Source organism: Haliotis asinina, chromosome 14 (assembly GCF_037392515.1).
Source record: "Haliotis asinina isolate JCU_RB_2024 chromosome 14, JCU_Hal_asi_v2, whole genome shotgun sequence".
Classification (NCBI taxonomy): Eukaryota; Metazoa; Mollusca; class Gastropoda; order Lepetellida; family Haliotidae; genus Haliotis; species Haliotis asinina.
This window is the reverse complement of record NC_090293.1, coordinates 9977501-10112500: the sequence shown is the minus strand read 5'-3', so window position 1 is coordinate 10112500 and position 135000 is coordinate 9977501. Positions and strand designations below refer to the sequence as shown.

Sequence of the window (135000 nt, the reverse complement as noted above, 5' to 3'; positions counted from 1 at the left end):
TCTACTTGTCTTAGTCAGATAGATTTGAAACCTTTATGTGTCATATTATTGAATTGTATGTGTTTTTCTGATGCCATTGCACTGTAGTTTGCTTTGACGTTTTTGGTTTTAAAGATTAGAGTAGTATTTGAAGTTGACTTTACACTTTTGCTCTGAGTTTTCGTTTCACGTCAGTTAACGTTTTCCACTGCATCCCTCCACCGCCCCACCATCGTTTCGGTCTGTTAATTCAACTTAGTGCTTGTCACTGGACCCATGAGAGTCAATACGCTTCATCAAAGGGTGAGTTCGGAGAAACACCGATGGGTGTTTTGGCATTGTATCTAAGTGCTACGGATGTGTGTGTGTGTGTGTGTGTGTGTGTGTGCGTGCGCGTGGCCATTACGTATCTACACGTACACGTAGACTATTCCAAGATCAGTCATGACCTAGCGAACTAAATACATCTTCTCACATCACACGGACTAACCTATGCATGAACTATTGATAAATTCTTAAATAAAGATGGCGTTTAGCCGTTCTACTTATCACACGCCTTTTGTTCCGGCTTATTTGGTTCACTGGGTTGGACATAAATAAAACACGTATTTTGTATCAGTGGTTGTCTTTGAATGTTTTTCAGCATTCCCAACGAGAGGGGTGGCCGATCGATGTTCTTATCAATGGAATCGTACCTGTAATAACCCCATGACTAGACACAAGTGAGTGGGATATCATATGTGGAGCGTGGCGAATAGGACATATCATTTGAATCTTGGATATGGTTCTACCTGGTATGTTCTACACACATTCAGAAGAACTGTGGTAATTGCATTGGTTGTTATCTGTAGTGAAACAAAGTCTCAGGGATAAGTCTATCAATAATTAATTCTGGGAGTAAAGTGGAATTAAACTCATTAAAGAAGCCCGTTAGCGCTTTGTTTGGACAACAAAATTAAACTTGAATATTGAAAATTATATAGAGGGTCTTGTGTGGAGCTGAAAGTGAAAAAGTAGATCCAGAAAGTTTTGCTTTTGATAACCACTTATATTTTCCGTTTTACATCAGGAATTGAACAAGGGGTTATCAATTCAAGGAGACTTGCGTCCGAATTTCCCTTTCAGAACTTCCTCGCTAGCAAGAATGTCTTCCGTTATACTTAGTCTCCATCAAGAATGTCGTCCGTTATACTTAGTCTCCATCAAGAATGTCGTCCGTTATACTTAGTCTCCATCAAGAATGTCGTCCGTTATACTTAGTCTCCATCAAGAATGTCATCCGTTTTACTTCCTTCCTTAAGTTGTACTTTCACTAGTCACCACATGCGGTGATATCTTTGTTGGTGTCAGTACATTTGTATTAGGCTTTAAATGCATGGCGCAAAATAATGTTTATGCTTGTCAACTGAACAACAATCAACGTCCTCGGAGTACGATGATTCCCAAACACCTATATCATTCACCAGGGCTATATGAACCCCGTTAATTGCCTCTTACGACCAATGACGAGTTCTGGGCCAAAACAAAGCAGTATTGCAATTAGAGTATCGCTTAGTCTCTCTCTATATGCAGTTTCGATAGTAATAAATAAACCCATTTTAATTGGAAAGGAGACCCAGTCAGAATGGAAATTCAGTACCTGGGGGAATCTAATTTTTAGTTTAGGGTTCAGCATTGCATAGATGGCACGGCAGTGGGGACTGTGAAGAAGACCATTTTGCAATCTAAGTATGATGTCTACCATTTGTCAGAGTGCACAAAGAAAACGTGAGAGTCACCACAGGGACGATGCCTTTTTCAGTGTGATTATTGACTATCAATGATCTTTTACCTTTATTTGGATAGCTTTAACAATGTCAATACAAACGTGCAAATGTTTGGCGCGATGTCATAATCTCACGTCATTTTCAAAACAAGACAAAATTTATGTGTGCAACCCTTATATAAACAATCAAAAAGTGGTCGACAGCATGGTGGACGGTTATCGGCGTAGGGACGACGACGACTACGGTGACAAGCGAAGATCCGGGTTAGAATTGCTCGCCATCTACCCATTCCTCATAGGAGACGTCTGACGGGAAAGAGTGGACTTGCTGACTTGGTTGATGCATGTCATCGTGCCTTAGTTGAGTAGACATATGCTCATGATATCAGTCATTAGATGGTCTAGTCTTGATCTTGGTCACACAGTTTGAACGCCTAATCGTCATTAGTGCCATGAGTGTCATTAGTGTAAGGTGAGATCCTCTCTGGGGCAATCAATAATTTTCACCTTGGTGATAGCGTGTGCTCCTCCAATCATAAAAGACTTCTTGTTTTGGCACCTAACACGTCGTAAATAAATACAAAGTGTTAAGAACATCTGTGACGTCCCTCGATTGTTATTTATTCGATCCATTGTTGCCAATTAACGGATGGTAAGTTGTGAGTTATTCATGCCTCCATTTAGTATTTAAATACTATGACCAATATCACGACGGCATGGAGGTCGGGAGTCTCACTGTCCAATCTGTATTTCTGCAACATGTTAATATTTTGTTTTTTCTTCAGTCCTCTGTAAACACTGTATTATGCATTCAATATTCTCTCATCATCAGGGGGTTCATGGTTTCCTGCTGAAAATAGCAATTTGATTTCACAAAATGATTTATTGATTTTATTAGTACTTTTTTCAAACAATCTTCGAATTTAATTAAAACCAAAATGGTCATCTTGAGTTAAAGGCGTAATCTACAGCAAATAACTAGAAACCCTTTGCTGGTGTGATAATCAAACAAATGATCAACACAGCTGTAGTGCCTTTGACGTAAATTTAACAGTGAAGGCTTCAAGATTTAACAGTGAAGGCTTCAAGATTTAACAGTGAAGGCTTCAAGATTTAACAGTGAAGGCTTCAAGATACCTTCGATTTTCTGTGAAATGAATCACATAGTAGGCCAAAGCATTTTATTTGCACTTTATCATGATCATATTTCCGGAGTGTATATTTTAAGAAACATCACGTTCCTTACATTTTTGAACAATAGGAGCCTGGAGTATGTCAAACATTAATTATGCATATATGTATTGACGTGTTGGTAATGTATGACAAAACAAAAATAATCAATGATGGGTGGTTACAGATGAGTTTTGTCACAGTTCAAGAGTCGGTATTCAGTTGTCTTATGTGAAAACGATTGGTTGATACGATGCTAGTGTGAATCACACTTTCACTGCCCAAGTCAGACCTTCACTCTACAGTTAGTTTCAGTATTCCAGTTGCGACACGCGGTAAAGTGATGGACTTCTACCAAGTCTTCAGTGTATTTGTGTTAGGTAATATTATTCATTCTAATTTTCATTTCTTTATTTCGTTATTTTTTATCCTTTTTTATATTTGTTCAGTTATAAAAATGTCACAAGCAAAATGATATGTAAATACTATACTGAAAACATACTATGGATTAATTTTCATAGCGAAATCGGTATTTTTCATTCGCTCCTTTCAGTTGGCGAAAAGAATTTACAAAATCAGTAGGAAGTCCTATTAGATTTAAATACTGTATCCAATGAACTTTGCAGAACAGTTGTCATTTCCACTGATCGTTTGTTCTCAAAACGTTTCAGCCGCGACTACGCATATAATCGCTATTTGTCTTATGAATTTGGTACAGTCGTATAACTGAATTGTCATAATACATTGTTCTTATTAATCTGTACACTTAAATATTCTTTTTCATTCTTGCTTTACTTATTCAAGGACTTGTCTTGCATTGAGTGTCACAAATCCGTTTGGTTTCGCCTCACGTTTTACATCGCACAAACACATCTGCATTATCTGCTGTATTTGTGGAGGCGGTGCGGTTACCTGTGGTTACCTGTGGTTACCTGGGGTTACCTGACACACTCTGAATTTGTGTTTTATTTTGAGCAGCTACAAAATGCACATTCTTGGGCATGGGTATCTCTAACGCTTAGAGCATGGTGATTTCAGAATTACCAGCCATATAATATCGGTTACGTCGTGGAATCTATTATAAACGAACAAAGCTTACAGTTCTGTATAACAAGGACGAGGTGTAAAGCCCGTAGCAATCACTGCACCTTTCTTTCTGACATGTTTCAAAGGAAATCTAGAGGAAAGGGCTCAATGGAATTTGACTACATGTGACCCAGCTAAACGTCCTTTGTTTTGCAGTTGCAACAACTGTTGCTTGCCATGCTGCCGCGACGTGTGACAGCTGCACGGCTCAGTTTAACATCGACTACACGACACCCGGAGTGACAGACATCAACAGATGCTCGTAAGTGGCGAGTAGATCACTATGAGAAGAGCACTTACGTCGGTAATAAGTAGAGCACTTGGATATGACGGGGACACATAGGTTAATCATAAGTAGAGCACTTGGATATGACGGGGGCACATAGGTTAATCATAAGTAGAGCACTTGGATATGACGGGGGCACATAGGTTAAGCATAAGTAGAGGACTTAGATGTTAGAAGGGCACACAAGATAGTCCTGAGTAGGGCGCTAAAGTTAATAGTAGGCCAAATGTGTCATGGGTGTGGCACCTAATGTATCAGTTGTGCGCGTTGGGTATGTATAGGTCATGAAGGTTACTTTGCTGGACACGCACATTGTGAGTAAAATACGTAATATATGAGTGAGGCGCAGTAGGAAGAGGCATGCATATCATGAGAAAGACGGTCATTTTGTGTGTATCAGTAACATGAAAACACCACAACGTATGTTTGCGTTTTACCAAAGCTTGAGGCTGTGTACATTCCCATAACTGATACGAGGGGAAGTCAATATGTTCATAGAACTCGATATAAAACAGAACACAATGGTTGTGATATTGGTTTTATTTTTCAATATAGTCTCCCTGAACCTCGATGCATTTTGCCCATTTGTCTTTGAGACTGTCTATGCCCTTGAAATAGAAGTCTTCAGATTGGTCCCTCAGCCACGCCTCTGTTGTTGCCTTGAGGTCATCATCATTGGCAAATCTTGTTCCACGCAAGTGAGATTTCAAATTGCGAAACAGATAGTAGTCGCTGGGGGCCAGATCTGGACTGTATGGGGGATGGTTTAGTTGTTCGAAGCCACATTGTTGAAGAGAAGCTTGTGCAACACGGCTCTTTTGGACTGGTGCATTGTCGTGGAGAAGCATGACTCCAGCTGTCAACTTCCCACGCCTCTTCTCTTTGATGGCCGCTCTCAATCTTTTCAACAAGTCAGCATAGTAAGCCCCTGTTTTTCGTAGTTTTAGGTGGTTTATAGTCTATGAGAATCACACCCTTTGAATCCCAGAAAACGGTTGCCATGATCTTGCCAGCAGAAGGTTGTGTTTTGAACTTCTTGGGTGCAGGAGAATGCTTGTGCTTCCACTGCATGGATTCTTGTTTGGTTTCGGGATCCCAGTGATGAATCCAGGTTTCATCCCCAGTAACCAGACGAGCATGAAAGTTATCAGGATCAGCGTTGTAGATGTCCAACAGCTCACGACTGGATTCAACTCTCTGGTGACGATCATGTGCATTTAGGTTACGAGGGACCCATCTTGCGGATACCTTGGACATGTGCAGGTGTTCATGGATCACTGTGCAAACACTTCCATGTGAAATGCCACACTCTCAAGCTATCTCGTCCACCTTTATTCTCCGATCGGACATAATTAAGCGTTGGATCCGGGCAATTGTATCTTCTGTAATGGCTTCAGAAGGTCTTCCTGACCGTGGGTCATCTTCCAAGGAGCTGCGACCTCGCTTAAACTCAGCTGACCATTTTGCCACAGTGGAATATTGAGGGGCTTCCTCGCCATACACATTGATCATGCGTTTGTGGATTTCGGTTGCATTCACACCTTCTTTAGTGAGAAACTTGATAACTGCACGAAACTCAGTTTTGGAGGTTTCCATGATTTGTGCAGGGTAATCGTCTTTTAAAGGCTCTAACTCTCAAGTAAATGCTCGAGGAAGGTTGGGTATCAGTATACAGAGTCACAGATGAATCAACTCAATAATGACACCAATGACAACATCACCAAGGATATATCAGCACCCACTTCTATGAACTTATTGACTTCCCCTCGTATGTGATGCAACACTTAGCTTTAATAAACGCATGCTTATAATTCGTATGTACTTACGTACACACACACACGCACGCACGCACGCACGCACGCACGCACGCACGCACGCACGCAATACATACATACATACATACATACATGCGTACGTACGTACGTACATACACACACATACATACATATGACGCCGCCTAAATATGTAGCTGGAATATTGCTGTGTGCGGCGTTAAGCTATACTAACTCAACATTGACACACAACAGTGTACTAAATTCACTTTTCAACCTTTGTTCAGAGCGGCCAAGATGTACGCTGTATGTCTAGTTGGGGCCAGTGGAGCTGGTTGTACCTCCGTCATTGCGAAGGCTTCCATTGCCCTCCAGTCAGTGACTACTCTCAACTCCATATCAGGAGTCAGCTGCGGTAAGTTTTGTTAAGTGTTATGTGTCTGATAAGATTATGGGCCATGGTGCCGTGATGGTGAGGATCAGTGTTCATGCTATCAATCACTGACTACAAACTTGGACTCGATTATTCAAAGGATAGAATAGAAACTGGTAGATATGGAAATATTGAACTAAGAGACAGACTCTGTATGTACTGTAAATCAAAAGAGTTGGACTATATTGAAAACGAATGGCATGTCATATTTATGTGTAGTTGTTATAAAGATTTAAGAGTCAAATACACTGCTAAATATATACAAGAACCCTATACTGTACACACTATGGTAAATCTGCTCCAAAATGAACATTATGATGTTATGTATAACATCGGTTTGTTTTTGTACTACGTCAACAATATTATAAAATGTAGGAACACATGAGCGCTATAGATACATCCTAAAACATGCGCACGTGAAAGGTGTAACCTATTATCTGCATGTATTATGGGCCAGTGGCCTCCTTACTGAAGAAACTGTCTGTCTGTCTGTCTGTCTGTCTGTCTACTTACTTCGTCGTCATTGGGAGCATATTGTTGAAATATTGTTGTCTGAAGTAAATATGAAGGCAGCTTAAAGGTAAAGCGCACTGTTTACCCCCTGTTAGGATTGGGTAGGACAAACGTATGGTTGATATTCTGAGCAGCCCGATCAGTTTTGCGATCACACGAATTGAGAATGCTTTTCCAGAACACTCTCCGTGTACAGGTGAGAAAGTTAGAAGGGAGATGTGTTGGACAAATGGTTAAAGCGTTTGCTCATGGTGCCAAAGACACAGGTTCGATTCCTCAGATGGGGGTCAGTGGTTCAAGTTTACTTCTGGTGTCCTTCGCTGTGAAATTGCTGGAATATTGCTAAAAGTGGCTTAGGCGTCCACTGACGCAGTCATCTAAGAAGAGGTGATGTTGGTATTTAACTTCATCACTTTGGTGTAACCTCCGAGCCCAGATATTGTCAGCACATGAAACATAACCAGGACGAAATTGAGATTCAAACTGGTTTCTGGCATGCCTAAGGGGTGTTTTAAGTGTTTATCCAGCGATACAATGAAAACGGGCGTATTTTATTACAGCTCTGAGTGGGACCTGCCTTTGCGAAACCACACACTTGACCTTGAATCCGCTTCAGACTTGCACGTAAGTAGTTACATTAAATTAATTATTCCAGAAATATTTCGTCTCGACAGTCGAACTTACGTTTCAGTCACAAAACAATCACGAAACAAAGGCTTAATGATGGATGTTGTCTATCAAACCCTTGGGAGTGATATTATGAGCACCGATTGAATGTGAGTTGAAACGTATCACACAGTCAAAGAATCTGATTGCTTGAGTCTCACAAGTTCCTCCCCTGTGCAAAGGGATCTCAGCACAACGTGTTCCTTCAGTCTATGCTAGAGGTGAGATATGCCTGCTTGTACTAACCCAGACTTAAACTGGTTTCATAGTGCTACCGCACTGAGATATCATGCCGCAGTTAAGCATGAGTACCCTATTCAGACACGGTATACTGACCAGTCCATGTTGTAGCCACGTCGAGTGCCAGGCAGGGACCAACAAGTACCATATTTTACCGTCTTTTGGTATGATATGACGCAGCCGGGGATTGAACCCACAAACTTCTGCTCTCCTGGCGAACTCTAAACCACCACACCACAGTCGGGGTTCTATGCTTGAGCATAGGAGTAACGACCATCTCAATACTAAGATGAACAAGCGGGTCCTGTCTGTCGACTCGAAACAGTAAAGTGCATGGTTCTCACTCGTATTTTCCAGGGGTGTAACACGTGTACGGAGCTGATCCCTCTGTCCACGGTGGAACTCCAGAGTTATTGTTTATTTATGGGTATTCTCTTGATTTATGTACAAATATCGATTTTGTACCAGTATATATTTCTCCTTTTGTTGAATGTAGGTGATGTGTATTGGGAAATCATTATTATTACATATGTTTTTGTCAGTAATCCATACTTAATAACCAAAAACAATAACAACAATGGACATTTGTCAAGCACTTGTGCATACAACGACATTATACGTAAACGAGTCCGATAAACACATAATGGCTGTGAGGCACGAGAAGGTTAAAAAAGTATGACTTATACCACATGGTTAAAATCACATGCCTAGGGTGAACAGAAGCATTATTTAAAGAAAATCACTTTCTATATGAGACCACGTGTGTCACGTGTGAAGCGTCCTTTGAATTGCACTTGTGATGTCATTCCATGGCCCGCTCGCTTGATTATTGTTCAGGAACGGAGCGACGTATACCAGTTTCTAATGTAAAGCCTCTTTGCATTGCAATTAGCTTGCATAATTTAACAATCTGTTGAATGTAATTTAAGTTGGGTAATATTCTCCTAAATTTCCTTTCCAAAAATATTGTTCCTTGGCCGCTCCCCTCCTCTTTGCATTACATTTGGCTTGTATAATTTATCAATACGTTGAATGTAATTTAAGTTGGGTAATATCCTCCTAAATTTCCTTTCCAAAAATATTGTTCTTTGGCCCCTCAGTGGCCATTAGTTTTCAGGAATGCAGAGTTACTGGAACATTACTCTCAACAGAAACTGTGAAGCTGACAAACATGATCACCCGGACAGGGAGTCTCTCCATCAACACAGCCCAACTTCAACAGAGGCGTGTCTTGATCACCTTATGGAGAATGCCACCAGTTTTCTACTGACATGAAACATGTTGATTTCTTGGAATTTGTTCCCTCCAAGTTACATCAACGAAATTAATCGATAATCGATAAATTTAGTACAGCCTATAAAAATACATACAATAATAGACATTACATACAGACATGTTAACACAGGAACAAAGAAACTATTACACCACTGTGTTGATTTTATACGTTTCTTTTCAGACTGAAAATATCTCAATTAATTGACATGGTATGAAAAAACTGAACAGCGTGGGCGCTCAGTCAACACTTTATGTTCTGAAAATAATTGTGATATAAAATTTTCAGATTAAAAATTAAGCTTTCCTACTATCAACAAATTCATTTCGGTATATTTGATATCGTATCTTTACCAAAAACCCCCCCAAAAGCAATAGTATCTTTGTTTTACCCAATTTAGACCATTTCAAACACGGTTTGCACGCATGTGTTTGGAAATGTATTTCATATAGCAGTATTACTTTCATCTTCATTGAGCGAGGTAATTTTAATGCAAACTTACCCAGTCGCAAACGCCCAAACTGCCTAGGCTGTGTTTCTAGGGTGAAAAGACTTTTCATACAACTGACTAGTGTTAACTAGTCTTGATGTGATAACTAGCACACCTCTAATCACCGGTGAATAGTACAATAACGAGACTGCTTTACTATAACCCTGCTAAAGAGACACTTTATAATTCTGTTACCGATGCTACCTTTCAGAGCGTCTGCTACGACGTTAGGGTGTCTGTATGGTTCAACGGACGTCTCCTGTGACGGGACAACCTCCAATGCAGCGAAACGCGCGACGTGGAGGGCAAAAGTGAAAGAACACTGCAGCGTATGTGCTGGTAAGTGACGAAATCCACTATGATTTTGACCATAAGCATGACTGATCCATGAAAATCCATGTTAGAACTGATCTTCAGTGATCTTGTATCAGACAACTATCGGGACTGGGTGATCAGGCTGTCTTGGCTGCTACATGTTATCGTAGATCGAGGCGCATATGCTATTAATCACGGGATTGTCTGGTTCAGACTCGATTATTTACAGACCGCCGCCATATAGCTGGAATGATGCAGAGTGTGGCGTAAACTTAAACTCACTCACTCACTCAGTAGCATGAGTGATCGAGTATGAGTTTGCGATACTGCTAACAATATCACCGTGGTGGACGCCACGAACGGGCTTCACAGATGGGAACAGTTGGGAGAGTCGAGTGTTGGAGTGAGGTATCATAAATCTCCTAATGATAACGATGTTTATACAAGCATTCAGATTATCTTTAACGATACCACCCTCACAGCGTGTTGAAGTCAAGTGTAGGAATCTGAAGGCGATTGATCAAGACCATTTCAGGCATGACTTAGCCAATCCAGCATCCATCCCCCTCTTGATCTTGAGGCTCTTGTCGACGCTTACGATAAGACTCTATCCGAGATCATCAATACGCATGCTCCTGTTGCTGCGAAACATATCAACCCTAAAAGATCATCTCCCTAGTACACAGACGGAACCACTGAAAGACTAGAAGCAAGTCGAAGGGGAAAGACACAACTCGTAAATAGGAATGTGCCCGGGTCACAATAAAGAGGCGTAAAATCCCTCACTTAGCTTTTGGACTTTGGAACATTGAGGGTATTCTGAATAAACATGAGGATAATGACTGTATGGATTATGTGAAATCTTATGATGTAATAGGACTAACAGAAACATGGCTTCACCAATTTGACTTATCAACATATTTTGCAGATTTCTCTATATATTGTAAGGATGCTGTTAAACTGTCACCATGCAACCAGAAAGGCCGGTATGCAGGTGGCATTGCGGTTTCAGTTAGAAACTGCATTGATAGATTTGTAACTCTCCTAAATATGTCACACACTGGTATATTCCTTAAATTTAATCATGAAATATTTGACCATGGAAATGATATCCTATATGGTTGTGTATATATACACACACACACACACACCCTCCAACCCAGTATTCGAAATATTATGACAATGCGACTGAGCATAATGGAGTCATACAGCTAGATCATCTAACAGCTGATCTAGTCATATTCATTGGTGGCGATTTTAATGCAAGATCGGGCGATCTACAGGAAAGTATTCCTGATTTTGATGTAAGTTCAAGGAGAGATGTTGACGTTGTCAAAACAGTTGCTAGCAGAGAAAGCGATCGAGGATAAGTTTGTTAACACATTCGGCAAATCATTAATAGACCTCTGCTCCGTGTTTGGCTTACATATTGTGAATGGTCGCTATGGAAATGATACACGTGTAGGCACAATGACCTTCTTGGGCAACACGGGTGCGAGTCTGATAGATTACTGTCTGATATCTTTAGATGTGAGTGACCGTGTACTTGATTTTAATGTTGTGAATTGATCGGAATCAAGCCACTTAACTTTATTATGATTGTGTTTATAATGCAAATGTATACAAGGATGAAAGTAGTTCAACATTCAACAAGCGCGTCTGGGATATTGATAAGAATGAAATATTTGTAACGAACTTGGGATCAGATGACAGCACCAGTGCAATCGAATATGCAGAAAATATGATTCCTGAAAACACAAAGGAATCACAAGTACTATAAACAAAGCGGCAAAATGTTTCCAGGTTGAGTTCAGCAGAGGTAGTTCTGGCAGACGACTTAGAGGGAAATGGTTTGATGGGGACTGCAGGCGGGGTAGGCGGGGTAGGCGGGAGGAGAGGCAGGCATTACGCAGACTACGTAGTAACAAGTCGGGAGAAAATGTTACATCATATAGAGCCACAAGAAACAGATATAAATCTATGATAAGAAAGAAACAGAATCATTACAGGCATAAAATCTCACAGTCTCTGAACGATATGCTATAAAAGGATTTAACGCACTTTTGGCGTAGTTTTTAGAAGCTTTCGGGATACTCTCCGTACAATGTGTAATATTAGTACTGAGAAATGACTTGACTACTTTTCTGCATTGTACGTTGAAAAGGAATGTTCGGATCAAGATTTCCCTGAAAATCTTTCTGTTTTAAATGAAAAAACTCGTGAGATAACGACGGATATCAATGCTGATATCACAGAACAGGAAATACACAAGGCAACAGATAGACTCAAGTGAGGTAAGGCTGCTGGACTCAACCAGTTGATTGGTGAATTTTTCAAAGAGGGAAAACAGCATATTAACCGCTATTTGCAAATGTTATAGATATGGTTTGTTTCCACCTCAGTGGTCAATGGGCATAATACTACCTATTTATAAATCTGATGATAGGATGAATCCTGACAACTATAGTGGAATGACCTTAATGAGTGTACTTGGGAAGATATATACATCGATTCTTAACCCGAGTTTGACGACATGGGTAAAACAGTTAAAATTTTGTAAAATTATCAGAAGAACAGGCAGGTGTTCGAGAAGGTTATTCAACAACAGACAGTATTTTTGTATTAAATGCTCTTATTCAGAAACATTTATCTAAACGGAAAGGCAGATTCTGTGTAGCATTTATAGATTTTCGTAAAGCATTTGACTGCATTGACAGAAGACGCTTACTTATGTTACTGAATAAGATAGGATTATCAGGAACCATTTTGGGTGCTTTACAGGCTATCTATGAAAGAGTTAAAAATATAGTAAAGTTTAACGATTATTTCTCAGAGGTATTTGAATCGTCCAGAGGACTACGCCAAGGGTGTGTCTTGAGCCCTTCGTTGTTTTCCCTATATATAAACGAACTGATATATACCCTTGAGTCTACTGGTCACAGAGGGATTCAACAGAAGGATCCCGGAATATATAGAGCTACTCATTGTACTTTTCGCGGATGACATAATACTTTTTTCAGATACAGTTATTGGTCTACAAAAACACCTTGATACCTTGAATGCTTATTGTATAGAATGGAAATTGCAAGTTAATTTACAAAAAAACAACGAATATTGTGGTGTTCAAGAAAATGGTGGTCTACGAAAATATGAAAAACGATACTTTGGAAATGACTTAGTTAAAATAGTTCCACAGTATAAATATCTTGGTGTCCTGTTTACATATAATCTAAACATGCAAAAATCTGTACAAAAGGTCTGTGTTAAGGGTAAAGCTGCGCTGTATGAACTTCTGAGGTCAATGAAACCACTAGGCAATCTATCTTACGAGCTGTATTTTAAAATGTTCGACACGAAGATAAAACCTATTTGTGTGTACGGCGCAGAATTGTGGGCCTACCAGAAGTTTCATGGTTTAGAATTAATACAAACAACAGCCTGCAAAAGATTCTTGGGAGTTCCAAATAATACACCACATGCAATGGTTACTGGTGATTGTGGCAGATTCCCAGTCCATGTAGAAACGTTTACTAGATGCATTAGATATTGGTTATCACTACTCCACATGTCAGATAATAGACTTCCCTAAAAACTTACAATATGTTATTTTGTTATAGATATAGATATACAGAAAAGAGTTAGCTGGGTATCATTTACTAGAGAATCACTATTCAAGCTGGGTCTTGGATATGCATGGATATATCAAGAGGTTGGCTATTGCCAATTATTTTTTAATACGATAAAGTTGAGGCTTAAAGATGTTTCCATACAAGAGTGGCATTCCGTTTTAACCGATAGCGCTAGATATGCCAATTATTCTTTATATAAACACAATATGTTCCCAGAAAAATATGTTACAAATTTTCATCTTTCAGCAATGAGGCGATACTTAGCTTTACTAAGAACTGGAGGCGCCCAATTGCAGGTAGATATAGGACGTAGATATAAAATATACCTAAAGAGGATAGGATTTGTATTCTTTGCAACTTAAATGAAAAAGAATATGAATTCCATATTATTTTAAAATGCCTACTGTATAATGAAATTAGACAACAATATATTCCTCCGAAATACATGAAGAATTGTAATCTTGTAATGCTTTGCACACTTATGTCTGATTGTAAAAGTGAAACTGTGTGGAACTTATGTAAATTTAGTAAACACACCATTTCTATTAGATACGAAAAGATGAAAGACCAAATGTAAACTATATATGCCAAATGTGTTATATTTCCATTACCAATGTATATATGTATGACACTATGTTTGTTTGTATATGGGCCTGTGGCCGTGAATACAATAAACTGAATTGAACATTGAATTTGTACTCTGAGGTAGTGCGAAATGCAAAACTACATCGCCGTAAAGCAGAGCGTCAGTGGCGAAAGTCAAGGTTAGAAATACATAGGCAAATTTATAAGAAAGCTAGAAATGAAGTTTCACTAGTAATTCGGAACGCAAAAGCGACTCACTGCTTGTCTAAGATTGTCAAACATTCAAACAATACAAAATCTTTACTTCGATTTGTTTTCTCTCTTATGGGGAAAGAAAAGAAAAGTGGCTTGCCTCCACACTCCTGTGAAATACACTTTGCTGATGATTTCAATGGATATTTTCTTTCCAAGATTGAGAAGATTCGTGCGGAATTGGACATTGCAACTTCCGGTCACAGTGTCGGTTGTGATGTCCCATCTTTCAGTGGTGCTCCTACTGATTCGGTCTGTCATTAACGATTCTAACTCCACTACATGTGAGCTGGATCCTACCTACCAAAGTGCTGCTCGTGTACTCTGATATCCTTATGCCAGTGATTACAAGGATTATCAACAAGAGTCTAGTAACTGGATCTGTGCCTACATGTTTCAAGAGAGCAGTATTGAAGCCTCTTCTAAAGAAACAGGATCCAGATTCATCAACTCTCAGTAACTAAAGGCCTATATGAAACTTGTCTTTCTTATCTAAAGTGCTGGTGAGGGCAGTTAAATGTCGATTGTCTTCCCACCTAGACAAGTTTGGTCTGTACGACAGTCTCCATATAGGTGAGGACATAACAGGGAAATTGCGCTACTTCGCATAATGAACGGCATACGTATGTCTGTGGATAAGGGCTTTGTAAGTTTATTAGTATTGTTGGATCTCTCCGCGGCCTTCGATACTATTGACCATGAGAGAATAGCTATGACACTGAGGAATCCCGCTGGTGTCAACGGGACTGTGCTGAAATGGTTAGTGTCCTATCTCTCTGACAGAGTCTAATCTGTTTGTATTGGCGACTGCAGTCGGAACCAGTGGTCTTGAAGTACGGTGTTCCCCAGGGATCAGTGCTCGGGCCAATCTTGTTCAGTCTGTATACTTCAAACTTAGGGAAGTATGTCTCATCAACAGAAATGCTACATCACATGTACGCCGACGATACTCGGCTACTCAATGTTTTCCAACCTGTGATTCTGCCCAAGCTGTCAGTGCGCTTGAAGCTTGTGCTGATGGGGTCAAGTCATGGATGACCTAGAATAAATTCAAACTAAATGATAGCAAGACTGAGGCACTTCTTGCTGGTAATCCCCCAAAACGTCTCGCTGCTGATGTAGTCACGGTGCGAGTAGGGGACTCTAACATTCCTCTCTCTGAACGTGTAAGAAATCTTGGAGTTCAATTTGACAGCAATCTCTCTATGGACGATCATGTAGGCAATCAGTGTAAAACTTGCTACTTCCACTTGAGGAATATTGGATCAGTTCGGGATTACCTCTCGACTTATATGGCCCATATGCTGGCTAGAACTCTTGTCCTGTCTAGACTGGACTACGCGAACAGTCTTTTTGGTCAGTTAACAAGAGATCAGGTAACAAAGTAGCAGCGCATGCAGAAAACGGCTGCTCGCATTGTGACGAGAACAAAGAAAACGGCACATATCACACCTGTACATGTGTCACTACACTGGCTCCCCATCGAAGCTCGTGTCCAGTATAGAACCTTGACTCTAACATATCAATGCTTCCATCAGACTGCAACTGTCATTGACCTGACAGAGTTAGTCGACCAGTATGTCCCACCTCGTGCATTGAGATCAGCAGATCAGCTCCTTCTTAAAGTGCCCAAAGTAACCTAAAACAGTTTGGACAGAGGTCATTTTCATTTCTCGCCCCATCACTCTGGAATGATCTACCTTTTCAACTGAGGGCGTCTGCATCATTGACTATCTTCAAAACCCGCTTAAGACATATGTCTTCAAAAGACTCTTCAATGTATAATACATCCAATGGCAATACATTTGTACATATTCTGTAGCGCATAGAGCTAAGTTCCTGGAGATTCTGCGCATTATAAGTTTGCTTTATTATTATTATGTTCTACAGATTAAGATAGATATGCAGCAGAGAGGGTTTGGGTGATCCTGGCACAGTCAGGCTGGTAAAGCTCATCATCAGCTCAGGGTCCTCGCCCCCTCTACACGCAGCCCAGACAGCAAATGGGACTAAAAATCACTGCCTAGTCGAACCCACCAAGAACTTTCCGGAGAATATGGAGGCTCCCTAACACTGCAGCTTTCTGCATTACCCAGATTGTGAGAAGGGCTGTGCTCCCGGTGGAGAACCCGGGCACTCTCCTGATCTGCGCCAGGAGATCAGGAGGTACCAAACCAAGGGCAACGAGAACAATGGGGAGCCTGACGACAGTGTACTTGGGATGCAAGCGAGACATTTCAAAAGCGAGGCCCGCATATTTATCATGCTTTTCTTGAATCTTGCCAATCACGTTGCTGTCAAAAGGGACAGAAAATTCAATGATGTAAATAATTTCATTGGCCTTATCAAAAAGGACAAGATGAGGTTTGTTGGCTGGAATTCGTTTCAGGTTGATTATGGGCCTATTCCAGAGAAGTTTAAAAGCATCATTTTCCAGGACGCCCTGGACATGTTCAGGGTCGTACCATGGATGGACCTCGGGATCAAAGCCACAGGCATGGTGAAGACGATAACAGCAACGAGCCATGTCATCATGTCTTAAGATATGCTGTTTGTGCCAAGGAAGGGCATCATTATAACATCGACCACTGGTTGAACTGGTTCAGGTATCATTTCTGACAGGGCCCGTGATACAACTTGAATATTGCTGACTGCAGACTAAGACACAGTACTTACCCATACAAACAGAAAACACAAAAATGTATGGACGCACATGTAAGTTCTGACGTAGCTAATTGTTCCGTGGTTTTTGTTCCAGGAAGTTTCCTGAAATGCACACTGTCAACCCTGATTTTCGTGGTTCTGGGAGGTGTCCTGAAAGATTAGACAATAACGAAAAGATCAAGCTAGATCCCGAGTGGAACGGAGTGGAGCGTAAAGAAGTGGAATGGAGTCGAGTGGAGCGGAGTGATGTGGGCTGGGGTGAACGATGTGATGTTGGTTTGGGTGGAGTGTAGTGGAGCAGAGAGGGTGGGGTGTAGCGGAGTGATCCCGTCCCGCACAATATACCGTTAATATACATTACGGACATGTTCAAATTTTGCTCAAATATAAATCGTGCACCCTGATTGCTTAACGTAGTCTGAGACGTCTTTCGTGAAATTGCTTTTTTGTGTTATAATACTTTGAAACTTTTTATCTCTCTATTTTGACCACATGTTTGCATTTGTTGAAGAAATAAGAAAGTAAAGACAGTTGAAACGGTTTTTATTGTTATTAAGTCTGAAAGTTAAGAGTTGGCAAATAAAAAAACCCTGCTAAAGCTGAAGCTGAAGGTTAACATTACGCTGTACATGCGTGCTTATGTATCCGACCACTTGCACTAGTCTAGATACAATCATTATGGCTTTCATTGATCCAGCTCGGTTGTACGTCGCATGGCCTGTATACATGCATACCCCATTCTCATCATACCAACATGACCTAGCCACCACTTTTATCACCTTATGCCTTGTGCCAGGCAGGTGAACATCATGTACCATCCTTTAAGGGGCTTTTCGGATTTGTGGCGGACATCGGTCCAGGGTATTTGTGAAAACAGAATATAATGCATAATGCATCAACAGTGTCAAATCCTGGATGTCAACCAACATGCTTAAATTAAATGACGAAAAGACAGAGGCCATCATCATCGCTCCACCTTCTAGACAGCAAAAATCCCGGCTAACCCACCTGTAAATTGGACAGTCTCCCATACCTTTCTCGCCTCAGATAAAAAAAATCTTGGTGTTTTTATTGACTCTTCTCTTACTATGGATAAGCAAGTGGACCATCTCTGCAAAGTATGTCACTTTCATTTGAGAAACATAGGATCAATCCGTCATCTTCTTACAGCTCAAACCACAGCCACTCTGGCTAGATCTCTCATACTTTCTCGTCTGGATTACTGTAACAGCTTACTGGTGGGAATATCAGGAGATCAGCTGGACAGACTGCAGAGGGTACAGAACAGGGCTGCCCGTATAATAACCAGGACTAAGCTCCATTCTCACATCTCCCCAGCCCTAAAGTCACTGCACTGGCTCAGGATCCGTGAAAGGATTGACTTTAAGATCCTAAGTTTAGTCTACAAGTCTTTTCAAAACACTGCCCCTGTCTATCTTCAGGACATGTTTGCCCACTACAAGCCCTCTAGAAATCTCCGATCAGCTGACCAACTGCTCTTGACTGTACCAGTATATAAACTGAAATCTATTGGGGCTCGATCCTTCTCACATGCAGCTGCCTCATTATGGAACTCTCTCCCATTTAACCTCAAGAGTGCACCTACGCTATCTTTGTTTAAATCTGGACTAAAAACATACCTCTTCCAACGCTACCACTAACTGTATCCACTGTTGTCCGCCCTGTGCTTATGCATAGATGTCATACGCGATTTGAGCATGTCCCTCAGTGATGTGGAACTAGCGCTTTATAAATACCCTTATTATTATTATAACACTGTAAATATATTGACAATAAAAAACGGAAATATCGGAAGCGCTAGTAAAAGCTCTGTAATCGTATCGTCACCTGAACTCTATGTTATTGCTCATATACTTCGATACATGAAAATGATAAAAAAAGTATGATGAAAATACAAACATATCCGTGTTTCATTGTTTTCAAAAGTAAACATATATGATGTGCTTTGTGAATGAAATCAAGCTTATCCAAGATACAGTGACATTAATGATGCAACGCCCAAGAAAGTGACATGTAATCAATACTGGAAACATAGCAGTGTTTTAAATATAGAACTCTTGGGAAATGATCATTATCATGATAACAAGCATTCAGACTGATTTTGAACAGTTAAGCAAATTGTTGTTACTTTTCCTCTGATCCAGAGTACTTACATATTCGAGAAATAGAAATATGTTTCCATGATAATAGACGCCGTTTCTAGCTTCCTGAATAAACTCTTTTCATTCGAACATTATAATTAGATAGGTAAACGTCTCCAGTACGCATTGATAACGACGACGTTCAGGCTTCCCAAATGAACTTTCATGGGTTTTCCTAAACACCTTTTAAATGACTTAGCTGCACTTCTGTCTGAAAAAATATCGAAAAGGTCGACTTTTGCAACTGAGCCACTTTAACCAGGAAAAGTAATACAACACAATATTATTTTAAGCCTTGGAATCCTCAAGTTAGGTTTTGTTTGTAATTCTGATAAAATCATTGATGAGGACAGTCTGCCTTGACACTTGACCAGAGAAACAAGTAACTGAAAACGAACATCTATCTAAAACGGCACATGATGACATGCCTCAGCCATGTCAGCAATCCTGGCCATCCCGTTAATCGACAAGCGCTGACGAAAAGCATGAAAAAAACCCAGCAGTAATGACGGTAACGCTGTTACCATTTTGAGTTCTTATGTATTACACATTAGTGTGAGGATTTGATTTTTTCCCCAAATCCATCACTCCCTCTTATCTATTGGTTGTACAGGCGATACCTTCACTTTCTGGGACACGCCAAACCGGAAGTCACATTTGCCCGTTACAGGCCATGTGACCTTGCCATGTTTTATCTCAACATCTCTAGGTACAGACGTTGCAGTTCCTGCTCGACGATCTTCAAGGATAGTTGCGACATCTCCATCAATCGTCATGGCAACAGATGTCATACCCTTGGTACCCTTGATAACTGCAGTTATCCGTCCCTTGATGGTGACCTTGACCTCGAATGTCCAGCTCGAAGCTTGTTCCTCAATCTCAAGCTCTGCCAGAGTGACTGACTTCGGTTTTGACGTCACCGTTGTATCTGTGGCCCACGTCATTGACTTTTCGATGGTATGCTCCTCGGCAGTTTCAACAGTGTAGTTGAGACCAAACCCAATCGTTGCCTTGGCGACGTCAGCAGGTAGGGATAACTCTAGCCCAAAGCTTCCTTCCTTAGAGAACCCCTTAGTAATGGCGGTTGTAATGGTAGCGTTCGTCGTCTTCTCAGCTCTGTAAAAGAGTGGGTGAGTGTTTGAGTGAGTGAGTGAGTGGATAGGTCAGTGAATTGGTAATTGAGCTTGGTTGAGTGAGTGAGCGTCGTTTTTCACGGGACGGGAATTCAAGAGGTGGTTTAAGTCTTTGATAACAATGGAACAGCATATACTCCTTTGATCACTCTTACTGGTTTGTATTACAACGGGGTGCACACATTAAATGAAACACTGACAACAAGTTAACGCTCACCACGTACCGCAAGTGCATTTGTTTCACTGTTCCAACTACTGCTCTTACCCCCTTGTAATACAGACCAACAATTGCGAATTGAAACTATGATCGTTTGTTAAACAACTTTTATCCTAAGTTGAATAAAATTCTGAAATTTAGATGTAGAATTGGCAAGGCGAAATTATGATATGCTTAATCTTAATCTTCACTAAACTTTTTTTTGTATAAAGTGAAATTCATCGGTACGATTGCACGACAAATAGACAATGGCATTATTCCAGCAATAGTACACAGTGGAACACCAGAGATGGGCTGCAGGCAATGTACCAATGTGGGGAATCGAATCCGTGTCCTCGTCGAGGCCTTAACTATCGGGCTACCCTATCGTCCCATAAACTCCCAGAAGACAAGCTGACCAAAGCGGTCACCCATGCTACTACACCTCGTCGCCATCATTACTTCACCTACTTGTGACCTGTGCACCATGCACCCACACCTTAAGGCCTATATTAAATACCCGCACTCTTTTCCAAACTGTTACCTGAAGGCGTGCATCTGTGCGACTTCAGTGTCGTTCTGATATCGTGACGTGAAGACAACCTGGGTCTCGGTCGAGGGAACGCCCGCGCTGGTCCCAGGAATCGGAGTCTCAAGCCGTGTGTATACCGGCTTGTCCGACTTGAACTTGACATGATCCCAGACGAGCTGTATCTGAGCTTCTCGGAATTTGAGTTTCTTCCCTTTAGCACTTCTCAGGTAGTTTTCCCAAGCCCAGGATTTGAACAGCGTCTCCAGATCCGTCACTGCTCCGCCGCCCTTCCCTTGGACCTGGATCAATGTACATGTGTTGAGTTTTATAGCAGTGTTATGGTAATAGTATGGTCGGGAATGGTGCAAGACTGTTGGACATGAAACATCACGAGGGAGTGAGTAAATGAGGTTTATATTTGTCAAATGTTATATTTGTTATTATCAATCTATATTGTACTATCATAGTGACAACCCTGAACCACCAAAGTGACGCCCTTTAACTAGCACAGTGACACCCTTGTACTACCATAGTGACGCTCTTGTGTTGATTGTCAACTTAGTCATGTTTTGAATATAATTGTTAATTGAGTGAGTGAGTCTTCTGTACATTTTAAGAAGATGGGTGGTGCGGTATGTGATGCCCTGCTTCAGGATATTTAGAACATTCCCTCAATGTCATTCACTGTAGGATCCACTTACCCCTGCTGACATAGGGATAGAGAGGTAGTTTTGTTCAACAGCGCCCGCACTACAGCATGCACCCATTCTGAAAGTAAGCGTCACACAGTGAGGCAGCTAAATAGATAATGTTTCTAAACTGAGGAAGGTGGCAGCGCTTTCGGCAGGACACAACTGTAAAACATGTTCATTGAAAGAATGGTTAGTGTGATATAATACTCCGATACCTGCCGAGGGGGGTGTATGTAGATCATATTCCGATACTTGACGAAGGGAAAGTAGAGATATATTCCGACACTTTCACTACTGGACAAAGTGAAAGTAGTGAGTGAGTGAGTTTCGTTATACGCCGCACTCAGCAAAATTCCATGGCGGCGATCTGTAAATAATCGAGTCGGGACCAGACAATTGATCAACAGAATGAGTATCGATCTGCGCAACCTGGAACCGATGACATGTGCCAACCAAGTCAGCGAGCCTGACCACCAGATCCCGTTAGTCGCCTCTTAAGACAAGCATAGTCGCCTTTTATGGCAAGCATGGGTTGCTGGAGACCTATTATACCCCGGGACCTTCACGGGTCTGAAGGTAGGGAATACAAATACAAATCAAATGTGATTTCGCACTCCTACTCTCTCACACTTCCACTCTCTCTTACTCACGCTCACACATTAACTGTAAGTCTGACACTCTCTCTCTCACACTCCCACTCTCCCTCACTCACTCTCACACTCAGTCTCACTCTCTGTCTCACGCGCTGCCTAACACACTTACAGACGCTCTCACACACAAACACACACTCACTCCAACACACACATTCTGTCTCTCTCACACACACAGACACAGTTCTGTGCACAGAACAAAATCACATGGACGTTTGTACTCCATCAATAGTCAGACGAAGATGATTTTACCTTGAAAGCCAGTCTTTGTTGATCAAGCCGACATGTAATTTATCATGGTTGAACGATCAGCCGGTTAAGGTGAAATGTTTCGCATCGCACTCGTGGGAGACGTGTGTTTATTAACAGAAACAGCTGGAAAGACCGATAACTAAAAATAGATATGTGTACATGCGCACAAGGGTTTTCGTGGAATCATTGCTGAAATGTGTCCCACTGGGTTTCCTACAGATTTATATATGTCTTTCGGTGTGTTATTCCACAACCTGTGTATAACAATGGTTACCTCCACTCCATGTTCCCCACATATGGTTACATACTTACATACACAGTTTTATGAGGCAGTGATAAACGTTTTCCAACAATGTATGTACAAAGCTTGGTCAGCTTGACCTGATCAAGTGAATACGATTGCATTACATGGTCGTGTCACAACTGGTTGGGCCTGTTATTGCGAAGGGGTGCACATTTGTCAGTTTACTGTCAACATATCCGAACAGCCGAGGCAAGATCGACGCATAGCATTCTCTGTCTCCTATTTAATGAAGCTAACTCGACTGTGCCGTTTGTGCTAACTGACTTCCTTGATCATACATATGTAAAGTAGCACAGGTCAAGCTCGCCAGTCTGTATTTTGTGCAGTTAATTCAGTATAAAAAAGATGAATGCATTTATGTAATGTTCATGGCATTATGCTGCACATGTTACCGAGTGTGTCACTATAAGCCATATGTGATTACTACCATCATATGAATTATGCAGGTCGTAATGTAATTGATCAGCAAGGCGTCACATGTTCAGTTTTGAGTACGGTAGAGTTCACTGCGGCAAACATCCTTGGGAAAACCAAAAGAGTTATAAATAGACGTGATTGCAGTACCCACGCTCAAACAAAAGGAGGCTTATTTTTTAACTGAAATGCGATTCCGAAGAGGGTTTGTGTTTAAAAGATAACGGAGTGGGTGCTGTTTTATTTAAATGATTGATTTCAGTGACGTTGGGGCGAGGTAAGTTTGGATTTGCAGAAAACACCATACCTGCATGAACAAATAATTCTGACAACGTAGAACAAACGTTCCATTCAGAGTCTGGGACTGCGATTACGTGCGAGCTAAATATAATGTTTGTCGAATTACAAATGGGGAAATCCCATCCCATATTTCCCAATGGTATAAAAGAACGAGATCACCAAAGACGCATCACTCTCAGCTTGAGAGCGGCGCAATACGACAGTGAGGGTACGTCAGGAAAATGCATCAAAGAATCATTGATCTGCAGGAGCTTTTTCAAGTATGGGCTTGGACTCATTACTTATATACAAGTACCGGTTTTTTCGCAAATCTGTTCAGGCCCAAACTGAAGCATAAACACGCAGACATTGAGATTAACTGGGAAAATTTAAAGACTACTCTCCAGGAAACCAAATATGACAGGCAGCTAGAGGGATCGGACTCAGGAACAAAAGTGGCCATTGAATCGGAGTATGACAATGATACAGACAACGACCAGACTCACAGTTTCAAAACGGAACAAGAGACAGAGTCTACCGCCAGTGTCACGCTGACCAAAGGCTACAGCAAGCAGGCGAATACTACCATTGAAATGGACCTTCCGAACGAAATGTCCCGAATGGCTGTTGACGATCAATCTCAAGATGAGCGAAAGAAGCAAATGGCGACTGCCAGTTTCGGAAACAGCATTCACGTGGCAACTGATGAAAACAGTGTTGTGAGGAAGAAAAAGACTTGGTCTGTGGATACAACGATCGTATCCAAGAGTAAAAAACAGACCATAGCCAAGTTGGAGGTGGAGGAGACGAGCGCAACATATGAATTCACCAGCGCCATCAAACTGAAGGGAAGAGTGGTCGCTGTGATTCGGGACAGGAGAAACAAGGAGAAAGTTGTGCAGGTGGTTGAAAACGATGTGGCGACTGTTCTTCAAGACATCAATAGCAGAAATGGTGGCAGTCTGAATGACTTGACATTTGACACTCGGAACGGCATTGTCTACCTGCCTGTACAGGGCACTGTCGTGTTTAGGTACGGGGTGTCTCAGAAAGTGAAGGTTTCTTATGGAAAGGACGGAGATGCAGCAAAACGCCAAACAGGGGGAACCCCAAGGGTATATCCATCTGTTTCCTTGGAAAGTATATCGTAACTGTTATTAGTGTCCTTTGGGAGAAGGTTAGAGATGCTCAATTCAGACAGGTAATATGTCGGCTCATATGTTAGACAATATGTTACATTATGAATCAGTGGAGAAACAAGCACTGACTGATGCATGCAAATGTCTCGAGCCATCACCTGATCTTTCCTGTAGCAGTGTAGTCAAGAATGTCTGAACTAATGCTAAATGTGTGGCTAATATGGCTATTATAAAAAGGATAGGTTTTTATATTGTTGGGTGTAAAGTAATATTGTCACAGTTATCATAGTGTAGAGCACTGAGCAGCAGTTTCAACTATGTACATTGCTTTTAACATCAGGACTATCTATGTGAATTTGTACGTCGCTGCCACCGTGATATACTCTTGTTCATACTGTACCGCCATAGAATAGTTAAACCATTATGATGCTCCAATACTGCCGGTGTGAGATTTTCATTTATTTATTACCGGCGTTGGCATGTTTTGCATGTCATTTCAAATCTATTTTTCATATTTTCAAATAAATTTGTACATTGTCTATCTCTTTGTGTTATGTCTTTTTGTGCACTTCGAAACTACCAGATGTAAATGATAGACTGACCCAGTCGTGTGAGGTGCTGTACTTCCTTGTAGAGAATTGGAAGTTTAAGGCTGCACTCAGCAACATTCCGACTTTATGGCGGAGGTCTGTGAATAATCTAGACTTGATCAGTCAATCCACCTTCACATACTTGGAGCTGATAACCAACCAAACAACCAACTATGCTCGTTTGGTTGCATCACTTTTCTGACACGGTAAACTTATACGATAGGATGAAAGCGTACTGCGTTCCCACAATGTGGGGGTGATGTAATACCTGTGATAATGATGAGATTTGTTTTTACATTGTGGTTTGTACTTGGGTATTATACCTATTAATCTGTAATTCCATTTACTGTGTATAACAATGAATACCTCCACACCATTGAAAACTGTAACATCCTTACTTACTTCTCCACATGTTGTTATGGGGCAGTGCACTATCAAGCAGTTCGCCGTCAATAAAACATTTGTATTTATGTGAAGTTAATGGCAACTTGTTACATATATGTTTGCCTACACGTGTTAGTATAAGTCGACTTCAAACACATTATGCCGGTGGCCATGTCATTGTACAGCAAAGAGTCACATGGCCAATTTACAGAGCGGTAGAGGTTACTGCTGCAAATAACCTTGGGAAAACCCACCGAGTTATAAATAGACATGATCACAGCGACATGGCTCGAACAACAGGCGGATAAGTATTTCACCCATCCACTCGTGTAAAAGTAACAAGTACTGGTGTAGAAGTAACGAGTACTGGTATTATTTGGAAATAACTGTATACCTTGGATAAACATTTTATGTACAGACTTTCAGACATGCCAAGGTGGAAATGTAGGACAGGCCACCTGGCTATTGTGCAAAACCAACTGGTCAATTTTGCATAGTCATTAACGGGTAGAATTGCTCTTTAAAATTCAGCGGACGAGGTGACCGAATGGTTAAGACGATGGACATAAAATCCATTGAGGTCTCCCAGGGTGGGTTCGAAGCTCACCATCGTTGAAACTTTTCATGGTCGGGGATGATGCACGACGGTGTGACATTCATACTAAGATAATGAAAGACGAACACACTCATTGCCCGTGTCACACACACACACACACACACACTAACACACACACTTAAACACTGACTCCCTCTCTCTCCCTCACACACACTCTAACACTAATTCCATGTGCCTCACACACACACTCACTGTAACACGCTCATTCTAACACATACACACACTTAAAAACACTGATTCCCTCTCTCCCTCACATACTCACTCTAACACACGCTCTCTCTAACAAACTCAGTACCTCTCTCCCTCTGTATATCTCTCTATACACACTCACTCTAGCACACTCTTTCTCTCACTGTAACACGCTCATTCTCTCTCTCAAACAACCTCATTCACCCTAACACACTCATCCTGTCTTTCACACACACTCACTCTAACATACTCAATCTGTCTACTCCACACACACTAACTCCAGCACACTCATTCTCTCTTTCGCGCACACATTCACTCTAACACACTCATCCTGTCTCTTTCTCTCACTTACTCTCTCACTCATTCTAACACACTCATTCCCTGTGCCTCATATATGACATATATAACATATATGACTAATGCCGGAAGGTCATGTAATTGATCAGCAAGGGGCACACTTTTATACTTTTTCCAACAACGTATGTACAAACTTTGTTCAGTTTGACTTAATCAAGTGAATATGATTGCATTGCATGGTCGTGTCACAACTGCTTGAGCTTATTATTGTGAAGGGGTGCACCATTGTCAGTTTATTGTCAACATATCCGAACAGCCGATACAAGATCGACGCATAACATTCTTTGCACCACTCACTTACTCACTCACTCATTCTAACACACTCGTTCCCTGTGCCTCACACAAACACATACTCACTTTAACACGTCATTCTCTCTCTCTATCACACTCACACACACACATGCTCACTCTAACACACTCATTCCCTGTCACGCATACATGCAATTGAACACACCTATTCTTTCTCTCCCTCGCACATATCCACTCAAACACACTCACTTTGTCTCTCCTACACACTCACTCTAACACTCATTCTCTCCCTCACACATTCATTCTGTCCCCCATCACTCACACTCATTCTCACTCTCTAACACACACCCACTCTAACACACATATTTTCCCTTTCATACACCCTCTAACACTCTCATTCTCTCTTACACATACACTCACTCTGAAACAATATTTGTCCTCCTCTCACATACGCTCACATCAAAACCCTCATCCTCTCTCGCGCGCACACGCTCAGTCTGGCACACTCATTATCTCTCTTTCAAACACTCTTTCAAACACACCACACCGCCATACACACTCACTCTAACACACACGTTCTCTCTCTCATATCTCTTACGCACACACCCTAACACACATTGTCTCACCTCTCTCATATATACACTCACTTTAACACACACATTCTGTCTCACCTCTCTCACATACACACTCACTCTAACACACATTCTCCCTCACCTCTCTCACATACACACCCTAACACACACATTCTCTCTCATCATTATCACATGCATACTCACTCTAACACACATATTCTCGCTCATCTCTCATACAGATACTCGCTTTAACATATCCATTTTTATCTCTTTCACACACATTCATTCTTTACCCCCACCCCCACCCCCCCACTCACTCTAACACACACATTCTGTCTCACCTCTCTCACATAGACACTCACTCTAACACACTCTCTCTCATCATTCTCACATGCATACTCACTCTAACACACACATTCTCGCTCCTCTCTCATACAGACTCACTTTAACATAATTATCCATTTTTATCTCTCTGACACACATTCATTCTTTACCCCCCTCCACCCCCCCCACTCACTCTAACACATACATTCTGTCTCATCTCTCTCACATACACACCCTAACACACACGTTCTCTCTCGTCTCTCTCACATACACACTCACTTTAACAACCACATTCTGTCTCACCTCTAACATACACACTCACTCTAACATACACATTCTCCCTTATCTCTCTCCTGTACACACTCACTTCAACACACACACATACACTCTCATTATTCTCACATACACACACACACACACTCTAACACACACATTCTCCCTCATCTCTCTTACAGATACTCACTTTAACATACCCATTTCCATCTCTCTGTCACACATTCATTCTCTCCCCCACACAGACTCAATCAAACACACTCATTCTGTCTCTCTCTTTCACTCACACACCCCTTCACTCTCTGTGAGTCTCTCTCTCTCTCTCTCTCTCTCTCTCTCTCTCTCTCTCTCTCACACACACACACACACACACACCAACACAGTTCTGTGCATAGACCAAAGTCACATGAACTCCAAAATCGATAATTTTACCTTGAAAGCTAGTCTTTGTCTTTGTTTCTTCAAATCGACAAGCAAGGTGTTATGGTTGAACGATCAGCCGAGTAAACTGAAATGTTCCGCATCGCTTCTGTGTGTGTGTTTATAAATCGAAATAACCACGACACTGGGAAGACCCAATGACTAATAACAGATATGTATACATGCTCACAAGGGTTCGTCGTTGACATGTGTCCCACTGAGTTGAGACAGATCTATACTTACCTTTGAGTTTGAAATTCCACAACCTGTGTATATCAATGGTTACCTCGAGTTCATGTTTTCTTACTTATGTAGACACCGTTATGGGGCAATGTGAAACGTTTCCCAGCACCGTATGTGTTTTCTACAAATAATGTGCAGCGTAAGGCATTTCGCTGTGAATATAACAAATTTGTATTTATGTTACGTTAATGACATTAGATGTGTCATTACATGTACAACCCTATGTGATCACTAACACATATGACTAATGCCGGACGGTCATGTAATTGATCAGCAAGGGACACACTTTTGTACGTTTTTCCAACAACGTTAAAAACGTATGTACAAACCTTGTTCAGTTTGACCTGATCAAGTGAATACGATTGCATTGCATGGTCGTGTCACAACTGGTTGAGTGTATTATTCTGAAGGGGTGCACCATAGTCAGTTTATTGTCAACATATCTGAACAGCCGAGACAGGATCGACGCATAACATTCTCTGCTCCTCTATTTAATGGCACTCGACTGTGCCAACTGACTTCCTAGGTCATGCATATGTAAAGTAGCACAGGTCAAGCTGACCATTCTGTATTTTGTGCAGTTGGTCCACTATCAATAAAATACATGTATTTATGTAAAGTTAATGACAATACTCTGCACATCTTACCGAGTGTGTCACTATAAACCATATGTGATCACTACCATCATATGAATTATGAAATTAATTCCAGCAAGGCGTCATATTTCATATTTTTGAGTGCTGTAAGGGAAAACCCAAAGAGTTATAAACAATCGTGACCACAGTGACGTTGGAGGGGATTGAGTTTGGATTTGCATAAATCGCCATAGTTCCATGAACAACTGATTGTGATCCATAACGTAGAACAACGTTCCATTCAGTGTCAGGGACTTCAATTACGTGAGAGCTGAAGATAATTTCCTTGCACAATGGGAGAATAAGGAAGTCCCGCCCCTTATTTCGCAATGGTATAAACGGGCGACGGCACAAAGACGCCTCACTCTTAGCTGAGAGCAGCGTTATACATCAACAAAATGCTTCAATGAATCATTGATCTGCAGGAGCTTTTTCAAACATGGGCTTGGACTCATTACCAGAACACGAGTATCAGCTTTTTTGCCAAGATTTTCAAGCCCAAACTGAGGTATAAACACGCAGATATTGAGATTAAATGGGAAAAATTAAAGACTACTATCCAGGAAACCAAATATGACAGGCTGCCAGAGGCACTGGACTCAGGAACAAAAGTGGCCATTGAATCGGAGTATGACAATGATACAGACAACGACCAGACTCACAGTTTCAAAACGGAACAAGAGACAGAGTCTACCGCTAGTGTCACGCTGACCAAAGACTACAGCAAGCAGGCGAATACTACCATTGAAATGGACCTTCCGAACGAAATGTCCCGAATGGCTGTTGGCGATCAATCTCCAAATGCGAAGAAGAAGCAAATGGCGACTGCCAGTTTCGGAAACAGCATTCACGTGGCAACTGATGAAAACAGTGTTGTGAGGAAGAAGAAGACTTGGTCTGTGGATACAACGATCGTTTCCAAGAGTAAAAAACAGACCATAGCCAAGTTGGAGGTGGAGGAGACGAGCGCAACATATGAATTCACCACCACTACGAAACTGAAGGGAAGAGTGGTCGCTGTGATTCGGGACAGGAGAAACATGGAGAAAGTTGTGCAGGTGGTTGAAAACGATGTGGCGACAGTTCTTCAAGACATTAATAACAGGAATGGTGGCAGTATGAATGATTTGATATTTGACAGCAACAACCGTTCTGTGGAACTGCCTGTACACGGTAGTGTCGTGTTCAGGTACGGGGTGTCTCAGAGAGTGAAGGTTTCCTATGGAAACGACGATGATGCAGCCATATGTCAAGTAGGGGGAACCGGAGGGTTGCATTCATGTACAGGATAGCTGTTTATAGTGACCTGGGGGAGAAGGTTCGTGATGCTCAATAAATAGGAAAATATGTTGCACTCATGAAGGAGAACATATCATTATGAATCGGTGAAAGAAACAATGTAGTAACTCTAATGTATATGAAAGTCTCGAGTCATCCATCTCGTCTATTCAAAAGTCTTTCCTTTGGCAGTGTAGTCAAGAATTCTGAACTGATGCTGAAAGTGTGACTACTATGGTCAGTTTATGCTGTCAGAGTGTAGAAGCCTCGGAAGCAAAATAATATTGTTACAGTTAATGGAATCGATGATGGGTCCATTGAGAACAATACTGTCTAACAATTTCCAAACATGGACTTTGCTCTTAGCATCAGGACGATTTATGTGAGATCTTATGTGATATACCTTTGGTTGTTGGCAATAGATAGCCAGGTTTATATTTTACCATCAACTACTAGTTATACCTTAATGATATTCTAATGCTCTGTAACGTTCCTATACTCTGTGATGTTTTAATGCTCTCTGATGTTCGAATACTCTACGTGTTGCACTATTTATTATAGACATGTTTAGATGTTATTATATGCTTTTGAATAAATTTCCCCATTTTGTAGTTCTGATTGGTCTGTCTTTCTGTGAAGTTTAAAATTTGCATATGTATATGGTAGACTATACGAAGTATTCATGAGAGGAACAACTGACTGATTGTGAGTTGCTGCCATTTGTTTTGTACTAACTTAAGTAACCCATGCATGTCCTAAAAGGCGACTAACGGGATCATGTGGCCGGACTTGCTGATCAATGGATTGTCGCTGTCGTATAAGAGGAATATTGCGGTGTAAAACAGCAAACCAAACGGATTTATGAGTCAACTGCTGAAGCTAACATCAACCCTACACTTCCTGTGCAGCTTAATTTGAACATAATTTAACAAAAATCACATTTAAACACTTGGAGAGACAGGAAGATATGCATTATGTTAAGTTGCTAGAGAGTGCACCATTTCAGTGAGTTATTGAGTAAAGTCTACCACAACAGTGAACCAATGTGAGCTGTTAATTTATGGCTAGATGGGTGATGATCATTTTAAGGGGGGTCACCAATTTTGCTCTGGGGAGGTAGGGGGTGGTCAGCAATTTGGTACACATTTACGCGGGTGAGGGTGTTTTTTACATAAAAATGTTTAACAATTACGCCTAAAAGTATGGAAAGGGGGAATCATTGATTTTGTACATGACATGCAATTACTTTCTACATAAATTGGGTGTTGGGGTTGGGGGTTGGGGGTTGGGGGTTGGGGGACACCTGAAAATGGCTTCGAACATGATCTTAGACGTGAATAGCAAACATGTTAAGCACTGGACGTTACTGTTAAACAAATCTTGTCAGGACTCCTATACCTGAACGTCAATCAACAAATGCACACTTCATTACCTGTGACGTTTCATGAAAACGGACTGGTTTGGAAATGTGTTTTGCATGGACCACTGCAGTGCCAATTTAATTTGTACATAAACGTGCAACATTATATTAAATCATACGGTGCCATGTTGGTCTTTAAATATGTCAAAATGTTAAACAGAAATATTAAAAGAACCGTGCGTATTCAAGTACGGTCGATTCGGAAATGTGGTTCTTAGAAATACACTGAAATCTGTGTGACACTCGATGGACAGCAGCACCGAGTATTTCTTGAATACCCTTTGAAGATATTCAGGGCATTCAGGTCTCACATGGGCCAGGGTATTGACGCATTTGAATATGTGAGTGTGTTAGCACCAAAGCGTTAGGCATTCAAGTGAAACTGGGAATAAACCTATCATGTGTTTTCTGACACGACAACTCTATAGTAGGAGCTGCCACAGACTCGTTCAAGCCTGTTATGTTTTGGAAACCATGAGTGAATCCCGGTAATAGGTTGATTTCATTCAGATCGTTAAAATTCCCCTCTGGAACTGTGTAGCCTGAATTCATTAGTGTTATTATCATTGGAAGTCCGCGTTAGAATTGTTCTCGACTAACGGGTGGGCAGGCTGTATCATGCTCGTGATGTTAATCACTGGATCACCGTTAAAGAAGATACACACACACACACCACACCACACCACACCACGCACACAACACACACACACCACCACACCACCCACCCACCCCACACGCACACACACACACACACACACGCACACGCATGCACACACACACACACATAAACTATTGCTATCAGTATCTAATGAATGTATATTCCGGATGTAATCACCCTCGTGTTTAGTTTTCAGACGAATGCACGCACCAATAACAGCTAGCGATCTCTTGATAGTTCAATGAGTAAACTTTAGTGTAATTAAAACGCCTCTTTCTACTTTCATGAACTGTCAAGTCTCATTTCTCTGTTTAACTGCCGATACTTCTAATGTTACAAGCATCAATGTACGAAATTAGAATACTACTCCTGTCAGTGAACCTTATCATATGTCATTCGCCTCATACGACAGGTACAGCATAAATTCTAACCCAGATTTTCACAGGCCAATACAATTCCTGAGGACATCGTAAACAACACAAGAGGATGTAGATGATGAGGAGATTTATTCGACAAGAAAGGCAACATGATTAATTCCACCAACTGAAGCTTAACATAACATCACATGTCATACTATATGAATAAACCACACATGAAAGTTAATCTTTGCTTTAAATATAATATTAACATTTTCTACACATTATTTTCTTTTGCTAAGATTTGAATGAAATGAAAATTTGTTCGAGATAGATACAAGTTGATCATTACAGTGACAGATATATATTCATCGCCTTAGGATAATCAGTGTTAATCCGTACACTATACAGAAACACAGTCTGTGATAATCAAAACGTTTCCCAGTGTTTGACACACGAGGTGTTACATGCGAAGCTGTCCCGTTAAAGAAGATGCATGGACTAGTTAACACTGGTGGGTATACTGGAACACTGTTAACACTGGTGGGTATACTGGAACATTGTTAACACTGGTGGGTATACTGGAACACTGTTAACACTGGTGGGTATACTGGAACACTGTTAACACTGGTGGGTATACTGGAATCTATCACAAAACATTGTTGGGCTCATACAGATTTTACCTCCCAAAGAAGGTGAATAAGAAAGCACAATATGTACAAATATACAGAACACAGACCGACAGAAATGGTGGAACATATGAACAAACCCAAGAAGCACTGACGATGTCATGCTTATGAGTGGGACCGACATAGAGTTATCTCGAATAAGGCACGACACGCTAACCACGTATGTACGTTGGTGCAAGGATTTATTGAATAGGTTCACAGAATGCGTTGCCATTGGCAGCACCCCAATAACATCTCATTCCAGTAACGACAAATATGATTCCTGAATAACTCCTATATGGGCACTGAAAACCGAATATCAGCAGTTGGAACAAATGTTCCTGCCAAATTTCTAACTCTAGCGCCTATTGGACTGAGAATCCTGTTCACTATTGGACTGAGATTCTTGTTCATGTATCTTGACAGTCTGTGACACTCCGTATTTAAGGTGGACAATGCCGGACACCGGCCAGGTAACGGTCCGAGAGTTGTTGATACCTACATTAGAAAGTTTTCCAGATCTGTTTTTGTCTTTAATGTCTCTCAAAACGGTAGCCACGTCCCCCTGGACAGTCATCACGTGTCTCCTCTCACCACGGGTGTCCCGTATGACTGCAAGGACCGTCCCTTTAAGTTTCACGTCCATTGAGAACTCATACAGACAACTCGTCTCCTCTATTGTCAGTTCAGCTACAGTGACGACATTACTTCTGGAGGTGATTTTTGTGTCCACTGACCACTTGACCTTACTTTCAATAGTGTTCTGCTCCTCGTTATCCACATACAGCCGATGTCCAAAGCTGGCCTCTGCTTTGGAAGGTTGGTAAAGATCTGGAGGAAGGGTAAGTTCGATGCCGACGTTTATATCCCTGGAGAAACCTTTGGTTAGTTTGGTGGTTGCTGTGGAAACTGTCTCCTTCTCAGCCCGGAATGTCTGTTCTTGGTCTTCCTTGGTGCTGTTGTCGTATTTGGAGTCATAGAGAACGTGTACTTTGGTGGGAGACACTTGAACTTTCGTGTATTTAGGCGTTAATGACGTAATCTTCACTCTATCCCACTTCAACTCGATATCAGCCTCTGTAATCTTCAACTTTCTGGAAAGCAAACTTTGTCTGGGAGTCTTGAGGTAGGTCGTCCATACCCAGTCCTTGAACATCGTACTAATGTCTGCAACTTTGGAGGACGTACCTGAAACTGTAAACAGTATCATATCTCAATTTTCCATACTCAAAATGTTTCAGATTGACCCGACCAACTGAATACTAATTCATCGCTTGACCGTCTCACAACTGGTAGGGTCAGTTATTGTGAGGGGTGCATCTTTATCAGTTTGTTGTCAACATATCCGAACAGCCGAGAAAGGATCGACACAGAACATTCTTTGCTCCCCCATGTACCGAAGTTAACTCGACGTGACGTTTGTGCCAACTGACCTTTGTCAGTTGATTGTCACCATCTCCCAACAACCGATCCGCGAGACAAGATCCCCGACTGACATTCTCTGTCCCCGTTTAAATGAGAGTAAATAGACCTATCGTTTGCGCCAACTGACCTACCGGGTCATGCATATAGGTAGAGTAGCTCAGGTCAAGCCGAACAAGCTGTATGCAACAGATAAAAGCTTTCGTATTTCCTGCGCTATTACGAATTGTTTGGTGCACACAATTGTCATAGATACAACCACTTTTCACAGATGACATGTACATCTTTACGTATGTCTATGTGTACGTACAATGTCGGTAACTGCCTAGATAAAAGGCACGGTAGACCTTGTCGTCAAAAGCGTAGATATTCACGATTAAGAATTGAGTTCTTTCAATTGGCTCACGGTGGCTCACGGTGTCAGTCACTGGATTGTTTGGTCCAGTCTCGATTATAATCAGATCGCTGTCGCTGAGCAGGTGTACAGTGTAAAACACAAACATACGTGGACACTGAGCACATATTTTCAACATCCTTATTAGTTTCATGCTTTAAGGCGACACTCTCTAAAATATGTTCGATCCATAGTTGTAACCCTGGTGATAGTTTGTGCTCCGTCAGTCGTGAAAAGCTACAAAGACATGCATCAATGAAGACAAACGAAGTCTTACATAACAACTGTGATGTCACGCTATTGGTTTTCGATCAATTCTTTTGCCTGTGGGCTGCCTCAACGTCAGAGGTGGCATTACTGCTGGCTTTTGCACAAGTGATGTGAGACGCAACGCGGGAGTTTGACACGGATTGAGAGGTTAAAAAAATTACATTGCGTTACATATAAATACGCATAATACACGCACACGCACACGCACACGCACACGCACACGCACACGCACTGACCTGAGGGTGCATCAGGAAGATAAGCCATATTGTGTTGCATTATGCCACTACCGTCCAGGTGTAACATCAACCATTAAATACTGAGGGGGTGAGCTAGACCATTCATTATATAGCCCAGCTGCATCACGTGTCAGACAAGTATATCACCGTGTAGCGTGTACCTATATCTGGTGTCCACGAACTGTACTTCTAACGTGTGCAACTGAGGGTATTTCCGAGAAGATAAGGGCGATATTAGTTTCAGTTACAGCGGTTAACCCTATGGAAAGGGTATCTACAAGTGAAGACACTGCATTTCGTCTAATTCATGGAGACAGTGCATAATGATTACAGTCAACCCATGGCAAGTATATCAGTTGAACCAATAGAAGAGTACATTACTGTGCAGTTTAGACACACCATGCATTATGAAAACGCCGTGGCTCGTGACGTTGATTGACATAATGTAGTGATATCAAATGAATGTCACGTGGAATGTGTTAAGTCTTTTAGTGAATCGAATTCTAATTAAAAATCGTAAATGACCCCCTGATCTGCTTCGTCAATAGTGTATGTATTTCAAAATATATGTAAGTAAATATTTCCCGAGTCATGAATTATTATTTCTCATTAACCATTATTTCTCTTTCTATAACTGAATGAAATATGGGATCCTAGCATTTTTGCATATTTTCAGGATCTATCAGCACGGGTAGATTATCATGTATGCACACACGCACATTCACGCATTGCATACACAAATGGTTAGCTGGTTAGTGTTTTTTTTGATGTTTTTTTTGCTTTAAGTCGCACACAGAATAATTTCAGTTATATGGCGGCGGTCTGCAAGAACATTGATCAGATAACTCAATGGTCAACGTCATGAGCATGGTTTCCTATGGTGAGTGAGTCTGACCACACGATCCTGTTCACGACCAGCGTGAGTTGCTGAAGATCAATTCTAACCGGGATCAAATATAGATGTGTATGTTAAACTGCATAATCGGACATTTTTTTCATACTTGTAAACACCCGTGAAGGTCCCGGGGTAGAACAGACCTTCAGCAACCCATGCTGCCATAAAAGGGGGCTATGCTTGTCGTAAGAGGCGACTAACGGATGGCCAGACTCGCTGACTTGGTTGACTCATGTCATCAGTTCCCAATTGTGCAGATCGATGCTCATGCCCTTGATCACTGGATTGTCTGGTCCAGACTCGATTATTTACAGACCGTCGCCATATAGCTTGAATATTGCTGAGTGCGACGTAAAACTAACTCACTCATACTTGCAAACGTACAGAAAATGTGTGCGAATTTATTATTATTAACAGGGCTTATATATCAATATTACATGCAGTACATTGACGAGCGTTCTAACAACCGTTCACTTACAAGTTGAATGTATAATCGATATCTAAGTTGCTCAGCGCGTGCAGTGTCGTATCTATTGGTTACAATGTGAAAGCTTTGTGTGCCGCTAACACAGTTATTAATATTTCGGCGATTCCCCTCGGGAATGGTAATGCCAGATAGGTTGTACACAAATATGTCTGACGACTTTGTTGAACACTGGTCTTTGTCGCCGTCCACGTGGCAGAAAGACGTTGACGTTCCTAATATAGAGCTGTCGTGTCAGATATCACCTGATAGGTTTGTCCCAATTTTCGCTTTAATGGATAACGACCAGTCACATATAGAAACAGATACATGTATTTCATGTGTTCTGACTTATGAGGCACGTCCCATAACCTAGCTCAAATCGTGTTCAGGAATTACTCGGTACTGGTGCCATTCTGTTATGTTGAACACGTTTTGCTATGTATAATACTCTAAATGTCATCCAGATTTCATATTGAGACTTGTTGCTATTTAACGCCGTATCCTGTTCTTGAGTTTTGGTCAGACACCTGTAATTTCTGATATGAACAGTAACGGGTTACAACACCATCGAATCAGTGTGTGAGTGAATAAATTAATATTTCACGTCACGTCGACATACTTTCAAGCATATCGTGACTAGAAAATACATTAATGATATCCAAAGACTTGCCATGTGTTAAAAGTGTGACAGCAATAATGATGTGACAACTATGATTAGACATTACAATATATATGAATGAGGGGCAAGCACCGACAGAAACGAAAGAAAATACGTACCAAGGTTAAAATGTTATGGACTTTGTGTAACACAGGCACACAAATATTAGTTGATAATATTTATTGTTGCCAGCAACTCATGCTTGCCGTGAACGGCGACTATGCTTGTCGTAAGAGGTGACTAACGGGATCGGGTGGTCAGGTTCGCTGACAATTGTGCACATCGATGCTGATGTTGTTGACCACTGGATTGTCTGGTCCAGACTCGATTATTTACAAACCGTCGCTATATGACTGGAATATGGTAGAGTGCGGCGTAAAACTAAACTCACTCACTCATTTTATTGTTGCCACTGCGACCATCAAGAGCAGAAACACATACTAATAGGCCTCAAGCCCATATCTAGTGTTCCCCGCCCTGATATTGCTGGAATATTGATATAAGCGGCGCAAGACTAAACTCACCCACGCACCCACTCTGTGTTTAGAATTTGAGTACATTTATCAATCAGTCAGCTATGCTTTGCCCTAGATATCAACATGCCGAGCAAACTGACGGACCTGGATGACGTCAATAAAAAAGTGGGCGTGGGCGACATTTGCTAAAACGAAAGGACAACACGACTACAACGACTACCAGCTACACGTGGTGTGCAACCATCATCGGAGACGCAATAGTGCAACCTGAAACATGTATCCCTAACTGCGTCTATGTTGAGGGAGACGTGGTCAAGTGGTCAGTTATTGGTAAACTACACGTCTCGCATGGCGTTTCACAAGAAATGGACCTTGCACAAGAGCAACTACCTACAGAAGTGGATTCCAGAAACTATGTTGGACTGGCGTAAAACTGAATTTTTCATATGTTATATCAAGGGGATTTGTTGATGTCAATAATGGATATTTATCTGTAAATTGCTCAAACAAAATTGATTGCTTACACAAAGCTGATTGTTCAGTTACTTAAATGAACTGATTGTACAGTTACTCCTATAAAACTGATTACCGTATAGTTACTTAAACAAAACGTGTTCTTCCGTTTTTCAAACTACAGCTTCTTGTTTTGAAACAATAATATACAATATGGATGCCTTGGGATACGGCATAGTGAAAGTGTGTTCAGGTGAGAAATGACGTGGTGGCATTTGTATGATAAACTTCAGTAAAAATAAGGTACAAACAAGATAACTGTGTGGAAAATGTGGTATCTAAGTTTTCACATTAAAGGCGGGTGCTCATTCTTCAATAATGTGTTTGTTAGTGTGTTTGCTTGGCGCATGTAAATTTTTGGTTGTTGTTGGTGGTGGTTTTCGCTAGAGTGTTTTTAAAATTTGTCTGACAGGGAGAGCGTCATTTCAAATTTATCTAGATTGGTGAACATCTGTGTTCATTGAAGTTCAAACTGGCTATATGTATTCTGATGGCATCCTCTACAAGTCTGTTTTAGCAGATGTACACCTTTATATAAAGTATCAAGGCTATGTGCTTCTTCCAGTCTATTGTTTACTTCCAAGCAAAACAGGAAACTTTAGTCGAAGAAGTGTGTTTTGGTGATAGAGTGAGTAAGCGGTGTTTCTTCGCAGATATAGCACATGTGTCTGTATATATATTGTACGCAACTGAAAAGAGCCTTTCATAAATTACGACGGTAGACTGTGTGTTACAGGCATCTCTAAAGCAGTTTAAAACAAATCGAAATACAAACATTTACAAGAAACATGATCATCCCTAACTAAATATATCACATTATATATATACTCCAGTCCCATCCATACTGGAAACAAGCCATTCGTCTAAATGAGGAATTTAGTTGAACGTGGACACCAACTGAGGGGATCAGTATCATATATGGTATGTGACATATATCACTACAAGTAAATGATGCACAAACAAATAGAAATGTAGCCCCTAAACACCTTATAACAGAAATGATGAGAATTGTTCGTACAAACACAGTGAAGCAAGTATAAGGACATATGGGCCACTGAGCTATTACTTTTGAAACAGTATGGTGATGAGATGATGAGACTGACTGCCAAATGATCTTCCTTCCAGCCACACCAGTTCACGGGGATCCGTTTGAGGTCAAAGAAGACAGCCATCCACAGCATTACTTTGTCAAAACTACTTTGTCAACACGCAGCCCTCATAACATCGCATATGATTGATTGGTTTGTTACACGACATTTGTAGAAACGAGATCTTTCTTTCATCGATCTCATATGAAATGAATGAATGTTTGTTTTTAAGACTGGCGTTGCTGCGTTGATACACATTACTTTCACGATCACGTGACAACGCCAGGACAAAGTCTATTTAGAGCATGGGTATTACCGAGTTGTAGTGAAGAAATGCGTCTGTGTGTATGTGTGTGTGTCTGTGTGTGTGGCAGTGTCTGTGTCTGTGTCTGTGTGTGTGGTATTGGTGAAACCTGCTTAGGGTGGAACACTTTTCCAATGTTTTTGCTGGAACTGTAAACCCGAAGAGGTACACGTGTCAGCATTTAATTATCATTCCAAACTCACTGTCCGGGAATGAAGGCGCACGTCAAAGATGATATGAGCAATGACGTGCTACCCAAACATATTTTATTCACAAAGTAATAATTTCACGTGTACTGGATTTTCATCTCAATATGTAGGGAGAGACTGTAGAGTGTATCTGCAAAAGTGCAGGTGCGGAAGGCAAGAAGACACATATTTTACATCACATTTGAAAATTCTCCCATCTCTCTAACTCCCTCTCCCTCTCTCTGTGTGGGTTTGTGTCTCTCTCTGTGCGTTTTTTTCTCTCTCTCTCCCTTTAGCACAATTTGTGTAAAACAGGAATATGTATTTTGTGCACAAGAATTAAAAGAAGGACAAATGTAGACATGACAGATCCATCTTAGACATGGTGACCCTAGAACCGGTTGAAACGCTCTGGTTATCAATCGTAAGGTTGACAGGTTGTGACGTTCTCTTAGACGTGTTGAGTTGGTGACCTTCTGGCTTCTATGTGACTCCGCTCCACGACTGTGGAACGTCACTTGAACAGGTGCATACTGGATTCTGCACTGTCAGGTACAACAACTTTGGCAAATAGCGAATAATAGAAAAGGAGAACATGACATTTTTTCTAAAGAGAGCTGTTCCAGATTTGTGCCTCCAATCAAAGCATTGACTGGCAATCAAATAATGTCTTCCCAAGAAAATTGTCTTAAGATTGGGCAAATGGCCGAGGTCCTTCTAAGGTTTAGCTGTTATGTGATAGGTGTACATGTTGATCTCGTCTAACTTCGTTGTTGAAGATTAGCAGGAATTAATTTCAGGCCACCATGATTTGCAATCAAATCGCACGATAATGGGAGGCAGCTTTGAAAAATATGTCCTTCGTCGTCATTGGGTTCCGGTTAAGTGACTTTCTTCAGATTTGAAAGAACATCGGGGGTCGTGTTGAGTTGATTGTAGGAGATTGTAAGGAACTAAAGTTTAGTTTGAGATGCGAATAAATCCCCCTTAACACTATTTTCCGTTAGTTTATTGTAGCCCATGTCTAGCTCCGCCAGTTTGGGAAAATGCTTTCAAACGTCGGGTACCTGAGTTTCCATTCTGGACATAATAAATTTTGTGAGAGTGTAGTTTGAGAACTACAAGTGAGTGTCAGTGAGATGCAGGAATTCAAGTTGTCTTATGTAGGCAAACTGACGACGAGCACGGGGTTCCTGAGAAGGACCTGGCACTGAATCTGATCAGGCCTCTCCCGAGAGTTCGCATAGTGTTGTTGTCCCACTGAGAAATGACATTACCATTTAGAGCCAGGTCTTTGAGGGCATACAGCTGTCTGAAAGACAGACTGAGGAAGAGAGGTCAACCGACAGATGACCATACTGAGTTTATTCAAGGTTACTACTTACCCCAGGAAAGTGTTATCAGCATCAATAGATTTATTGTATCCAGGACTAACACCTCGACACAAACATGGGTAAGGTGCTGGACAGGCGTTGTCACGTTGTAGAAGAAATGATGACACACAGGCGACGTAAAACGCCATCAGTTCCAAACTATTGGAACACAGAGGAATCTGGAGATAAAGATGGAACATGAGTGTTCATACGCAGAGCACACGGTTCGTTATGCAATTAATATTCATATGACGATGACGTAGCACGTTTTCTCAATAAGCGTTGATGTTAACGAAAGACAGAGCAGCACGTGCTTATGTGCGTGTGTGTGCGTGTAATGAGGAAGAGATAGTGTGTGCTGTTAGAGCATTTGTGTGAGAGAGACATAGAGAGAGAAAGGAGAGAGGGCACTGCCAATGCCTCGTGGATTTCGATCCTAATGATAGCAATCACAACAGGATCAGTAAAGTTAACATGGCGATGCCTGCTCAGTTTATAGCTTCTTTATTATAATTTTAAGTACGAGGAAAATAGTTTATCTATGTAAGAAAGATATTTTGTTTGGTTAAATGGAAAATATTTGGTTTTGAAAAAAATCACATACAGTACAGACGTCAGTAATGGGAGACGTCTTGACTTTCATAGCATGATATAGTTTACACCAGGGACAAGTTATGGTATTTAGGCATCATTATACCAACACTGTACTCGGAAGTCATAGTTTTAATACATCTCAACTACCTTGAGTCCTGGTACCACAAGACCGCTCCTGTTCTTATCACGCAGTCATAGATACAATGGCATAATTAATAGGGCTACACCACACCTTCCATCCAATTTGCAATACGATACTAGTCTATATTATAATTACTAACGAAAACCATAAATGAATCCTACCATCGTGTTAGTGTGAACGTAAAGTTAAAGTGTACAGCAGGACCGTCTATTCCCATTCATCCGGTGAAGATCTAAGATGAAGTTAATGGGCCCTGTTTTATCTACTTCAGGAAGTAGACGGGTGGTGCGGTACGCAAAGACGAAACACATGTTATAAATGATGACAATCCCTAAGCATCCATCACATCAGGGCCCACTTACCCAATTCGACATAGGGATATAGAGGGTGTTTTGCTCATTAGAGCCGGTGCCACAACACTCACCAATTAGGAAAGTTTATAACACAGTAAGGCATTTTAAATAATACTTTTTCTCTGTTGTTGTTGCCCTGAGCGAGAGAGAGGGGCAGTAGTTATATATTTCACGAAAACTATACTGAAGAGGGAAAACCCTTTCTCTTACCATCACCACATACATGAACTGGGAAGACGTGGGTTCGATTCCCGACATGCATACAATGTGTGAAGCTCATTTCTGGTGTATCCCTTCGTGATATTGTTGGAATATGGCTAACGACGGCGTAAAACCATACTCACTCATTTTGTCTCATACACATTCACACACCTCTATTCACAACAATGAGACATAAGGTGGTATATGGTATACTTCAGACAGTACATAACACGAAAACACGGTCTCACAGAACAGAATCATCTTAAATCTTGATTTGAGTATGTGCACCAGCAGTGACATGATGGCCTAGATCATTTAATTTGAAAGCCAATATTTGTCTTCGATGATCAAATTGACATGTAATTCATAATGGTTTAAAGATCAGCCACTTATGCTAAAATGTTTTGCATTCCTGCCATCGGGAGAGGGGTGTGTGTGTGTATATATATATATATAGTCCTAATTTAACATTGGGAAGGAGGATGCTCGCTGGTGTCTGCCGGGACTGGGGCTGGGTGTAAAACTGGACAAGACTGATAGACAGCTTGCAGGACATATTTAGTCACAAGTCTGAAAGTGGACAATCATCAGTTCTATCGGCCAAGTCATTGTCCCCCATCCATGCAACAAGCATGCCTTTACGTGTGGGTGATGCTTGCATGCTTAACTAATGCTTTGATCATCCTGTCAAACCCACCATGTCCATTTGAAATGTGTGTTCGTTTAATGATGTCATATCATATATGTGTGTGAAGTAAACGGTTTCTTGAAAACAAACCGTCATTGCGTTTTGGTTTCAGTTTCTCAAAGTCGACATATTGAAGGATTTGATATCGTCCAAGAGCATGGTACTGTCGATTAGACTTCTTTTCAGAAGGAGCAGCAGTCCTAAGTCATCGAGGAGTTGAACGTCTTCATCTTTCTTCATCAGATGCCACCTGGCATCAGTATTTCTTCTTTTCGATAACCCTGTGCCTAAAAACGTTTCTTCCATTGTATCTGCCATCTCGAACCTGAGACAAGTCAGGTCTGTAAACTGAGACGTCTTCTTAAAGTGTTTTAGATTGGAGCTCAGTAACCTCACAACTATGATTAAGAAAGATCAAGAGATTAAAGCAGTTGTTGCCAATCACACAACCTTAGGAATTGTCGTTTGTTATCTAAATATTGATTGATTATGCTGATATTGCTGATCTTACCTGCTTTTCTTCAGAGGGGAGCTATAACAATCGTCTTGAGAGCTATAACAATCATCTGACTTCAGAATATATGAGGATGATAAACATGATTCGTGTTTCACTTTATACTCCTTGAAATCACTGAAACTCACTTTCAGCCAATTTGTCAAATAAATTGTCTATTTTATTAGACAATTTCAATTTACAATTTGTAAATTATCTGAAACTGGCTGACTGTAATCAGTGACTGTAACATACATACCTTTCAGTTTGTAATCCCACTAATTTCGTATAACAAGGAATACCTCCACTCCATGACAAACTATAAGATCCTTACTTACTTCTCTACATGTTGTTATGAGGCAGTTTTTCACAAACAATGTGCACTATCAAGCAGCTCGCCATCAACAAAATGTTTGTATTTATGTGAAGTTAATGGCAACAAGTTGCATATGTTTGCATACATGTGTCGCTATAAGTCGACTTCAAACAAATGATACCGGTGGTCATGTCATTGTACAGCAAAGAGTCACATGGCCAATTTACAGAGCGGTAGATGTTACAGCTGCAAATAACCTTGGGAAAACCCACCGAGTTATAAATAGACAGGATCACAGTGACATGGCTCAAACAACACCCAGCTAAGTATTCCAGTCATGTACTCGTGTAACAGTAAGAGGTACTGGTGTAACTGTAACGAATACTGGCATTATTTGGGAATAATTTGATACCCTGGATAACATTTTATATGACTACAGACTTTCAGACCTGCTAAGGTGGAAATGTGGAACTGCCCTCCTGGGCATTGTGCAAAAGCAACTGGTCGATTTTTCATTGTCATAAATAGCTAGAATTGCTCGTTAACGTTGAACGGGCGAGGCGGCCGAATGGTTAAGGCGATGGACTTAAAATCCATTGAGGTCTCCCCGAGTGGGTTCGAATCCCACCCTCGTCGACAATTTTTCATGGTCGAGGATGATGCAGGATTGTGTGAGATTCATACCAAGATATTTAAAAAAAGGATAAAGTACCTTGTGGATCTCTCAAAGGCAGAAGGTGGTATTTTCTGGTTATGAGTGAAAGAATCCTGTTTTATCTACTTCAAGTGATATGATGGCCTAGATCATTTTATTTTGAAAGCCAATCTTTGTCTTCGATGATCAAATTGACATGTAATTCATGATTATGGGCCTATTCCAGAGAAGTTTAAAAGCACCATTTTCCAGGACGCCCTGGACATGTTCAGGGTCGTACCATGGATGGACCTCGGGATCAAAGCCACAGGCATGGTGAAGACGATAATAACAGCAACGAGCCATGCTATCATGTCTTAAGATGTGCTGTTTGTGCCAAGGAAGGGCATCATTATACCATCGGCCACTGGTTGAACAGGTTCAGATGTCGTTATTGACAGGGTCCGTGATACAGCGGGAATATTGCTGATTGCAGACTAAGACACAGTACTTACCCATGCAAACACGAAACACAAGAATGTATGGACGAACATATAAGTTCTGACGTAGCTAATTGTTCCGTGTTTTTTGTTCTAGGAAGTTTCCTGAAATGCACACTGTCAACCCTGACTTTCACGGTTTTGGGATCTGTCCTGAAAGATTAGACAACAATGAAAAGATCAAGCTAGATCCCGAGTGGAACGGAGAGGAGCGTATAGGAGTGGAATGGAGTCGAGTGGAGCGGAGTGATGTGGGCTGGGGTGTAGGTGAGCGATGTCATGTTGGTTTGGGTGGAGTGTAGTGGAACGGAGAGGGTGGGTGTAGCGGAGTGATCCCGTTCCGCACAATATACCGTTAATATACATTAAGGACATGTTCAAATTTTGCTTATAAATCGTGCACCCTGATTGCTTAACGTAGTCTGAGACGTCTTTCGTGAAATTGCTTTTTTGTGTTATAATACTTTAAAACTTTTTATCTGTCTATTTTGAACACATGTTTGCAATTGTTGTAGAAATAAGAAAGTAAAGACAGTATAAACGGTTTTTATTGTTATTAAGTCTGAATGTTAAGAGTTGCTGCAAATGGAAAAAACTGATAAAGTTGAAGCTGAAGGTTAACATTACGCTGTACATGTGTGCTTATGTATCCGATCAGTTGCACTAGTCTGGATACATTGGCTTTCATTGATCCAGCTCGGGTGAACGTCGCATGGCCTGTATACATGCATACCCCATTCTCATCATACTGACATGAGTTAGCCACCACTTTTATCACCTTATGCCTTGTGCCAGGCACGTTAACAAACATCAAGTACCATCCTTTTCGGATTTGTTTCGGCCATCGGTCCAGGGTATTTGTCAAAACAGAATATAATGCACAACACTCTAAATATATTGACAATAAAAAACGGAACTATCGGAAGCGCTAGAAAAAGCTCTGTAATCGTATCGTCACCTGAACTCTATGTTATTGCTCATATACTTCGATACATGAAAATGATAAAAAAGTATGATGAAAATACAAACATATCCGTGTTTCATTGTTTTTAAAAGTAAACATACATGATGTGCTTTGTGAATGAAATCAAGCTTATCCAAGATACAGTGACATTAATGATGCAACGCCCAAGAAAGTGACATGTAATCAATACTGGAAACATAGCAGTGTTTTAAATATAGAACTCTTGGGAAATGATCATTATCATGATAACAAGCATTCAGACTGATTTTGAACAGTTACGCAAATTGTTGTTACTTTTCCTCTGATCCAGAGTACTTACATATTCGAGAAATAGAAATATGTTTCCATGATAATAGACGCCGTTTCTAGCTTCCTGAATAAACTCTTTTCATTCGAACATTAGATAGGTAAACGTCTCCAGTACGCATTGATAACGGCGACGTTCAGGCTTCCCAAATGAACTTTCATGGGGTTTTCTAAACACCTTTTAAATGACTTAGCTGCACGTCTGTCTGAAAATAAATCGAAAAGGTCGACTTTGGCAACTGAGCCACTTTAACCAGGAAAAGTAATACAACACAATATTATTTTAAGCCTTGGAATCCTCAAGTTAGGTTTTGTTTGTAATTCTGATAAAATCATTGATGAGGACAGTCTGCCTTGACACTTGACCAGAGAAACAAGTAACTGAAAACGAACATCTATCTAAAACGGCACATGATGACATGCCTCAACCATGTCAGCAATCCTGGTCATCCCGTTAATCGACAAGCGCTGACGACAAGCATGAAAAAAACCCAGCAGTAATGACGGTAACGCTGTTACCATTTGGAGTTCTTATGTATTACACATTAGTGTGAGGGTTTGATTTTTCCCCCAAATCCATCACTCCCCCTTATCTATTGGTTGTACAGGCGATACCTTCACTTTCTGGGACACGCCAAACCGGAAGTCACATTTGCCCGTTACAGGCCATGTGACCTTGCCATGTTTTATCTCAACATCTCTAGGTACAGACGTTGCAGTTCCTGCTCGACGATCTTCAAGGATAGTTGCGACATCTCCATCAATCGTCATGGCAACAGATGTCATACCCTTGGTACCCTTGATCACTGCAGTTATCCGTCCCTTGATGGTGACCTTGACCTCGAATGTCCAACTCGAAGCTTGTTCCTCAATCTCAAGCTCTGCCAGAGTGACTGACTTCGGTTTTGACGTCACCGTTGTATCTGTGGCCCACGTCATTGACTTTTCGATGGTATGCTCCTCGGCAGTTTCAACAGTGTAGTTGAGACCAAACCCAATCGTTGCCTTGGCGACGTCAGCAGGTAGGGATAACTCTAGCCCAAAGCTTCCTTCCTTAGAGAACCCCTTAGTAATGGCGGTTGTAATGGTAGCGTTCGTCGTCTTCTCAGCTCTGTAAAAGAGTGGGTGGGTGAGTGAGTGAGTGAGTGGATAGGTCAGTGAATTGGTAATTGAGCTTGGTTGAGTGAGTGAGCGTCGTTTTTCACGAGACGGGAATTCAAGAGGTGGTTTAAGTCTTTGATAACAATGGAACAGCATATACTCCTTTGATCACTCTTACTGGTTTGTATTACAACGGGGTGCACACATTAAATGAAACACTGACAACAAGTTAACGCTCACCACGTACCACACGTGCATTTGTTTCAGTGTTCCAACTACTGCTCTTACCCCTCTGTAATACAGACCAACAATTGCGATTTGAAACTATGAAGGTTCGTTAAACAACTTTTATCCTAAGTTGATTAAAATTCTGAAATTTAGATGTAGAATTGGCAAGGCGAAATTATGAGGATATGCTGTCTTAATCTTCACTAAACTTTTTTTGTATAAAGTGAAATTCATCGGTACGATTGCACGACAAATAGACAATGGCATTATTCCAGCAATAGTACACAGTGGAACACCAGAGATGGGCTGCAGGCAATATACCAATGTGAGGAATCGAACCCGGGTCTTCGGCGAGGCTTTATCGGGCTACCCTGTCGTCCCATAAACTCCCAGAAGACAAGCTGACCAAAGCGGTCACCCATGCTACTACACCTCGTCGCCATCATTACTTCACCTACACCATGCATCCACAAATTAAGGCCTATATTAAATACCCGCACTCTTTTCCAAACTGTTACCTCTCACACTTCCACTCTCTCTTACTCACGCTCACACATTAACTGTAAGTCTGACACTCTCTCTCTCTCCCACTCCCACTCTCCCTCACTCACTCTCACACTCACTCTCACTCTCTGTCTCAGGCGCTGCCTAACACACTTACAGACGCTCTCTCTCACACACACACTCACTCCAACACACACATTCTGTCTCTCACACACACCCAAACAGACACAGTTCTGTGCACAGAACAACATCACATGGACGTTTGTACTCCAGCAATAGTCAGACGAAGATATTTTTACCTTTGTCTTTGTTGATCAAGCCGACATGTAATTTATCATGGTTGAATGATCAGCCGGTTAAGCTGAAATGTTTCGCATCGCACTCGTGGGAGACGTATGTTTATAAACAGAAACAGCTGGAAAGACCGATAACTAAAAATAGATATGTGTACATGCGCACAAGGGTTTTCGTGGAATCATTGCTGAAATGTGTCCCACTCGGTTTCCTACAGATTTATATATGTCTTTCAGTGTGTTGTTCCACAACCTGTGTACAACAATAGTTACCTCCACTCCATGTTCCCCAAATATGGTTACATACTTACATACACAGTTTTATGAGGCAGTGATAAACGTTTTCCAACAATGTATGTACAAAGCTTGGTCAGCTTGACCTGATCAAGGGAATACGATTGCATCACATGGTCGTGTCACAACTGGTTGGGCCTGTTATTGTGAAGGGGTGCACATTTGTCAGTTTACTGTCAACATATCCGGAAAGCCGAGGCAAGATCGACGCATAGCATTCTCTGTCTCCTATTTAACGAAGCTAACTCGACGTGCCGTTTGTGCCAGCTGACTTCCTTGATCATACATATGTAAAGTAGCACAGGTCAAGCTCGCCAATCTGTATTTTGTGCAGTTAATTCAGTATAAAAACATGAATGCATTTATGTAAAGTTCATGGCATTATGCTGCACATGTTACCGAGTGTGCCACTATAAGCCATATGTGATTGCTACCATCATATGAATTATGCAGGTCGTAATGTAATTGATCAGGAAGGCGTCACATGTCCAATTTTGAGTACGGTAGAGTTCACTGCGGCAAATATCCTTGGGAAAGCCAAAAATGTTATAAATAGACGTGATCGCAGTGCCAAGGCTCAAACAAAAGGAGGCTTATTTTTTTAACTGAAGTGCGATTGCAAAGAGGGTGTGTGTTTAAACGATAGCGGAGTAGGTGGTGTCTTATTTAAATGATTGATTTTAGTGACGTTGGGGCGAGGTAAGTTTGGATTTGCAGAAAACGCTATACTTGCATGAACAAATAATTGTGATAACGAAGAACAAACGTTCCATTCAGAGTCTGGGACTGCGATTACGTGCGAGCTAAATATAATGTTTTGGGAATTACAAATGGGGAAATCCCATCCCATATTTCCCAATGGTATAAAAGAACGAGATCACCAAAGACGCATCACTCTGAGCTAGAGAGCGGCGCAATACGACAGTGAGGGTACGTCAAGAACATGCACCAAAGAATCATAGACCTGCAGGAACTTTTTCAAACATGGGCTTGGACTCATTACGTATATACAAGTACCGGTTTTTTCGCAAATCTGTTCAGGTCCAAACTGAAGTATAAACACGCAGACATTGAGATTATTTGGGAAAATATAAAGACTACTCTCCAGCAAACCAAATATGACAGGCTGCCAGAGGCACTGGACTCAGGAACAAAAGTGGCCATTGAATCGGAGTATGACAATGATACAGACAACGACCAGACTCACAGTTTCAAAACGGAACAAGAGACAGAGTCTACAGCTAGTGTCACGCTGACCAAAGGCTACAGCAAGGAGGCGAATACTACCATTGAAATGGACCTTCCGGACGAAATGTCCCGAATGGCTGTTGGCGATCAATCTCAAGATGAGCGAAAGAAGCAAATGGCGACTGCCAGTTTCGGAAACAGCATTCACGTGGCAACGGATGAAAACAGTGTTGTGAGGAAGAAGAAGACTTGGTCTGTGGATACAACGATCGTATCCAAGAGTAAAAAACAGACCATAGCCAAGTTGGAGGTGGAGGAGACGAGCGCAACATATGAATTCACCAGCGCCATCAAACTGAAGGGAAGAGTGGTCGCTGTGATTCGGGACAGGAGAAACAAGGAGAAAGTTGTGCAGGTGGTTGAAAACGATGTGGCGACTGTTCTTCAAGACATCAATAGCAGAAATGGTGGCAGTATGAATGACTTGATATTTGACACTCCCAACCGCACTGTCTACTTGCCTGTACAGGGCACTGTCGTGTTTAGGTATGGCGTATCACAGAGAGTGAAAGTTTCTTATGGAAAGGACGATGATACAGCAAAATCCCAAACAGGGGGAACCCCAAGGGTATACCCATCTCTTGCCTTGGTACGTGTATCGTAACTGTTATTACTGCCCCCTGGGAGAAGGTTAGTGATGCTCAGTTCAGACAGGTAATATGTTGTGCTCATATGTTAGACAATATGTTACATTATGAATCAGTGGAGAAACAAGCACTGACTGATGCATGCAAATGTCTCGAGCCATCACCTGATCTTTCCTGTAGCAGTGTAGTCAAGAATGTCTGAACTTATGCTATATGTGTGACTAATATGGCTATTATAGGATATGTTTTTATATTGTTGGGTGTAAACTGATATTGTCACAGTTATCATAGTGTAAAGCACTGAACAATAGATTCAACTAAGACTGTCTATGTGAATTTGTATGTCGCTGCCGCCGTGATATACTTTTGTTCATACTGTACCGCCATAGAATAGTTAAACCTTTATGATGCTCCAATACTGCCGGTGTGAGATTTTCATTTATTTATTACCGGCGTTGGTATGTTTTGCATGTCATTAAGAATCTATTTTTCGTAATTTCAAATAAATTTGCACATTGTGTATCTCTTCGTGTTTTGTCTTTTTGTGCACTTCGAAACTACCAGATGTAAATGATAGACTGACCTAGTTGTGTGAGGTGCTGCACTTCCTTGTAAAGAATTGTGGCCCGTAGGCGTACCATTTGGATGGTTTGTCTGTTGTTTAAGGCTGCACTCAGCAATATTCCGGCTTTATGGCGGAGGTCTGTGAATAATCTAGACTTGATCAGTCAATCCGCCTTCACATACCTGGAGCTGATAACCAACCAAACAACCAACTATGTTCGTTTGGTTGCATCACTTTTCGGACGCGGTAAGCTTATACGATAGGATGAAAGCGTAACTGCGTTCCCACAATGTGGGGGTGATGTAATACCTGTGATAATGATGAGACTTGTTTTTATATTGTGGTTTGTACTTGAGTATTATACCTATTAATCTGTACCTCCATGAACTGTGTATAACAATGAATACCTCCACACCACTGAAAACTGTAACATCCTTACTTACTTCTCCACATGTTGTTATGGGGCAGTGCACTATCAAGCAGTTCACCGTCAATAAAACATTAAATTTTGTATTTATGTGAAGTTAATGGCAATGTGTTGCATATATGGTTGCATACATGTGTTACTATAAGTCAACTTCAAACAAATTATACCGGTGGCCATGCAATTGTACAGCAGAGAGTCATATGGCCAATTTACAGAGCGGCAGAGGTTACTGTTGCAAATAACCTTGGGAAAACCCACCGAGTTATAAATAGACATGATCACAGCGACATGGCTCAAACAAGAAGCGGATAAGTATTTCACCCATCCACTCGTGTGAGATTCATACTAAGATAATGAAAGACGAACACACTCATTCCCCGTGCCACACACACACACACACACTCACTCACTCACTTAAACACTGACTCCCTCTCTCCCTCACACACACACTAACACTAATTCCATGTGCCTCACACATACACACACTTACAAACACTGATTCTCTCTCTCCCTCACATACTCACTTTAACACACACTCTCTCTAACAAACTCAGTACCTCTCTCCCTCTATATATCTCTCTATACACACTCACTCTAGGACACACTTTCTCTCACTGTAACACGCTTATTCTCTCTCTCTCAAACAACCTCATTCAACCTAACACACTCATCCTGTCTTTCACACACACTCACTCTAACATACTCAATCTGTCTACTCCACACACACTAACTCCAGCACACCCATTCTCTCTTTCGCGCACACATTCACTCTAACACACTCATTCCCTGTGTCTCTATCACACACACAAACATTCACTCTAACACACTCATTCTGTCTCACATACACACACGTAAACACACTGACTCCCTCTCTCTCTCCCTCACTCAGGCTCACTATAACACATTCATTTCCTGTGCCTCACACGCACACTCACTCTAACACGCTCATTTTCCCTCCCTCTCTCTCTCTCTCTCTGACACACACACACTTAAACACGTTGATTCTCTCTCTCTCTCACACACACTCACTCTAACACACTCATTTTCGCTCAAACACAGACTCTCTCTAACATACTCATTATCTCTCTCGCACACACGCTCACTCTAACATACACACACACACTCTCTCTCTCTCACACACACACAAACAAACACACACTCAAACACACTCATTCTATCTCTCACACACACACTCAAACACACTCATTCTATCTCACATACACTCACTGTAGCACACTCATTCTCTCCATGGAACGCACTCATTCTATCCCACACGCAACCTCATTCACTCTAACACACTCATCCTGTCTCTTTCTCTCACTTACTCACTCACTCATTCTAACACACTCATTCCCTGTGCCTCACACAAACACATACTCACTCTAACACGTCATTCTCTCACTCATTCCTTGTCACGCATACATGCAATTAAACACACCTATTCTCTCTCCCTCGCACACATCCACTCAAACACACTCACTTTGTCTCTCTTACACACTCACTCTAAGCCTCATTCTCTCCCTCACACATTCATTCTGTCCCCCTTCACTCACACTCATTCTCACTCTCTAACACACACACATTCTAACACACATATTCTCCCTTTCATGCACCCTCTAAGGGGCGGTGGGGTAGCCTAGTGGTTAAACCGTTCGTTCGTCACACCGGAGACCCGGGTTCGATTCCCTACATGGGTACAATATGTGAGGCCCATTTTCTGGTGTCCCCCCGCCGTGATATTGCTGGAATATTGCTAAAAGTGGCATAAAACCAAACTCACTCACTAATTCACTCATGCACCCTCTAACACACTCATTCTCTCTTACACATACATTCACTCTAAAACAATACGCTCACATCAAAACCCTCATCCTCTCTCTCGCACACACGCTCACTCTACGACTCTCTCACACACTCAGTCTGGCACACTCATTATCTTTCAAACACTCTTTCAAACACACCACGCCGCCATTCACATTCACTCTAACACACACGTTCTCTCTCTCGTCTCTCTTACATACACACCCTAACACACACATTGTCTCACCTCTCTCATATATACACTCACTTTAACACACATTCTGTCTCACATCTCTCACATACACACTCACTTTAACACACATCCTCTCTCATCTCTCTCACATACACACTCTAACACATACATTCTGTCTCACCTCTCTCACATACACACTCACTTTAACACACACACTCTCTCTCATCTCTCTCACATACACACTCACTCTAACACACACATTCTCTCTCATCTCTCTCACATACACACTCACTTTAGCACACACATCCTCTCTCATCTCTCTCACATACATACTCACTCTAACACACACATTCTCCCTCATCTCTCTTACAGATACTCACTTTAACATACCCATTTCCATCTCTCTCTCACACATTCATTCTCTCCCCACACACTTACTCTAACACACTCATTCTGTCTCTCTCTTTCACTCACACACACCTTCACTCTCAGTGAGTCTCTCTCTCACACACACAAGCACACGCGCGCGCACACACCAACACAATTCTGTGCATAGACCAAAGTCACATGAACGAAATCGATTTTACCTTGAAAGCTAGTCTTTGTCTTTGTTTCTTCAAATCGACAAGCAAGGTATTATGGTTGAACGATCAGCCGAGTAAACTGAAATGTTCCGCATCGCATTTGTGTGTGTGTTTATAAATAGAAATAACCACGACACTGGGAAGACCCAATGACTAATAACAGATATGTGTACATGCACACACGGGTTCGTCGCTGACATGTGTCCCACTGAGTTGAGACAGATCTATACTTACCTTTGAGTTTGAAATTCCACAACCTGTGTATATCAATGGTTACCTCGAGTTCATGTTTTCTTACTTATGTAGACACCGTTATGGGGCAATGTGAAACGTTTCCCAGCACTGTATGTGTTTTCTACAAATAATGTGCAGCGTAAGGCATTTCGCTGTGAATATAACATATTTGTATGTATGTTACGTTAATGACATTAGATGTGTCATTACATGTATAACCCTATGTGATCACTAACACATATGACTAATGCCGGACGGTCATGTAATTGATCAGCAAGGGACACACTTTTGTACGTTTTCCAACAACCTTAAACAACGTATGTACAAACCTTGTTCAGTTTGACCTGATCAAGTGAATACGATTGCATTGCATGGTCGTGTCACAACTGGTTGAGTGTATTATTCTGAATGGGTGCACCATAGTCAGTTTATTGTCAACATATCTGAACAGCCGAGACAGGATCGACGCATAACATTCTCTGCTCCTCTATTTAATGGCACTCGACTGTGCCAACTGACTTCCTAGGTCATGCATATGTAAAGTAGCACAGGTCAAGCTGACCATTCTGTATTTTGTGCAGTTAGTCCACTATCAATAAAATACATGTATTTATGTAAAGTTAATGACAATACTCTGCACATGTTACCGAGTGTGTCACTATAAACCATATGTGATCACTACCATCATATGAATTATGAAATTAATCAGCAAGGCGTCATATTTCATATTTTTGAGTGCTGTAAGGGAAAACCCAAAGAGTCATACACAATCGTGACCGCAGTGACGTTGGAGGGGATTGAGTTTGGATTTGCATAAATCGCCATAGTTCCATGAACAATTCATTGTGATAACGTTGAAAAACGTTCCATTATTTCGCAATGGTATAAACGAGCGACGGCACAAAGGCGCCTCATTCCAAGCTCGTAAGCAGCGCTATACATCAACAAAATGCTTCAAAGAATCATTGATCTGCAGGAGCTTTTTCAAACATGGGCTTGGACTCATTACCAGAACACGAGTATCAGCTTTTTTGCCAAGATTTTCAAGCCCAAATTGAGGTATAAACACGCAGATATTGAGATTAAATGGGAAAAATTAAAGACTACTCTCCAGGAAACCAAATATGACAGGCAGCTAGAGGGATCGGACTCAGGAACAAAAGTGGCCATTGAATCGGAGTATGACAATGATACAGACAACGACCAGACTCACAGTTTCAAAACGGAACAAGAGACAGAGTCTACCGCTAGTGTCACGCTGACCAAAGGCTACAGCAAGGAGGCGAATACTACCATTGAAATGGACCTTCCGGACGAAATGTCCCGAATGGCTGTTGGCGATCAATCTCAAGATGAGCGAAGGAAGCAAATGGCGACTGCCAGTTTCGGAAACAGCATTCACGTGGCAACGGATGAAAACAGTGTTGTGAGGAAGAAGAAGACTCGGTCTGTGGATACAACGATCGTATCCAAGAGTAAAAAACAGACCATAGCCAAGTTGGAGGTGGAGGAGACGAGCGCAACATACGAATTCACCACCACTACGAAACTGAAGGGAAGAGTGGTCGCTGTGATTCGGGACAGGAGAAACATGGAGAAAGTTGTGCAGGTGGTTGAAAACGATGTGGCGACAGTTCTTCAAGACATTAATAACAGGAATGGTGGCAGTATGAATGATTTGATATTTGACAGTGACAACCGTTCTGTGGAACTGCCTGTACACGGTAGTGTCGTGTTCAGGTACGGGGTGTCTCAGAGAGTGAAGGTTTCCTATGGAAACGACGATGATGCAGCCAAATGCCAAGTAGGGGGAACCGGAGAGTTGCATTCATGTACAGGATAGCTGTTTATAGTGACCTGGGGGAGAAGGTTCGTGATGCTCAGTAAAAGGAAAATATGTTGCACTCATGAAGGAGAACATATCATTATGAATCGGTGAAAGAAACAATGTAGTAACTTTAATGTATATGAAAGTCTCGAGCCATCCATCTTGTCTATTCAAAAGTCTTTCTTCGGCAGTGTAGTCAAGAATTCTGAACTGATGCTGAAAGTGTGACTACTATGGTCAGTTTATGCTGTCAGAGTGTACAAGCCTCGGAAGCAAAGTAATATTGTCACAGTTAATGGAATCGATGCTGGGAATCGATCCATTGAGAACAACATTGTCTGACAATTTCCAAACATGGACTTTGCTCTTAACATTAGGACGATTTATGTGAGATCTTATGTGATATACCTTTGGTTGTTGGCAATAGATAGCCAGGTTTATATTTTACCATCAACTACTAGTTATACCTTAATGATATTCTAATGCTCTGTAACGTTCCTATACTCTGTGATGCTTTAATGCTCTCTGATGTTCGAATACTCTACGTGTTGCACTATTTATTGTAGACATGTTTAGATGTTATTATATACTTTTGAATAAATTTCCCCATTTTGTAGTTCTGATTGGTCTGCCTTTCTGTGAAGTTTAAAATTTGCATATGTATATGGTAGACTATACGAAGTATTGATGAGAGGAACAATTGACTGATTGTGAGTTGCTGCAATTCGTTGTGAAGAATTGTGGCCCGTAGGAATGCCATTTGTTTTGTACTAACTTAAGTAACCCATGCATGTCCTAAAAGGCGACTAACGGGATCGTGTGGCCGGACTTGCTGATCAAAGGATTGTCGCTGTCGTATAAGAAGAATATTGCGGTGTAAAACAGCAAACCAAACCGATTTATGAGTCAACTGTTGAAGCCAACATCAACCCTACACTTCCTGTGCAGCTTAATTTGAACATAATTTAACAAAAATCACATTTAAACACTTGGAGAGACAGGTAGATACGCATTATGTTAAGTTGCTAGAGGGGTCACCATTTCAGTGAGTTATTGAGTAGAGTCTACTGCAACAGTGAACCAATGTGAGCTGTTAATTTATGGCTAGATGCGTGATGATCATTTTAAGGGGGATCACCAATTTTGCTCTGGGGAGGTAGGGGGTGGTCAGCAATTTGGTACTCATATACGCGGGTGAGGGTGTTTTTTACATAAGAAATGTTTAACAATTACGCCTAAAAATATGGAAAGGGGGGATCATTGATTTTGTACATGACATGCAATTACTTTCTACATAAATTGGCTGTTGGGGTTGGGTGTTGGGGGTTGGGGGACACCTGAAAATGGCTTCGAACATGATCTTAGACGTGAATAGCAAACACGTTAAGCACTGGACGTTACTGTTAAACAAATCTTGTCAGGACTCCTATACCTGAACGTCAATCAACAAATGCACACTTCATTACCTGTGACGTTTCATGAAGACGGACTGATTTGGAAATGTGTTTTGCATGGACCACTGCAGTGCCACTTTAATTTGTACATAACCGTGCAACATTATATTAAATCATACGGTGCCATGTTTGTTGGTCTTTAAAAATGTAAAAATGTGTGTGAATTAATGTTAAACAGACATAATAAAAGAACCGTGCGTATTCAAGTACGGTCGATTCGGAAATGTGGTTCTTAGAAATACACTGAAATCTGTGTGACACTCGATGGACAGCAGCACCGAGTATTTCTTGAATACCCTTTGAAGATATTCAGGGCATTCAGGTCTCACATGGGCCACGGTACTGACGCATTTGAACATGTGAGTGTGTTAGCACCAAGTCGTTGGGCATTCAAGTGAAACTGGGAATAAACCTAGCATGTATTTTCTGACACGACAGCTCTCTATATTAGTTCAGCGGATAATGGCATGATTTGTATGGAATTGTGCATTTTCATGTTACAAGTGAACATTTAGTTAAAATACTAAGAAACTAATATTCTAACATGTTTCAGATAGGGAGGCACTCAAAAATATGATTAATTATTTTTGTAATAAGCTAAAAAAAATATTGTGACAGATTGAGCCACTGTTATTTGTTGTGTGGAAAGTACTAGAAATGAGGTTAAATGAGAGTGATCTCCCCTTTGTTGTGACTGTGCTAGTTATGCCATCAGTCAAGGTTACAATGAGGTAATCAGTCAAATAGACCTATTTAACTGGAAAATGTTATTCTGATGTTACACACATGGCAGGAAGAATGTTCACTGCTTGTGAGGAGACATGGATGGTGAGTATAACTCCTTTTATTGTGTTAGCTGTGTGCAAGGGGCATCTGGGGATTTCATCACAAGTTATTAATGTCCCATACAGGGACATTAATACTTGATAAGACAAATAATATATGTCTCCTTCACTGGTGTATACTTTCACAATTGTCTAAAACAAAAATTGCCCATGATACATTGTACAGATTACTTAGCATTTTTTTAAATAATGGTATCACAGGCTGTGTAGAATTTATGTGTAATAATACTTTCCTCTCACTGATTTTATGTTTTTAGATGGAGGGGGACTTCTGTTGAAACTATTTGTTGAATTAGAGTTTTGATGGCACGTCACTACCAGTTAACTAAAAGTCATATGCAGTTTAGTTTCTTAAGACAAAATGGTTTATAAACAAAATAATGTCACTGATATTTGGAACCTTTCAGCTTTAGATTTCAAAATCATCTGGGTGTACAAGTTTGATGTCCATGATAATTACTAATATCAATATAAATACAGCAGGTTCACAGGTTATTCATATTCTCAAAATATCAATCACAAGAATTATCCTATGACAATGACAGTTACAAATAGACAGATCATAGTATTATGTCCTGAAAATAATTTTATTTTTGTCTGCTCTCCAGAAGATAATAGTTTTATTTTTTTCCATCTCCCATGGATGATAACTAGTCAAACACAGTCCACAGATGCAGCTTAGATGGACTGGAGTTTGCCAGAAATGCAAAAAGGATGCTGTTATCTGCCCAGTCAGGAAATGGTTACGCCACAATGACTTGGAACATACTCCACAATCGCAAGTGCAAGCCTTTTCTGAACATGGACAGCTGACAAATGATATAAATTTGAGTTGTTTTGGGGATGTTCAGACCTGAGAAATCTCAGTCATATTCAACCAAACACAACTGAAGAGTTCAAGAAAGGGAAGTCCTTTTCTTGAGCATGGACATGATCTTCTTCTAATATCAACATGGGACACTGCTGCATCAGCTATTGTAGAAACTTTGGATAATATTGAACACCTTGGGAATGATCGACTTTGTCAAGGAAAGATTCATCAGAACCTATCAAGAAGAACAAACTGTCACTTTTGTCATCACCTCAAACAAACTGACAGTCATCCTCAAAGAAACAAATCAGAGTAAAGAATGACTGTAGTCATACATACAATGTCAAACTAGAGAAGGCAATTTAGATGGATTTTTCAAGCATGCAAATCAAATTCATATTGATATGCTTTGACCATCGGTTAAATCACAGCTTCTTCAGTGTCTGGAAGATGTTTTCTGTCTTACCATGAATAGACCAGAATTTGGGCTAACAATACTAGATGGATCAACAGTTGTGATTATGGTGGAACCTTGAGAATATAAGATATTTTCATCGTTCAGTGAGGGAGTGTTTACCAAGTATCTAGAAAACCAACTGGAAAACACAAACACAACAAGACTTGATATTTTCTGGGATATGTACAAGACGGCGTGTAAGAGTAGGTGAGTCCATGGACAGAGAAAGCGAGTTGAAACTCATTTCTTCAATATTCACAATATTGATGTATCTTAGAACAAGTGACGATGTGAATCTGAACAAAGCAAGAAAGTTTAAAGAGAAGACAACAGTTTATCAGGGAGGACATATATGGGAACAGTCAACTATCGCAATGCATCCAACATGTGGGAGTCCTCATGGTCAACAATACCAGAAAGATACCATGGTCAAAGACCTGTCAACAACTGTTGAAGGATGTTGTGATAGATGCTAGTGTCTTAAAGCTGCCCTAAAGTGCACTGTCTTTGTGGTGGAGACTGCCCAGTAATTTGGTCATGTTACTCTGAGTAGGTAAGCGAGGAAATCCCCAGACAAGTATTGTTTATGGGAATCTTTATTAGGTTTAAGATGATTCCCAATATCACGGCAAATGGTGGTAATTAAGGTTTTCAGTATTCCGACATATGTTAAATGGTACAAGCAACATACATGTATTTGCCAAGTTTGATGCACATTACATGAAAATTGTGGAAAGTCTCAGACGGTGGAATTTTGAGTGGACATCGGTGGCCATCTTGAAAATGAATATTCAAAGCATCTCTTTTTCTATCTCATTTTCATAGTATAAGCATCATATCAGCCATGCATGTTCTATGAACATTGTGGAATCTAAGTCTCTAACGGTGTAATTTTGAGTGGAAATTGGCAGCCATCTTGAAAAATGGCGGCCATCTTGAATATTCAATGCCTCGCTTTTTGTATCTCATTTTGATAGTATAAGCAACATATCTGCCAATTTTCATGCATGTTGTATGAAAATTGTGGAATTAACATGGAATCTAAGTCTCTAACGGTGTAATTTTGAGTGGAAATTGGCGGCCATCTTGAAAAATGGCGGCCATCTTGAATTTTCAGTGCCTCTCTATCTGTATTACATTTTTATCGTATAAGCAGCATACCTGCCGATTTTCATGCTTGTAACACGTAAATGCATAATTATACCATTATCCGCTGGACTATATAGAGCAGCCTCAGACTTGTTCAAGCCTGTTACGTTTTTGCAACCATGAGTGAATCCCGGTAATAGGTTGATTTCATTCAGATCGTTAAAATTCCCCTCTGGAACTGTGTAGCCTGAATTCATTAGTGTTATTATCATTGGAAATCCGCGTTAGAATTGTTCTCGACTAACGGGTGGGCAGGCTGTGTCATGCTCGTGATGTTAATCACTGGATCACCGTCAAAGAAGACACACACACACACACACACACACACCACACCACACATCCACACCACACCACACCACACCACACCACACCACACCACACCACACCAAACCACACCACACCACACCACGCACACATCACACACACACCACCACACCACCACCCCACACACGCACACACACACACGCACACACACACGCACACATAAACTATTGATATCAGTATCTAATGAATGTATATTCCGGATGTAATCAGCCTCGTGTTTAGTTTTCAGACGAATGCACGCACCAATAACAGCTAGTGATCTCTTGATAGTTCAGTGAGTAAACTTTAGTGTAATTAAAACGCCTCTCCACCTTCGTGAACTGTCAAGTCTCATTTCTCTGTTTAGCTGCTGAACTTCTAATGTTACGAGCATCAATCTGCGAAATTAGAATACTACTCCTGTCAGTGAACCTTATCATACGTCATTCGCCTCATACGACAGGTACAGCATAAATTCTAACCCAGATTTTCACAGGCCAATACAGTTCCTGAGGACATCGTAAACAACACAAGAGGATGTAGATGATGAGGAGATTTATTCGACAAGAAAGGCAACATGATTAATTCCACCAACTGAAGCTTAACATAACATCACATGTCATACTATATGAATAAACCACACATGAAAGTTAATCTTTGCTTTAAATATATATTAACATTTTCTACACATTATTTTCTTTTGCTAAGATTTGAATGAAATGAAAATTTGTTCGAGATAGATACAAGTTGATCATTACAGTCACAGATATATATTCATCGCCGTAGGATAATCAGTGTTAATCCGTACACTATACAGAAACACAGTCTGTGATAATCAAAACGTTTCCCATAGTTTGACACACGAGGTGTTACATGCGAAACTCTGTCCCGTTAAAGAAGATGCATGGACTAGTTAACACTGGTGGGTATACTGGAACACTGTTAACACTGGTGGGTGTACTGGAACACTGTTAACACTGGTGGGTATACTGGAACACTGTTAACACTGGTGGGTATACTGGAACACTGTTAACACTGGTGGGTATACTGAAACACTGTGAACACTGGTGGGTATACTGGAACACTGTTAACACTGGTGGGTATACTGGAACACTGTTAACACTGGTGGGTATACTGGAACACTGTTAACACTGGTGGGTATACTGGAACACTGTTAACACTGGTGGGTATACTGGAACACTGTTAACACTGGTGGGTATACTGGAATCTATCACAAAACATTGTTGGGCTGATACAGATTTTACCTCCCAAAGAAGGTGAGTGAGAGAGCACAATATGTACAATATACAGAACACAGACCGACAGAAATGGTGGAACATATGAACAAACCCAAGAAGCACTGACGATGTCATGCTTATGAGTGGGACCGACATAGAGTTATCTCGAATAAGGCACGACACGCTAACCACGTATGTACGTTGGTGCACGGATTTATTGAATAGGTTCATAGAATGCGTTGCCATTGGCAGCAGCCCAATAACATCTCGTTCCAGTAACGACAAACATGATTCCTGAATAACTCCTAGATGGGCACTGAAAACCGAATATCAGCAGTTGGAACAAATGTTCCTGCCAAATTTCTAACCCTAGCGCCCATTGGACTGAGATTCTTGTTCATGTATCTTGACAGTCTGTGACACTCCGTATTTAAGGTGGAGAGAGCCGGACACCGGCCAGGTAACGGTCCGAGAGTTGTTGATAACTACACTGAAAAGTTTTCCAAATCTGTTTTTGTCTTTAATGTCTCTCAAAACGGTAGCCACGTCTCCCTGGACAGTCATCACGTGTCTCCTCTCACCACGGGTGTCCCGTATGACTGCAAGGACCGTCCCTTTAAGTTTCACGTCCATTGAGAACTCATACAGACAACTCGTCTCCTCTATTGTCAGTTCAGCTACAGTGACGACATTACTTCTGGAGGTGATTTTTGTGTCCACTGACCACTTGACCTTACTTTCAATAGTGTTCTGCTCCTCGTTATCCACATACAGTCGATGTCCAAAGCTGGCCTCTGCTTTGGAAGGTTGGTAAAGATTTGGAGGAAGGGTAAGTTCGATGCCGACGTTTATATCCCTGGAGAAACCTTTGGTTAGTTTGGTGGTTGCTGTGGAAACTGTCTCCTTCTCAGCCCGGAATGTCTGTTCTTGGTCTTCCTTGGTGCTGTTGTCGTATTTGGAGTCATAGAGAACGTGTACTTTAGAGGGAGTCGCCTCAACTTTCGTGTATTTAGGCGTTAATGACGTAATCTTCACTCTATCCCACTTCAACTCGATATCAGCCTCTGTAATCTTCAACTTTCTGGAAAGCAAACTTTGTCTGGGAGTCTTGAGGTAGGTCGTCCATGCCCATTCCTTGAACATCGTACTAATGTCTGTAACTTTGGAGGACGTACCTGAAACTGTAAACAGTATCATATCTCAATTTTCCGTACTCAAAATGTTTCAGATTGACCCGACCAACTGAATACTAATTCATCGCTTGACCGTCTCACAACTGGTAGGGTCAGTTATTGTGAGGGGTGCATCTTTATCAGTTTATTGTCAACATATCCGAACAGCCGAGAAAGGATCGACACAGAACATTCTTTGCTCCCCCATGTAACGAAGTTAACTCGAGAGTATAAGAGTAAATAGACCTATCGTTTGCGTCAACTGACCTACCGGGTCATGCGTATAGGTAGAGTAGCTCAGGTCAAGCCGAACAAGCTGTATGCAACAGATAAAAGCTTTCGTATTTCCTGCGCTATTACGAATTGTTTGGTGCACACATTTGTCATAGATACAACCACCTTTCACAGATGACATGTACTTCTTTACGTATGTCTATGTGTACGTACAATGTCGCTAACTGCCTAGATAAAGGGTACGGTAGACCTTGTCGTCAAAAGCGTAGATATTCAAGATTAACGATTGAGTTCTTTCAGTAGATCTTGGCTTATGGTGTCAATCACAGGATTGTTTGGTCCAGTCTCGATTATAATCAGATCTCTGTCGCTGAGCAGGAGTACGGAGTAAAACACAAACATACATGGACACTGAGCACACATTTGGAACATCCTTATTAGTTTCATGCTTTAAGGCGACACTCTCTAAAATATGTGCGATCCACAGTTGTAACCCCGGTGATAGTTTGTGCAACACATGCATGAAGACAAACGAAGTCTTACACAACAACTGTGATGTCATGCTATTTTTTTCGATTAATTCTTTTGCCTGTGGGCTGCCTCAACGTCAGAGGCGGCATTACTGCTGGTTTTTGCACAAGTGAAGTTTGACACGGACTGAGAGGTTAAAAAATCACATTGCGTTACATATAAACGCGGATAATACACACACACGCACACGCACACGCACACGCACACGCACACACACACACACACACGCACTGACCTGAGGGTGCATCAGGAAGATAAGCCATATTCTGTTGCATTATGCCACTACCGTCCAGGTGTAACGTCAACCATTAAATACTGAGGGGGTGAGCTAGACCATGCTTTATATAGCCCAGCTGCATCACGTGTCAGACAGGTATATCACCGTGTAGCGTGTACCTATATCTGGAGTCCACGAACTGTACTTCTAACGTGTGCAACTGGGGGTATTTCCGAGAAGATAAGGGCGATATTAGTTTCAGTTACAGCGGTTAACCCTATGGAAAGGGTATAAGTGAAGATACTGCATTTCGTCTAATTCATGGAGACAGTGCATAATGATTACAGTCAACCCATGACGAGTATATCAGTTGAACCAATGGAAGAGCACATTACTGTGCAGTTTAGACACACCATGTATTATGAAAACGCCGTGGCTCGTGACGTTGATTGACATAATGTAGTGATATCAAATGAATGTCACGTGGAATGTGTTAAATATTTTAGTGAATCGAATTCTAATTAAAAATCGTAAATGACCCCCTGATCTGCTTCGTCAATAGTGTTTGTATTTCAAAATATATGTAAGTAAATATTTCCCGAGTCATGTATTATTATTTCTCATTAAGCATTATTTCTCTTTCTATAACTGAGTGAAATATGGGTTCCTAGCATTTTTGCATATTTTCAGGATCTATCAGCACGGGTAGATTATCATGTATGCATACACGCACATTCACGCATTGCATGCACAAATGGTTAGCTGGTTAGTGTTTGTTTTGATTTTCTTTTTGCTTAAAGTCGCACAGAGAATAATTTCAGTTATATGGCGGCGATCTGCAAGAACATTGATCAGATAACTCAATGGTCAACGTCATGAGCATGATTTCCTATGGTGAGCGAGTCTGACCACACGATCCTGTTCACGACCAGCGTGAGTTGCTGAAGATCAATTCTAACCGGGATCAAATATGGATGTGTATGTTAAACTGCACAATCGGACATTTTTTCATACTTGTAAACACCCGTGAAGGTCCCGGGGTAGAATAGACCTTCAGCAACCCATGCTGCCATAAAAGGGGGCTATGCTTGTCGTAAGACTAACGGGAACGGGTGGTCAGACTCGCTGACTTGGTTGACACATGTCATTAGTTCCCAATTGTGCATATCGATGCTCATGCCCTTGATCACTGGGTTGTCTGGTCCAGACTCGATTATTTACAGACGTCCGCCATATAGCTGGAATATTGCTGAGTGCGGCGTAAAACTAAACTCACTCACTCACTCATACTTGTAAACGTACAGAAAATGTGTGCGAATTTGCGATTATTAACACGGCTTATATATCATTATTACATGCAGTACATTGACGAGCGTTCTAACAACCGTTCACTAACAAGTTGAATGTATAATCGATATCTAAGTTGCTCAGTGCTTGCAGTGTCGTATCTATTGATTGCAATGTGAAAGCTTTGTGTACCGCTAACACAGTTAATGGTAATGCCAAGTAAGTTGTACAGAAATATGTCTGACGATTTTGTTGAACACTGGTCCTTTGTCGCCTTTGTCGTCCTTTGAACACGTTTTGCTATGTATAATACTCTAAACGTCATCCAGATTTCATATTGTGACTTGTTGCTATTTAACGCCGTATCCTATTCTTGAGTTTTGGTCAGACACCTGTAATTTCTGATCTGAACACTAACGGCACCGACAGAAACGAAAGAAAATACGTACCAAGGTTAAAATGTTATGGACTTTAAGTAACACAGGCACACAAATATTATTTGATAATATCTATTGTTGCCAGCAACCCATGCTTGCCATAAAAGGCGACTATGCTTGTCGTAAGAGGCGACTAACGGGATCGGGTGGTCAGACTCGCTGACTTGGTTAACACATGTCATCAGTTCCCAATTATACACATCGATGCTCATTTTGTTGACCACTGGATTGTCTAATATTTACAGACCGTCGCCATGTGACTGGAATATGGTAGAGTGTGGCGTAAAACTAAATTCACTCACTCACTTTATTGTTGCCACTGCGACAATCAAGAGCAGAAACACATACTAATAGGCCTCAAGCCCATATCTAGTGTTCCCCGCCCTGACATTGCTGGAATATTGATATAAGCGGCGCAAGACTAAACTCACCCACGCACCCACTCGATGTTTAGAATTTGAGTTCATTTATCAATCAGTCAGCTATGTTTTGCCCTAGATATCAACATGCCGAGCAAACTGACGGACCTGGATGACGTCATTAAGAAGTGGGCGTGGGCGACATTTGTTAAAACGAAAGGACAACACGACTACAACGACTACCAGCTACACGTGGTGTGGGACGGCGTCCGATTTAGTACGGAACAACCCACGTATTTCTTTGGGAGATACGATTACAAAACACCAAGGTCAACGTTCCTTTTCAAGGCCAACTACGACAACCGCACAAACGTCACACATGATCATGAGATAAGAAAACAACGCACGACATCGGCGACAGCGAGGGTTGTAATAAGACGAGGTTTCTGTCGTGGTGCGGATGTAGGTATTAAACTTATCGCTCCCGAAGATGTCGCAGCCGCTTTTAACAACGGCATATTCATCGCCGGTGAGGAGGGTAACAGGACAGATAACTCTCTTTCCTGGGTGATCAAGTACAGCGTGACAGCGCCACCTATGCGGAGAACAACTGCTGTAGTGAGGGTCGTTGAAAAACGTTTCAGATGCCGGTTCAGAACCACCGTGAGTATACGGGGACGCGTCGTTGTCGTAGTTGTAAGCACCACTACCAACCACCAGGTTCAGGTCGAGGGTGACATAGCAACTATCATCGGAGACGCAATAGTGCAACCTGAAACATATATCCCTAACTGCGTCTATGTTGAAGGAGACGTGGTCAAGTGGTCAGCTATTGGTAAACTACATGTCTCGTATGGCGTTTCACAAGAAATGGACCTTGCACAAGAGCAACTACCTGCAGAAGTGGATTCCAGAAACTATGCTGGACTGGCGTAAAATGCATTTCTCGAATGATTTTTGAAGGAGATCTGTTGATGTCAAAATTGAATATTTATTTGTAAATTTCCTGAACAAAACTGATTGTTCGCTTACACGAAGCTGATTGTTCAGTTACCTAAATAAACCGATGGTGGAGTTACTTATACAAAATTGATTAATATATGTAGCTGCATAAACGAGAGGCAAACTGTTGCGCAAATGGGGTTATGCACCGTAGAGAATATGTCCAGTCTTCTTATATGAGACCGAAGCGAGCAAAGGTTGGCAACGCACTCCCCTCGCTTCGGTTCAAAAAATGTGTTTCATGTCAAAGTAAGATATCGCCACCCTCCAAGGTACACTCCCTTTTCCTCACTGGGTTGTGTTCTCAGATTTCCAACCCCATATTTAATAATTACTCACGTGAGTGATGCATACATACATACATACATACATACATACATACATACATACATACATACATACATACATACATACATACATACATACATGCACTCACATACAAATACACACAGACAAACATACATATGGCGTAGTGAGCGTATATAGCAGGGGAGGTAACTCTTTATGTATTCCATACGGAATTATAACCTGTTACTTCACTGCGTTGAACCGGAAGCTGGCCGTAATGGAGGTGAAGGACGGTCTGATGTCTGATTGCACTAAAATGTTGAATAGACCATATTTCACGTGAGTAATGATTAAATATGGGGTTGGAAATCTGAGAGCACAACCCAGTGAGGAAATGGGAGTGTACCTTTGATGATGGCGATATTTTACTTTGAGATGAAACATTTTCTGAATCGAAGCGAGGGAGGTGCGTTGCCAACCTTTGCTCGCTTCGCTCGCATATAACGAGACTGGACATATTCTCTACGGTGACCAACCGCATTTGCGCTACAGTTTACCTGTGGCTCAACTAAATTGGTTTGTCTATGAGGGGTCGTGGCTCCGAGCTAAGCGCACGCGCACGCGCACACGCACACGCACACGCACACGCACACGCACACGCACACGCACACGCACACACACACACACACGCACACGCACACGCACACGCACACGCACACGCACACGCACACGCACACGCACACGTACACGCAATAGTATATAGCCGTCGCCACTGTCCTGGATTTACTCTAATAGCCACATGACTTCCATTCCATGTTCAGAAGTTAGAAATGGCTGTCAACTGGCACTATGACAATTACTAAATACTACTTATATTTATATATTTAGTTAATTACCCAATAAAGATAAGAAATGTAAAAGTACTCAATTCTATTAACTAGTGGGATTATACAAAATACTGGTTACTCCTAAAAATGCAATTACTCATACATAAACAGACATGGGAGTAAATACCCAATTGCTAGAAAAATTATATGGAGTTCTGTAATGAAATTAAAGGATTCACAGTGTTTACTTTTACAAGAGATACTGTTTGAAATATTCCAATGAACAGAAGCAAAAAAATCATAAATTTACCAGTGTCAAGTTGTAAGAATGTGTACGAATGTGACACTTTTCAATGGCGTGTCCACACATATAAACTCGACGAAAACGTGTTCAGATACGACACTAGACAACAGAAACACCAAATAAGTGATCACTAATGTGTTCAGTGATATTTTCAATGACTATCACGTTCCAAGTTTCTCAAATGATGACATAACAATAAATTAGACACAAAATATTCAAAAGTTACTTCACAAGAATTCAATTATATACGAAACACACAAAAGGAGAAGTTAAGCAAAGTGTAACCGCTCTCATTAAAGTAAAGAACTAAGAGGAAGCAAAGACATGCTAATCTGCGCTGTTTGCAGCAGAGAAATGTCAGTTTCAATGCGCTTTCGTTCGAACGTTTTAGAGTGCCCATGGAATGTCCTTCTGTCCTTTTATCATTTATCATATATATGCTTATTGGAAGCATAAAAAATTGCCCTGTAATATTCGACAGTTATCATTTCCTTCATGGAACTTTGAAGTCATCCCATTCACTACCACATGATATCTGATGACGGTAGTGTATGGTTGAGAGACGGTGCGTGCGTGCGTGCGTGCGTGCGTGCGTGCGTGCGTGCGTGCGATATACACTTTTCCAAAGTTTTGGCTGGAAATGTAACCCGAAGAGGCATGAAATCCCCTGATCACGTGTCAACATTTCGTTATCATTTCAAACTCACTGTCAGGGAATCATATCTGATGTGAGCAATGACGTGTTCCCAAAATGTTTCTTCGCAAAGTAAAATTTCATCTGTACTGGATTTTTATCTCAATCTGTAGGGAAAGTCTGTAAAGTGTATCTGCAAAACTGCAGGCGTCAAAGGCAAGAAGACACCCATACATTTTATATCACACTTGAAAATTCTCTCTCTCTCTCCTCTCTCTCTCTCTCCCGCTCTCTCTCTGTGTCGCTCTTTATCTCTAACCGGTCTCTTTTGCACAATTTGTAGAAAACAGGAACATGTTTTTTGTGCACAAGAATTCAAAGGACAAACGGACATGGTTATTTCAGACATGGTAATCCTACAACCGATTGAAACGCTCTAGTTACCAATCTAAGGTTGACAGGTCGTGAGCAAGTCTTTCATTCACTTAGACGTGTTGAGGTGGTGACCCTCAAGATCTGGCTTCTTTGTGAATCCGCTCCACGACTCGAGAACGTCACTTGAACAGGTGCTCAGTCAAAGAGTGAACAATAGGAAACGAGAATATGATCTGTTACGTATGTTAAACTCTAAAGAGAGATGTTCCAAATTTAAACATGTGTGTGAATTAATGTTAAACAGTAATAACAAAAGCAACATATATATTCAAGTACGGCCGATTAGGGAACATAAAGGCATCGTATGTGGTTCTTAGAAATACACTGAAATCTGTGTGATATTTAAAGTAGTATATTCATCGCACAACGCATTCACAATACCCAAATGACAGCAGTGCCAAGTACGTCCTGAATACCCTGAAGATACTCAGGGCGTTCAGGTCTGACATGGGCCACGGTACTGACGCATTTGAATATGTGAGAGTGTGAGCACCAAGGCGTTAGGCATTCAAGTGAAACTGGGAATAAACCTATCATGTGTTTTCTGACACGACACCTCTATAGTAGGAGCTGCCAGACTCGCTCAAGCCTGTTACATTTTGCTAACCATGAGTGAATCCCGATAATAGGAGTTTTGATTTCATTCAGATCGTTAAAATTCCCCTCTGGAACTGTGTAGTCTGAATTCATTAGTGTTATTATCATTGGAAATCCTCGTTAGAATTGTTCTCCAGAAATCCAGCTTTTCATAAGCGTCGACTAACGGGTGGGCAGGATGTATCATGCTCGTGATGTTAATCACTGGATTGTCTGCTCCCGATTGAATTATGTACCGGCGACCGTCATATGTATGAAATGTTACCGAGTGCAGCGTTAAAGAACACACAAAACACACAACACACAATACACAACACACATCACACATGCACACAACACACAAAACACAAAACACACACATCACACATCCACACACACGCACACGACACACACAAACTATTGCTATTAGTATCTCATGAATGTATCTTCCGGTTAGAATCACCCTCGTGTTTGGTTTTCAGACGAATGCATGCAGTAACAACAGTTAGTGATCTCTCGACTGTTTAGTGAGTAAACTTTAGTGTAATTAAAACGCCTCTCCACCTTCGTGAACTGTCAAGTCTCATTTCTCTGTTTAACTGCTGATACTTCTAATGTTACAAGCATCGATCTGCGAAATTAGAATACTACTCCTGTCAGTGAACCTTATCATACCTCATTCGCCTCATACGACAATTACAGATTAAATTCTAAGAAATTTTCACAGACCAATAGAATTCCTGAGGTCATCGTAAACAACACAAGGAGATGTAGATGATGGGGAGTTTTATTCTACAAAAAAGGCAACATGGTTAATTTCACCAACTGAAGCTAAACATACATCATATGCTATACAAAATGATTAAAACGCACCTGAAAGTTAATTTTTGCTTTAGAATTATATATTAATATTTTCTACACATTATTTTCTTTTGCTCAGATTTGAATGAAATAAAAACTTGTTCGAGATTAATACATGTAATGTCAGATCGAGATGTACAGTCTTCTGAAATATTTATGGGCAAATTAAAACACTGAAAGTGTGGTATAATTAAATTAATTCTAAATTAGCATTACTATCGTTACCACTACAAAACTGATGGCAATACAAGTTAACCATTACAGTCACAGATATATATTCATCGCAGTAATAAAATCAGTGTTGATCCGTACACCCTCCGTTAGTGTTGTCTCAAATGCACGAGAAACTATACAGAAACACAGTATGTTATAATCGAAACGTTTCACAATGTTTGACACGCATGCGAAACTGTCCCGTTAAAGAAGATGCATGGACTAGTTAACACCGGTGGGTATACTGGAATCCATCACAAAACATTGTTGGGTTAATACAGATTTTACCTCCCAAAGAAGGTGAGTGAGAGAGCACAATATGTACAAATATACAGAACATAGACAGACATAAAAAGTTGAACATATGTACAAAACTAAGAAGCATGCCATGCTTATAGATTGAACCGACATAAAGTTATCTGGAGTAAGGCACAGCACGCTAACCAACTTGGCGCAAGGATGTATTGAATATGTCTGCTGGTTTACTGATAGTGAACTCCTCTATGTGGACTCAAAACCGAACATCAGCAGTTGGAACAAATGTTCCTGCCAAATTTCTAACCCTGACATCAATTGGACTGAGACTCTTGTTCACTATTGGACTGAGATTCTTGTTCATGTATCTTGACAGTCTGTGACACTCCGTATTTAAGGTGGAGAGAGCCGGACACCGGCCAGGTAACGGTCCGAGAGTTGTTGATAACTACATTAGAAAGTTTTCCAGATCTGTTTTTGTCTTTAATGTCTCTCAAAACGGTAGCCACGTCTCCCTGGACAGTCATCACGTGTCTCCTCTCAGCACGGGTGTCCCGTATGACTGCAAGGACCGTCCCTTTAAGTTTCACGTCCATTGAGAACTCATACAGACAACTCGTCTCCTCTATTGTCAGTTCAGCTACAGTGACGACATTACTTCTGGAGGTGATTTTTGTGTCCACTGACCACTTGACCTTACTTTCAATAGTGTTCTGCTCCTCGTTATCCACATACAGCCGATGTCCAAAGCTGGCCTCTGCTTTGGAAGGTTGGTAAAGATCTGGAGGAAGGGTAAGTTCGATGCCGACGTTTATATCCCTGGAGAAACCTTTGGTTAGTTTGGTGGTTGCTGTGGAAACCGTCTCCTTCTCAGCCCGGAATGTTTGTTGTTGATCTTTATTGGTATTGTTGTAGTATTTGGAGTCATAGAGAACGTGTTCGTCCTCTTGTGACGACGCAACTTTCTTGTATTCAGGCGTTAATGACGTTTTCTTCACTCTATCCCATTTCAGCTCGATATCAACTTCTGTAATCTTCAACTATCTGGAAAGCAAACTTTGTCTGGGAGTCTTGAGGTAGGTCGTCCATACCCAGTCCTTGAACATCGTACTAATGTCTGTAACTTTGGAGGACGTACCTGAAACTGTAAACAGTATCATATCTCCGTTTTCCGTACTCAGAATGTTTCAGATTGACCCGACCAACTGAATACTAATTCATCGCTTGACCGTGTCACAACTGGTAGGGTCAGTTATTGTGAGGGGTGCATCTTTATCAGTTTGTTGTCAACATATCCGAACAGCCGAGAAAGGATCGACGCAGAACATTCTTTGCCTACCCATGTACCGAAGTTAACTCGACGTGACGTTTGTCCCCGTTTAAATGAGAGTAAATAGACCTATCGTTTGCGCCAACTGACCTACCGGGTCATGCGTATAGGTAGAGTAGCTCAGGTCAAGCCGAACAAGCTGTATGTAACAGATAAAAGCTTTCGTATTTCCTGCGCTATTACGAATTAACTGAATACTAATTTATCGCTTGACCGTGTCACAACTGGTAGGGTCAGTTATTGTGAGGGGTGCATCTTTATCAGTTTATTGTCAACATATCCGAACAGCCCAGGCAAGATCGACCCATAACATTCTTTGCTCCCCTATGCAATGAAGCTAACTCGACGTGACGTTTGTGCCAACTGACCTTTGTCAGTTGATTGTCACAATCTCCAAAACACCGATCCGCGAGAAAAGGTCGTCGGTTAACATTCTCTGCACTCTTTTGCGTCAACTGACCAAACGGGTCATGCATGTATATAGAGTTGCTCTGGTCAAGTTTAACAAACTGTATGTAACAGATAAAAGCGTTCGTATTTCCTGCGCTATTACGAAATGTTTGGTGCACACAACTGTCATAGAAACAACCACATTTCACAAATGACAGCTTTATGTATGTTTGTGTGTACGTACAATGTTGTACAGTAGACCTTGTCGTCAAAAGCGTAGATATTCACGATGAAGGATTGAGTTTCATACGGATTGAGAGGTTAAAAAATCACATTGCGTTACATATAAATACGCATAATACACACACGCACGCGCACACGCACTGACCTGAGGGTGCAGCAGGAAGATAAGCCATATTGTGTTGCATTATGCCACTACCGTCCAGGTGTAATATCAACCATTACATACTGAGGGGGTGAGCTAGACCATTCATTATATAGCCCAGCTGCATCACGTGTCAGACAGGTATATCACCGTGTAGCGTGTACCTATATCTGGAATCCACGAACTGTACTTCTAACGTGTGCATCTGAGGGTATTTCCGAGAAGATAAGGGCGATATTAGTTTCAGTTACAGCGGTTAACGCTATGGAAAGGGTATCTACAAGTGAAGATACTGCATTTCGTCTAATTCATGGAAACAGTGCATAATCAAAACAGTCAACCCATGACGAGAAAATCAGTTGAACCAAAGGAAGAGTACATTACTGTGCAGTTTAGACACAGCATGTATTATGAAAACGCCATGGCTCGTGACGTTGATTGACATAATGTAGTTTTATCAAATGAATGTCACGTGGAATGTGTAAAATCTTTTAGTGAATGGAATTCTGTCTAATTAAAAATCGTAAATGAGCCCCAGATCTGCTTCGTCTATCCGCTGTCAGTAGTCTTTGTATTTCAAAAGATATGTAAGTAAATGTTTCCTGAGTCATTAATCATAATTTCTCATTAACCATTATTTCTGTTTCTATAACTGAATGAAATGTGGGTTCCTAGCATTTTTGCATAATATTTTCAGGATCTATCAGTACAAGTAGATTAGTATCTATGCACATACGCACATTCACGCATTGCCATACACAAATGGTTACCTGTTTTTCAAATGTTTGTTTTGATTTTTTTTTTTGCTTAAAGTCGCACAGAGAATAATTTCAGTTATATGGAGGCGGTCTGCAAGAACATTGATCAGATAGCCCAGTGGTCAACGTCATGAGCATGGTCTCCTAAGTCAGCGAGCCTGACCACACGATCCTGTTCACGACCGGGTTGCTGAAGATCAATTCTTACCGGGATCTTCAAGCGTCTCGGCAAATGTATTTGTAGCTTAAACTGCATAATCGGACATTTTTTTCATACTTGTAAACACCCGTGAATGTCCCTGGGCAGAATAGGCCTTCAGCAAACCCATGCTTGCCATAAAAGGCGACTAAGCTTGTGGTAAGAGTCGACTAACGGGATCGGGTGGTCAGGCTCACTGACTTGCTTGACACATGTCATCTGTTCCCAATGTGATGCTGTTGATCACTGGATTGTCTGATCCAGACTTGATTATTTACAGACCGCCGCCATATATCTGGATTATTGCTGAGTGCAGCGTAAAACTAAACTCATTCACTCATACTTGTAAACGTACAGAAAATGTGTGCGAATTAACGATTATTAACAGAGTTTATATATCAGTATTACATGCAGTACATGGACTGGCGTTCTAACAACCGTTCACTTACAATTTGAATGTATAATCGATAACTAAGTTGCTCAGCGCTTGCAGGGTCGTATCTATTGAATGCAATGTGAAAGCTTTGTGTACCGCTAACACAGTTATTAATAGTTCTGGGATTCCCCTCGGGAATGGTAATGCCAGGTAAGTCGTACATAAATATGTCTGACGATTTTGTTGAACGGTCCTTTGTCGCCGTACACGTGGCAGAAAGACGTAGACGTTCCTAATATAGAGCTGTCGTGTCAGATATCACCTGATAGGTTTGTCCCCATGTTCACTTTAATGCATAACGACCGGTCACATATAGGAACATATACATGCATTTCATATGTTCTGACGTATGAGGCACGTCCCATAACCTAGCTCAAGCGTGTTCAGGAATTACTCGGTACTGGTACCATTCCGGTATGTTGAACACGTTTTGCTATGTATAATACTCTAAATGTCATCCAGATTTCATATTGAGACTTGTTGCTATTTAACGCCGTATCCTGTTCTTGAGTTTTGGTCAGACACCTGTAATTTCTGATCTGAACACTAACGGCACCGACAGACTATGAATAGACGTTACAATATATATGAATGAGGGTCAAGCACCGACAAAAACGAAAGAAAATACGTACCAAAGTTATAATGTTATGGACTAAGACGAGATAGTATTTAAGTAACACAGGTGCACAAATATATTTGAGCGACATTCAGAAAAATGATAATGTTTATTGTTGACAGCAACCCATGCTTGCCATAAGACTAACGGGATCGGGTGGTCAGGTTCCCTTCGGTTCCCAGTAGCGCAGATCGATGCTCATGTTGTTGACCACTGAATTGTCTGGCCCAGACTCTAATATTTACAGACCGTCGCCATATGACTGAAATATGGTAGAGTGTGGCGTAAAACTAAATTCACTCAATTACTTAATTGTTGCCGCTACGCCCACGAAGAGCAGAAACACATACTAATAGGCCTCAAGCCCATATCTAGTGTTCCCCGCCCTGACATTGCTGGAATATTGATATAAGCGGCGCAAGACTAAACTCACTCACGCACCCACTCGATGTTTAGAATTTGAGTTCATTTATCAATCAGTCAGCTATGCTTTGCCCTAGATATCAACATGCCGAGCAAACTGACGGACCTGGATGACGTCATTAAGAAGTGGGCGTGGGCGACATTTGTTAAAACGAAAGGACAACACGACTACAACGACTACCAGCTACACGTGGTGTGGGACGGCGTCCGATTTAGTACGGAACAACCCACGTATTTCTTTGGGAGATACGATTACAAAACACCAAGGTCAACGTTCCTTTTCAAGGCCAACTACGACAACCGCACAAACGTCACACATGATCATGAGATAAGAAAGCAACGCACGACATCGGCGACAGCGAGGGTTGTAATAAGACGAGGTTTCTGTCGTGGTGCGGATGTAGGTATTACACTGATCGCTCCCGAAGAGGTCGCAGCCGCTTTTAACAACGGCATATTCATCGCCGGTGAGGAGGGTAACAGGGCAGATAACTCTCTTTCCTGGGTGATCAAGTACAGCGTGACAGCGCCACCTATGCGGAGAACAACTGCTGTAGTGAAGGTCGTTGAAAAACGTTTCAGATGCCGGTTCAGAACCACCGTGGGTATACAGGGACGCGTCGTTGTCGTGGTAGTAAACACCACTACCAACCGCCAGGTTCAGGTCGAGGGTGACATAGCAACTATCATCGGGGACGCAATAGACCAGCCTGAAACATATATCCCTAACTGCGTCTATGTTGAAGGAGACGTGGTCAAGTGGTCAGTTATTGGTAAACTACATGTCTCGTATGGCGTTTCACAAGAAATGGACCTTGCACAAGAGCAACTACCTACAGAAGTGGATTCCAGAAACTATGTTGGACTGGCGTAAAATGCATTTCTAAAATAATTTTTTTGAAGGAGATCTGCTGATGTCAAACTGAAAATTTATCTGTAAATTTCTTGAACAAAGCTGATTGTTCGCTTACACAAAGCCGATTGTTCAGTTACCTATATAAACTGATTGTGCAGTTACTTAAACAAAACTGATCAATGTATAGTTGCTTAAACAAAACTTATTCTTCCGTCCTCATCCACACAAAATACAGCTCCATGGTTTGAAGCGATAATATATAATATGAATGCATGCTAAGGTTGAATAAAATTTACTGTCATTGTTTTCAAAGGTACAAGCAGGATAACTGTATGTGTGAGTTTTCACATTAAAGGCGGATGTTTATTCGTTAATGATGTGTTTTGTTCCTTTGGTACCTGAAAAATTGTCGTTGGTTTTTCGCGAGAGTGTAATTAAACATTTGTCTGACAGGGAGAGCTTCATTTCAAATCTACATAGATTGGTGAATATCTGTGTTCATTGAAGTTAATCAAACTGGCGATATGTATTCTGATGTTATCCTCTATAAGTCTGTTTTAGCAGATATAAACCTTTATGTCGAGTATCAAGGATATGTCCTTCTTTCATTGTGTGCTACATGCATCTTTAAAGCAGTATAAAACAAAATGAAATATATCTTGTCAAACAGTTACGAGAAAATTTGTCATCCTCATTAAATACATCACATTAAATATTCCCCTGTCCCTTTCCTACTGGAATCAAACCATTCGACTAAATGAGGATTTTTGCCACATGTGAAATACGTGAATGAATATTAATAATAATATCTGACATGTGACTCATAGCACTACAAGTTACTGATGTACAAGCAAACAGATATGGAACTCACTCCTAAGACAGAACACCTTGCAACAGAAATTATGAGCAATGTTCGAACAAACACAGACATGCCCTACAAGATATACAGACCACTGAGCTATTGTTTGAAACAGCATGGTGATGAGATGGTGAGATTTACTGCAGAATGGGTTTACTTCCAAATACACCAGTTGACGGGGATCCGTCTGGGGCTAAACATTACAGCCAACCACTACCATGCTTTGTCAAAACTACTTTGTTAACACACAACCCTTGTTACGTCGCAACCGATTGGTTTGTTAAACGACATTTGTATACATAGGTTCTTTATTTCATCAGTCCCTTTTCACGTGAATGAATGATATTTAGAGACTGACGGTGGCGCGTTGATACACATCACTTTCACGACCGTGTGGCAACGCATATTTATAACCTGGGTATTTCCCAGTTGAAGGTGTCCGAGGCGTAGTGAATAAATGCTTTTGTGTGTGTGTTTGTGTGTGTGTGTTTGTGTGCATGCATGCGTGGTATTGGTTAAATCTCCTCAGGGCAGAACACTTTTTCAATGATTTGTCTGGAATTGTAAACCCGAAGAGATATAAAATCCCGTGATCACGTGTCAACATGCTTGAACAGGTGCATACTGGATTATATACTGTAAGGTACAACAGCTTTGGCAAGGAGCGAACAGTAGAAAAGGAGAACATGAACATTGTTACGTCTGTTAAACTCTAAACAGAGCAGGTCCGGATTTGTGCCTCCAATGAATTCACTGACAAGTAAAGGTGAAGTCAAATGATTTTCTCCCAAGAAGATTGTTTTAAGATCTGGCAAATGGCTGACGTCCTTCTCACTGTGAATAGTGTTCATGTTGAGCTCTTCTAATTTCGTTAACCGTTGAAGATTAGCAGGAATCGTTTTCAGGCCACCATGATTTGCAATCAAATCATACGATACTGTGAGGCAGCTTTGAGATGTCCACCGTCGTCATTGGGCTTCCGCTAATGTCTTGATAGGTGACTTTCTTCAAATATGAAAGCCCATCGGGGGTCGTATTGAGTTGATTGTAGGAGATTGTAAGGGACTGGAGTTTTGTTTGAGATGCGAATAAATCCCCCCTAATGCTATTTTCCGTTAGTTTATTATAGCCCATGTCTAGCTCCGTCAGCTTGGGAAAATGCTTTAAAACGTCGGGTAACCGAGTCTCCATTCTGGACGAAATTGCTTTTGTGAGAGTGTCACTGAGAAATACAAACGTGGTCAAATCTGGGCCAAAACGTGGACTGTCAGTGAGGTCCAGGAATTCAAACTGTCCCATGCAGGCAACCTGGTGAGTCCACGCGGAGGAGCTCGGGGTTCCTGAGAATGACCTGGCACGGAATGTGGTCAGGCCTCTCCCGAGAGTTCGAATAGTGTTGTTGTCCCTCTGAGAAATGACATTACAATTCAGAGCCAGGTCGGTGAGGACAGTTGTCTGAAAACTTGAGGAAGAGAGGTTAACCAACAGATGACCATACTGAGTTTATTCAAGGTTACTACTTACCCCAGGAAAGTGTTATCAGCATCAATAGATTTATTGTATCCAGGACTAACACCTCGACACAAACATGGGTGAGGTGCTGGACAAGCGTTGTCGGGTTGTAGAAGAAAGGATGACACACCGGGCTTGAACACACTGGATGCTGTCACCTCGACACAAACATGGGGAAGGTGCTGGACAAGCGTTGTCGGGTTGTGGAAGAAATGATGACACACAGTCCACGTAAAGCGCCACCAGTGCCAAACTAATGGAACATAGAGGAATCTGGAGATAAAGATGGAACATGAGTGTTCATACGCAGAGCACACGGTTCGTTATACAATTAATATTCATATGACGATCACTTAGCACGTTTTAATAAGCGTTCATGTTAACGAAAGAAAGAGCAGCATGTGCTTCTGTATGTCTGTGTGTATGGTTTGAGTGCCAATGTGAGTGTGTGTGCATCCGCGTGCGTGGGTGTGCGTGTGGTGAGGAAGAGATAGTGTGTGGTGTGAGAGAATGCATGTGTATGCGGTGAGAGCAGGAATACATATTAAGTATATATTTGTGTGAGAGAGACAGATCGTCAGAAAAAGGAGAGAGGGCACTAGCTGTACCTCGTGGATTTCGATCCTAATAATAGCTATTACAATAAGATCAGTTGGGTTACCATGGCGATGCCTGCTCAGTTTATAGCTTCTTTATTATAATTTTATGTACGAACCTGGATCATACGAGGAAAATATTTCATCTATGTAAGAAAGATATTTTGTTTGGTTACATGGAAAAGATTTGGTTTTGAAATAATCACATTAACCAGAGTAATGGGAGACGTCTTGACTTTCATGTCATGATATAGTTTACACCAGGGACAAGTTATGGTATTTAGGCATCATTATATCAACACGCTCCTCTTCTTATCACGCAGTCGTAGATACAAAGGCATAATTAATAAGGCTACACCACAGCTTCCATGCAATTACCAAGTACGATGCTAGTCTATACTACTAACGAAAACTCTACATGAATCCTACCATCCTGTGAGTGTGAACGTAAAGTTAAAGTGTACAGCAGGACCGTCCTTTCTCATTCATCCGGCGAAGTTCTAAGATGAAGTGAGTTTGGTTTTACGCCGTTTTTATCAACCTTTCAGTAATATCACCACGGGGAACATCAGAAATGGGCTTCACACATTGTACCTATGTGGGGAATGGAACTCAGGTCTTCAGCGTGACGACCGGGTACCCTAATCTTTTGACTACCCCACAGCCCCCAGAAGATGAAATAGGTCAGTGAGTTTAGTTTTACGCCGCACTCGGCAATATTCCTTGTGCATGGCCGCGGTCTGTAAATAATCGAGTCTGGACCAGACAATCCAATGACCAATAGCAGCATCAGCATCTATGCAATTGGGAGCCGATGATATGTGTCAACCAAGTCAGCAAGCCTGACCACCAGATCCCATTAGTCGCCTCTTACGACAAGCATAGTCGCCTTTTGCGGCAAGAATGGATTGCTAAAACCTGTTCTACCCCGGGTAGATCTTCATGGGTCGAAGTTTGAAAGGAGTAACCCTGAACCGGTATTAGAATCAAGAGAGAAGATGCTTCATGTCTTCGAGAATGCCCAACGTCTACGTGCCTTGACAGATTTACCTTAGGCTAAATTAAAAAAGTGAAATATTTCACGGGCATCGGCGTGTCACTTTTATTTGTGCTCGTAACAATTTCTTATTGCCATTTAAAAATAATTTTGACTCGGCCGCGCCCCGATCATTGATTTGTCCACTATAAGAATGAGTGTCAGTAAGAACGAGGGTGACTGAATCTACAACTCATTCACACGTGCTAAATCTCCCAAGCTGTATTTCTGTGAGAAAAATATAAAAATACCTTCCTCCCTCGTCACTTATTTTCTATAAAATTTTTTTAAAAAGTCCTATCACCCTCGTCACTTTTGAAATAAATGTGCCCTCGAAGTATTTAATTTCTTTAGGCAGCCTAAGTTATTGGTGGATATGATGTTACGTTAACATACGCTAATAGGTCAGTCATCAATCAGGTTATATACTATTAAACTATATTTCAAGCAAGTGTAATGGGCAATCTGTTTCAATTTGTCTTCCGAATTTGTTTTCGCTAAACCCCGGTAATGACATCGAATCGCCAATCGAATCTTCAGCCCTTATCTGACACAAGGCGAATCATCACACCAACAGACGGTTAACTAAAGCAGCCTTCACCTTTATCAGCATCTTCGGACCAAATATTAGTTGCAGCTTGGTGCATTAACTGATTCGTCCTATAGCGGTTGCTTCATGCCGATTGCACTCGCTATTTAAAACTACTATTAAATTGTTAGGGGATATGCCAGTGCATATGAGAAAAAGTAATATGTGCACATACAGATGAAACTTGCAAACCAGTAATCATCAACACGATCGTCAACTGGGATACGATTACATGCGTGAAGCAAGTCAGTGAGTCTGACCACCCAATCCCTTTAGTCGCCTCTTACCAGAAGCATGGATTACTGCTGAGCCGTTCTTACGGAATCCGATCCTTACGGAAGTACGTGAAGTAGACAATCATGATCAGTTGTCCGATGTCCATTTTTGTGGAAGCCGCGGTTGTTGAGAGGGTCAGTTCGCCGACTGTGTGCTGGCGATTGGATGCCTGATCTACTAGCGTGGTTTCCAATCCAGCATGGGTATCCACCAAAATTTACTTTTGTTATCCCAAATATAGCTTAGGCTTCATTTGACCTCTTTCTAAATCGCATGGTGTATTCAACCTGTAAATCGTAGAAGTGTGGTGGAGGCTGAGGTAACGTGGCATATGTGCTTCATGTTGTATTGTCGAACAGCTTTAACGATTTTGTGAGTATGGTTTTACGCAGGTTTTAACAATATTCCAGCAATATCACGGCGGAGAACACCAGGAATGTACTTCACACATCGTACCCGTAAGGGGAATCGAACCACTAAAGTACCCAGCCGCTTTAACGAAGTATCACACACACATGGTGATTCATAGACGCATTGTCATGAAACAATCGGAATCGTAGAATGGTTGCCGGTTAATGCAGAAGTGTCTAATACCAGTTTCACTGGCAACTGCAATGAGGATTGATAGCTTGATGATGTAAGAATGATGTAACCAGTTATGGTTTACTAACATGTGTTGTGGAGGTGTAAATATTGGAGTATGAAAACAACACATAATTATTTTAATTATTTATTTACAGTACGTGTACGCATATAAATAGTTTAAAGATTTACAATCAAATTGAATATCAGTACATTTCTAGTATGCTGTGAACAAATGTATCATAATTTTATGCACACAAAAAAGACAAAAAAGAAAAACAAACAAACAAAAAAAGCAAAAAAAAAAAAAGACCACACGAAAACTAGCTGAAATAATAAGTGGTTTTGTAATGTTTATACAAAAAACATTTTAACAGGTAACACAGGCCAATGTCTAAAACATATGTCATATAACAACAATAATATACGGTATTGACACTACATGTATATATATATATATATATATATATATATATATATAAACATCAACCAAATATTCAAGGCATTTTAGAAATTGTACAGTTGAAGGAAATCCAGGTTCATGGACACTCAAGTTCTTTACTGCAATGTGTGCGAGGTTTCGGCGTACTAACACGCACTGAGTTTGTCACTTGTGCACTTGCTTGATAACCGTGTTTGTGCCTACAACGAAACGTCGCACTCATTGCAATGAGGAAGTTGACTATCCATAGAACTTGGTTTTCCTTCATTAACCAAATCCTTTATACATTCCTTCCAGACAATTCTGTATAACAAAATTAATGAAAACAAATGATTTGGTTTCGTACTTCATATACGCATGACATTATTCATGATGAAACTACTTCCAACACTTAAGTCATTTTCTGTATAAACAAACTGACCCACTGTGCAAGTCGTCAGTCACTTGGAATCCAACATCTTAGTAGTCTTGGTTGTCTAGAACAATCCAAGTGTTTACATGTTTCACTAGAGCGTCTGTATTCTTTGTCCCTTTCACTGCTTAGCAAACATTTAACGATCAGTGCCGATGGCCGCACGTTATTCGTTAAAAATAGGTTTCGCTGGACACATTTCCTCAGAGGCTGTACTTTCATCACTGTTTAGAAACAGCCTCGTCACTCAAATATTCGGTATAGCTCATCATACTCCGCTGTGATAAACTCGAGTCAAGGCTGTGGAGCGAAAGGCGTTTTTGAGAATGTGGAAACACAACTTCTGTTCCTCTTGCAACAGTGTCCAAAGACGTCCACGAGGCCGGACGAGTGAAATGTAGACTTCTAGGCCATGATGAGAGTTTCGGTTTCCAGGCATCCTAAAAGCAAACCACTTTACAGTATAACAACCAATCAGGTTTTGTCCAACAAATACTCCTTTAGCAAGCAAAAGGTCAATTTTACAGGAAGGAGTCTCAACATCTGACAAAACTTTCCAACAGACTAGACAAGGACCATCCAAACTAATATTGCTGGTGGTGAAAGTCAGATTTATAACAACATTGACAAGTGATAGAAAAAGAAATCGACTAAGTTATTTTTCCAATTTCTCGCCATTCTGATGATTCAAGTTCCGTATTGTCATTTTTATTATTATCATCGATCTGAGTAAGGTCCAACATGATAAACATTGTTAATCGCCAATTATTTTGTACACGTGCAAATGAGAACATTTCACAAAAGAGGCGTACGTCCTCTTTAACTCCTTGGTGGGACATAGGTTGATTTGTTTGTTTGTTGTTTAAGTCCGCACTCGATAGGAATAAAGAACAGGAGAAAATTAAGAGCTCTTGTGAAGACAATGAGCTACACAGCACGCTAGCAGCTGACTGAACCACAGAGTTCTATAATTCAATAGTGTGCAAAGGTGTGAATGTTATTTGAGGCAGCTGCTTATTGTTTATTTCAGTATCTGAAAAGTGCGATGGTGTTCGGAAATACATTCCTCATTCGTAACCAAACAGGTTTTCATCATAATCGAGTGTATCGCCATCGTTTTCGGAAGTGTTATCGGGGCTGTCTGCACTTACGTGGCCACTCGCAACAACGTCCTCTTCTACTTCGGTCTGGTCTTCATCGACGACGTCCTCACGATGTTCTACTGTGTTTGGGGGGGTAGGGGGTGGGGGGTTTCGTTTGTCTTTCTCCGGTATGTCTTCATACCAATACCTTATTTTCACTTCAACCCCGAATCTAAATGCTGTATGTGCTTCGATCGGCCAGAAGATGCGTTTTCCCTTGCAGGTGACGTAGGATGGAAACAGGTCCTTCCTATCTTCAAAGATAGTGGCAATAGAATTTTGCACTCGAACTTGGGAAATGTCGCTTTTGATGTTGACAATGACAGTTCCACGGATAGTCACCGTCATCTTGTAATAACAATGGTATTCCTTTTGAAGAATTAACATTTGGACAATTGTGTTTTTCTTAGCAATGGCATCAAAAGATGTCTTCCCTTTCCACATTCTACTTCGTTCAGTTTTTCTCCCATCTTCATTGATCATAATTTCCTCGCTGAAATAAGGTGCTGTAGTCCGAATCTTCTCAGGAACATTGAGAATAATATCCCCTGTTTTTTCACGAGTAAATCCTTTTTTAAAAGTTGTAATAGCAGTAGAGGTTGATGCTTCACTGGCCTCGAACTCTTGGTGTTGGTTTTTCTTTGTATTATTCTCGAAGCTTGTTGTAAGTAGGACCTTTGAGTCTGGATCTTCCCCATACATCTCCTTGTCAAATTCAGCAACAGACGAGGCAAATTTCAGCTTCCTCCAATTTATTTCTACATAATCAATTTTAGCCTCAGGTTTGGTTTTTTTAAAGTTTTTCGTTGCCCATTTTTCGACAATGTCACAAAGGTCTGGCACAATTGGAGACCTGAAAAAATGGAGTTTTAATTGGCATGAACTATTTATCTAAGAACAAAACATCCCAAACTGTCGATAATTCAGATTTAGGGATAACGAAGTAACACCAAATACTGGATGTCACTGAGGAAGTCATGAACGAAAGTTCAATGTGAAATTTTGAGATATGAAGCTCGAAATAAGTTCCGAACTTTGGACGAAACAATCGGTGCATATATCATGCGGCATGTCTGATAATTATTCTCGGGCAAGTATAACCGACAACAACTCAAACCCAGATGAGAGAACCTTGCCTCAAAAGCTGACACGGAACCAATATAGAGGCCAACTAATTCGGATTTGAGAAAAAAAATGAACTCATACATAAGTGTGACGTACATAGTCGTACAGAAGTAGTCATAAAGCATCAACACAGAATATGATATTGCATAAACATTCATAAACAGTATCAATCCTGAGCGGCCCAGGAAGCACTCGCCTTTTCGTCAACACGTGGCTATGACATGATTCGTACAGTACTTCAGACTCGAGATGTTTGGTTGGCATGCTTTAAGAGACGCCACTTACGACACATACTTTTACTTACCCTACACTTCCAGTTTGCTTTGTTGTGGAATCCTTGTTACCCTGTTCGTCCATTGTGTGACAGTCTGTCGAGTAAGATTGCAGAATTAATATGATGAACAACAGAATCCGAGAGGCCTTGCTTATACAGCACCACCACTGCGAGAGAGCTTTGAGTAACGTATTGAATGGAGTATAGCGTAGTTGAAATATCCCCACGTCAAGGAGTATTTTAAGATCAACAATGACGCAACGAAAGCGATGGAAATACCTGTTCTAATGTAGACATGATTATTGCCTGTCAAGTTGAACCTAACCCCATCTTTGTTCAGCGTGGTCTAACACCTGTTGCGCAATGAACAATGGAAATGAACTCAAGGTATACAGAAGCGACATTTCAAGGAAATCACATGCAAGGAAATCGGTTAAAGACTGTTGTTATTGTTTGTACGTATGTGTGTCACAAGTACAAAATATACAAACTGTAAAGTGTTCTGGAATTATAAATATGTCTATTAAATGACAACACGATTTAAGTCATTGAAAAGGTTTACCATGATCTATTTAAAGTCACCCCTGCGTCACAGGTCCAAAGTAGTTCCTATGCAAATTGGCCAAGATTTAATGAGATCATGAAATGCTGTCTTGTCCTTGGTTTCCAGTGGGTGGAGGCGTGCAGCATCTTAACTGTATGTTGAATTTAGCTGCATTTGGAAAGAGTGTAGTTTGTTCATTTGCTCTCTTTCTCCCAACCGAGCAAGGTAGTTTGAAAGTCATGGGTGGAAGAATTTCAGGTTAGTTACACCTGGTTTGATATAAAAGGAATAAACTACAACAATATGTTTAATTGTTGAAAGGTTTATTCAGTATTTATTGCAGCTGAACTTATGCATTTGGAGGAGGCATATTTTGACTCATGTTGTCATGTTGCTGGTGTCAAACATTTCACTTAGAGTTGGTTCAAATTAATGTTTGAGTCCAAATAGATTATACATTTACTTTACTGGTGAGAATTAACATTTCAATGCTAATGTAGGCATGCATATTTTAACACGTGGCCAGTTTGATGCATGTTGTCTCATAGATAGTAAGACACGCTGTTATATCATTATCGTTTTGAAGGTGCCATGGGTTTCATGACTGGCTTCGGTTTAACACCACCCTCAGAAATATTGCACTTACACCAAAGCGAGGACACCCGGTACATGTTTAACACAGGAATCGAACATAGGCATTCAGTGTGACGACCGAAGGCATTAACCACAAACCCCTCACATCATTCTTTGAATATTCTGTAGATTTCCGGAACCTTCACGTTTCTGAAATGCAGGCGAAATGTAAAGAAGCTGACGTACAATCGACATATTTTTGGGCAGTATAACCAGATAAGACTTGGTCTCCGGTAAGCATACAGTCAGTTGAGTTCCGGCAGCTTGGGGTTGGTCACCGATATTCCATACCACGCCGCGATTGGAGCCTTTGAATGGGCAAAAGAGGTGATAATTACTCAGTTTCAAGATGTTTATATGACCAAGATCATTAATGGATAAATCTTCTTTTTAATTCTTTGAAACACAGGTTTCGGGGTTATTTCAGACCCCTTCATCAGGTCAACTGACATTTGATAAAAGATCTTGGTCATATATACAACTTGTAAATGCCGCTAAAAGACATCAAGATTTTTATCATTTCAAAAGTCGACAACTAAACAAATCAGTTGTTGAAATACATGTGTTTAATTGTCTGATCAATGTGCATTGAAACGAATGTGATAAAATAGGTGTTTTTTATGGAGAATTATATATTCATATACATTGTTTCAGACTTATGCTATGTAATACATACTACAGCAACAAATTCGAACTACACCCTCAAATGAGTTGTGTTGTTGACAAGAGATATCCCCGTCACATATGCTTGCCGATTCATTGCTCTGTCCATCATTTTCAGATGGTTTAAGTGTTGAAACTAACAGTCCCGCAACGAATGGAATTTTACACTCCATTCAAGCGCATTAGATTTCACGTAAATGTGTGTGTGTGCGCGCGCGTGTGTGTGCGTGTGTGAGAGAGAGCGCGTGAGAAAGAGACACAGAGAGAGACAGGGAGAGAGACACAGAGACAGACAAGGAGAAAGAGATCAGTTTTATGCTGAACTCGAGAGCAATATTCCAACCATGTGCAGGTAGATGAAGGCGGTCTGTACCCAATCTAGTTTAGACCATAAAATCTGGTGATCAATAGTATGAGCGTCGATCTACGCAATCATGATACCATGACCAGTGTCAACCAAGCCAGCCAGCCTGAACACACTATCCTTTTAGCCACCTCTTACGACAAGCATGGGTTACTGAAGACCATTTCTAAACCGGATCTTCACAAGTGTCACGTAAATAGCTACGTGACTGATATAAAAATTATCTCCCATGTTCAGGGCCACTGAGCATGTCAAAGTTGCAAAACATGCGATTTATTATCATTAAATCTTTTTGATATTCTTAACAAAACATTACTGACTGCAGACTCGATTATACATTGTTTTTCACGGGTGTCATTTTACTTAGTAAACATGACGATCCGTTGTTGAAATGAACCTTATATATTACAAATTCTTATGAATTACATGACTTTCGCCGAGCAAAATACACACATGTTGAATGAACAGTAATGCATATCGTAAACCCCAAATGGAATCTGTTCAGTCGGGTGATTGGGACGTTTATTTATACGTATCAGAAATGTATAGCATATAGGCACGTTCATGGAAGAATTATGGAACTGTTTGATGAATGAAAGGCCTTGCTGCCGGGCCTTTGCCTTTGACAACCACGAGGGATATATTTCCGAGTTATATTTGTTTGCTCTATGTGCGATGGGCGATCAAACGGTATGTAGCCTCACCCAGAAAAGTATGCAAGTACGTTTACTTTTATGCCTGTTATTCTTCATATTATCTGTCAGCCTCATGCAAATTGGTTTTGCTGTGTTACAACCCCACGATCCCCATTTGGTTCACTTTATATTTCGTTACCCTCAAAGAACGCAAAAACTGCAGAAACTTTACAAACTTCAGAAAACAAAATATGGAAGAAACATTCTGTATATATGAGAAAGACAGAAGTCCTTTAATAGCAAAGTTAGATATCAAAGTGCTTACAAAAGCAATTTGAAACTACAATCGTTTGTTAAGGTGACTCATCCTTCATATTTGCACTGAAAAGAGCTTCTTGTTGAAACACCGCACACCCCCTTTCAGATGACTTAATCAGAACTTATTCCCATGTTTTAACTTATTCATACAAGATGCCTAGGGTTCAAACTAAATACTGAAGGGTCACACTTGCGTCAGCTCACAATATGTTGTAAACAATGACACCTTGAATATCTGGACATAATGTTTTGGAAAGATTAAAATAGGGGTGTCCTTAAAAACGGCTTTGATAATGATTCCTTCAAAATTAAACTAAACTAAAGTAAAGGTTTTCAGACATTGGACACCACGAGTACAGATGTACTGATCTCCGCTAGTACATGATGCCTATCACATCATTCTTTGAATATTCTGTAGGTTCCGTAACCTTCACGTTTCTGAAATGCAGGGGAAATCTGAAGAAGCTGATTTACAATCGACATATTTTTGGGTAGTATAACCAGATAAGACTTGGTCATCGGCCACGTCGCGATTCGAGCCTTTGAATGGGCAAAAGGGATAATCAATATTAATTTTTAACATTTCCAGAATTTCAGACGCCGACAACTAAGCAGAGCAGTTATTGAAATTCATATGTAACGACAATTAATCCTTTAAGTCCTCGGTTTAAGTTCACAAGGTTTCCAAAGAGTTATCAAATCACGCGACGATTGTCACGAATTTCATCGAAGAAATAGGAATATCTTAACGTGTATTATAACTGAAAAAATACGCTTTTATATGTTACAAGTCAGGGAGCCGTATTCAGAGTTACCAGTTTAGGTAGACTTATATTTCCCGACCCCCCATAAATTGAGACTGTGGACATTGATACCGGTTCTACAAGTGTACAGTATGGGAGGCTGGTTTCCAGTACATGGCTTGGTTCTCCATTCTAATCAATGAAATCATTTATAATACATACTCATTCAGACGTTTTGGAAAGAAATTGTTATCCCCAGAGCACAAAACTGTGTTTCGGATCGTTGAGATAGGTGAGAAGTATGTTGTCCTCATCATACTGATATCATGGCATTTTGCTGCAATCAACATTACAACGCAATAGCATTGTGAGCCATGTCCATCATGATGTCAAAGCATTGTGAGCCATGTCCATCATGATGTCAAAGCATTGTGAGCCATGTCCATCATGATGTCAAAGCATTGTGAGCCATGTCCATCATGATGTCAAAGCATTGTGAGCCATGTCCATCATGATGTCAAAGCATTGTGAGCCATGTCCATCATGATGTCAAAGCATTGTGAGCCATGCCCATCATGATGTCAAAGCATTGTGAGCCATGTCCATCATGATGTCAAAGCATTGTGAGTCATGCCCATCATGATGTCAAAGCATTGTGAGCCATGCCCATCATGATGTCAAAGCATTGTGAGCCATGTCCATCATGATGTCAAAGCATTGTGAGCCATGTCCATCATGATGTCAAAGCATTGTGAGTCATGTCCATCATGATGTCAAAGCATTGTGAGCCATGTCCATCATGATGTCAAAGCATTGTGAGTCATGCCCATCAGGATGTCAAAGCATTGTGAGCCATGTCCATCATGATGTCAAAGCATTGTGAGCCATGTCCATCATGATGTCAAAGCATTGTGAGCCATGTCCATCATGATGTCAAAGCATTGTGAGCCATGTCCATCATGATGTCAAAGCATTGTGAGCCATGTCCATCATGTTGTCAAAGCATTGTGAGCCATGCCCATCATGATGTCAAAGCATTGTGAGCCATGCCCATCATGATGTCACAGCATTGTGAGCCATGTCCATCATGATGTCAAAGCATTGTGAGCCATGCCCATCATGATGTCAAAGCATTGTGAGCCATGTCCATCAGGATGTCAAAGCATTGTGAGCCATGCCCATCAGGATGTCAAAGCATTGTGAGCCATGTCCATCAGGATGTCAAAGCATTGTGAGTCATGCCCATCATGATGTCAAAGCATTGTGAGCCATGCCCATCATGATGTCAAAGCATTGTGAGTCATGCCCATCAGGATGTCAAAGCATTGTGAGTCATGCCCATCATGATGTCAAAGCATTGTGAGCCATGTCCATCATGATGTCAAAGCATTGTGAGCCATGTCCATCATGATGTCAAAGCATTGTGAGCCATGCCCATCATGATGTCAAAGCATTGTGAGCCATGTCCATCAGGATGTCAAAGCATTGTGAGCCATGCCCATCAGGATGTCAAAGCATTGTGAGCCATGTCCATCAGGATGTCAAAGCATTGTGAGTCATGCCCATCATGATGTCAAAGCATTGTGAGCCATGCCCATTCATGATGTCAAAGCATTGTGAGTCATGCCCATCAGGATGTCAAAGCATTGTGAGTCATGCCCATCATGATGTCAAAGCATTGTGAGTCATGCCCATCATGATGTCAAAGCATTGTGAGCCATGTCCATCATGATGTCAAAGCATTGTGAGCCATGCCCATTCATGATGTCAAAGCATTGTGAGTCATGCCCATCAGGATGTCAAAGCATTGTGAGTCATGCCCATCATGATGTCAAAGCATTGTGAGTCATGCCCATCATGATGTCAAAGCATTGTGAGCCATGCCCATTCATGATGTCAAAGCATTGTGAGTCATGCCCATCAGGATGTCAAAGCATTGTGAGTCATGCCCATCATGATGTCAAAGCATTGTGAGTCATGCCCATCATGATGTCAAAGCATTGTGAGCCATGTCCATCAGGATGTCAAAGCATTGTGAGCCATGTCCATCATGATGTCAAAGCATTGTGAGCCATGTCCATCATGATGTCAAAGCATTGTGAGCCATGTCCATCATGATGTCAAAGCATTGTGAGTCATGTCCATCATGATGTCAAAGCATTGTGAGCCATGTCCATCATGATGTCAAAGCATTGTGAGCCATGCCCATCATGATGTCAAAGCATTGTGAGCCATGTCCATCAGGATGTCAAAGCATTGTGAGTCATGTCCATCATGATGTCAAAGCATTGTGAGCCATGTCCATCATGATGTCAAAGCATTGTGAGCCATGTCCATCATGATGTCAAAGCATTGTGAGTCATGTCCATCATGATGTCAAAGCATTGTGAGCCATGTCCATCATGATGTCAAAGCATTGTGAGCCATGCCCATCATGATGTCAAAGCATTGTGAGCCATGTCCATCAGGATGTCAAAGCATTGTGAGTCATGTCCATCATGATGTCAAAGCATTGTGAGCCATGCCCATCATGATGTCAAAGCATTGTGAGCCATGCCCATCATGATGTCAGGTTGTGACGAGTCTTCTTAAAGTAACAGAGATTCACACCTCACAGTAAACAAGGACACGTATCTTAAGAAAATCATTATGATCAACCCCTTCACCAACTGTTAAGAAAACGTGACCAGCCCTGCAGTGTATGACAAACCAATACACTGATAACATTGACCGGCGCTGGAAAACACGTTTCTACGGTCACATGCAGCAGTTTGTCTCAACAATACTGTATTCCCCTATGTACCAGAGAGTGCGTGGAGAGTCCCCCATGTACCAGAGAGTGCGTGCAGAGTTCCCCATGTACCAGTGAGTGCGTGGAGAGTTCCCTATGTACCGGTGAGTGCGTGGAGAGTTCCCCATGTACCATTGAGTGCGTGGAGAGTTCCCCATGTACCGGTGAGTGCGTGGAGAGTTCCCCATATACCAGTGAGTGCGTGGAGAGTTCCCCATGTACCAGAGAGTTCGTGGAGAGTTCCCCATATTCCATTTCAGCGTGGTGACGGTTTCTATCTTTGCTCGTTATCAAGAAAGAAGCAATAGTATACCTATTTTTGTGGAAGTCCGAAATTCAAATTTCTCTATGATAATGTACCTGATAGCCGGAACCCAATGGACGGTGTGAACTCATCGTTGTAAGAGCCAACTAACGGGATCAGGTGGTCAGGCTCGCCGACTTGGTCGACACATATCAGCGTATCCCAACTGACTAATCAATGCTGTTGATGTCATTCTTTTGATTGCTTGATCCAGGCACAAATGTTTACAGATCATAGTGGAAATATTGCTATTTCGTTGAATTTCCGAGTATCTTCTCGCCGTGTCAGTTATTTTTAGTTGCTTCGAGTATTTTCCCTTACTTCAGGTTTCTTAAGAAAATTGTAAGAAACGCGAAAATACTTGAAACATTGTTAAAGTACTGGAGGTTTTTGAAAGAAGTCTAAAGTAATAGAAAATATTAGTAACAATGCAAAATACTAGATTTTTCGGGGTTTTGACAGGAAAAAGAAGTACAGATCTAATGAGAAAATACTCGAAGCAACGAGAAAATATTTAAAATTTCGAAGAAATACACGCAAGCACCGACAAAATAATCGAAGCAGCCAGAAATTTCGCCATGAAAAGTGGATTACTCATAAGAGCTATATTTAGTTACACATCAACCGGCATTACCTAATATGACGACATTGACGTAACGACACCTGTACCTATATATAACATACGTTTTGCGAACAAAGTATTGATCTGAGTTGGGCAGGACAAGTAGTGCTGAAACATATCAACGTTCATGTATATGCGCTAACTGAGATGAACGCTTTTCAGTGATCTGTGTGGACACTCTCATACACACCTGCATGAGTGAGTTTGACGTCTCCTTCAGCAACACTGTAGCAGTATCACGCAAGGGGACACCAAAAAGGGACATTATACATTGTGCCCATATGGGGAATCGAACTTCGGTCTTCGGCTGGACGTGAGAACGCTTTAACCACTAGTCGACCCACCGCCCCTCCTACACACCCGAGAGGGTTGTGGTCGGATATACAAAACGTATATACAAAACGTTTACTATAGTTATAACGAACTCAAAGGGAACACAAATTCTATTCTTAGATCACCGTAGTTCGTTGGTCGCAGTTCGAGTAATATATGGGTGGTGGGATAGCCAAGTGGTTAAAGCGTTCGCTCACCACGTTCGATTCCCCACATGGGTACAATATAGGAAGCCCATTTCTGGTATCCCCCGCCGTGATATTGCTCAAAGCGGCGTGAAACTAAACTCACTGACTCGAGTACATATTCAGCAAGTGGTCGCAACAAAAACACTAATTCGATATATCTGTTACTTCGTTTTAAGCGTGTATGAATGATGTTTCATGTAGGGTGTTAAGGTAAAGACAAGAGTCCAAGTGGAAACGATTATCGATATGCAAGACCTTCATAGAAATCGAATGATGATAATTTTACACTGCTGTCAAGAATCCTTCCTTGTCACGTGGTGGGTGGGGACATTGGGTACTGTCTTGATACTTTGTACAATTGTGTAGAATCGAATCTGGGCCTTTGGCGTGTCGAGCGAACACTGTAACCATTGGACCAAGGTTAAGTTCCGCAAAGTTCACTGTGACCTGACCGTAACGGTTTTTTTTCACGCTGAATGAACTATCTATGGATCTATGACATCACGACGCGTAAGCTCTCTGGAAGCAAAATCCAAGTCATGATGGCGTTATAATTTAACACACAATGACATCGTATTACTGAATATAAGAGGCCTACCGAGTGAAGTAATCGCAATATTTATCAGGGACCTGGAGAGTTCGGTCCTACATGGACGGAGAAATACAGCAGGAACTAAACAGACATCAGTGAACGAAATTATTCATATTACATGTTATACTGATGTGAATACATTTACAATTTATTCTAATACATCGTACAACTTTAAATTGAAATTTATATTCGAATATACACTGTCGATGGCTTTTCTAAATTCGGGGTCAGATCTGTACATAGTGTGCAGCATTCACATTCAAACAGAATATGCACTCATTTGCACGTTTGGAAATATTCATAAGAATAATACCTTCAAATTTTTCACATATACATGAAGATGAAGTTTCCAAAACCCAGTGGGTAACATACAACATGTAAAAGATACAGACGATCAATAGTTTTATTTTTCAGCTTCTTCCTCAAACAATCATTTGGCACAAATGAACCGTTTCGAGTGCGACCAGAAGTTTGCAAATTTAATAAACAATTTGGAGATAATTTTAATCGGGATTGTCGAACTTTGAACCTCGTCATGATGATGTAAACAGTCGTGGTACGGATGTTAAAAAGATTCAATAACTCTCTGGTCATGGGTACATCGCAAAATCACCCTGAAACCTACACTTATCTATCATTTATCTATCTGTAATGATTGTCGATGAATACATACAAACTTGTCGTTTAACCAGTAAATCCGGTTCGGATATTGCCACTTAAAGGGTCTATAACTCTAGTCTGATAGCGATCAGTTCATCATTGCACGTGCAGATGAACAAATGGGTATGTATGGACTACGGCGCGAAGACGTCTTTTAGTGATACCAGTCATCGTAGTCATGGCCATAGTCATGACCATAGTCATCACCATAGTCATCACCATAGGCATCATCATAGGCATCACCATAAGCATCACCATCACCAGGTGCTTCTTGATACACCCGGATCTTTTGAGAAACACCATACCGGAACCGAACCTTCCCAATGATTGGCCAAACTACTTTCTTAGGTGTTGTCTCCACACAGTCGGGTAGTACGGCTCTGTCGTGTAGAATCTGGGCGATATCATTTTGTACGATCAGAACATTTTCAGATGGTAATTCTGTGATCTTCACTTTCACCATCCCTTGGAAAGATACATTCATCTTGAAGTTGCATTTGAACTCTTCTTCAAGGATTTCAAGCTCTGCAATAGTTCTCATTTCCTTCGGTGCCTTGACAGTCGTGTTGACAGCCCAGGAGAGGGAATTCTGTGTCGTATTTTCATCCTCGCATTCAATAGTGACTTCGTTGCCGAACCCGGCTGTGGAAGTAAGCACTTCCGGTGGAACCGGAAGCTTGATTCCTGCATTGACTCCTCGTGTGAAGCCTTTGGACATCGTCGTTGTCACTGTCGCAATCGTGGAACGTTGAGTCTGGAAGTTGTGCAGTTGATATTGGCCAGTCTCATTGTCGAATGTCGAACTGAACACGATCTGAGATTGAGGAACACTTGATTTTTTCTGCATCTCAAAGGTTGGCTGGGCGGAGAGGAAACGGACTTTGTTCCAAACAACTTCGAACTGTGCATTGTCGATAGTCACGGCATTTTTCGTTCGTGTGTATACATTCCACGCCCATTGTTTAAGGAGTTCATCAAGATCGGTAACCGAGCAAGCCATCCTGTGATGAGGCACTGAAAGTTATAAATAGATTCAATTAGGATATCTATGCTTCTTTTTGAAATCGTGCCCTCCAAGTATGGTTATGTAATTATGGTACTGACAATACCAAATAAAATCCAGGATTCGCGCCCTCGATCGTGTATAAATTCCGGGTACACGGACGGAGCGCAGCTCATACATCTGTGGGCGTTCAAGGCGTCGATACCCTAACATCAGGCTTGATGTGATTTACAGTGACAGTTCACCCTCGTTAGATGTGTTACTCCCTAGCCTTGGTGGTTAAGATATGTCTTCTAGAAACAACAGAGGCAGCAGGAACACGAACAGAAGCAGTCCAGCCCACCCCAAAACTATCTTACGATATTTACTTCACTCAGTTCATCAACTCTTATAGAAAATCAGGGTAGTGGAGTAGCCTAGTGGTTAAAGCTTTCGCTCGTTCGGGTTCGATTCCCCACATGAAAACAATGCGTGAAACTCATTACTGGGGTTCCCCGCCGTGATATTGCTGGAATGTTGCTAAAAGTGATGTAAAACTAAACCCACTCACAGACAATACAAATCAACTTACCATGAAAAGGCGTTAGTCTTGAAAGTGATTTCAAGTTCAGTGTTGGTTCCCAAGTGGTGCAGTAGCCGATGGAGTCCCTTGTATAGAATATCTATGGTACACGTGGCGGCCGGGTGACTCGGAGTATGTATGGATATAAACAGAACCACGTAATGCATCATTGTTTAACCTTTAATGGGTATGACAAAGCTTTCTGTGACGTACTTTCCATGTGTTACCAGGCCTGTCCATCCGTTGTACCTATGTATAGCCTTTCTACGGAAGCGTATTAGGGCCATTGTGAAAGAGTTTTTAGTCTCATTATCTCCTACGTGAGACATACTATCTCCTACGTAGGTCATAGGATCTCCTACGTAGGACTTACCACATAGCTTGTCTTACGTAGGACTTAGTACTTAAGAACCCCCACGTAGGGGTTATTATTATGAAGTCCTACGTACGACTTACTCTCTCTTACGTAGGACTTGGTATCTCGTACGTAGGAGATAGTAAGTCCTACGTACGATTTCGTATCCCTTAGGACTTACTATCTACTACGTAGGACTTAATATCTCCTACATAAGACTATCTCCTACGTATGGCATAGTATCACATAAGTAGGACTTACTAGTATCTACTACGTAGGATTTAGTATCTGCTAAGAGATAGTAAGTCCTACGTAGGACTGTGTAATGTGTTATGTGTTATATTTACCATTAGAGTCTACTATCATGTAGGGCTTAATACCTTGAACTACGTAAGACTTAATAAACGTTACGTAGGAGACAGTAAGTCCTAGGTAGGAGATATTAGGTTCTACGTAGGACATAGTGACACCCCAAAACAATTTTCACCGTGACCCTACTAGTCTTCCGTACCTTTCATTTTATTAACAGACAGATGACTAAGCGCTTGAGTTTCAACTTAGGGTAGGATGTTAAAAGTTGCTGAGGGTGCTGTGTCTGCGATGTTGAATTATTAATAGAACCTACGCTATGTCGTCTGATCGTTAGGAGATCGATTCATAGTTCAGGATATTTCCGTTTGTTGTTTACTGCTGCCGTCAATAACATTCCCGCTGCAACCGCGGTATTACATAATTGTGTCTGGACCAGACTGTCCAGTGACAGACGTCATGAGCATCGATCTACGGAGATGAAATACGATTACATGCATCAACCAAGTCAGCGTGTCTGACCACCCAACCCCATTCGCCGTATCTAAGTCAGTTGCTGAAAGCAAATTGTACATTAGTTTCTGGCGATCGTCAACTTTGTGAATGATGAGCGTTACTTGTTCGGTGTGTGTACGTGCGTACGTGCGTGTGTGCATGCGTGCGTGCGTGTCTTCCAATTCCCATGATGTTATGCAGTAACAAAGTATGATATACACAGTTCATGTGCAACTCTTCCCCATGGAGGTAATTGTCAATAACACTCATATTTAAATTGAATGCATAATGTTAATGTCCTCATAGTGAGACAAAGCCATTGAGGAATAAGGATGTTTCAAGTTTTTAAATAGAGGTAAGTTTGTATAACAGAAAAGATCAGACTTGATCAAAGCATATTCTTTTCTTCCATATTTTAAAACTTTTTACTCTTGACAATTTGATTACAGTGAGTGAAACATCAAGTATGAGAAAGTCGGATCCCAAATGAAATTGTTACTTTCTGTTACTGTTTTATAGTAAATTAGCCTGGGGTCAATGACATGCCCATACCACTGTATATACAAGCATGTAAGAAACGCTTCATAAAAAACACTAATAATCATTTTTGAAACATATTTAAAAGTCACCTGCAACGTAAAACACAACTTTGCAGATTTTGATACCTTTCGGTATGCAGTTTCCGAAAAAAAATCATCAAAAATTCCAATTCAACCTATAAAGTTGAAAAAAAACTCGATAAAAAAGCCTCCGAAATCGGAGTTCAAGCGATTCACTAATGTTCAAAAGTGGTTTCAACAGCTATGCTGCGCTGCGCCCAAAACGCATGCGTAGTGAGTAGGTTCGCGGAGCTTGAAACAGTATGTCTGCCCGGAGTATGAGGTCGTGAGCAGTAATCTAATCTTGGTTGTGTACATAAACAAGTAAATGATCTACTCGTTACACTCTGTCACAGAGAAAACTCTATGTCTGGTTTAATGGCACATATGTCTGCCTGCCTGTCTGCCAATGACGATATGCAATGAACAACTTCAATTACTGACCATTTGCAATTTGAAATTAACACCTATTGGGCTTATACGCCATAAACAAAGAGCCGGCTAAGCGTATCGGCAAATGAACCAGTCACCAATGACAAGGCGTCGTTACACATGAGTGCACATCCACTGTTCCTGACTTGGTTCGGTACTGTGGCTGCTTCGTTTCGAGTGAGGTAAACCCAAGTACAAAATATTGCACTTTTGCTTTGCGATTATACGCTTATAATTTTGTTTATTTCTCTTTTCACAATCACCAACGCATTTTACATATCATGAACAAGTTATAACTGTGTGTTAATTATTTTTGATGTTTTGGTCGCATGTGACCTTTATTCATGACCTATGCAGTTACCTTTGTCATAAACATTGCATGTATTGAAGTCGACTTCACATTCCTGTAACCACATCTAATAAATTTCATAATAACCTTAAAATGGTTTGTCAGTTCTGAAATCTGAAGATCCCGTTACACAATAAGGGACCATATTAATCACTGTTCTTTGGATACTTTATTCTATATAAAATGAAACATTGCCATGTTTCTGAAGAACATCACCAATAACGTATCAAGCTTCATCAGCAAAACACCATGAACAATTAGATAATAATAATTAGCAATTAAGTACACAACTGTACAATATTTTTATATAAACATATCATTCAAATGAGAATGGATTGAAAATGGAAGAAATTTAACAAACTTGAAGATAAAACTCATTAACATTAAAAGTTATCCCCAAGTAACGTTTCATTGTGTTTGAACATTATCACAGTCAACACTGCTGAAACAGATCTGGCAACTTACATCAGAAGGTTTTATTAAGCAAAGAAACAGTTCATTCAGTATTGGCTTGAGCAAAGATTATCATTTCCTTGAAAATGTCAAACAAAACCTTTATGGTCATCAGCCTAGTCTGGTACATGCAACTTATATTGTATCTAGTCTTATGAATGAAAGCAGTCACTCTAACAGTCAAAATGAAGGTCTTTGTAAATCTATTTAAGATTCAGACCCCGTTCATGTGATGGTACGGTGTGATGCAATAAGTAAACACATTATGACTGGAAAACTTATTACTAGCCAAATTGAACAAATCAGACATCACACATCATCATCACCAAATGAGGAAGATACACAGGAGCAAAATTAATTGAAGACCAAAAATACTTCTTTTTTCGCAAGTAGCCTCATGACCTCACTACCTGAGAGTTATCTTGTCAGGTGCTAAATTATACGTTGTACCAAACTAGCTTCTTTTTAATGACTTTTCAAACAGAAAAAACTAGCTCCTATTTCTCATTCGGAACTTTGCTACAAATAATTCTGAATACTGAAATGTTCAGATTTTCGTATACATGCCTTGTACACCTCCAAACACATCACAGTATTTGTCAAGGCTTCATCTACTTGAGCATCTTGAATAACATGAGTCATCAAAGTTTGACAGAACCATTTGGAATTTAAACACTGATATGCATTCTGCTGGGATGGTACATCACATCAAAGAAGGACCAACACTAAACTGGTGTTCAGACCTAGCAAATTTGATTGCAGTCAAGGCTCATTCAGATTTATGATGTAAATGAATATGATTGTGAATAATGATATTAGCACTCATTACACTGATAAAGCAAGTCTTTGGACAGAACTGAAAGCCAAATTCTTCCAAGGTTCATCACATGTGCCACTTGTGTTACATTTACATTTACACAAATACACGATATCTCAATAATGCCATTCCATCAAACAATATTTGGAGGGCAGATATCAATTATTGATGACATTCAACATCCATGAGTTACCTGTCTCCATTTCATGATGGTGAAAACCCATTCACTAACAGAGCTTTGTTCCAGAAGTAATGTCACAATCCCCCACCTTGCTAACCACTAACAGAACACAGAAGTTCTCACTCATACCCATGGAATTAACCATTCAAAGTGTCTGGTCTTTGGAAGAAAAAATTGGTCGAGTAATTGGAGTATTTGTAGTAATGAGTTTGAAGCCAAAAAAGTTGGCCTACCAAGTGATGTATTTGAGCCAGAATTTCACTTGACAGATTAAGTACTGGTGATATCACCGCTTGTTGTAACTGAAGAAGAACTGCGTAATTTTAATGGATGGTAAGTTTAAGCATCATGCAAGTTCAAGAAAACTGAAACGAAAACCGTACTTTCAGACGGTTGAGTGATTGAGTGAGTGAGTTTGGGCTTTACACCGCTTTTAGCAATATTCCAGCAATGTCATGGCGGATGGACACCAGAAATGGACTTCAAACATTGTACACATGCGGGGAATGGAAACCAAATCTTCAGCATGACAAGTGAATTCTTTAACTTTAAGGCTATCCCAGCACCTACTAGCAGATGGGACCAGGGTACTTATTACAACATAATGGGGATATTGTACCATGGATCATTGGAGATGAGCATTCACTAACCTGGAACACAATCTTGGTGATTAAACAGGCGTTCTGCACATGGGCTGTTCTTGCGGTTCTGTGGTGTACAAACTGAATATGGGAATAGGGGATGATTCGCGTGAAACAAATATCTCTGCGTAATATATATAATTCAAGATAATAATATTGATATCCATTTTTTCATGATTTCCAAAAAGGGTACATAGGTACTTCTAATATTTGACTCTAAGGATCACAATATAAGAAGACTACTGATCATTATCAGGTGAAATTATCACACATGTGGTTGCTTTATGTTGGACAAACAATGAAAAACACAATTCTCCGGAATGGACTCACATCAGAAGTTGGTCCCATTATAGTCTTCTGGAAAGACTTATTCACTACACAGACATGAGACCTTGAGATTCTTGATTATTGCATGAACAATTATAAAACATGTCCCTAACTTAATAAAACAGCTTTATCTTAAACACAAGCCATCAACCAAGAACTTGAAATGTATGTGAAACAATCTGACTTGTTATAGACTGATTAAACAGAGTACGCATAATCCCGATAACACTTTCTTTGTCACTTTCAACGGCAAACACACAAGAAGCTGCAACATTACATACATACTGCAACTAGCACCACGGAATCGGATCTCTGCTGTTGACTGCTCTGGGAAGACCTTTAAGGCTTGACTGATACACATCAGGTTTGCCTTACACTCTCACAACAAACCATCACTTCGCTTGAGATCACACAGGCACTATCTACTGCAGGGGCCAGAGAAGAATGATAAACGATAACATATTCAAGGTTTAGTGTGTGTGTGTGTGTGTGTGTGTGTGTGTGTGTGTGTGTGTTTTGCTGTTGTTGTTTGTTTGCTTTATGTGTGTGTGTGTCTGTGTTTGTTTTGCCGTTTGTTTGCTTTATGTGTGTGTGTTTGTGTTTTGCTGTTGTTTGTTTGCTTTATGTGTGTGTGTGTGTGTGTGTGTGTGTGTGTGTGTGTGTATGTGTGTGTCTGTGTCTGTCTGTCTGTGTCTGTATGTGCAAACTGATATCTGTATCTCTGAGAGTGCGACAGGTTGTGGCAAATCTCCATAAGTAACAGAGATTCACAGAAAACAAGGACAAGTATCTTTAGAAAAGTAGTGGACGGTGTGTGAGTGAGTTTAGTTTGAGCAATATTACAGCTATATGATAGACTAATGCTTCGTCTCTGACAGTAACACACTAACCCATATAAACCGACAAGGAACTACGGGGAGACCAGAGATTCAGAGACTAAGAACATCTGCATTGGGGCTACCCGTGCTGGGGTCATTGCCAATTAGAAGTCACATCATACAACAATCATATAACAGTATAAGTGACAGGCATATTTGTTGGCCCTGTCCTTTCTCCCTGTTGTCATCACCTCATGTGGCCCAACCAATGTTCCCCTACTGCCTAACAGTTTGGAAACTTGCAGTCCACAATGTCACGTGGAGACTAGATGGCCAAGGATCTATCTGGAACACTATCAAAATTGTTTTGGAATGTGAAGTTGTCTCCAATTCTAAAGTTTCAATTTGTATAATATGCGAAGAGATATACGCCCATGCGTTTAATTACTGGATTATCTGGCCCGGATCGCATTATTTACAGATCATCGTAATATTGGTGGAGTATTGCAGCGTAAGACCAAACCAACTTACTCGTTCTTCATGAGTTGGAACACAACAGCTTATTGTTGCTTTGTTTGTTTTTGTGAAGTTATTTATATACAAAGGGTGCACTTTCAAATATCAAAGATTTACAACTCCTAGTTAGGAAACACATTTCATTTTCCTTCAGGTAAGACCTGATACCAACTCATATTAACTGTGTTTAGTGTGCTAAGAAACAACAAACGATATCTGTTTCTAAAACAAATCCTGGCATTTGAACAAAGTGTCGATAGTAATGCCTTGATCAAAGCAGTCGGGTTGAACATGCGACCTGCGCGGAATTACGTCCCTTGTCTTATGTTGACATAAATTTTACTGTTGAGCAATCAGAGAAAAAGGGATGTTAATAATCAAAACATAACGGAGTTGCATACAATAATCCCACACAAGAAGAAAACGTAAAATCCTTGTTTGAATCAAAACCTTAACCACATGAACAGTGGAGTTGTGTGTAGAGCAATGCAAAGTAAAGAATGAACGATACTTTGTTTGTAAAAATAACGTTCAGGTGTACCCTTTCCCCAACAATTAGCTTGATTTGTCTGTGCACAAGGCCTCTACTCTAGCTTGTGTCATCCCCTGTGCTTGCTAATTAAGAGTTGACAGATGAAAATGTGAGGCAAGATTCCAGACCACTGATGAGGATGTTGGTCCGGCCAGCCATGGCAGTTAGATATGTTTACTTTGTAACCCGACCACAAAAGTGAGTTAGTTTTCTTGCAGATGTTAACAGACCCTGAATCTGAGGAAATGAAGACTTGCCTTTGCACTTAGAGAGGGCTTGTATGACGGGATAATGATGAGGTTCAGTGACGGCGAGACAGACTAGCTATATGGCGGCGGTCTGTAAATAATCGAGTCTGGACCAGACAATCCAGTGATCAACAGCGTGAACATCGATCTGCTTGTCTTCAGAGGTGACTAACGGGATCGGGTGGTCAGGCTCGAAGACATGACAGCGTATCCCAACTGCCTAGATCAGTGCTCTTGATGTCATTCTTTTGATTGTTAGATTCAGACGCGACTGTTTACAGACAACAGTGGGAATATTTGCTATTTCGTTGTTATGCCGAGTGTTTTCTTGTTGCGTCAATTATTTTAGTTGATTCGAGTATTTCCCTCTTACTTCGGGTTTCTTCAAAAAACGTTTATGAGAGAATTCTCAAACCACCGAGACATTAATTGAAGTAAGGAGAAAATCACTGAAATAACTGGAGAGGAAGTGGAGAAACAAATGTTTTAATGAATCAGAAACGAGAAGTAATGAGAAAATACTCGAAGCAACGAGAACATGTTTATCATTTGTAGACAATACACCCAAGTACCGACAAAATAATTGAAGAAGCGAATTTCGCCACGAAAAGCGTCACCATGAGGCTTTCGTAATGACCACTTCTTGGTATGGATTACTCATAAGAGCTATATTTAGTTACACATCACCCTGATATGACCTGATATTACCTGATATGACAGCGTTGACGTAATGACACCTGTACCTATATATATATAGGATACTGATTGAGTTGGGCAGGACAAGTAGTGCTGAAATATACCAACGTTCTCATATATCTGTTAACTGAGATTAACGCTTCTGAGTGATCTGTATGGACACTCTCATACACACCTGAGTGAGTGAGTTTAGTTTTACGTCTCTATCAGCAATATTCCAGCAATATCAGGGAGGTGGACACCGGAAAGGAACATCATATATTGTACCCATTTGGGGAATCGAACCCGGGTCTTCGGCGTGACGAGAGAACGCTTTAACCACTAGTCTACCCACCACCCCTCCCATACAGCCGAGGGGGTTGTGGTCTGATATATGACGTTTACTATAGCTGTAACGAACTCAAAGGGAACACAAATTCTGCTGTTAGATCACCGTAGTTCGTTGGTCGCAGTTCGAGTAATATATGGGTGGTGGGATAGCCAAGCGGTTAAAGCGTTCGCTCGTCACGTCTAAGACCCAGGTTCGATTCCCCATATGGGTACAACATGCGAAGCCCATTTGTGGTATCCCCCGCCGTGATATTGCTAAAAGGTGACTAAAGTGACTAAGGTCACTCAATCGGTGACTAAAGTGACTAAAGTCACTCACTCGAGTGCAAAAAAAAATACGAATTGGAAATATCGGATACTTTGTTGTAAGCGTGTATAAATGCTGTTTCATGTATGGTGTTGAGGTAAAGACAAACAGCTGTGTTGAGTCCAAGTGGAAATGACCATCGATGTGCAAGACCTCCACAGAAATCGAATGACAGTTTTATACCGTTGCGAAGAATCTTTCACAGTCACATGATGGTTACTGTCTTGATACTTTGTACAATTGTAGAGAATCGAATCTGGATCTTTAGCGTGTCGAGCGAACACTGTGACCATTGGACCAAGCTTAAGTCCCGCAAAGTTCACAATGACCGTGACGGGTTTTTTTTTACGTTAAATGAATTATCTATAGATCTGTGACATAATGACGCGTAAGCTGTCTGGAAGAAAAGTCATGATAGTCTTATGAAGTAATTTGGAATATTTATCAGGGAATTGGAGAGTTCGGTCCTATATAGACGGAGAAATACAGCAGGAGCTAAACGGACATCCGTGAACGAATTTATTCAGATTACATATTATACTGATGTGAATATATTTACAATTTATGCAATTTTTACAACTGTAAATTGAAATTTATATTCGAATATACACTGTCGATGTTTTCCTACATTCTAAGTCAGTTCTATATGTAGGGTGCAACATTCTCAATTTAGCAAAATATGCACTCATTTGCACGCTTGGACATATTCATAAAATTAATATTTCCTAATTTTTCACATATACATAAACTTGTAGTTTATAATTTCCGAGTGGTAAATTACAACACGTGATATATACAGATGACCAACAGTTTTTTTCAGCTTCTCGCTTACAAGTCAGTGTTATTTCTCTTTTGTCGAATTTACCATAAACGTCGGTATATCAAGTGGGACCAGAAGTTCGTAAATTTAACAAACGTTTTGGGATTCTTTTGTCGGGAAGGTCGAACCTACCACATCGCCACGATGATGTGAACCGTCGTGGCACGGATGATGGTTTGTTGAAAAGTCACAGCAACAGTCTGGTCATGGGTACTTCGGAAAATTTCACTGAAACCTATGGTTATCTATCGGTTACGTATCTATAAACACACAGGCTTATCAGTCTACCAATCAATCCCGTTCGGATATTGCCACTTTATATGGGTTTTTATATGCAGTCTTATAGCAGTCAGTTCATCATTCCACGTACGCATCACAAATCATGAATGAACTAAGACGTGAAGACATCTTTCAGTTAAATTGATAGTCGTCATAATCATTGTCATCATCATCGTCTGGTAAGTCTTCCTGATACACCCGGATCTTTTGAGAAACACCATACCGGAACCGAACTTTCCCAATGACTGGCCAAACCACTTTCTTGGACGTTTTCTCCACACAGTCTGGTAGTATGGCATTAATGTCGCGTAGAATCTGGGCGATATCATTTTGCACGATCAGAATGTTTCCAGATGGTAATTCTGTGATCTTCACTTTCACCATCCCTTGGAAAGATACATTCATCTTGAAGCTGCATTTGAACTCTTCTTCAAGGATTTCAAGCTCTGCAATAGTTCTCATTTCCTTCGGTGCCTTGACAGTCGTGTTGACAGCCCAGGAGAGAGAATTCTGTGTCGTATTTTCATCCTCGCATTCAATAGTGACTTCGTTGCCGAACCCGGCTGTGGAAGTAAGCACTTCCGGTGGAACCGGAAGCTTGATTCCTGCATTGACTCCTCGTGTGAAGCCTTTGGACATCGTCGTTGTCACTGTCGCAATCGTGGAACGTTGAGTCTGGAAGTTGTGCAGTTGATATTGGCCAGTCTCATTGTCGAATGTCGAACTGAACACGATCTGAGATTGAGGAACACTTGATTTTTTCTGCTTCGAAAAGGTTGGCTGGGCGGAAAGGAAACGGACCTTATTCCAAACCACATCGAGCTGTGCATTGTCGATATTCACGGCATTTTTCGTTCGTGTGTATATTTTCCACGCCCATTGTTTAAGGAGTTCATCAAGATCGGTTACCGAGCTGGCCATCCTGTGATATGATATAAACAAAACACAATGAGTTACTGAAAGTTATAAACAGATTCAATTAGGATATCTATGCTTCTTTTTGAAATCTTGACCTCCAAGTATGGTTATGTAATTATGGTACTGACAATACCAAATTAAATCCAGGATTCGGCCCTCGAGCATGTATAAAATCCGGGTACGAGAAACGGAGCACAGCTCATACATCTGTGGGCGTTCAAGGAGTCGATACCCTAACATCAAGTGTATCAAGAATTACAGTTAACAGTTCACCCTCGTTAGATGTGTTACTCCCTAGCCTTGGTGGTTAAGATATGTCTTCTAGAAACAACAGAGGCAGCAGGAACACGAACAGAAGCAGTCCACCTCATCCACTAATAATCTTGATAAGTGTTTTACAACATTTACTTCTCCCATTTTAGCAACTCTTATAGAAATCAGGGAAGTGAAGTAGCCTAGAGGTTAAAGCTTTCGCTCGTCATACCGATGGTTTGGGTTCGATTCTCTGCACGGAAACAATGCATGAAACTCATTTCTGGTGTCTCCCGCCGTGATATTGCTGGAATGTTGCTAAAAGCGGCGTAAAAATAAACTCACTCAGAGACAACATAAATCAGCTTACCCTGTAAACGCGGTAGTCTTTCAAGTTCAGTGTTGGTTCTAATGTGGTGCAGAAGCCGATGGAGTCCCCTTTAAATAAAGTCCATGGTACACGTGGCGGTAGCAGAGGCCGTCGGGTGACTCGGAATATGTTAGGATATAAACAGAACCACGTAATGTTTGATTGTTAAACCGATAGTGCGTATAAAGACACTTTCTGTGACGTACTTTCCATGTATGGCACAATATCCATCTGTTGTACCTATGTTTAGCCTCTCATTTCATTGACAGACAGATGACTAAGCCTACATACGGGTAGGATACTATAAGTCACTGAGGTAGCTGTGCCTGCGATGTTGAATTATTAATAGAACCTATGCAATGCCGTCTGATCGTCAGGAGATCCATTCATCGTTCAAGATATTTCAGTTTGTTGTTTACTGCCGCAGTCAGGAATATTCCCGCTACAACTGCGGTATCAAATAATTGTGTCTGGACCAGACAGTCCAGTGACTGACGTCATGAGCATCGATCTGCGGATATGGAATACGATTACATGCATCAACAAAGTGAACGTGTCTGACCACCCAATCCCGTATCTTACGTACGACATGCGTTCTGTAAACAAATTCTGTATTATTTACTGGCGATCATCAAGTGAGTGAGTGAGTTACGTTTTACGCCGCACTCAGCAATACCCCAGCCATATGGCGGCGGTCTGTAAATAAGACTATCCAGTGATCAACAACATGAGCATCGATCTGCGCAATTGGGAACCGATGACATGGGTCAACCAAGTCAGCGAGCCTGACCACCCGATCTCGTTAGTCGCCTCTTACGACAAGCATAGTCGCCTTTTTTGGCAAGAATGGGTTGCTGAAGGTCTGTTCTCCCCCAGGACCTTCACGGGTTGCGATCGACAAGTACGTGTGCGTGCGTGCGTGCGTGCGTGCGTGCGTGCGTGCATGTTGGATAAGAGGTGGGAGGTTTTTCCTCGATGGTGCTGGCGATTGTGGGCAACACTGGTCGTCAAGAGTATCTGTCTGGGTGGCTTCTTCACAAGCTATGGCGGTTTAAGCTTACTTGAAGTAGAATGTCTATTGTGTTAGGTGTGTCTGGTAGCTCAAATAGGTCTTACATCGAGTTCAGCAATACTCCATCAATAACAAGGTGGTACACACAATGTGCCCATGTTGGAAACCGACCATGGTGTCTCACATAACCAGCAAATGCTTTACAACTAGGCTAGACACCACCCCTTACTCACCCTGAACAAACAACACATTATAATGATCTGTATTTTATTATCAGTTACATTACAAAATATATTGTATAATACAGTGTGGTGTGTTACAATGTCTATGTACAAACACTCTCAGCTCTATATCTGTACAAGCCTTGTTGATTTATCAAATACCAGTTCCCATGATGTTATGCAATAACAAAGTATGATATAAACAGCTGATATGCAACTCTTCCCCAGGGATATATTTGATATACATGATGTGTGATGAGCTTTAAACAAGAGGTAAATGTCAATAATACTCATATTGAAATTGAGTGCATAAGGTCAATGTCCTAAAGGACAATGAGGTACAAGGGTCTGGTTCCAAACAGAATTTTCAAATTTTGAAATAGTGGAATTTCACTTGACAGATTAAGTTTGTATAATAAAACAAATCACACATAATCAAAGTATATTCTTTTCTTTCTTATTTTTGATTTTTTTTATATACCTGATATGGCTCGACAATACAACTACAATGAGTGTAATATCAAGCATGAGCAAGACGGATCTCAAATGAAATTTTTACTTCCCTTTGTTGAACAAATTCTATTAAAATCGTCTGCGGTCAGTGACATGCCCATACATATATATATCTATACTAGAGCATATAAAATGCTTCATAAAACACCTGTAATTACTCTAGAAACATACTTTATTTTTACCTACGCAGTTACCTTTGTCATAAACATTGCATGTATTGAACAAAGCTAACTACACATTCCTGTAACCACATCTAATAAATTTCATAATACAATGTAATCTTAAAATGGTTTGTCAGTTCTGAAATTTGCAGATCCTATTACGCAATAAGGGCCCTTATTAATCACTGTCCTTTGGATACTTTATTCCATATAAAATGAAACACTGCCATGTTCCTGAAGAACATCACTAATAACGAATCCAGCTTATCAGCTAAACACTATGAACAAATAATAATAAGCAGTTAAGTACATCACTGTACAATGTTTTGATATAAACATATCATTCAGATGCGGATGAATTGAAAATGGAAGAAATTTCACAAATTTGATGATAAAACCCTTTAACATTAAAAGATATGGGTTACCCTCAAGTAACAAACATTTCATTGTGTTTGAACAGATTATCACAGTCAACACTGCTGAAATAGATCTGGCAGCTTACATCTGAAGGTTTTATTAAGCAAAGACACAAATCTTTCAGTATTGGCTTGAGCAAACATACTGTGATTTTCATTTCCTTGAATGTCAAACATAACCTTAATGGTCTTCAGACAAGTCTGGTACATGCAGCTTATATCTAATATATGAATGAAACCACTCTCTCTAACAGTCATATATCATCAACAGCAATTGTGGCAGATAAACTGAAGTAACATTAACTGAAATACCTAAAATACTTCTTTTTTTCAAGTAACAACATGACCTCACTACTTCAGAGTTATCTGCCTTTGCCAGGTGCTGAAGTCATGTTGTACCAAATAGGCTTTTTAATGACATTTCAAACAGAAAACAAACATAGCTCTTATTTCGCATTCAGAACTTTGCTACAAATAATCCTGAATACTGAAATTTTCAGATTTTCGTATACATGCCTTGTACACCTCCAAAAACATCACAGTATTTGTCAAGGCTTCACCTACTCGAGCATCATGAATAACATGAGTTTGAAGCCAAAGAAGTTGATCTACCAAGTGATGTTTTTGAGTCAGAATATCACTTGACAGATTACGTACTGGTGATATCACCGCTTGTTGTAATTGAAGAAGAACTGCATAATTTTAATGGATGGTAAGTTCATCATGCTAGTTCGACAAAACTCAAACGAAAACTGTACTATCAGACAGCTGAGTAAGCGAGCAAGTTTTGGATTTATGCTGCTTTCAGCAATATTCCAGCAATATCATGGCACGTGGACACCAGAAATGGACTTCAAACATTGTACACATGTGGGGAATGGAAACCAGATCTTCGGCATGGCAAGTGAGTGTTTTAATTTTAAGGCTACCCTAGCACCTACTAGCAGATGGGACCAGGGTACTTATTACAACATAATGGGGATATTGTACCCTGGATCATTGGAGATGAGCATTCACTAACCTGGAACAAAATCTTGGTGATTAAACAGGCATACACAGCAGGCATGGTAAGCACAATTAGGAGATAAACAGCACAAGTCAGAGATATCTGATAAGCACAGCAAGTCATGACTAGCAATAAACAAAGAAAGGAGACATACGATAAAACACAATACACAATCATGAAAGACCTGGTGGTGTTTCTAGAATATAGGGCAAAATGTGTGGTCTCCCAACCCAAACCCACTTTCCTATTTAATCTCATATCACCTGCATTGAAAGCCATAAGCACATTTTTGTCAAAGTGAACCAACAGAAACACATATAAACAGTCCCAGACGTGGGCTGTCCTTTAGGTTGTTTGGGGAGAAGGGATTTACAAGGGTTCTTGAAAAATGAGTCTGGGTCAGAAACAGAAAAACAACTGAATATTGGGATAGGGAATGATTCAGGTGAAACAAATATGGCTATGTAATATATATCATATTTAAAGATAATAATATTGATATGCAAATTTTCATGGTTTAAGAGAAACCCAAATAGGTACCTCTAACAATTGACCCTAAAGATCACAACATACAATGACTACTGCTCATTATCAGGTTAACCTATCACATATGTAGTTGCTTTTATGTTGGACAAAGAATGAAAAACAGAATTTTCAGAATGAGACCTTGAGATTCTTGAATATTGCATGAACAAGTGTAAAACATGTCACTAACTTAATAAAAATAGCTTTAACTTAAACATAAGACATCAACCTAGAAATAAAAATGTCTGAGATACAATCGGGCTTGTTACAGTGTGATTAAACAGGGGACATATCATTCCGATAACACTTTCTTTGTCTTTTCAACAACAAACACACAAGAAGCTGCAATATTACATACATACTGCAACTAGCACTACAGAATCAGATCTCTGCTCTAGACAGCTCTAGGAAGACCCTTTAGGCTCAGGTTTGGTTTCTTTAGTTCAGTTTTACTCTGCGTTTATCAATATTCCAGCAATATCATAGCGAGGCTACCAGAAACGGACTTCACACGTTGTACTCATGTGGGGAGTCAGCACTGGGTCTTCGTTTCTTGAGAATCTAAGCACCATACACTGCCCGACATGACACTCCTCCTACACTCCTTTATGACGTCAGTTTTCATGGATTTTTGTTTAATTTGAGAACTGCATTTGTATAAAATCCTAACTCTACCTCTTGCACAAAAGGTGGACCTGATTTTCAATTTCACTGAAACATTAACACAATTCTTCAAAATACAAGGACGCAACATTCTGGATATGTTTTCATTTCGCAATTAACCTTGTGCTCCATATAAAAAGTTGATTTTAAACTATGGGCTTGTTAAGGTTGTATCAAGATTCATGCTCACTTTCAGTGAGTGAGTGGGGTTAGTTTAACGCCACACTCAGCAAATATTTGAGCTACATGGCAGTGGTCTGTAAATAATCGAGTTTGGGACAATCAAGTGATCAACAGCATGAGCATAGATCTGTGATGACATGTGTCGACCAAGTCAGTGAGCCTGACAACCTAATCCTGTTAGTCACTAATAACAGGCATAGTCGCTCACTTTCATCACTAAATGAAAACTATGCGTGCACAAATATGAACATGATAAAAATTAAATAAAGTAATAGCTCTTTCTTTTCTTACCATCCACTCAAATGGTATCATGCTATTCTGGTAGTTCACATTCACAAACTTACGTAACGGCACCATCCAAATTTCTGGAATGTTCATATTCAGTGATCATGATGAGGTGATTCAATGTCTACATACTGTCAAAGAGTCTGTGTGTTCTCAGTTGAACAATACAACCCTTGCACAAAAATATAAATATCTTTCTACATTTATTCTGATGGCATAATTTACATGCATGAAAACAATACAATAGTACTAAGTGTACTAGCTTTGGTACGTATTCCCAGTACATCTGGTGTGTCTGTCTCCATAAACAATCAGAGGGGGCTAATTACTATAAGGATTTGACCTCTAAGATTTGCTGTCCCTTAGCCAAGCAGGAAATCTATGACAGTGTGGTTTGAATCTGAGAATTACCCAGAATTCCGTCATTTTTCAAAAAAGGTAGAGGCAGAGTTTCTGCGTTTCTTTTGAAGACAACATATACATCACCCAAAGTCATTCAAATAACATTAATTGGCACCGAATTCATTCATGTCATGTTTGCTGAAAATTAATCCTGCAGCATTATAAACCAGTTCTGAGTCATCAAAAAACACTGTGATAATGAGAATCTGTGAGTACTAAAATAGATCAAATGCTTCCCATGAGAAAACTAAACAGTCATGGTATAGTTACTATAGCATGAAAACTGCTAAATGCTCATAAGAATTTATATATAAGATTATAAACAAACTTTTCCATTTGTATAAGTCTTGTAAGATCCAACATTAAAATCTTGGTAAGAATCATAACAATTTATAAAAACACTCCCTTCTTAAACAACGGGATAATCACAACAACCTGTTGGGATTCATTCAACGATGAAATGATGAATTCCACAGAACCAGTTTACCACAGTCCATCCTGAATCAGTCTGTAAACAGAACTGTAATCAGTCCATCCTGTAGCATATCCACATAAATCACAACATGCTAATGCTATGCCAGTGCATTTGCATGTGAATCTGTCTTTCCTGGTTCACCAATTTTTGTGGATAAATGTTCCAGCTCTTCACGAAGTGACCGAATGAAAGGTCGTGGGGAGGCTCCAGGCTCCAGACTGGACACAACATCCAACTCATCTTGACCGGCCCAGGTTTTTGTGGGTCCCTTGTGTGGGCCACCATTGAGGCCACCGTTTTCTTTCAAAGAGTCCTGTGTTTGAGATTTACTCCCAAAAGAATGCAATGGTATGTCCTCATAGCCTGTCATGCCAGGGTAGCTGGTGTCTCCATTGGGCAGTCCCGACTTGCTCGTCCCTGTTCCGATGCCATTAACAGTTTGATGCTTTGGGTGGGAGGGTTTTGAGTTTGTGTTACCCTTGGGGTCAGGGTCTAAGTCTTTAGTTCTGATCACAATAGGCTTGGCTGGTTCTGTGGCATAGTAGCTGTCACGCATGCTGGTTGGGTACGACTCGCTGAAGGTGGTTGTCTGAAGACGCTCCTGTGTCGGTGTCTTGTCAATCACAGTCTGCAACAGGAAATTACAATTAACGAGTGGGATCTTTTACTTCATCATCTGATGTCTTTGCTAGTTTGTTGTCTCATGGACCTGTGCAAGTCCGTGGTAGAACAGGTCTTCAGCAACCCATACTTGCCATAAAAGGTGACTATTCTTGTCGTAAAAGAGGATCAACAGGATTGGGTGGTCAGACTCGCTGATTTGGTCCACACATGTCATTGGCTTCCAATTGTACAGATTGATACTCATGCTGTTGATCACTTGACTGTATGGTCCAGACTCAATTATTTACAGAACACCACCTTCTAGCTGGAATATTACTGATTGTGGCATAAAACAAAACTCACTCACTTACTTTTTGTAAAATGTAACACTCAGCAATATTCCAGAAATATGACGGCTGTCAGTATACAAAAATTGGATCAGACAATCCAGTGATCAACAACATGATCACTGATCTTTGCCACTGGGATATGATGACATGTATTGTCAGCCTTACCACCTGATCCTGTTAGTCTCCTCTTATGACAAATATGGGTTGCTGACAACTTTTTTAACATAGATCTTCACATTCACACCTACTGTCTATCGTAAACAAACATGAATAATTTCCTTTGTATTCCAGTGCCCTCGAGTGCCTGTTCAATCATAACTCTGTACACTGCCACAGATATACATAAAACATCACATTTCATCAGGGAAGGCACTTTTTGGGCGTTATAGTTGCCACAGACTGTATACAATGCAATCCACCTAATACTGACTAAAATTTATTTTCTTCATTTTTTAGGAATTCTTCAAACTATTAAAAATATTTAAAAATAAATGTGAACTTTATTATTTCTTGTCCAAACCAAATCCAAAATCCACCAAACCAAATTATCAGCATACAGTGCTTACCTGTGTTTGGGGGAGGGAGATGAGGGCTACCTCGTCTGCCGCCCTGTAGGGGCTCCAGGTCTCCAGCCTTGGGGGCCCCTCCTCCTGCCCTGTGTACGTGGGGTTGTAGTACAGGGGTGTGTGCTTCTTCTCTGTAAATGTAAGATGACACATTACATTAAGTCAGTTCTGTTTTTATTTTCACAGTATACATCATTACGTTGCTCATTCACTGTCGACTTAGTAGATACGAGTAACGCTTTTGCTGGAAACATACACAACTATTACTGATGACCTCCATGAGTATCAATCTTCAATAAACCAGTTAGAAATTCTTTCAGTCATCACTGGTTTTTAAGCTGACTGGGGCGATGGTGTAGACTAGTGGTTACAGCGTTTGCTAGTCATGATGATGACCTGGGTTCAATTCCAAATAAGGGTACAACGTGTGAAGCCCCTTTTTGGTGTCCCAGCACTTATGACATGCAACGGACGACCTCCAGCTCCTTCAAAGAGCAAAACTTCAGCTTAAAGTGTTTACTCTTCACAATGACAGAGTTTGTAAAGACACATTCTGGTTTGACTGCTTAACTACAAACATTAAGAGCAGTTGATCACTACATGGCTGTGTTCACTCACCTTCCTCTGCTGGCTGCTTGGATTCCTTGCTCTCTGTAGGCACAGATCCATTAGCTCTGAAATCAAAGCATACATTCAGTTGTAAGTTTACATAGGAGAGTCAGTGAGAAAATGTAACATAACATTGGCAGTATTTCTGCCATATTATGACAGGGGACATATATACAACAGTCAAAGAGAAAACCAGGAGCCACACCATCATTTACTTAAAGATGTCACAAATGTATTAGCACAATTTTCAAATGATCTTGTTACTTTTTGTGAACTTTATTATTCTTGACCTCTCACCTTGGGGTGACATCATCCTTCTTCCGACTTTCAGACAAGCTTGTGTAAGATGCCTTTGTTGGACTTGACACAGGAGTCACCTTGTTCCTGGAACAAAGATTTGTCCTTTGTAAACACCTTTAGCAAGATGTAGACAACAGCCGTCACCATATGGAACATATGCTATGTTATAGGATATTTATATAGCATACATATCCAGGCAACTAGTGCTTGCTCAAGGCACTGACAAATGTTTCCCTCAATCATTGGATGTCAGTATCAATGGCCCATCATATTATCAATCTCAACTCCCTGGGAAGTATACAACTATTGCTGGCTCTAGGCGCACCAAGTTATTTGTAGCTGTCTCATCCTATCAAAGTACCCATTCATAGCTTGATGTACTGGGACACATATTCACAATACTTCGTTCAAGTTTACTGCACGTTGCTGTAACTAGGTGTTTGCATGTATTCATGTGGCCACCATCTGGTCATATACCAATGAATTTGTGGGTTCTTGTAAGTGTACAGGGATGTGTACTGTACACTAGTGGTTGTGAAACATGGAAGGAGTCCGCACACAGAGATGATGCCAAGGTTTTTACAGTCACAGGTGGGCTTGATCCTGACACCTCAACCCCGCTGGATCACTAGCCTGACACTTTCGCTAGCTTGCCCACCACGCCCTATCAGACATATCTGACAAAAAACATTCCTAATACAAGTGTTAATGGTGAGAAGAACAAGGGTTTCAAACTGCCCTACAGTCATGAAGTGAGAGACTGAGTTGGGTTGTATGGTGCTTTTAGCAATATTCAAGCAAAATCATTGAGAGGAAACACCAGAAATGGGCTTCACACATTGTAAACAATCACTATGCAGGATGACCACCATTAACACATCCATGTATGATGCATTAGATTACATTCATTAAGTGAGACTGGTGTACACTCATGTTACATTCTCAGCTCACTGGGATGTATACAAACGCAAGTGCCACAAGTAGAGCTATAAGCTGATATAATTGTATAATGAATTGTCTCCCACCTTGTACAGTGACTGAGTTTAGTTTTATGCCACTTTAAGCAATATTCCTGCAATATCACTGTGGGGTACTCCAGAAATGGCCTTCACACACTGTACCATATGAGAATCAAACCTGGATCTTTGGCGTGATGAGCAAACACCTTAACCCCAGTTCTACCTCACTACCCGCACCAAGTACAGGATGGTAGTTATCTATTCAGCAGGGAGCAGGGAAGTATGGTGGAGGTCATCATTCAAATATTCAACAACAACCCCATGCAGACAAGATACACAATAGCAAACAACTGTGTACCATGAAGATGATCTTAAAATAAAGTTAACAAATAACGAAACTCCTGGCGAATCATGAAAACAAGCAGGGCCTTTATTCTCGAAATGTTCATAGCTGTAAAATTCTAAACTTTGATGATAACCAATGTGATAAGAATAGGCTTTAGAAGTTGATAGGGCTATGAATATATCGAGAATAGCTAGCCTGGTGTCTACTCAAAACTACAGAAAAACACAAATAAACAAAATGTCCATGCGATTTAATGACGTCTACTTGAGCTACACAGGAAATACAGGATGTGGTTTAACACAGGGGAGATAATCCAGGGTGAAAAATGATAATGAAACACCATTTGGCAGGCAGTGAACCAGTCATTGCCAAAATTACCTTTTCTTGTTGAAGGATAAAACTGACCTGGCAAACACATACGAAAAATAAGATTTTGTAAATGAACATTCTGTTGATATGTAATACACTTAATAAACATGGTACTAGAACTAAACAATCTGCTGAAACTTCAGAGGTACTCAAAACATAAACATTAAGGAAAGTCCTCAAATAATCCTAATATATATCAGCTTCACAGGTTCAGATCTTTAGAAATAATGCCAAAATGTTGGACTCAACAATGGTTATTCCAAGACGAAAACTCTGGTCTGGTTATCTTAAAGGGGCACTGATGCGGAGCAATTTCCGTGGACTGGTGTAAACCTTTGTTATTGTTTTTCTCCAGTGAGTACCCGGATGATATCCCAGAATTCGTGACTGGTTCGTGACCTCTGCTGCGCAGTCCGTATGTGCAACTGATAGTTTAATTACAGACAGATCAACTGAGGTGAAGTCATTTTTACTTCATTACAAATGTATTATGAAAACAAATGAAACACGTTGAAGATTAATCATCTGCCAGTGGTAGAAATGGTAAAAAACTATTAGGACGGAAAAATACTGAGGCCAATGTACGTCTCTATACTTTGTCTCATAACCCTAATTAGTTTATTGTCATATTTGTATGATTTTGAAACTTAATAAGAGAAAACACTGTCTGCTTATACTCATAGTAAATTTCTAACATAACAGCAACATTTATACATTGTATAGATTGCCAATGTGGATCCTATTTCACACACATACACGATCTAGTGTGTGTTTTCTGTCATATCGATTCTGCTGAATGCCACAACAATTAAAACAAAATGCAAATAATGAATGTAAAACAGACTAATTTTAGAGCAACAATGTCAGGTTACTACCTTGTTCAGGAATGTATCAATATCCACGTAAAAGAAATCGTATTCCATTCATCTGCAGCTGGTAAATAATCCTGCTCTGTGTCGCATGTCTTACACAACTGTCTAAAGTAACACATCGTTTCACTTCTTTCGTTGGTGAAAACCTGATAAACCTCTCACTGGTCACCCAAGATAGCACACCTGGCAACTAATTGTATGATGTCCGCTATTCTAAGTAATTTAGTTAACCAATAATGAGCAATCAATCAATTAACGCAAGGGTGGTTAATTCTTTGAAGGGAGGATGTTGTTTTTACAATCGCACTTTACGACAGGGTGTAGTCATCTACACACACTGCCTTTTGACAAAAGTAATTAATCAATCAGTGTGTTATCGGTGAATCCTTTGATCGATGTTTGTTTTTGTAACTCAGCTGATAAACCCTCTTGCATCACTTACATGCACATATTACATAACATACAATACATTTGCCATTACAGACCTTAATTTATAATGTTGAGTATTTACTCCAGACAGGAGAAATGCCAAATGGGAACCTTTGTTGAGTAACCTGAGTGGTGTTACTACTAATTATACCTGTTATAAATTCATTAATTGACCATCCAGAGAATGATGACAAATAACACGTGTAGGTTTACACCATCAAACGCGAGTTACAGAAAGGAAGATGTAATCTCTGTGTCGCATGCAGCCTGAAAACACTTATGGGCCGAAACTGTTTTGAGGATACCAACGGAATTTCGTTACATAAGTAATACATACAGGCATTTGCTGTGTACTTGAGTAAATAGGTGAAATAAGGGGGTTTTTTTACGTAAGAAAATTTTCAGATTTCTCTACCAAAGGCAAAGTCGTCGTTTATTGTTTACGAATTCAAATAAATCAACTGTGTGTTTTTATTATCATAAATAATGAACCCTTGTAGCTACCATAGCTAGCAAAATTTACGTATGATATTTGCTATCACAGCTGAACCAACACTCAAAATTACCTAAATATGAAGTTTTGCAATCTTCCGGAGTGAAACAAATGGCTTGCTACCTGCCTGTAGACATCATATTTTCATGTAACATGATTGAATATCGAGGTTAAAAACAGAGAAATAGGATCAAATTGAGTAACTATACCATCCAAGCATCATATTTTCATGTAACATGATTAAATATCGAGGTAAAAAACACAGAAATAGGATCAAATTGAGTAACTATACCATCCAAGCGTCCGAAAAAAACTACACTGCTGGGATATTTTGTTACGATCAGACAAAGGAATACCATGGATATTTTTAAATAATGGCATATGATGGGCATCCAGCCTCCTGACTCTTTTGGGTGAAGAAATTCTGCTAATATGGACAGGAGCCCAGTTCCTTTGTCCGTCACAGTCGAAGGAGCGGTCGCTGACCAATTTGCAGTTTGGTTCCGTAATTAGACCGTTGGCGAGAAACATTATTTGCTCCGCATCAGTGCCCCTTTAATCAGCTTGGTGACTGGTAGTCTGCAGTTTGTATTTTCACGGAACTACATGTAATGTTGATCAGTGTGTTGAATAAAGTCTTTTATCATTTGCAATGGTAAATCTTTAGCCTGAAATTGTGATAACTTGCTCCTGTTTTACTGCCCCTTTCGACATATATTTCTTATAGTTAACTAAATAACTGTCACTATATGGTAAAAATATTGCCAGTGTGGCGTGTTGCTCCACTACCTGAACTCATCTAAGATCAATCTTAGCAAGTTACACTAATTTTACAATCGTCTTAGCTAAAAGTTATACCTGTTCCACTAACCGATCTTAGGCCGATCATAGCCAGTCCCTATCTCATGATCCTTCTCTAATAATCAAACACATTTGTACTTTTTTGTTTCAGAACATTGTTCAATTACTTCATAAACCATCCCTATTCTCAACCATTACAATATTGTTGTACTTACGTATTGTGACTCTCTGGGCCGTGTTCAAATGACAACAGTGGTCGCACTGGCCTCATAGTTGCATGGCTTCAGTTCAGTGTTTTTTACATCACAGAAATATACAAATTCAATTCATGTGGAGTTTTAGGGGACGATCAATGTGAAACACTTGCTCTTCTTATTCACACAGAATATGAAAGCCACCATTTTGGTTTCTCTACAATTGATTTTAGTGGTCTTAAGTTGGTCTTTGAAGTTGGTTAGTGTAACGGTATGCTGATCTTATGCCAAGATTGTGATTTTACAGGGGTTAACAAATGGCGCTGGGCTAAGATAGGTTAGTGGAATGGCACCCTGGTCAGATATAGTGTGACCCAGTCAATCCATACTGTTATAGTACCACTGAAATTGTCCACATTAATTAGTACCCAGCAACTGAAATTTCCACACGTCAAAATGTACCCTGTAGATTATATCTAAAATTAATTGTCTGTTTATGCTGATGTAAGCAATATTTGTCTTGAATAAGTGAGTTTGAATCTGGAAAAATACAGGAAAAATAGTGATTGATATCATGAGGAATGATGGAGTATGATGATGTATCATTATGATTAGGGACCAATTCCGACTTGGAATTACTGCAGGGTCACACATCAACACTTTGAGGTAAGTGCCGTCAACGAGTATGAGAATATGCAAGTTAAAATCTGACTAATCACTGAAGTACATGAAAGCACTGAACTAACAGAAAAAAAACAAGCTACTCTATAACAGGTACTGATGAGAATGTATGCATACCTTAACTTAGTGGTATGTGTCATGCCATGCTGAATAAATACTCTCGAAAGGCAAATTTCACCTTACTCGGTGTACCTTACACCACCTGCATAACCTGTTCCTACCACCACCTGTCTGAACCTGTCGGTATGCTGCACCACCTAACTGAACCTGTCTGTACCTACCACCATCTGACCGAACCTGTATGTACGTAACACCATCTGACCAAACCTATCTGTACCTGCAACCATCTGACTGAAACTATTTGTACCTAACATCATCTGACTGAACCTTTCTGTACCCAACACCATCTGACCAAACCTATCTGTACCTGCAACCATCTGACTGAAACTATTTGTACCTAACATCATCTGACTGAACCTTTCTGTACCCAACATCATCTGACTGAACCTGTCTGTACCTGGCACCATCTGACTGAATTTGTCTGAATCTAACACAATCTGACCGAACCCGTCTGTACCTAACACAATCTGACCGAACCTTTCTGTACCCAACATCATCTGACTGAACCTGTCTGTATCTAACACCATCTAACTGAACCTGTCTGTACCTAACACCATCTGACTGAACTTGTCTGTATCTAACACCATCCGACTGACCCCATCTGTACCTAACACCATCTGACTGAACCCCTTTGTACCTAACACCACTTGAATGAGCCTGTCTGTAGCTAACATCATCTGATGGAACCTGTCTGTTCATACCATGATCTGACTGAACCTGCCTGTACCTAGCACCATCTGACTGAAACCATCAATACCTAACACCATCTGACTGAACCCATCTGTACCTAGCACCATCTGACTGAACCCATCTGTTCCTACCACCATCTGACTGAACCCATCTGTACCTACCACCATCTGACTGAACCCGTCTGTTCCTACCACCATCTGACTGAACCCGTCTGTTCCTACCACCATCTGACCGAACCTGTGTGCACCTACCACCATCTGACTGAACCCGTCTGTTCCTACCATAATTTTACTGAACCTGTGTGTACCTAACACCATCTGACTGAACCTGTCTGTACCTCCTACCAACTGAACCCGCCTGTACCTACCACTGACTGAATCCGTCTGTACCTACCACCATCTGACTGAACTCGTCTGTTCCTACCACCATCTGACTGAACCCGTCTGTTCCTACCACCATCTGACCGAACCTGTGTGCACCTACCACCATCTGACTGAACCCGTCTGTTCCTACCACCATTTTACTGAACCTGTGTGTACCTAACACCATCTGACTGAACCTGTCTGTACCTCCTACCAACTGAACCCGCCTGTACCTACCACTGACTGAATCCGTCTGTACCTACCACCATCTGACTGAACTCGTCTGTTCCTATCACCATCTGACTCAACCCATCTGTTCCTACCACCTCTGACTGAACCCGTCTGTACCTTGCACCATCTGACTGAACCCGTCTGTACCTACCACCATCTGACCGAACCCGTAAAGTACCTACCACCATCTGACTGAACCCGTCTGTACCTAACACCATCTGACTGAACCCGTCTGTACCTTGCACCATCTGACTGAACCCGTCTGTACCTACCACCATCTGACCGAACCCGTATGTACCTACCACCATCTGACTGAACCTGTGTGTACCTACCACCATCTGACTGAACCTGTGTGTACCTAACACCATCTGACTGAACCCGTATGTACCTACCACCATCTGACCGAACCCGTATGTACCTACCACCATCTGACTGAACCTGTGTGTACCTACCACCATCTGACTGAACCTGTGTGTACCTAACACCATCTGACTGAACCCGTCTGTACCTAACACCATCTGACTGAACCCGTATGTACCTACCACCATCTGACCGAACCCGTATGTACCTACCACCATCTGACTGAACCTGTGTGTACCTACCACCATCTGACTGAACCTGTCTGTACCTAACACCATCTGACTGAACCCGTATGTACCTACCACCATCTGACCGAACCCGTATGTACCTACCACCATCTGACTGAACCTGTGTGTACCTACCACCATCTGACTGAACCTGTGTGTACCTAACACCATCTGACTGAAGTATCTGTACCTAACACCATCTGACTGAACCCGTATGTACCTACCACCATCTGACTGAACCTGTGTGTACCTACCACCATCTGACTGAACCTGTATGTACCTACCACCATCTGACTGAAGTATCTGTACCTAACACCATCTGACTGAAGTATCTGTACCTACCCCATGCTGGACCTGCTGGAGGAGATGAGGGAGAATGCATCATCCAGCAGTTTGTGCATCCTCCGCTTGGCCTCATCTAGAGACTCCCCAGACTGAGACGAACCCTCATGCTCATCCTCCGTGAAAGCCTCATTCTGCAACAGGATGCTGATTGGTCAATTTCTTCATCAACTGATCCAAGCAAACATACAGTTTCTCAAAGTAAATATCTACTGCTTACCAAAATGGTAGATTATAACTCATTATTTGACATGTGTGACATTTGAGTTTCTGTAACATCTGAATCAAATTTGTTCCAGGGAAAAGTCAAATTTTCAAAACTAAACTTTTCATTATTCTATACTAGGCACATGAAGAAACTGTGTATACAAAAATTTAAAATCTAAATTTATCAAACCTGAGTAGACACATAAGGATTTAAACTCAGAGATTAGCGACATGTATCTAACATGCACGCATGTGCAACGTTCCGTGATGTCAGTGGTTTTGTCCTTGAGACGTGCAATACGTTGTTGCACTTGCATTCCAGGAAAGAGAAACAGAGCAAATGAATGCCACACAATACTGTCACTTTGGAAAGCTCAACCCCTGTCCTTGCTATCATTCAATAAATTAAATGGCTATTGAAACTCATAGCATGCCAAGGCTAATGTCGGCACAACGTCATGAGGCCACTGGGATGTTACGTGAGGAAATGTCTCAACGACAAGTGACTGCACATTTCCACTGCCACTGGAACACCATTTCTGCACTGGTGAGACACTACCAGAACACAAATGACGCCATCGATTGGCCACATATCACCCAACACAGTTCAACAAAATTTACGTCATCACGGGGTCAGATGTCCCGACCATACAACCTATCCTGACACATCAACAACAAGCTGGCTGAATGTGGTGCCAAAATCATGTCCACAGACCCTTGGTTTGGTGGAGATGTGTTGTTTTTACACATGACTCCAGGTTTTACATTTCACATAGTGATGGATGAAATATTCCCGACTTGTTATGGTCTCATGATGCCTCCATTGAAGTTAATATGTACCTCTGACATTGTTATTGTACTTGTCAACTGGGATAATATTTTTAATGCACAGTTTCTTTATGTGGCGTTACAATGCACAGTTTCTTTATGTGGCTAGTATATTATACATGTACTTACAGTGTGTCCTTCTTGGGGATCTTTCTTACGACGACTTGACCTAAGATATTACAAAAGAATTCAAAGAAGTAAATAAAGGAATGCTCACGTTAGCAATTGATAAGTTATATACTACACTCTTACAGGATAAACAGAGAGAGTAACAATAGGTAATGACATCTAATCATAGTTTAAGTTAGACTACAAGGTTCGGGTAAAGAGTACAGAATTTTACACGGTGAATGGGTCTGTAAATGAGAATGATGCTTTAACTTTACGTAAATAAATGGTAGATTAGTTGGTTTGTTGTTCAATATTCCAGCTAAATGACAGCAGTCTAGAGAAGTCTAGACAAGACAATCCAGTGATCAACAGCATTAGCACAAATCTTCTGTCACAACTACCTTTAGCATATCAATCATGTGAAATCATATTCCAAACATGCAAATGGCTACTCACAACTGATACCCTCCGGTCTTCCTAGTGGTGTTCTATTGACACATTTTTCTTGTTTTGTCAGATAAAATAATGCCTGTGTCCAAACGTTTTGTTTTTAGAGTGTTAATAAATGTTCTTAGGTCTCTTTAATGTTTCTTATCATCTTTGGTGAGCCAGACCATCAAAGAAACACATCCTGGCACTTTACCGTTTCTTTGGTTTATGGACAAAGACATCAGGGAGGTTGTTGTCTTGGTCGGGGGACCCTAGGACAGCATCAATCTCCTTCTGAGCCTTCTTGTACCCCTGTCTGACCTCATGATCTTCACTCTGATGGGGATCTACACAACAATAATTCATTAATAGTTTAAATGACCACTTCTAAAGCAATATAAATAACAGACTGGCGTCCTTGTGCTGTCTGCTAATCTAGACTTGCCTCTTTAAGGAATAGAATTACTACACATCCATAGGCTTAGCAGTCAGTTCAGCCTTGTAGCAAGGCTAGACTATACCTATACCTGTGGTTCAGTCAGTTCAGCCTTGTAGCAAGGCTAGACTATATCTATACCTGTGGTTCAGTCAGTTCAGCCTTGTAGCAAGACTAGTCTATACCTACACCTGTGGTTCAGTCAGTTCAACCTTGTAGCAAGGCTAGACTATACCTATACCTGTGGTTCAGTCAGTTCAGCCTAGTAGCAGGGCTAGACTATACCTATACCTGTGGTTCAGTCAGTTCAACCTTGTAGCAAGGCTAGACTATACCTATACCTGTGGTTCAGTCAGTTCAGCCTTGTAGCAAGGCTAGTCTATACATATACCTGTGGTTCAGTCAGTTCAGCCTTGCAGCAAGGCTAGACTATACCTATACCTGTGGTTCAGTCAGTTCAGCCTTGTAGTAAGGCTAGACTATACCTATACCTGTGGTTCAGTCAGTTCAGCCTTGTAGCAAGGCTAGTTTATACCTATACCTGTGGTTCAGTCAGTTCAGCCTTGCAGCAAGGCCAGACTATACCTATACCTGTGGTTCAGTCAGTTCAGCCTTGTAGTAAGGCTAGACTATACCTATACCTGTGGTTCAGTCAGTTCAGCCTTGTAGCAAGGCTAGTTTATACCTATACCTGTGGTTCAGTCAGTTCAGCCTTGTAGCAAGGCTAGTCTATACCTATACCTGTGGGGTTATCTACCAGGAACAGTTCTAGAATTCCAAACCATATGCCCTTGAAAGGAAAAGGGGAAAAGATTGTTATCTTGCTTTACGTATTTCTTATCTTTCTTAGCAGCCTAACTTCAGAGGCATTGAATGTTGCCGTAATTGTATGATGAAACATTACTGCCTCTGCCTCCAGACTTGTCCTGTTATCACTGACACATGTGTCAAATATGTTAAACAGGAGTTCAAGTTTTGAGCATGATACATTCTCATATTGCTATATATATACATATGGAAATTAATTAAGCAACACCAAATTCAAAGACACATAAAAACTTAACAAAGTTTAACGAAGTAATTTTGATGATTGATTATTCAATTTTGATGTATTGACATACAGCATGAGCTTTTCATGGGTTGATATGACGCGCGTGAAGCTTGCACAGCGCACGTGCATTGCTTTAACCTCAACTTTCGAAAAATGCACTTTTTCCCTGGGGTGTTTACAAGCGCAGGTTGTCGATTGCATTCGGTTTTTCATTCATTTCAATGTCATGGCACGTAGGAAATTATCAGAGGCCACTCGTTGGCAAATAATCGGCATGAGGAATGCTGGTATGTCTCTAAGACAAATCGGGACTCAAATCGGACGACATCATTCCATAATTTCAAAACTTTTGAAAAAATACCGGGCCACTAATGAAGTTAAAGACCTGCCTAGACCAGGAAGACCCAGGAAGACCACAGTCCGGGAGGACAGAGCTTTACTGAGACTTGTACGGCGCAGGTCCTTCGACTCGAGCTCTCGGTTGAGACAGGAGTGGCTTCCAGGGAGACCCATCTCGAACAGGACTGTTCGGAATCGTCTGAAAGCTGCAGGATACCGGGCAAGGAGGCCAATCAAGCGACCCAGACTGTCTCCAGCCCATAAGGCAGCCCGACTGGCCTGGTGTAATGACCGTTTGCACTGGAACATTGCCTCTTGGAGGAAGGTCCATTTCTCAGATGAGAGCCGGTTCTTGCTGCACATGGTGGACGGTCATACTCGGGTCTGGAGGCAGAGGAACACAGCAATGGCTCCACGGAACATCCAGGAGACTGTGGCCTTTGGGGGAGGTTCCGTTATGGTATGGGGGTGCATTTCCATGAACTGCAAGTTGGATATCATTACCATCCGTGGCAACCTTAACGGTGTTCGTTACCAACAGGAGGTTCTTGACAGGGCTGTGGTACCTCATTTTGAGAACCATCCTCTGGCAACGAGACCCATATTTATGGACGACAATGCTAGACCTCACAGGGAGCATGCTGTAAATGATTTTTTGCGGCAAAATGCAATTGACAGAATTCCATGGCCTGCCATGAGCCCTGACCTCAACCCCATTGAACATTTGTGGGACTTTATTGGCCGTCGTGTGAGGCAGAGAGACCCACCAGTCCATAATCTCAACGAATTGACGGCTGCCCTGCATGAGGAGTGGAACAGGATCCCCCAGAATCAGATCCGGAGACTCATCCAAGGAATGAGGAGGCGTCGAATCGGTGGTGCGTGCGCAGGGAGGACACACTAGATATTGATGAAAGTCGGTGTGCAGACTCTCAGATGACTGTTCTTTCTTTCCATGTGACATTTGTGTTAATACACCTGACAACAACGTCTGTGGATGAATAGTAAATTGTGTCCATTTTTTCATGAATTTAAGACAGTTTTAAGAATTTGGATTTCGTTGCAATAAAGCAAAGTCTTGATACTTTTTCCCTTTAAGTTGTTTGTCAGAGATCGTCTGTTGAATAAAAAAGTGTCAAACTATATCAACCCGGCATATTTTGATTGTCAGAACACTTCAAAGTTGCTCCAATAGAAAAAATTGGGGTGTTGCTTGATTAATTTCCAGGTGTATATATAGAGGATACTACACGACCTTCCATGTAATACCATTTTTAATAAACGAGTTAATGATTTGGTATCAGATGAGCGAAAGCGAATTTGATACTAACTCTTTAATGAGTTTCATGAAAACGGTATTTCACGGAAGCGAGTTTAGTATTCTGTTTATTACTCGCCAGCATAAATAGTCAGAAACTGCGGCGAAATTGCCTACAGTGTGAGGTCTCTCAGCTTTCAACTCAAGCAAGATCTAGTAAAATCGCGACATCAACATTAGCATTGTGACGTCACAACTTTGAACCATTTTGACATCATACGTAAAGTGGTATTACACTAGTGTAATACTGAATTGTGAAAATTTAACGGTGCAGTATCTTCAACAGGCGAGTAATAATGTGCAACATCTACTCATTTGGCATGTTCCAATCCAGTACAATTTGACAATGTTTGTTTTAATACAGACAACAATATACCAACCACATCATGTAGGTTAGAAACATGTACCTATATTTTTGAGGCTCTTCTGGTCTTAAGATGTTCATAAGTGCCATTTATTTACATTAACTTATGACTATGTTAGCTCTAAGAGAGCTTCGAAAATCTAGGCCCTCTAATGTGAGACTTATATGATGATCAACATATCCCACACTGTCGAGGTACAAAAACTATAAGGCTGACTTCATGGTTTAATTCTTGCAAACATATATATACAGGACAAAAATAGTTAGGGATATATGTAAATGTTGAAATTATGAATAATGATCTATTTATTCATTGACACACTGATGAAATATCAATCATAAAATACCAATATCCCTAACTTACTTTGTCCAGTATAGGTTAAATAACACCCTAAACTGTACAGGTGTTCAACAATGTCCTTGACCTGGTTCTAAAGGAGAAGACTGTCTCACCTGTGTTTCCAGACCTTTCCCTCTTGCGCTGTTCTCTCAGTCGCTGTTTGTTTCTTAATCTCTCCATTTCAGCTCTCTCCAGGAGTTCCTCCTCTTCCTGAAATACAGGTGAGTGAGTGAGTGAGTTGGGTTTAATGCCGCTTCACAGACTTGAGTCCTAACACACTGAGTCAGACAGATGTGTGTTATAAGCTCTAAATGTGGCAAGCCTTAGATGTTTATCACTTGAGTAGAAACACACGAACACAACATTTATTGTTTCAGGACAGCATAACTAATGCAAATCTAAAGGCAAATTAAGTGGCAGTAACAGAGATAGGCTACAGTCTGTAATAATCAAGACTGGACAAAACTGCAGCATGAGCATTGATTTGTACAGCCTACCATTAGTCTCTCTAAGGACAAGCATGGGTGCCATGATTACTGTGCGGACAGTGAGTGAGTGAGTGAGTGAGTGAGTCTAGTTTTACGCCGCACTCACCAATATTCCAGCCGTCTGTAAATAATCAAGTTTGGCCCAGACAATCCAGTGATTAACAACATGAGCATCGATCTGCACAAGGTGTCAACCAAGTCAGCGAGCCTGACCACCCAATCCCATTAGTCGCCTCTTACGACAAGCATGGTCACCTTTTATGGCTAGTATGGGTATGGGTTTATAGAGGCTGGCTGAACATATAGAAAAATGACATCAGGGTGATTTGAGGCCTTTTACAACCTATCTGAAAAAACTGCATTCCTGCCACAACTTCAAATTGTAATCCAAACCAACAATTATCAGGACATTAGTGAATGTTCTGACACACCATCACAAGGCCAGTAACGTCCGACCTGTTGTGATTCTAAACCCAAAACTGTGTGCTTCATAGTAATTTTGTCATATTTACTGACTATGTTTTCCAGTTTCACAATTTAATTCTCTACTAACCAGTTTCTGGGTCACAAGCAATGTCCGTACTACTGTTTGGAAATCACCTCACAACCAAAGACTCACCTGGGCTGAGGCAGGTGGCATGCTATCCTGGGTTGAGGTAGGTGGTTTGCTGTCCAGCTGTTTGTTGTGTCTGGGTATAGGCAAGGGTTTGGTTCTCAGCTCTTCTGGGTTGGGCTCTGCCACGTTGTCAATCTGGGAGCTTGAATCATCAGCTAGTGAAAACAGATGAAGCTGATACAGAGATTTGAGAGTGGAATCATTTATCTTAATACAGTCAGGCCGCGTTAGTCTGGACCCCGACAATCCGATTCCCGCGATATCCGATTCCCGCAAACAATAGCTAGCTGTAACCAATCTTGTTTACTATGTAAACTCATTACCTGTTGATTCAGTAATCTGGTGCTTCACTATCCGTATCCGAACGTTAATCAGCGGTAACAGATTAGCTAATTACACATAGTTTTGCTTCATTAATCCGGCGGTACATCAAAAAGGTTGGGATAATCCCTTCACACCATGAGCCCCATTCAGTGGTAATTGTTAAGTGACACTTGCGAGTTGAAGATGTTGTTAGTTTGTGATTTTTGGTTAGTTGGAGTAATACCTGTCATGCTTACTTCCTGTATAAAACACTGATCGTGTCAAAATGAGATCACCTGACGCTTGTCAGTCATAATGGCAAGTCCCGCCCCTAGGCGTAAAAGATGTGAAATTACTGCAGCACAAAAAAAAAAGAGAAAACCCTGAAGCCAATATTGATCTTATGTGTAAACATTTTGGTCAAGAATTCGGACAGTCTATCGGCAAGAGCACAATTTCGGACATCGGATATGTTTTGTGATTGGCTATGATCATTTGACAGACAGATGCAATCACGTGGTTGACACGTGATCTTACTTCGTAGCAATGCTGCCAGTCACAAGTATGCCAATGTCAAACTGACCAACGTGAAAGTTGATTTCTTGCCCCCAAACACCACATCGCACATTCAGCCAACTTGTACACATTTGTATGTTTTTGTATTGCCATGTCAAAGGGAAGTAACCCTACGGTAGTTGTGTTCATAAAAGTTCGTTTCAGTAGTCCATACGTTTCACTATCCGAACGTTTTTAATGAAAAACAGAAGTGTTCGGATTAACGCGGCCTGACTGTATTTTAAAGGCTCTTAATCTTCAAACACTCCAACATCCCATACAGCTTGAACTGTTTTCCTGCAGAGCCAAACAACTTACTAAAACTGAAATGTGGTAGTCCCTTTATTTAGGACTGTTTCAAACTCCCCACTCAAAACAGTTTCTGTTACTGATTACATGGCTCAATATTCAAAGGATAGAATTAGTAAGTCCAGCAGGAGTACTGAGCAGAGTTACCTTCTCTCGGTATGTTCCTCTGTTTTTTCCCCTTCCTCCTGGCCGGCGTTGCATACCGATCATCCTCGGACACGTACGTCATGGAGTCATTGGCTTCTGACCGCGGACTGGATGCTGGATGTCTGGAACAACAAGTAATAATCTCATCATTATAAGAACTTCAACTTATTTCGCCCAGCAATCATGGAGCCATGTCCCGTCGACATCCACTACTCTCATGCTCCCAAATACCATATTTCCTCTAAATAAGTAGTTATTTTTTCATTAGACTTCCAGCTCTGGTGCTTATTAGAGTCCTGCACTTTTGCACTTACTGCAATTACAACAAATTACAACTAAGCATCTGTCCAATGCGGAAAGTTGTCAACTTTGGCATAAACTCTAAGTCCTGTTAGTGGCTTGTACGTTTATGACCAGCTGTACAATCCGGCACATTGTCTAAACCGAATTTTTTCTTCAGGCCTTGTGGGAGCCTGCTTACACTGTAGTGATATCTCAACAAATATGTCAGGAAAGTGAGACACTGTAAACAAATTATTATGACATGTCCGAAACTGAATCAGTGTCCCACATTTCAAAATCTACAATTGTGTACTTCTTCAGAAACTTGTAACAGTGACCTACTTCTTCTTCCCATTAGTCTTGGCAATGTCTACCAGCTTCTTAACCTCTGGGTACAAGGTGGACTCCTCGTCAGGGTCAGGGTTCACCTCGTAGGACATCTTTTTGTTTCTGGTCTTAATGAGACCCACACTGCTGCCTCTCTTGCTTCCTTGTTCTGGGGGGTAGTCGGGGGGAGCCCCTGATGCCTCACTCTGAACCTGGAACATACATCACATACACTAGCTTAACTCTAAAAATATGAAAAAAAATGTTAAAAAATGAAAAACAAATTATAACTAAGCACTTTTAAACAAAGCATCACGATGTAGAATAGACAGCCTTTCATAAAATCCTCTTCGCATATGCTTCATTGGATCTTTTTTGGAAATTTTTGCACTGAGAATCCGGTTTATCCAGCTCCTTACATCTGCTTTTCAGGTACCCACTTTAAACAGCTGGGTGGATTGACTGAATGTGGACGAAGTGCCTTGCCCAAGGACACAACACAGAATGAGAAAAATGTTTGCATGCTAACCACTACACCAGCATGCTTAGACCACTACACCTGTGTGCTCCACAGACAGATATCCTTTCCCATGAGACTAAAAACACCTCTTCAGTTCCCAAATATCACAGATGGTTACTCCTACCTGGCACTATAGATGTTAATTAACCATTCATGTCCATATTATACAGGGACAACTATCTTACCTCACACATAAAAGTCTGTGATTGGATGAAAACTCTTAGCAGGTAACATGTTCTATGTTACCCACTGGGAATTCATTTTCTACTTTGTTTCACTAAATTTTGTGCCGAGCAATTAAGTCACGCATGATATAAGGAAATACTTATGTTTTGTGAATGCTAAATGATGGAAGGGAGATAACTCTACACTTGTTTTTCTTATAACTCGCTACATTCTATGTCATCTGAAAATCTAGTATTAAGTGTGTAACTCTAGTACCCCTTATTATGATCCATGGCCTTATGTTAGACATATACCGGTAACATAAACAAACATAGAGGGTACATCTACTCATGTCCCCCTCATGACCAGTGCAGGGGTTCAAAATTGTTTTAAAAAGCGTCTTGTAACAAGGCAAGTGACTTCAAGAAAGTAACTTGTCCTGACTAATTTTCCACTTGCCCTGATTTTAAGACACAAGGTTTGATGTTAATGTTTACTGGACTATTTATC

General features: G+C 40.8%; 10 protein-coding genes, 1 non-coding gene and 3 pseudogenes across 12 annotated transcripts in view; 3 read left to right on the top strand and 11 right to left on the bottom strand.

Moving 5' to 3' along the window:
* Positions 1-17644: 17644 nt before the first annotated feature.
* Positions 17645-28968, bottom strand: LOC137261377 (uncharacterized). Of its 2 annotated transcripts, none has more exons than XM_067799119.1 (4): positions 28858-28968; positions 21843-21909; positions 21154-21440; positions 17645-20396 (listed from the first exon to the last, which is right to left on the bottom strand). In XM_067799119.1, the coding sequence occupies exons 2-4, from the start codon at positions 21906-21908 to the stop codon at positions 19865-19867; spliced, it is 885 nt and encodes a 294-aa protein (XP_067655220.1). In that variant the 5' UTR covers position 21909; positions 28858-28968; the 3' UTR covers positions 17645-19864. The 2 variants fall into 2 exon arrangements, with proteins under 2 accessions (XP_067655220.1, XP_067655219.1); XM_067799118.1 differs by lacking the exon at positions 28858-28968 and adding an exon at positions 22736-22866.
* A 5414-nt stretch (positions 28969-34382) lies between these two features.
* Positions 34383-36484, bottom strand: LOC137261857 (uncharacterized). The gene is made up of 2 exons (XM_067799662.1): positions 36426-36484; positions 34383-35297 (listed from the first exon to the last, which is right to left on the bottom strand). The coding sequence occupies exons 1-2, from the start codon at positions 36463-36465 to the stop codon at positions 34462-34464; spliced, it is 876 nt and encodes a 291-aa protein (XP_067655763.1). The 5' UTR covers positions 36466-36484; the 3' UTR covers positions 34383-34461.
* Positions 36485-41352: 4868 nt separating this feature from the next.
* On the bottom strand, positions 41353-43976 carry LOC137262096 (uncharacterized; annotated as a pseudogene).
* A 1751-nt stretch (positions 43977-45727) lies between these two features.
* Positions 45728-45809, top strand: Trnal-uaa (transfer RNA leucine (anticodon UAA)). Its single transcript has one exon. It is a non-coding gene; the product is annotated as a tRNA-Leu (tRNA).
* A 1028-nt stretch (positions 45810-46837) lies between these two features.
* Positions 46838-49987, bottom strand: LOC137262095 (uncharacterized). Its single transcript, XM_067799873.1, has 2 exons — positions 49977-49987; positions 46838-48688 (listed from the first exon to the last, which is right to left on the bottom strand). The coding sequence occupies exons 1-2, from the start codon at positions 49985-49987 to the stop codon at positions 48157-48159; spliced, it is 543 nt and encodes a 180-aa protein (XP_067655974.1). The 3' UTR covers positions 46838-48156.
* Positions 49988-63022: 13035 nt separating this feature from the next.
* LOC137261810 (uncharacterized) lies at positions 63023-65974 on the bottom strand. The gene is made up of 2 exons (XM_067799594.1): positions 65893-65974; positions 63023-64901 (listed from the first exon to the last, which is right to left on the bottom strand). The coding sequence occupies exons 1-2, from the start codon at positions 65930-65932 to the stop codon at positions 64090-64092; spliced, it is 852 nt and encodes a 283-aa protein (XP_067655695.1). The 5' UTR covers positions 65933-65974; the 3' UTR covers positions 63023-64089.
* Positions 65975-68104: 2130 nt separating this feature from the next.
* LOC137262092 (uncharacterized) lies at positions 68105-68893 on the top strand. The gene has a single exon (XM_067799872.1). It carries the CDS (start codon positions 68105-68107, stop codon positions 68891-68893), a length of 789 nt encoding a protein of 262 aa, XP_067655973.1.
* Positions 68894-71460: 2567 nt separating this feature from the next.
* On the bottom strand, positions 71461-83719 carry LOC137262091 (protein flightless-1 homolog; annotated as a pseudogene).
* LOC137262019 (uncharacterized) lies at positions 73493-75500 on the bottom strand (annotated as a pseudogene).
* LOC137262203 (uncharacterized) lies at positions 77236-78811 on the top strand. The gene is made up of 2 exons (XM_067799998.1): positions 77236-77264; positions 77967-78811. Exon 2 carries the CDS (start codon positions 77975-77977, stop codon positions 78761-78763), a length of 789 nt encoding a protein of 262 aa, XP_067656099.1. The 5' UTR covers positions 77236-77264; positions 77967-77974; the 3' UTR covers positions 78764-78811.
* A 2397-nt stretch (positions 83720-86116) lies between the features above and the next one.
* LOC137262090 (uncharacterized) lies at positions 86117-87673 on the bottom strand. The gene is made up of 2 exons (XM_067799871.1): positions 87621-87673; positions 86117-87044 (listed from the first exon to the last, which is right to left on the bottom strand). The coding sequence occupies exons 1-2, from the start codon at positions 87671-87673 to the stop codon at positions 86117-86119; spliced, it is 981 nt and encodes a 326-aa protein (XP_067655972.1).
* Positions 87674-96709: 9036 nt separating this feature from the next.
* On the bottom strand, positions 96710-98691 carry LOC137261622 (uncharacterized). The gene is made up of 2 exons (XM_067799402.1): positions 98555-98691; positions 96710-97994 (listed from the first exon to the last, which is right to left on the bottom strand). The coding sequence occupies exon 2, from the start codon at positions 97978-97980 to the stop codon at positions 97135-97137; it is 846 nt and encodes a 281-aa protein (XP_067655503.1). The 5' UTR covers positions 97981-97994; positions 98555-98691; the 3' UTR covers positions 96710-97134.
* Positions 98692-107452: 8761 nt separating this feature from the next.
* LOC137261605 (uncharacterized) lies at positions 107453-109650 on the bottom strand. The gene is made up of 2 exons (XM_067799382.1): positions 109590-109650; positions 107453-108971 (listed from the first exon to the last, which is right to left on the bottom strand). The coding sequence occupies exon 2, from the start codon at positions 108968-108970 to the stop codon at positions 108182-108184; it is 789 nt and encodes a 262-aa protein (XP_067655483.1). The 5' UTR covers position 108971; positions 109590-109650; the 3' UTR covers positions 107453-108181.
* A 5112-nt stretch (positions 109651-114762) lies between these two features.
* LOC137261667 (streptococcal hemagglutinin-like) overlaps positions 114763-135000 on the bottom strand; it is a 101736-nt gene continuing 81498 nt past the window's right edge. The window contains exons 6-16 of the mRNA XM_067799444.1: positions 133821-134017; positions 133197-133318; positions 131886-132037; positions 130892-130988; positions 127145-127277; positions 126520-126559; positions 125356-125489; positions 117877-117963; positions 117589-117644; positions 116971-117101; positions 114763-116079 (exon numbers count right to left, since the gene is read on the bottom strand). Of these exons, the coding sequence (XP_067655545.1) occupies positions 115549-116079; positions 116971-117101; positions 117589-117644; positions 117877-117963; positions 125356-125489; positions 126520-126559; positions 127145-127277; positions 130892-130988; positions 131886-132037; positions 133197-133318; positions 133821-134017 (1680 nt within the window). The 3' untranslated portion in view covers positions 114763-115548. The remainder of the gene's footprint in view (positions 116080-116970; positions 117102-117588; positions 117645-117876; positions 117964-125355; positions 125490-126519; positions 126560-127144; positions 127278-130891; positions 130989-131885; positions 132038-133196; positions 133319-133820; positions 134018-135000) is intronic.

Coding starts and splice junctions, on each gene's coding strand:
- LOC137261377 (XM_067799119.1), bottom strand. CDS start 21,908: ATGGGTGCATGCTGTAGTGCGGGCGCTGTTGAACAAAACTACCTCTCT. Junction 21,441..21,842: donor CTATCCCTATGTCAGCAGGG/GTAAGTGGATCC, acceptor ACATTGATCCAG/GTCCAAGGGAAGGGCGGCGG. Junction 20,397..21,153: donor GCACAGATGCACGCCTTCAG/GTAACAGTTTGG, acceptor ACTCTTTTACAG/AGCTGAGAAGACGACGAACG.
- LOC137261857 (XM_067799662.1), bottom strand. CDS start 36,465: ATGCAACACAATATGGCTTATCTTCCTGATGCACCCTCAG. Junction 35,298..36,425: donor TCTTCCTGATGCACCCTCAG/GTCAGTGCGTGT, acceptor TACTGTTTACAG/TTTCAGGTACGTCCTCCAAA.
- LOC137261810 (XM_067799594.1), bottom strand. CDS start 65,932: ATGCAACAGAATATGGCTTATCTTCCTGATGCACCCTCAG. Junction 64,902..65,892: donor TCTTCCTGATGCACCCTCAG/GTCAGTGCGTGT, acceptor TACTGTTTACAG/TTTCAGGTACGTCCTCCAAA.
- LOC137262092 (XM_067799872.1), top strand. CDS start 68,105: ATGCCGAGCAAACTGACGGACCTGGATGACGTCATTAAGAAGTGGGCG.
- LOC137262203 (XM_067799998.1), top strand. CDS start 77,975: ATGCCGAGCAAACTGACGGACCTGGATGACGTCATTAAGAAGTGGGCG.
- LOC137262090 (XM_067799871.1), bottom strand. CDS start 87,673: ATGGACGAACAGGGTAACAAGGATTCCACAACAAAGCAAACTGGAAGT. Junction 87,045..87,620: donor AAGCAAACTGGAAGTGTAGG/GTAAGTAAAAGT, acceptor CCATTTTTTCAG/GTCTCCAATTGTGCCAGACC.
- LOC137261622 (XM_067799402.1), bottom strand. CDS start 97,980: ATGGCTTGCTCGGTTACCGATCTTGATGAACTCCTTAAACAATGGGCG.
- LOC137261605 (XM_067799382.1), bottom strand. CDS start 108,970: ATGGCCAGCTCGGTAACCGATCTTGATGAACTCCTTAAACAATGGGCG.